General features: G+C 42.7%; 3 protein-coding genes across 11 annotated transcripts; 1 reads left to right on the top strand and 2 right to left on the bottom strand.

Annotated features, from left to right (window-relative positions):
* Positions 1 to 11,838: 11,838 nt before the first annotated feature.
* LOC109439421 (adhesion G protein-coupled receptor E2) lies at positions 11,839 to 55,146 on the top strand. Its single transcript, XM_074338119.1, has 22 exons — positions 11,839 to 11,991; positions 13,893 to 13,946; positions 14,643 to 14,762; positions 30,046 to 30,195; positions 32,170 to 32,223; positions 32,512 to 32,646; positions 35,043 to 35,198; positions 35,451 to 35,537; positions 35,745 to 35,840; positions 36,865 to 36,914; positions 37,044 to 37,121; positions 37,528 to 37,705; positions 41,229 to 41,336; positions 41,499 to 41,719; positions 41,904 to 42,083; positions 44,943 to 45,140; positions 45,416 to 45,651; positions 50,111 to 50,177; positions 50,447 to 50,538; positions 51,480 to 51,648; positions 51,734 to 51,844; positions 54,847 to 55,146. Exons 1-22 carry the CDS (start codon positions 11,961 to 11,963, stop codon positions 54,853 to 54,855), a joined length of 2,580 nt encoding a protein of 859 aa, XP_074194220.1. The 5' UTR covers positions 11,839 to 11,960; the 3' UTR covers positions 54,856 to 55,146.
* Positions 55,147 to 61,114: 5,968 nt separating this feature from the next.
* Positions 61,115 to 101,175, bottom strand: LOC109439537 (adhesion G protein-coupled receptor E2). Of its 5 annotated transcripts, none has more exons than XM_074338101.1 (19): positions 97,231 to 101,175; positions 93,815 to 93,862; positions 93,391 to 93,525; positions 90,330 to 90,485; positions 88,493 to 88,624; positions 86,819 to 86,962; positions 86,100 to 86,146; positions 85,911 to 85,988; positions 85,326 to 85,503; positions 82,348 to 82,455; positions 81,931 to 82,151; positions 81,567 to 81,746; positions 78,305 to 78,502; positions 77,793 to 78,028; positions 68,947 to 69,013; positions 68,453 to 68,544; positions 67,043 to 67,211; positions 66,847 to 66,957; positions 61,115 to 63,199 (listed from the first exon to the last, which is right to left on the bottom strand). In XM_074338101.1, the coding sequence occupies exons 1-19, from the start codon at positions 97,259 to 97,261 to the stop codon at positions 63,191 to 63,193; spliced, it is 2,340 nt and encodes a 779-aa protein (XP_074194202.1). In that variant the 5' UTR covers positions 97,262 to 101,175; the 3' UTR covers positions 61,115 to 63,190. The 5 variants fall into 5 exon arrangements, with proteins under 5 accessions (XP_074194202.1, XP_074194198.1, XP_074194199.1 ...); XM_074338097.1 differs by lacking the exon at positions 86,819 to 86,962 and having other exon boundaries at positions 86,100 to 86,149; positions 97,231 to 98,786; positions 98,938 to 101,173; XM_074338098.1 differs by lacking the exon at positions 86,819 to 86,962 and having other exon boundaries at positions 97,231 to 101,173.
* Positions 101,176 to 106,408: 5,233 nt separating this feature from the next.
* Positions 106,409 to 125,101, bottom strand: ZNF333 (zinc finger protein 333). Of its 5 annotated transcripts, none has more exons than XM_074338102.1 (12): positions 125,002 to 125,101; positions 122,329 to 122,372; positions 121,194 to 121,317; positions 120,660 to 120,755; positions 119,330 to 119,412; positions 116,110 to 116,226; positions 114,913 to 115,000; positions 111,320 to 111,399; positions 110,568 to 110,694; positions 110,062 to 110,160; positions 109,242 to 109,318; positions 106,409 to 108,761 (listed from the first exon to the last, which is right to left on the bottom strand). In XM_074338102.1, exons 2-12 carry the CDS (start codon positions 122,365 to 122,367, stop codon positions 107,664 to 107,666), a joined length of 2,028 nt encoding a protein of 675 aa, XP_074194203.1. In that variant the 5' UTR covers positions 122,368 to 122,372; positions 125,002 to 125,101; the 3' UTR covers positions 106,409 to 107,663. The 5 variants fall into 5 exon arrangements, with proteins under 5 accessions (XP_074194203.1, XP_074194205.1, XP_074194208.1 ...); XM_074338104.1 differs by having other exon boundaries at positions 110,062 to 110,157; XM_074338107.1 differs by having other exon boundaries at positions 110,062 to 110,157; positions 120,660 to 120,720; positions 125,002 to 125,078.
* Positions 125,102 to 125,633: the final 532 nt, after the last annotated feature.

Genomic DNA, 125,633 nt, shown 5'->3' with positions numbered 1-125,633 from the left:
AAATTCAATGATAAGGCTAACAACTTATTAGAAAGAAAAAAATTATAGGTAATTAATAGCAAAAGAAAACAAATTGCTAATAAATACACAGCAATCATAGAAATTAAAATTAACACAAGAAGCTAATATTGAAGACATTATATTGGAAAAATATAAAAGGTTGGATAACATTCAATATTGGTTAGACCAGGGTGAAATGGATATTCCCATCAGATATGAGCATAAATTGACATAGATACTATACTCAGCAATTTATTGCTCATTATGAAAAATTAAGATGCACGTAACCTAGAGCCCAGTAATATCACTTCTTTTAATTTACCTTAGGGAAACACTTTCATAGTCATAGGAAGATATTTACAAGAAGGTTATTTTCATTACATTTGCAAGAGTAAAATATTAAAAAGTATGCCAGCTATAGAATGTACAACACCAAGAGTGAACCCTAATGTAAGCTATGAACGTTGAGTAATTAGGATGTGTCAGTGTGGGTTCATCAGTTGTAACAAATGCACGACTCAGGTGAGCAATGTTGAAAATAAGAGAGGATATATATGTGGAGGGCCAAAGGGTACAATGGGACAATCTCTGTATCTTCCTCAATTTTACTGTGAATAACTGCTCTAAAATAATAAAGTCTTTATTTCTATAAAAAGATCAATTTGGCTGAGGCCCAAACGTCTTGTAGCTTCCCACTTGCTCCCCTCTCTTCTAAGATGTTCCTGGAAACTACTTTACTAACATGGTCATTCTCATATCTTGGTTCTAAGCCCAACAATGAGTTGGGAGAATCCCTCCCAAGGACTCTAATCCAATCCAGAAACAGAATCGCTTTTCCTGGTGTTTAAGTGTACACGTCAACAACCATTCACTTAACATAAAAAATAATAAATTACAAATAATTTTAACAGAGTCAAAATATATACTTCTAAATTAAAAACAATGTTTTCTAAGGATTCTAAATTAAGTATTCTACCAAGAAATCTGGCCTGAATGCTTGGAAAATTTGGAAGGATTTTGCAGGGCAAGGGTGTTGCTAAAATCTGACTTGTCAGACGTAAAGCATCAGAACTGTTTTAAGTTGGTTTGTGCTTTTCAACAACTGCTATTCTTTTTTTAAAATTTTATTTTTCAATTACTCTTGACATACAATATTATGTTTCAGGTGTACAAAACAACATAGTGATTAGACATTTTATACCTCACAAAGTGATAACCCCAATAAGTCTATTATTTCCCATCTGACAGTGTATGTTGTTATTACAATATTATTGACTATATTCCTTATACTGTACTTTATATCCCTATGACTAGTTTTTTCAATTACAATTGACATTCAATATTATTTTGTATTAGTTTCAGATGTATAGCATCGTACTTAAACATTTATATAATTTATGTAGTGATCCCCTCCCTGATAAATCTAGTACCCAGCTGACATTATACATAATTTTTAAAATATTATCGACTATATTCCCCATATTGTACTTTACATCCCCATGACCATTTTGTAACTACCAATTTATACTTCTTAATCCCTTCGCCTTTTTCACTCTGTCCCCAACTTCCCACCCATCTATCACCCCAATAAATCTAGTACCCAGCTAACACCATACATAGTTATTACAATATTATTGACAACATTTTTTGTACTACACCTTACATCTCTATAACTATTTTGTAACTACCAATTTGTACTTCTTAATCCCTTCTCCTTTTTCACACACTCTTCAATGCCCCTCCCATCTGGCAACCATCAAAATGTCCTCTGTATCTATGAGTTTGTTTCTGTTTTGTTTGTTCATTTATTTTGCTTAGATTCCACATATAAGTGAAATCACATTACATCTGTCTCTCTCTGTCTGATACTCCACTCAGCACAATGCCCTCCAGGTCCATCCATGCCACTGCAGATGGAAGAACACATTCCCTTCCACTGCCGAGTAATATTTTATTGTATGTATGTACCACCTCCTCTTTATCTATTCATCCATCAACAAGGCTGCCTCCACATCTTGGCTATTGTAAACAATGCTCCAATGAACATATGGATGCATATGTCCCCTCAATGTATTGTTTTGTGTTTCTTCAGATAAATACCCAGAAGTGGGATTACTGGATCCTTCCTTGTCTCTTGTTATAGACTTTGGTTTTTTGTTGTTGTTTGTTTGTTTGTTTTTATTATTAGTTTCAGGTGTACAAAACAATGTAAGTTAGACATTTCAACCTTCCCAAAATGATAACCCCTTCCCCCAATCTATTGCCCCTCTGACATTTTATGTATTTATTACAATTCCATTGATTCTATTCCCTATGCTGTACTGCATATCCAATGACTATATGTATATATTAAATTATAGTTGACATACAATATTATTCATCTTCAGCTTCAGGTGCACAGTGCAGTGGTCAGGCATCTACACCATCCATGAAGTGGAATGGCCTTTGTTTTAAAGTCCATTTTGTCTGGTATAAGTATTTCTACCTCAGCTTTTTTTTCCTTTCATTTCCATTTTAATGAAATACTTATTTCCACTCTTTTACTTTCAGTCTGTGAGTGTCTTTTGATTTGAAGTTAGTCTCTTGTAGGCAGCATATGTAAGGGTCTTATCCATTCAGCCCTTCTATGTCTTTTGATTGGAGCATTTAATCCATTTATATTTAAAGTAGTTGTTAATAGATATATAGTTGTCATTTTATCATTCATATTTTTTATCTTTTTTTTTCCATCTTAAAAAAGTCCCTCTAACATTCATTGTAATACTGGTGATGATGAACTCCTTTAGCTTTTTCTTGTCTGGGAAGCCCTTTATCTGTCCTTCCATTTTAAGTGAAAGCTTTGCTGGGTAGAGTAGTCTTGGTTGTACATCTTTGCTTTTCATCACTTTGAATATTTCCTGCCAATCCCTTTGGCCTGCAAAGTTTCTGTGGAGAAATCAGCTGTCTTATGGAGACGCCCTTATAAGTTACTAGTTGCCTTTCTCTTGCTGCTTTTAGGATTCTCTCTTTGTCTTTAACCTTTGACATTCTAATTATAATGTGTTTTGATGTAGGCCTGTTTGGGTTCATCTTGTGTGGGACTCTCTGAGCTTCCTGGACTTGTATGTCTATTTCCTTCACCAGGTTAGGAAAGTTTTCAGTCATTATTTCTTCAAATAAGTTCTCAATACTTTGCTTTCTCTCTTCTCCTTCTGGCACCCCTATGATGCAAATGTTGTTACGCTTGATGTTATCCCAGAGGCCCCTTAAACTATCCTCATTTTTTTGGGGTGGGGGGATTCTTTTTACTTTTTGCTGTTCTGATTGGGTGTTTTATGCTACCTTGTCTTCCAAATCGCAAATTCGATCCTCTGCATCATCTAGTCTGCTGGTGATTCCTTCTAGTGCATTCTTCATTGCAATTATTGTACTCTTCACTTCTGACTGGTTCTTTTTTATGGTTTCTATGTCTTTTTTTCCCCCGTCACCCCCTCCCTCCTTCCCACTCCCCTGCTTTTTTTTAAGCCATTGTTTCTCAGTCTAGTTGTAGGGCACAGCTCCCTGGTCCATGCTGGTATTATGAGCCTTGTGCTCCACCCGGCTGAGGCAGTTGGTTGCCAGTCATTTGTTGGCTACTCACAGCAGCTCACAGCAGCTCTCGTTGGCTGCCGGCCACTCATGATGGCTACCAGCCACTCACGCCGGCTGCCAGCCAGCACAGCCACAAGCCGCTCACAGTAGCACACATCAGCAGACAGCAGCCCACAGCAGACCACAGGCAGCTCACACCAACCTCCAGCTGTTCATGGTAGTCCAGCTCCAGGGAGAGCCGTTGTTCACAGTCTTAATTGTAGAGGGCACAGCTCACTGGACCTCTATGTCTTTTTTTATGCTTGGTATTTCTTTGTTGAAGTTCTCACTAAGTTCCTTGAGCATCCTTATAACTATTGTTTTGAACTCTGTCTCTGGTAGGTTGCTTTTATCCATTTCATTTAGTTCTTTTTCTGGAGTCTTCTCCTATTCTTTCATTTGGGATGTATTTCTTTGTTTCCTCATTTTGGCTGCCTCTCTGTATTTGTTTCTATGTATTAAGTACATCCTTTTTATCTCCCAGTCTTAGCTGAATGACCTTATATAGTAGGTGCCCTGTGGGGCCCTGGCACATTCTCCCTGGTCACCTGCTCTAGGTGCTTCAGGAGTGTCTTTTGTGTGGGTTGTGTGTGCCCTCCTGTTATAGTTGAGCCTTGATTGCTATTGGCACATCAATGGATGGGATTGATCCTCAGGCTGACTGGCTGTGGGGTTTGACCACTTCCACAGCTTATTGGCTGCTATTTAGGGTGATTTGCCTCAATGGACTCTGGTACCTGTTGAGACTGCCCTATTGGTGTGCCACCTGTGGGGCTAATTGGGCGGTGTTCTGCTGTGGTCTGAAATCAACCTCCAAATATGTTTGTTCTAGGGCCTCTTGGGAGGGGTTCTGATGCAGGTCCAGGTTACCCACTGTCAGTGACTAGGAGACTACCTCAGAGGAGCTGCAAAGCGATTTGTGGTTGTTTGTTGCCTGTGCTAAAGTTGGAGTCACGTGGGAAAGGTCAAGCTATGTATCAAAGATGGCTGCCACCAGTTATGGGCCTGGGGTAGTGCCACAAAAAGCCAGGACAACCCAAGGCCTACTGCTACCTGCCAGTTCCCTTAAGGTTCAGTCACTGATAAAGCCTCATGCAGTATGTGAGTTGGGTGAGGCAGGCCTCAGGGAGTCACAAATGGGACTACATCAAACTGAAAAGTGTTTTTCCCAGGAAAGAAAACCAAAATGAAAAGACAGCCTATTGAATGGGTGAAAATATTTGCCAATGCTACATCTGATAAGGGATAATATCCAAAATTTATAAAAATTCATGCAATTCAGAGTTACTCAGTTTTCCTGGGTAACATGTTATTAAACTTCTGTTTTCCTCCTGTTCATCTGTCTTTTATTATAGGGGAGTCTTAGCCAAGAACCCAGAAGGATAAAGAGAAAATTATATTTCCTCTCCTACAGTGGTAAAGATTAATGGACAAATATAGAAAAAAAAAAAAGTAGGACTTTGGAGGACTCAGGACTTTCTCGAATGAAGATTTGGTCTTCAAGCTAGGTAAAGATGCTACGTGCATCTTTCAGCATTTCTTGGCCACTTGACAAGCCATTCCTATGAACCAGCTCTGGCCAGTACTCTCTAGCAAGTTTCTTTCCCACCAGCCACATCCTCTCCCAAGAGGTCTTAATCTCAGCCTTGGTTCTCATTCTTAGTTCCTTCCTTCTTTACTCTTCCTCTGCCCTTGGGGGAGGGGGTGAATCACAGCTACATTCTGTGTTTGCTACTATAATACTGCTTAAGTCTTCTTACTGCTTTTTACTAGTTAAAAAATCTTTGTTAATGTTTAATAAGGAAAAGGAAATCATCCCTATTTAAATACTGGTAAAGTTTCTGCCTCCTGTCTGCACCCTGAATGCTGCTACATCAATATAATAAATACAAACAGCTACCTAAACTTAAAAAAAAAAAAAACACAACTCATACAACTCAACATGAGAAAAACAAACAATCCAATTAACAAATGGGCGGAAGACCTGAATAAACCTTTCTCCAAAGAGAACATACAGAAGGCCAACAGACATATGAAAAGATACTCAATGGCATAATCATAAGAGAAATCCAAATTAAAACCACAATGAAATATCATCTCACACTTGTCAGAATGGTTATCATCAGCAAATAACAAGTATTGGCGAGGATATGGAGAAAAGGAAACCCTTGTGCACTGTTGGTGAAATTGCAAATTGGTACAGCAACTATGGAAAATGGTTTAGCATTTCCTCAAAAATTTAAAAATAAAACCACCTTATGACCCAGCAATTCCACTTCTGGGTATTTATCCAAAGAAATCCAAAACACTAATTTGAAAAGATATATGCATCCCTATGTTCATTGCAGCATTATTTACGATAGCCAAGATATGGAAGCAACATCAATAGACCATTGGATAAAGAAGATGTGATATATATATATATATATATATATATATATATATATATATATATATATATATATATATATATATATGCTGGTTGTGTGTGTGCGTGTGTGTGTGTGTATACCAGGGGTGCCAAAATATATATATACAATGGACACTTTCGTCAACTTTGCTCAAGCATTAGTTCACCATAAGCAGAAGTGTCTAGGCACAGATGGTAACCACTTTGAGCACCTCTTGTAATTGCAGAAGTCAAATGGGACTTGTATTCATCTTTTGTTATCAGTATATATTGAATATTACAATTTTAATATGGTTTTCCTTTCTTAAAATTTGTATACTTTTTTTTTTTTTGTGTGTGTGTGTGTGTGTGTGTGTGTGTAATTGAATATTCCTTGGCCATAAAAAAAATGAAATCTTACCATTTTTGACAACATGGATGGACCTAGAGGATATTATGTTAAGTAAAATAGGTCAAACTGAGATAGAAAGATACCCCATAATCTCACTTCTATGTGGAATCTAAACAAAATAAATGAACAAATAAAATAGAAACGGACTCATAGATAGACAGAACAAAGTGATGGTTGCCAGAAGGCAGGGATGTTGGGGAGCTGGGTGAAAAAAAGTGAAGAGATACAAATGGTAGTTACAAAATATGAGTAGTCACAAGGATGTTACATACAGCATACATCATATAGTCGACAATGCTGTAACAACTATGTATAGTGCCAGGGGTATACTAATCTAATTGGGGGGATCACTGCATAAATTATATAAATGTCTAACCACTATGTTGTACATCTGAAATTAATATAAAATAATATTGAACATCAACGGTAACTGAAAAAAATAAATATTTTTAACACAATAGGAAAACTGTTTAAATATTTAAAACAAAATTTCAGCAATAACTGGAAACATCCCTACAAGAATTTCAGGAAGATCTCAAGGGGAATATTATAAAGTATAATTGAAAGAAATCATAATCTACCTAAAGAGAGAATTATATTGATAGGGTGGGAAAATCTTGGTGTTACAAGGAAGCTATTAAATGCAAATTAATCGACACAGTCAATGAAATCACAATCAAATCCCTAGATAGTTTTTATGGAACTTACTAAACTGTGTACAAAGTTTATACAGAAGAAAAAACTGTCACAGAAGAGACAGAACAGTTGTAAAGAATAATAAGAGATCAAGAGTTCACATTGCCCACTTCTTACCCTTTGCTTTGTCTTGACCAAATATTAATCAGGTTTATCTCTCTCCTAAAGACCCCTGAACTTTGCTTATCCCCAAGCCTAAGCAAGCACAAAAATAGTGAAGCATGCCCCGTCATCAATTTCTCTGGGGATCTGGCTGACCACAGGGAGACCCAGTTACTGTCACAACCCACTGATAATTTCCCCTTATTCGTCCAGCTTCCCCTGCAGAGATTCTGCTAATTTCTGCCTACTTCCTCTTTTATCCTATTAAAAAATAAAAAAAGAAACTTTTTCTGAATCATTTTGAGATGCTTTCCGATTTCTGAGATCAGAGTATTCTCCTTATTGCAGTAACTTTTCTAATTAAAGTCTCTCTATATCCAAATCCAGATTTGAATTTATTTCACATAAAACACAGAGATTTGCCTCAAAATACCAATAAAAACAAAACTACGGCGTTTTTTAAAGTGTGGTATTATTCCAGGAATAGTGAAATGAACCAACAAACCAAAATAAAGAATAGATTATATGTAGCAATATAATGTTCAATAGAAATGGCATTTCAAATCCAGTGTGAAAGATGGCAGGTGAAGTCAGGGAAGTCACAATATTCTCTCCCATAACTGGTGTCAGGACAATAGTCTATTCATTTAGGAAATAATTGCTTATTGAACAAATTCCAGGTATACGTTAAAATTTATCAAAATTATTAAAACATTAGAAAATGAAGGACAATATCCTAGGCAATTCTACAGCAAAATTCATACAGTAAATAATTGAAAAACTGGACCAAAATAAAAGCAAAAGTTTATGGTGACGCCACTCTCAATTTCATCTTTATTACAATTGTAAGGGTAATGTTTACACGGTTTACTATTAATGTGAGCACAGACATGTGGCATCATCAAGTGAGACTGCTGTTCTAAGATGCTCCTGTCCATGGTGTCCACTCTGACTGCTAGCATCCTCAGTATCTGTCCTCCCTGACAACTTAGTTACTGATTCTTACCCATGGGTGGAGCCCTAGGTAGGCCAGTCCATTAATAATCAGATTCCAGTTTGGAAGGGGCATCTGGATTGTATCTACTCTCCCTAGCCAAAGACCAGGAAACGAGCAGCCTAGCAAAACAGTAAATATTCCAACAGTAACTGCCCTACTCCCACCAAACACCACAGAGAAAAACTGGCTACACCCTTACACTCATCAGCAAAGGTCAAGTGGAAAGCCTGGAGCTCTACCCTAACCCAGTTATAATGAAGCACTCCGTCCCATCCCAATGGGGTTGTAGCAGAGAAGGAGCTGGGACTTTCATCACACCCATTAGTAAACTGCCACTCTCAACCCTGTCACTAGAGACCACATGGTGAGACTATAACCCAAGGAAAGGTTAAGTAAACAGTAACAAGTTATCCCTACCCCACTGGAGTGTTTGTAAATTCAAGTGGGAAACCTGGATTTTCACCATTACTTCCAGCAACACGATGGCAGCTCTTTTCCTTCTCCCTGGCATGATGTCAAAGGTGCCTGAAAGAAACAGAAGATTTTAATACAATCCAGGGTTTCAAAACATGATACCTTAAATATCCAGGATATAGAGGCAGCCTGATGGCTCAGTTGGTTAGAGAGCGAGTTTTGAACAACAGGATTGCCAGTTCGATTCCTACATGGGCCAGTGAGCTGCGTCCTCCACAACTAGATTGAAGACAATGAGTTGCCACTGAGCTTCCAGAGGGGCTGCTGGATGGCCCAGTTGGTTAGAGCGCGAGCTCTTAACAACAAGATTGTCAGTTCAATTCCCACATGGGATGGTGGGTTGTGCCCCCTGCAACTAAAGATCGAAAATGGTGACTGGACTTGGGGCTGAGCTGTGTGTGCCCTCCACAACTAGATTGAAAGACAATTACTTGGAGCTGATGGGCCCTGGAGAAACACACTGTCCCCCAATATTCCCCAATAAAATTTATTTTTTTTAAAAAATCCAGGATACAATCAAAAATCATTATGATATCAAGAACCAGGAAAATCTCAACCTTAGATGACTCAAATTAGAATTATTTGACAACTATTTCAAAGCAGCCATCATTACAAAAAAGTTTCAATGAGCAATTGCAAACTTTTTTTGGAACAAATGAAAAATACAAAGTCTCAGCAAAGGTATAGAAAACCTTGACAAAGAAACACATGATATAATGAAGACTGAAATTCAAATTTTAGACCTGAAAAATAAAATATCTGAAATGAAAACTACCAGATGGAGTTAATAGTGGAATAGAGACAAAAGAGGGAATACCATCAGTGAACTTCAAGATAGACCACTATAATTTATCCAATTTCAACAGACAGAAAATAAACACCAAAAAGAAAAAAAAAAAGAAAACCAGCATCCTCACGACCTGTGGGACTATAAGAAAATCCAATATTTCTGTCATTAAATTCCCAAAGTAGATAGAGAACAGGGAACTGAAAACTCATTCAGAAAAAAAAAAAAAATGGCTAAAAATTTCTCAAATTTTCTGAAAGATAAAAACATATAGGTTCAAAAAGCTAAGGAAATTCCTAATAGGATAAACTCAAAGAAATACAGATCAAGATATATCACAATCAATCTTTTGATAACTAAAGACAAAAAAAAATCTTGAAAACAGTGAGGAAGTGAATATGTAACGATACTTTATCCATAAGGGAAAAACAATTCAAATATCAGCTAATTTCTCATCAGAAACTATGGGTGCCAATGGAATGTAGCACATTTTTCAAGTATTAAAAGAAAAGTGTTGTCAGCCCAGAATTCTATATCCAGAAAAAAATATTCTTCAGGAATTAAGGGAAAATCAACTTATTTTTTGGATAAAATTTACTTTTCTGTATATTAAGTAACACATGGTATTATGAAATAAATTATGTCTCCCTAAAATTCATATCCCTAACCCCTTTGTGGCTGTATATAAAGGTAGGGCCTCTTAGTTATAAAGGTTAAATGAGGTCAGAAAGGTGGAGCCCTACTCACATAAGATTGATGTCCTTAAAGAAGACAAAAAGTCACCAGATCTTCTCTCTCTCTCTCTCTCTCTCTCTCTCTCTCTCTCTCTCTCTCTCTCTCTCTCACCTTCGTTTTGAAAAACGAAGGCGTGATCCAAAGTCAATACACCAGCTCGTGTGACCGTGCAAACAGTTAGAGGATGAAATGTTGCTCTAATTGCAGCAATAAATATTCAGGGAATGGTGTGGCATGAAGTAATTGCACATCCTACCATTACTTCAAATATTTTTTGCGAATTTCTTCAAAGATTATTGCAGAAATTGGATGAAAATAATCTGGAGGAATTGTGGTTTGTTTTGGACAATGTAAGCCTCCACAAAACCCAGGAAGTATGTGAGCTTGTTGATCAGACAAGCCACACTTTATTATTTGTACCACCATACTCTCCAATGATGAACCCCACTGAAGAAGTTTTTTTCAAAAATTAAGTTCTGTGCAAGAAATATTTTGGCTGACCCATCAAACTATGATCATTTAGTAGATATTATTAATCATTCCATTGCAAATATTACTCTTACAGATTGCCATAATTATTTTATGAATATGTATATGAAATTACCAAGAGCAGCGGCAGAACCATTATAAATGAAGCTATAAGTAAATAAGCATTTCTGATGTCAAATAAGTATTTTATGTTTATTATTAAATACATGCAATAAAATGTTTAATTGTAACAATAACTTAACATTGGATTTATTTTTATTTTTATTACAAAGATTAAGAAGACATTTTTGTGGAAAAATTTGATCTGCAAAAGGTTGAATTTGATTTGCAAAAGGTTGAATTTGATTTGCAAAAGGGTGAATTTGGAGCACAAAACATGTAAAAAAGAATGAACTCTTGCTATTTTTGACAACATGGATGGACCTTGAGGGTATTATGCTAAGTGAAATAAGTTAGAATAAGACAAATACCATATGATCTCACTTATATGTGGAATCTAAAGAATAAATTAAGTTCATAAACACAGAGAACTGACTGGTGATTACCAGAGGTGGAGAGGTGGGGCGATGGATGAAGGGAGTCAAAAGGTACAAACTTCCAGTTATAAAATCAGTAAGTTATGGGGATGTAATGTACAGAATAGCAACTACAGTTAATAATACTATATTGCATATTTGAAAGTTGCTAACTGAGTAGATCTTAAAAGTGCTTATCACAAGAAAAAAATTTGTAACTCTGTTTGATGATGAGTGTTAACTAGACTTCTTGAGGGGATTATTCCAAAATATATACAAGTATCAAATCTTTATGTTGTATACCTGAAACTATATAATGTTGAATGAAAATTAAACGTCAATTTAAAAAGTCTATTAACAGATCATTTTGTTCACTCTGACCTAAGGTCCTCATAGGGGCAAAAAGACCAGTAGAGTGATTCTTCACTTGGGGGAGGTCTTTTAATACACAGTATCACATCTTCCTATATCAAAAAGATTTTAAAATCATCCTCAATATCATTATTAGTACAAAAACTAGTAATAATATGCAAACAAATGCTAGTAATGATATGCAAATACATAAGAAAAATAGAACTGGGGTTTCTGAGAAGTTAATTATGGGCCAGATTAGGGAAAAGAAAACATCCAGACCAGTGGTTCTCTAAATCACCTTCTCTAGGGCACAACACATACTTAAAACAGGAAGTCTTTTTAACACACACACAGACCAAGATCAGACGTCCTCTGTGGCTGGGCTTGCTGGTGTCTGCACCATGAGAAACGGGTATCTAAGGTGGCCGGCAGGTAGGTAGAACATAACAAAAATGACAGACAACTAAAGCTATCTGGGCACTCTCTACCCAGTTTGAAAATATTATCTGTTCTTGCTTGATATCTGGCTTGTTTGTCTAATATCTCTATAAGGTATAAAGGGAAAATTTTTGAGGATATTAGCTCATTTATATTAAATCTCAAAGGAGAAAGTCAGTTAAACTCATTGCCAGGGCAAACTTGGGGATGTAACAAAGTTTTCATTTTATTACTTGTGTTAGTTCAGTTTCACCAGAGAAACAGAACCAATAAAATGGAGACAGACAGAGATGGAGACAGAAAGACAGAGATTTTAAGGAATTGGTTCATTAGAATATGGAGGTTGGAAAGTGCGAAATCCATAGGACTGGCCAGCAGGCTGGAAACCCAGGGAAGACTTGATATTGCATCTCAAGTCCAAAGGCAGCTGGAATTCTCTCTTCCTCTTAAGGTCTTCAACTGATGAGATGAGGCGCACCCAGGTTATGGGAGGTAATCGGCTTTACTCAAAGTCTACAGATTTAAATGTTAATCTCATCTAAAAAACACCTCATGAAAAAAAATACACCTCACAGCAACATGTACACTAGAGTTTAAGCAAATATCTGGGTACCACGGCCTAGTCAAATTGGAACGTAAAATTAACTATCATAACACCTGTATTTTTTTCAAAAGAATAGATAACCAAACTATCTGAAAACTCTAGAGCACTAAGAAAAACATTGTCTGTTAGTCTATAGGTTTTATGTGAGTGATGGAATAACTTGAAGAACAGTAACAGTGAATTAGTAAAAACTAGTACCAGTGAGGTCAGCTTAATTCTGATTAGTCTTTATTCCCTTCAGTGCTTACATGTTACCTAGTAAGTTAGGTGTTCTTTATATATTATCCTCATTAGTTGTAATTAGTTTCCTGGTTTTTATGAAAATAGCCACATTTCTTATCATGCGAATTGTGGAATATGATTATTTTAATGCTGGACACATTTTGGGAAAATCCTGTAAAGGCACACAGACGTGAAAAGATTTTCATAGGGTTCAGGGCTCACATAGATGGGATGACAGACTCTACTAGGTGGTCCATTTATTGCCTGCAGGGTAGATTTCATTCCTCCATCCTCATAGTGGTTTGTATGCCACAAAGCCCCTTCTGTGATTCATTTCTCAGGACCGAGCTGGGAGACAAAGGGGAAAGGCTGTGCCTTCAGCACACTGTCCACTGTTGAAGGGCCAGGGCATCATGTGGGAGGAGCCATAAAAGCCATGGGTGCTGTACCTGGAGGGGCCACCTGACCAGGAGATAGTGGCCCTCCCTGCAGCCGCCTTAGTTCTCACTCCTCACCGCTCCTCAAATCCCACTGTATGGATTCCAGGGCTCCGTGCCCTGCTCTTCTCATCATTATAGGACTCAGACTTTGGGCTGTACGACTCTGCGATCTATGCTCTTTTTGTAAGCTCTGAAGCTGTACGTTCAACAGGAGCGATCCTGGAAGAGGACTCCTCAAAGCAGATTTCTGCCATTGACAGAGAACAAGGAACCTGGGCCTGGGCAAAGGCACACCAATCTGAGGATTCTCTCCTTTAAGATTTACCCTCTCCATTGGGAAGGTTGGGGTTTCTAAGATGGGTCTCTGTCATCAGCTCTGTGTATGTCCTGTCCCCTTACCTGTAGCACCTGAGTCCATCTGAACACTGTGTCTGTCGGTGACTGACTCCTGGGGAGTCCTGGGAGATGGAGGGGAAAGGCTTAGTCCTCGATTCCTGGTAAAGTACAAGAAGCTGCTGGAAGGCCATGGGCTGCAGGGCAAGAACCACCTATTAAGAACCTGCCAACTGGGGTTGAAATCGGAGCTTGACTCTCTTTTCTTTGTCATATCTCTGTTTTATCTGCCCCAGGGCTCTCTGTGCTGCTGCTGTTGCCTTTGGTTGCTGCAGCCCTGAAGGATAGAGGTGAGTGCCCAGCCAGCCCCATTATGGTTGTCGTGTGGGAGACCCTGTTCGCTGCGCCATTTGTCATGCAGGCTATCAGGCGGGGTCTCTGCTCCCACTCCCCACATAAGAATGCAGGATATGGTGAGGCCAAAAAGGAACACCCACGGAGCCATAGATGGGGGAGTCATACCACTGTATTCTCGCTGGCGGCATCCGCCTCTCTGCAATCCGCTCTTGCTAGCTCAGCCACCATCTTGCTAGCCCCCATGTTTTTGCTAGCATAGCCACAGCAATTATATTAGTGGCCAATGGCTCACTGGTTACAGCTGACGGCCAACTAGCCACAGCTGATGGCCATCCAATCACAGTTGATGGCCATTTACTACCTGAGCCAGTACCTTTCTATGTGAGGCCGAGAGCCTGGAAACTGCTCTCTGGGGCTCTATCCCCACAGTGGTATAAGCTAGGGAGTGCATGCTGGGGTCTGGTTCCCTCACCAAGTGGGAGGGAAGCTTGTTCTGCAAGTGAGGCTCAGAGATGGTCTCATGAAGATAAGAGAAGATGCTTTTACCTCCCTAAATGCCCAGAGTTTTTGTGTCTTTTCCTCTTCCAATGGCAGCTATACCCTCCTCTAGTTTTGGACTCATAGTTGGCCGTGGCTTCACCAATTTCTTGCCTTCTGACCATGGTCTCCCACTGCTTCTGCACCCACAGCTTGTATTCGCTGGTGCCCTCCAAACCCTCCATGTGTCAATGCCAATGCCTGTCTCTGCGCTCCAGGATTCAGTGCTGCATCTGAGAAGATCTTCACCGGCCACTTGGAGAGTTGTGATGGTACAGAGGCTTTGGGGTGGTGGAGGGGCACATGGAGATTGTGGGGGGAGACTGTGGGGCATCCAGAGCCCTCATCCCGAGAACAGCACAGAAGCACTTTGTCAAGAACTCAAGAGAGGAGGTGGGGCAGGGAAGTGGGCAGTCTGGTTTCATGATCAGTAGGTAGAGTGTTGAAAGCATCCATGGTGCAGCTGGGCTACGTGGGCTCAGAGTCTAGCTCTGCCGCTGACTGACTCTCTGACCTTTAGGAAATTATTTCTCCTTTCTTTGCCTCCGTTTCTTTGTGTATTGGGGATAATCATTGTACTTACCCCATACGGATGGTGCGAGATTTAATATTTACCTGTATGAAAAAAATTTAAAGATAGTACACACTGTCAACAAATGTGAGCTATTATCATTGTTACTGCTGTTATTGTAATTATTATTTTCATAGCACAAAGAAAGGAAAGAAATGGAAGAGACAGGAGGAAAGAAACACCCAGGGCCTGGAAGCTCGGGGTCTCCTACTAGCTTGAGCTCACCACAAACCGTGCCCACTCACGATCATGGTTTCCCACCTCATCTTCACAGCAGAGCCATGAAGCAAACAGAGCTAGGATTTATCTTTCCCACCTTCTCCCATTTGGCCCACTTCCCACCTCCTACCTTTGGCACCCACCAATCTGTTCTCTGTATCTTGTATCTATGTGCTTTTTCTTTTTCAATTTCACATATAGGTGATATCATACAGTATTTGTCTTTTTCTGTCTGACACTTTACTTAGCATAATGCCCTCAAGGTCCATCCACGTTGGCACAAAGGATAAGATTTCCTTCTTTTTTATGGCTGAATAATATTTCACTCTATATATATACCACTTTTTCATTATCCAGTCATCCATTGATGGACTTGTAGATTGTTTCTGTGTCTTGGCTAATGTAAATAATGCTGCAACGAACATAGGAGTGCAGACATCTTTTCAAGATTGTAATTTTATTTCCTTCTGATAAATACGCCGAAGTAGAATTAATGGACCATATGGTAGCTCTATTTTTATTTTATTTAGGAACCTCCATATTGTTTTTCAGAGGGGCTACTCCAATTTGAATTCCCAATCACAGTGCCCAAGGTTCCTTTTCTCCACATCCAGGTCAACACTTGTTATCTCTTGTCTTTTTGAAAATAGCCATTCTAACAGGTGTGAGGTGATATATGTCATTGTGGTTTTGATTTGCATTTTCCTGATGATTAGTGATGTTGAATACCTTTTCATGTAGCTGTTGGCAATTTGGATGCATTCTTTGGAAAATGTCTCTTCAGAGACTCTACCCATTTTAATCTGATTGTTTGAGTTTTTGCTATTAAGACGTATGAGTGCTTTATATGTTTTAGATGCTAACCCCTTATCAGATACATGATTTGCAAATATTTTCTCGCCATTGCAGGTTGGTTTTTTTTTTAATTATATTTTATTAAATTTATTGGGGTGACAATTGTTAGTAAAATTACATAGATTTCAGGTGTACAATTCTGTATTACATCATCTATAAATCCCATTGTGTGTTCATCACCCAGAGTCAGTTCTCCTTCCATCACCATATATTTGATCCCCCTTACCCTCATCTCCCACCCCACACCCCCCACACCCTTACCCTCTGGCAACCACTAAACTATTGTCTGTGTCTATGAGTTTCTGTTTCTCATTTGTTTGTCTTGTTCTTTTGTTGTTTTTGGTTTATATACCACATATCAGTGAAATCACATGATTCTCTGCTTTTTCTGTCTGACTTGTTTCGCTCAGCATTACTCTCTCAAGATCCATCCATATTGTCACAAATGCTCCTATATCATCTTTTCTTACTGCCGAATAGTATTCCATTGTGTATATATACCACAACTTCTTTATCCATTCATCTATCGAAGGACATTTTGGTTGTTTCCATGTCTTGGCCACCGTAAACAAAGCTGCAATGAACATTGGAGCACACGTGTCTTTATCTCTAAATGTTTTCAGATTTTTTGGGTAGATACCCACGAGAGGGATTGCTGGGTCATATGGCAATTCTATTCGTAATTTTTTGAGGAACCTCCACACTGCCTTCCATAACGGCTGCACCAGTCTGCATTCCCACCAACAGTGTATGAGGGTTCCTTTTTCTCCACAGCCTCTCCAACATTTGTTACTATTTGTCTTGTTGATGATAGCCATTCTGACTGGGGTGAGGTGATATCTCATTGTGGTTTTGATTTGCATTTCTCTGATGATTAGTGATGTTGAGCATTTTTTCATATGTCTATTTGCCATTTGTATGTCCTCTTTGGAGAAATGTCTCTTCAAGTCCTCTGCCCATTTTTCAATTGGGTTGTTTGTTTTTTGTTGTTGAGTTGCATGAGTTCCTTGTATATTCTGGATACTAGCCCCTTATCGGAGGCACTGTTTGCAAAAATCTTCTCCCATTCAGTTGGTGGCCTCTTTATTTTGTCAATGGTTTCTTTTGCTGTGCAGAAGCTTTTAAGTTTCATATAGTCCCATTCGTTTATTTTAGCTTTTACTTCCATTGCCTTTGGAGTCAAGTTCATAAAATGCTCTTTGAACCCAAGGTCCATAAGTTTAGTACCTATGTTTTCTTCTATGCAGTTTATTGTGTCAGGTCTTATGCTTAAGTCTTTGATCCATTTTGAATTAACTTTGGTACATGGTGACAAATAGCAGTCCAGTTTCATTCTTTTGCACGTGGCTATCCAATTCTCCCAGCACCATTTATTGAAGAGGCTGTCTTTGCTCCATTGTATGTTTTTAGCTTCTTTGTCAAAAATTATCTGTCCATATTTATGTGGTTTTATTTCTGGGTTCTCAATTCTATTCCATTGGTCTATGTGTCTGTTTTTCTGCCAATACCATGCTGTTTTGATTATTGTAGCCCTGTAGTACAAGCCAAAGTCAGGAAGTGTGATACCTCCATTATTGTTCTTTTTTTTAAGACTGCTTTGGCTATTTGGGGTCTTTTGTGGTTCCAAACAAATCTGATGATTTTTTTGTTCTATTTCTTTAAAATATGCCATTGGGATTTTGATGGGGATTGCATTGAATCTGTATATTGCTTTGGGTAATATGGCCATTTTAACTATGTTGATTCTTCCAATCCATGAGCACGGAATGTCTTTCCATTTTTTGTGTCTTCTTCAATTTCTTTCAAAAATGTCTTATAGTTTTCAGCATATAGGTCTTTCACATCCTTGGTTAAGTTTATTCCTAGGTATTTTATTCTTTTTGCTGCAATTGCAAAAGGAATTGTTTTTTGTATTTCTTTTTCTGAGATTTCATTGTTAGTATATAGGAAGGCAATTGACTTTTGTGCGTTGATTTTGTAGCCAGCAACTTTACTGTATTCGTTGATTGTTTCTAATAGCTTTTTGGTGGAGTCTTTAGGGTTTTCTATATATAGCATCATGTCATCTGCAAAGAGTGATAATTTAACTTCTTCATTCCCAATTTAGATGCCTTTTATTTCTTTCTCTTGCCTGATTGCTCTGGCAAGGACTTCCAACACTATGTTGAAAAGCAGAGGTGATAGGGGACATCCCTGTCGTGTTCCTGAACGTAGAGCAAAGGGCTTCAGTTTTTCTCCATTAATTATGAGATTAGCAGAGGGCTTGTCATATATGGCCTTTATTATGTTAAGGTATTTTCCTTCTATACCCATTTTATTAAGTGTTTTAATCATAAATGGATGTTGTATCTTGTCAAATGCTTTTTCTGCATCAATTGATATAATCATATGATTTTTGTCCTTTATTTTGTTTATGTGATGTATCACATTGATGGATTTGCGATGTTGAACCATCCTTGTGCCCCGGGATGAACCCCACTTGGTCGTGATGAATAATCTTTTTAATGCATTGTTGTATTCGATTTGCTAGAATTTTATTTAGGATTTTTGCATCGGTATTCATCAGAGATATTGGTCTGTAGTTGTTTTTCTGTGTGCTGTCCTTACCAGGTTTTGGTATCAGGGTAATGTTGGCCTCATAAAATGAGTTAGGGAGTACTGTCTCTTCTTCAATTTTTTTGGAAGAGTTTGTGCAGAATTGGTATTAGATCCTCTTTGAAGGTTTGGTAGAATTCACTAGTGAAGCCATCTGGTCCCGGACTTTTGCTTTTGGGAAGGTTTTGGATGACTGATTCAATTTCATTACTGGTGATCGGTCTGTTTAGATTTTCCAGTTCTTCATGGTTCAGCCTTGAAGGCTATATGTTTCTAAGAACTTGTCCATTTCTTCTAGGTTGTTGAATTTGGTGGCATATAGTCCTTCATAGTATTCTTGGATGATCCTTTGTATTTCTGTGGTGTCCGTGATAACTTCCCTTTTTCATTTCTGATTTTGTTAATCAGTGTCTTCTCTTTTATCTTAGTAAGTCTAGCCAAGGGTTTGTCAATTTTGTTAATCTTTTCAAACAACCAGCTCTTTGTCACATTAATTTTTTCTATTGTCTTTTTGTTCTCTATTTCATTTAGTTCTGCTCTAATTTTTGTTATTTCCTTTCTTCTGCTGACCTTGGGTTTTACTTGTTCTTCTTTTTCTAGTTCTTTAAGGTGTAACATGAGGTTATTTATTTGGGAGTTTTCTTGTTTCTTGAGATAGGCCTGTAATGAGATAAATTTCCCTCTTAAAACTGCTTTCGCTGCATCCCAAAAATTTTGGTAGGATGTATTTTCATTGTCATTTGTTTCTATGTATCTTTTGATCTCTCCTCTAATTTCTTCTTTGACCCAGTCCTTCTTTAAAAGTATGTTGTTTAATCTCCATGTATTTGTGTTTTTTCCCACTTTCTTTTTACAGTTGATATCCAATTTCAAAGCCTTGTGATCAGAGAATATGCATGGTATGATTTCAATCTTCTTAAATTTGTTGAGACTGATTTTATGTCCCAATATATGGTCTATCCTTGAGAATGTTCCATGTACACTAGAAAAGAATGTATAGTCTGATGTTTTAGGATGAAGTGCTCTATAAATGTCAATTATGTCCATTTCATCTAATGTGTCATTTAGGGCTACTATTTCGTTATTTATTTTCTGTTTGGATGATCTATCCATAGCTGTCAATGATGTATTTAAGTCCCCTAGTATAATTGTGTTTTGGTCAATTTCTCCCTTTAGTTCTGTTAGTAGTTGCTTGGTGTATTTCGGTGCTCCCTGATTGGGGGCATAAATATTGATGACTGTTATGTCTTCTTGTTGTACAGTCCCTTCACCATTATGAAATGTCCATCTTTGTCTCTTGTTATCTTTTTCACCTTGAAGTCTGTTTCATCTGATATCATTATGGCTACACCTGATTTTCTCTGGGTACCATTTGCTTGGAGTGTCAATTTCCACCCTTTCACTTTGAGTCTATGCTTGTCCTTGTAGCTGAGATGTGTCTCTTGGAGACAGCATATGGTTGGGTTTAGTTTTTGATCCAATCTGCTACTCTGTGCCTTTTTATTGGTGAGTTCAGTCCATTTACATTTAGGGTGATTATTGATATGTGAGGATTTCCTGTCATTCTATCTTTAGTTTTCTGGTAAGGCTGTGTCTCCATTGTTTCTTTGCCTTTTGTTGTTGTCTATTATTTCTGTGTGGTGGTATTCTATGATGTTTCCTCTGTTTCTTCTTTTATTTCAGTATATATTTCAGTTCTGGATTGTTTTGAGTGGTTACCCTTAAGTTTATGTAAAAGAAAGTTTGATATTTAGAGTATTCCATTTTCTTCAGCACGCTTACTTTCTCCATTCCCATATTCCGGTTCAGGCCTTTACTCTCCCCTTTTTGAGTTTTGATTGCCACAAATTGTCCCTGTTGATGGTGGTCGAATAGCCTCCTTTAGTATTTCTTGTAGTGCAGGTCGTGTATTAGAAAATTCCCTCAGCTTCTGTATGTCTGGAAAGGTCTTTATTCCTCCTTCATATTTAAAGGATATCTTTGCTGGATATATTATTCTTGGCTCATGATTTCTCTCTTTCAATAGTTTGAATATTTGGTTCCACTCCCTCCTGGCTTGTAGAGTTTCTGCTGAAAAATCTGATGATAATCTAATGGGCTTTCCTTTGTAAGTTACCGTCTTCTTTTCCCTGGCTGCCTTGAGGATTCTTTCTTTGTCGTTGATTTTAGACAGCTTCAATACAATGTGCCTTGGAGAAGGCCTGTTGGGATTGAGGTAACTAGGTGTTCTATTTGCTTCTTGGATTCGAGGGTCCAGTTCTGTCCACAAATTTGGGAAGTTCTCATCGACAATTTGTTTGAATATATTCTCTGTTCCCTTCTCTCTTTCTTCTCCTTCTGGTATGCCCATTATTCTTATATTGCTCTTTCTGATGGAGTCAGAAAGTTCTTGTAGAGTTCTTTCATTTCTTTTAAGTCTCAAGTCTCTTTCTTCTTCTATCTGTGTCATTTCCAGGTTTCTATCTTTGATGTCACTGATTCTTTCCTCCATCTGGTCAACTCTACTACCTAAGCTGGTTATTTCATTCTTAATTTCTTCTATTGAAGTCTTAATCTCCAGAAATTATATTTGGTTCTTTTTTAAAATTTCAATCTCTTTCGTAAAATGCTCATGCTGTTCTTTGATTGAGTTTCTGAGTTCGTTTAACTGCCTATCTGTGTTTTCTTGTATCTCGTTGAGTTTTTTCAGAACTGCAATCTTGAATTCTCTGTCATTTAAGTCACATATTTCTGTATCTTTAAGTGCCTTTCTCTGGAGATTTTTCATTTTCTTTCTGAGCTATTTTGTTGCCTTGGTTATTCATGGCGATTACTGGTTTGCTATTTCTCTTCCTAGACATCTACAGGAGTGACTTCTGCAACAGGTTGATAGGAAGAGGTCTTTCTTTTGTTTGCCAGTACTTGTTGGTAGAATGTTTTATTATTTCTCCAACTGCAACTTATTTTTCTTCTCCCACAAGGTAGTGCTATGTTTTCTCTGCACTATTCCAACTTCTCACACAATGGGGGGATTCCCTGGGAGACGGGCTTCTCCTCTGTTAATAGTTCGTCTAGGTCACAGGGCGCAGTGTCCCGGTGGGTATGCGGAGAGCTTTTGATGTTCCAAAGCTCTTCCAGTTCCTGATTCAGAGCCCGTATGTTTCAGCAGTTCTGTTTACTCCTGCAGGGATCTGCCCAGATAGGTGGGGTCAGGGGCGGGGTAAGTTGTGAGAGGTGGCCCAGAGCAATGGCGGCAACCACCACCACAGCTGGTCCTGCTTCCACAGCTCTCTCCCCTTTGCTGGAACTAGTTGGCTGTGAATTTGTTTTTGCGGTCCACAGTTCTCAAAACAGCAGATTTTCTGTTGTTTTGATCTGACACTGCTGCTGTTTCTCTTCTAGCACCGGGCAGGTGGGGGCGGGGTGAGCTCTGAGGGGAGGGAGGGGGCGGCTAGTCTCAGTGCCTAAGGCTCCGTTCTCTGCTCAGCAGTGCGGGCTTAAATACCGTTTTCAGCCTTTTTCCCTCAGTCTTTTCCGAGGTCTCTGCCGTGAGCGTTGGGTTCAGCCATGTTATATGCTGCCCAGTCAGCCCTGTGGGCCATAAGCGGAGCCCTAGCAGTCCGAGTTCCTCCCTCTCCCGCACCTGCGGTAGTTCCGGGAAGCGGCGAGTTCAGTGCCCTGAGCTAGGTCTGCGTCCTGTGCCTGCGCGGCTCCGTCTCTGCACTTCTCCCTTTCCTCCTCCCTCCACTCGCGCGAATCTCCCACCTGTAGGTGATTTCAGTTGGTAGTGGGCCTCTTCGTCTTGCCTGTCTGCTGTGCAGGGAGTTCTTTGTGGAGTTTTTGTTGTTCGATTCTTTGTAAATTCCAGGGGAGCTTTACAGAGGCTCACCTCACTCCGCCATTTTTCCGGAAGTCCGCAGGTTGGTTTTTCATTGTGGTGATGGTTTTGTTTTCTGTACAAAAGTTTTTTAGTTTGATGTAGTATCACTTGTCTATTTTTCTTATTGATGTGTCAAATACAAAAACTCATCGCCAAGACAGATATCAAAGAGCTAACTCCCACTACATATTCTACTATAGATTTTATGGTTTCAGTGTAGCATCTTTTTTTTTTAATTACCAAATTTGGGCTCAGAGAGATTGAATGACTTTTATTCTTCACAAAAATAGGATCATATGGTTCTCGACTTTTTCTGTCTGACTTATTTCGCTCAGCATAATAATCTCAAGATCCATCCATGTTGTTGTAAATGGCATTATTTCATCTTTTCTAACAGCAGAATAGTATTCCATTGTGTATAGATACCACATGTTCTATATCCAATCATCTATCAAAGGACACTTTGGTTTTTCCCATGTCTTGGCCACCGTAAATAAAGCTGCAATGAACATTGGAGCATAAATAAATGTTTTCAGATTTCTGGGGTTAGATACCCAGGAGAAGGATTGCTGGGTCACATGGTAATTCTATTCTTAATTTTTTGAGGAACCTCCACACTGCCTTCCATAGCGGCTGCACCAGTCTGCATTCCCACCAACAGTGTATGAGGGTTCCTTTTTTCCCACAACCTCTCCAACACTTGTTACTATTTGTCCTGTTGATGATAGCCATTCTGACTGGGGTGAGGTGATATCTCATTGTGGTTTTTATTTGCATTTCTTTGATGATTAGTGATGTTGAGCATTTTTTCATATGACTATTGGCCATTTGTATGTCCTCTTTGGAAAAATGTCTTTTCAGGTCCTCTGCCCATTTTTTATTGGATTTTTTTGTTGTTGTTGTTGAGTTCCTTATATATTTTGGATATTAGCCCCTTATCGGAGGCACTGCTTGCAAAAATCTTCTCCCATTCCATTGGTTTCCTCTTTATTTTGTCGATGGTTTATTTTGCTGTGCAGAAACTTTTTAGTTTGATATAGGCCCATTCATTTATTTTAGTTTTTACTTCCCTTGCCTTTGAAGTCAAATTCATAAATGCTCTTTGAACCCAAGGTCCATAAGTTTAATACCTATGTTTTCTTTTATGCAGTTTATTGTTTCAGGTCTTGTGTTTAGGTCTTTGGTCCATTTTGAATTAATTTTGGTACATGGTGACAGATAGCAGTCTAGTTTCATTCTTTTGCACATGGCTTTCCAATTCTCCCAGCATCATTTATTGAAGACGCTGTCTTTCCTCCATTGTGTGTTTTTGCTTCTTTGTCAAAAATCAACTGTCCATATTTTTGTGGGTTTATTTCTGGGTTCTCAATTCTATTCCATTGGCCTGTGTGTCTGTTTTTCTTCCAATACCATACTGTTTTAATTATTGTTGTTCTGTAATACAAGCTGAAGTCAAGGAGTGTGATACCTCCAGCATTGATCTTTTTTCTAAGGATTGCTTTGGCTATTCAGGGTATTTTGTGTTTCATACAAATCTGATGATTTTTTGTTCTATTTCTTTAAAAAACATCATTGGGATTTTGATGGGATTGTATTAAATCTGTATATTGCTTTGGGTAATATGGCCATTTTAAATATGTTGATTCTTCCAATCCATGAATATGGATGTGTCATTCCATTTCTTTGTGTCTTCTTCAATTTCTTTTTAAAATGTCTTACAGTTTTCAGTATATAGGTCTTTCACATGCTTGGTTAAGTTTATTCCTAGGTATTTTATTCTTTTTGCTGCAATTGCAAATGGAATTGTTTTGTTTTGTTTTTTGTTTTGTTTTTTTTCATTTCTTTTGCTGAGATTTCATTGTTAGTATTTAGGAATGCAATGGACTTTTGTACGTTGATTTTGTAGCCAGCAACCAGACTGTATTCGTTGATTGTTTCTAATAGCTTTTTGGTGGATTCTTTAGGGTTTTCTATATATAGCATCGTGTCATCTGCAAAGAGTGACACTTTAGCTTCTTCATTCCCAATTTGCATGCCTTTTATTTATTTCTCTTGCCTGATTGCTCTGCCTAGGACTTCCAACACTATGTTGAAAAGCAGAGGTGATAGGGGACAGCCCTGTCATGTTCCTGAACGTGGAGCAAAGGGCTTCAGTTTTTCACCATTAATTATGAGATTAGCTGAGAGTTTGTCATATATGTCCTTTATTATGTTAAGGTATTTTCCTTCTATACCTATTTATTAAGTGTTTTAATCATTAATAGATGTTGTATCTCGTCAAATGCTTTTTCTGCATCTATTCATATAATCATATGATTTTTGTCTTTTATTTTGTTTATGTGAATTATAACATTGATGGATTTGCATATGTTGAACCATCCTTGTGCCCCGGGGATGAACCCCACTTGGTCGTGATGAATAATCTTTTTAATGCATTGTTGCTTTTGATTTGCTAGAATTTTGTTTAGGATTTTTGTATCTGTATTCATCAGAGATGTTGGTCTGTAGTTTTCTTTTATTGTGTTATCCTTACCAGGTTTTGGTATCAGGGTAATGCTGGCCTCATAAAATGAGATAGAGAGTAGTGTTTCTTCTTCAATTTTTTGGAAGAGTTTGAGTAGGACAGATATTAGATCCTCTTTGAATATTTGGTAGAATTCACTAGTGAAGCGATCTGGTCCCAGCCTTTTGCTTTTGGGAAGGTTTTGAATGACTGATACAATTTCCTTACTGGTGATTGATCTATTTAGATTTTCCAATTCTTTGTGATTCAGCCTAGGAAGACTATATGTTTTTTAAAACTTGTCCATTTCTTTTAGGTTATTGAATGTGGTGGCATATAGTCCTTCATAGTATTCTTTGATGATCCTTTGTATTTCTGTGGCATCCGTGATAACTTCCCCTCTTTTATTTCTGATTTTGTTTATTTGTGTCTTTTCTCTTTTTATCTTAGTGAGTCTAGCCAAGGGTTTGTCAATTTTATTAATCTTTTCAAAGAACCAGATCTTTGTCACATTAATTTTTGCTATTATTTTTTTGTTTTTCTCTGTTCCATTTAGTTCTGCTCTGATTTTTATTATTTCCTTCCTTCTGCTGATTTTGGGTTTTATTTGTTCTTCTTTTTCTAGTTCTTTAAGGTGTAACGTGAGGTTATTTACCTGGGATATTTCTTATTTCTTGAGATAGGCATGTAATGATACAAATTTCCCTCTTAAAACTGCTTTTTTGCTGCATCCCCAAAATTTTGTTAGGATGTATTTTCATTCTCATTTGTTTCTATGTATCTTTTGATCTCTCCTCTTATTTCCTCTTTGATCCAGTCGTTCTTTAAAACTATGTTGTTTAATTTCCACATATGTGTGATTTTTCTGTTTTCTTTTTGCAGTTGATATCCAATTTCAAAGCCTTGTGATCAGAGAATATCCTTTGTATGATTTCAATCTTCTTAAATTTTCTGAGTTTTATGTCCCAATGTATGGTCTATCCTTGAGAATGTTCCATGTACACTAGAAAAGAATGTATGTAGTCTGATGTTCTAGGATGAAGTGCTCTATAAATGTCAATTATGTCCATTTCATCTAATGTGTCATTTAGGGCTAATACTTATTTATTTTCTGTTTGGATGCTCTATCCATAGCTGTCAATGATGTATTTAGGTCCCCTAGAATAATTGTGTTTTGGTCAATTTCTCTCTTTAGTTCTGTTAGTAGTTGCTTGGTATATTTCAGTGCTCCCTGATTGGGGGCGTAAATATTGATGACTGTATGTCTTCTTATTGTATAGTCCCCTTTATAATTATGAAATGTCCATCTTTGTCTCTTGTTACCTTTTTTATCCTGAAGTCTTTTTCATCTGATATCAGTATAGCTTCACCTGATTTTCTCTGGATACCATTTGCTTGGTGTGTCGGTTTCCACACTTTCACTTTGAGTCTATATTTGTCCTTACAGCTGAGATGTGTCTCTTGGAGGCAACATACAACTGGGTTTAGTTTTTGATCCAGTCTGCTACTCTGTGACTTTTTGTTGGTGAGTTCAGTCCATTCACATTTAGGGTGATTATTGATATATGAGGATTTCCCATCATTCTATCTTTGGTTTTCTGGTATGACTGTGTCTCCATTGTTTCTTTGCCTTTTTGTTGCTGTCTATTATTTCAGTGTGGTGGTATTCTATGATGTTTCACTCTTTTTCTTCTTTTATTATATTATATGTTTCAGTTCTGGATTTTTTTCTTTTTTTTTTAGTCATTACCATTACGTTTATGTAAAAGAAAATTTCATATTTAGAGTGTTCCATTTTCTTCAGCATGCTTACTTTCTCCATTCCCTTATGCCGGTTCAGACATTCACTCTCCCTCCTTTTATATTTTTGTTGTCACACATTATCCCTATTTATGCTGGTTGAATTGCCTCCTTCAATATTTCTTGTAGTGCAGGTCATGTGTTAGAAAATTCCCTCAGCTTCTGTATGTCTGTAAAGGTCTTTATTCCTCCTTCATATCTAGAGGATATCTTTGCTGGATATATTATTCTTGGCTCCTGATTTCTCTCTTTCAATAGTTTGAATATTTGGTTCCACTCCCTCCTGGCTTGTAGAGTTTCTGCTGAAAAATCTGATGATAATCTAATGGGCTTTCCTTTGTAAGTTACCGTCTTCTTTTCCCTGGCTGCCTTGAGGATTCTTTCTTTGTCGTTGATTTTAGACAGCTTCAATACAATGTGCCTTGGAGAAGGCCTGTTGGGGTTGAGGTAATTAGGTGTTCCATTTGCTTCTTGGATTCAAGGATCCAGTTCTTTCCACAAGTCTGGGAAGTTTTCATCGACTATTTGTTTGAATATACTCTCTGTTCCCTTCTCTCTTTCTTCTCCTTCTGGTATGCCCATTATTCTTATATTGCTCTTTCTGATGGAATCAGAAAGTTCTTGTAGAGTTCTTTCATTTCTTTGAAGTCTCAAGTCTCTTTCTTCTTCCATCCTTGTCATTCCAGGTTTCTATCTTCGATGTCACTGATTATTTCCTCCATCTGGTCAACTCTACTACCTAAGCTGGCTATTTCATTCTTAATTTCTTCTACTGAGTTCTTAATCTCCAGAAATTCTGTGTGGTTCTTTTTTAAAAATTTCAATGTCTTTAGTAAAATGCTCATGTTGTTCTTTGATTGTGTTTCTGAGTTCATTAAACTGCCTTTCTGTATTTTCTTGCATCTCGTTGAGTTTTTTCAGAACTGCAGTCTTGAATTCTATGTCATTTAAGTCACATATTTCCATATCTTTAAGTTCATTTTCTGGAGACTTTTCATTTTCTTTCTGAGCTGTCTTGTTGCCTTGGTTATTCATGGCAATTAATGATTTATTATTTCTCTTCTTAGACATCTACAGAATTGGGTTCTGCAACAGGTTGATAGGAAGAGGTCTTTCTTTTGTTTTCCAGTACGTGTTGGTAGAATGTTTTATTTTCTCTCTGACTGCAGCCCTTTTTTCTCTCTCACACTGTAGTGTTATGTTTTCTCTGCACTATTCCAGCTTCTCACACAATGGGGGAATTCCCTGGAAGGTGGGCTTCTCCTCTGTTAACAGTTCACCTGGGTCATAGGGCGCTGCATCCCTGTGGGGATGCAGAGAGCTTTTGAAGTTCCAAAGCTCTGCCTGCACCAGATTCAGAGCCCCTGTGTTTCAGCAGTCCTGTTTACTCCTGCAGGGATCTGCCCAGATAGGTGGGGACAGAGGTGGAGTGAGTTGTGAGAGGTGGCCCAGAGCAATGGCGGTGACCACCACCACAGCCGCACTTTTCCCTTCCCTCCTCCCCTTCTCGCTCAATTTGCCCACCTTTAGGTGAATTCAGTAGTGAGCCTCTTCATCTTGCCTGTCTGCTGTGCAGGGAGTCCTTTGTGGAGTTATAGCTGTTCGATTTGTTGTAAATTCCAGGGGAGATTTCCAGAGGCTCACCTCACACCACCATTTTGATGATGTCTCCTCAACTCCTTTCTTGAGGGTGCTTGTCAGGTTGAGGAATTTCCCCATTGTCATTGTACTTTTGTCCTGACACCTCATTCCCAATTCTACCCAGCTAGACTCCATCCCATCCCATCAAACTTGAAAACAAGTCTGTAGCCTTTGTCACCATCTGAAAACAAAACAGGAAAGACCCATTGTCCAGATGAAGGCTGAATATGAATGCCACAGATGTGTGTCCCTCGCGCTTCCTCTCATATCCTGGTGCTGACACTACAGCCTGGGCCTTAGAAGGGAAATCTATAAATTCAGAGAAGAGAACTCTGATCTGGAGGAGACCAGATGACCCTTGACACATCAAGATGCCATGAGTCTTTTCAGGCTTTAAAGTCTTTGATCCTATGATTGGAATGTAGAGTCAAACATTCTGTCCCATCATTTTGATTCATTTTATGTCCTTGTTTCTTATTAGGTTGTTCTTGTTACCCAATGGTGTCCAGCCCCTGCTCAGTGGGTCCCTCAGGTACTCAAAGAGCACATGGCTCATGGGCATCTTTCTCTCATGTTTAGAAACAGGGAGAGATAAGATGCCAGAAATCACCCCCAATGATTCAGCTGTGAGCGGCTTCCTGCTGCTTCTTCACTTCACATCCCCTATTGCCTCTGATGTTGTGAAGGGGACTTACCCAGGGATGGAGATAGGAAGACTCTCCCTGAGACATCCTGGGGCATCTGGGAAAGGCCTGACATTGGGAGCTGAGGGAGTTCCTGATGAGGAGGGAGGGGTGCACTTGGGCCACTGTGACAAAAGGGGGTGGAAGCCATCAATGGACAGAGGCCTGACACCTGGCTCTATCTTTAGGTGTGAATGATGATGTCACCCTGGAAGCCCCCAGCCATGACTCCCTCCATTACCTCAGCATAGGGGACAGCCTTCAATGCCACTATTGTCCTGACTGAGTCTCCCCATCCCCCACCCCCCACCTCTGCAGGTTTTCTTTCTTTCTTTTTCTTTTAAGCATGTTTTTCAAGGACCTATCAGCTCCAAGTCAAGTAGTTTCAATCTAGTTGTGGAGGGCACAGCTCACAGTAGCCTGTGTGGGGATCGAGCCAGCAACCTTGGTGTTAGAAGCACCACGCTCTAACCAACTGAGCTAACCGGCCACTGCCCACACAGGTTTTCAATGGTACAAACAGCACCACAGAGGAGAGTCTGTAGTTGAGTCAGTGCCTCTGTTTACCCTCCAAGGCCTGGAGAAGGGGACACAGACCTGCTTCCATCCCCATCATGACACAGCAGAGTGTCTGAATCTAGGTGCCCTCAGGCAACCTAGCAGTCAACAGGCTCTAGAGCAGCTGGCTGTGCCCAGCGCAGCTCCAGGAGTGACACCCTGCACCTATAACAGTCTGGTCCCTATGGTGGGGTCTGACTGGAGGCCACGGTCTCTGCCCTGTGGGAACTCATGTCTTTGAGAGGTGACCTTTTGTCCTATTGTGTTCCAGACATCAAAGAGTGTGGAGCAGGCTCGACAGTGTCCTGTGGGGTATATTTAGATTGCCAGGACTTCATGGAGAGCTACTGCATGTGCAGCCCTGCCTACAGACCTGTTTCTGAGGCAACGTTCAACATTGATCCTAAGAAACCATGTAGTGGTAAGAAGGACCCCATGTCTTCCATTTCCTCATTCATTAGGTTTGGGATTCCCACCCCTTTCTCTAAGCATCACGGGAGTGACCTGTGCACCTACTTGGTCACCCACCCTCTCTGAACACCAAGGCTCTAAACCCCCCACCAAGTGCCACTTAAGTAATTTTCAAACATTCCCTTACCACCTGGCATCGTATTTTCATAAAACAAAGGGAGTGGTGGCATTCAAGATACTTCAAGGGCTCACAGAGTGTTGAATTCCAGAGCAATATTCATCCTTTTCTTCTTCATCAATGACTACCAGGATGAGACCTTCCCCACTAGAGACCACACAGGCTTGGTCACCCCAGAAGCCCTCTCACACCCCTCAGGCCTTGATGGACCCAGGAACCATGTCCAGAAATGTGGGCATAGGGAGAGTACAAGGTGGGCCCATGTTCCTCAGTTGTCCCTGCCCCTGGCCAACAACCACACCAGGTGAAGACCCCTCCTTGACCCTGAACCCACTTCTTGGCTGCTCAGCCTCATCTATTTCCTCAAGCAAGGTTTCACCCTGATTCAACCCAATAATTTCAATTAATGGAACTGTGGGCAACTCAAATGATTAGGACCTGTTGTGTCAGGAGTGGGCAGGGTGACATGGACCACCCCACACACATTCAGGAAGTTAGATGAATGGAAGAGTCTTCTATCTGGATGAGACTGAAAGAGAGGACGTAATTGGGCACCACTGCCCCAAGCCTGACCCACTCTCTCGAAGAGGTCAATCCAGGCCCCATGGGGGCTGAGCTCCCCTCAGCAGGGCCCAGAAGTCTGCATCCCTGGTGGGAGATCAAGGAGCCAAATGAGAGAAACACCTGCTACTCCTCGCCCATCGGCACCTGTTTCCCTCTTCAGCCACCCAACCCTCACCCACTGCTGATCTTGCTCAGAAATGGATTTTCACCACTTCCTGCCAGTCCTGGGGATGCCATCATGGAGATCAGAAGAGGCACCTTCACCAACCCAAAGATTCATGGCTGGACATCAGCCCCCATTGTCCACCGCAGCCTGGCACCCACTGTCCGGGTGGCCCTGCTTGTCTGGCATTGTCTTCATTCTCCTCATCCCTTCATGCGAGCCCCTTGAGGGACCAGGTTCAGGGATGGGTCTTGATCCAGATCTATGAGCTTGAATCTGAGAGTTGGCATTAATGGGACAGCACTGTCCCGCCAGCATCACCAGGATTCCAAGGAGAATTCAGGCAGAGTGCAGCTGCCCTGGAAGAGGCAGGACAAAAGCCATCACTTGGAGACAAGATGGGTACTGCTCAGGGAACTTAGCATTTCCTCTACACTTGGTTCCCAGGAAGGCCCACTCTGGTCTTTACCCAAATCCTCAAGCTGGGACACAGGTTGCCATGATGTCCCTGCCCACCTGGGAGCTGATCATGAAAGCAAGGGCACCAGGGCTGAAAGACAGGGAAAACTCAGGCCACTTCCACCCATATCTGGACAACAGAGCATCTAGGCCATTCCATTCACACTTAGGATGCCTCCATGTGAATAAGAAATGGCATCCACTCACTGGAGAGGAGAGTGAGGCCTTTGCAAAGCAGATTTCCACCATTGCCAGAGAACAAAGAACCTGGGCATAGGGAAAGGCACGCAAATCTGAGGACTCTCTCCTTTAAGATTTACTCTCTCCATTGGGAAAGGTTGGAGTTTCTGAGTAAATCCTCTATGTATATTCTATGTATATTGTCGCACCTGAGTTTCCATGAGGGCTGTGGCTGTCAGTGATTGACTCCATGGGGAGTCCCGGGAAACGGAGGGGAAAGACCTAGTTCTTGATTCCAAGTGAAATACAGGAACCTCAGGGAAGCTGCCAGAAAGCTGTGGGCTGCAGGGCCCAACTCAAGGTGGCAATAGCCATATGGACAGGGGTTGAAATTGGAGCTCCACTTTCCTATTTTTATCATCTCTGTCTTTCTGCTCCAGGACTCATTCTTCAGCTGATGTTGACGTTGGATGCTGCAGCTGAAAACTTTAAAGGTGAGTCCGCCCAGCCAGCCCATTAGTGACTGGGGAATACATGCTAAGGTCTGAGTCCTCTCACCAACAAGGGGGCTTATTTTGCAAGTGAGGCCAACAGATGGTTTTCTGGAGATAAGAGAAGCTGTTTCATCTTCCCTAAATGTCCAGAATTTTCTGAGTTCTTCCAAATCCAGTGGCAGCCATCATTCCTTTTCCTTCCGTCCTCTTCCTTTGGACCACTGCTGGTAGCTGGCTTCCTCTTATCTCTTGGGCCTTCTGACCATGGTCTCTGTCCTGTCCCCACAGCCTCTGTCCCTGAAGACTGTGCTTGGTGGTGCCCTCTGAACGCCGCATGTGTCAATGCCACAGCCTGTCACTGTGCCCAGGGATTCAGTTCTTCATCTGGGAAGATCACCACCAACGGCTTCCAGAGATGTGATGGTACAGAGGCTTGGGGTGGGGGAGGGGCATCCGGAGAGTGTGGGGCATCCAGAGCCCTCAGCTCTGAGAGCAGCACAGATGTATTTTGTCAAGGGCAAAAGAGAAGAGACGTGGGAGGGAAGTAGGCAGTCAGGTTTTCTTGATTAGCCTATGAGATCCACTACCCATTTTTAAGTTGGATTGTGTAGTTTCTGTTCTGTTGAGTTATATAAGTTCTTTGTATATTTTGGATGTTAACCACTTATCAGATATGTGATTTGCAAACATTTTCTCCCAAATTATAGGTTGCCGTTTCACTCTGTTGACGGTTTCCTTTGCTGTATAAATGTTTTTTAGGTTGATGCAGTCCTTTATTTATTTTTGCTTCTGTTGCCTTTGCTTTTGGTGTCAAATTAAAAAAAAATCATTACCAAGACTGATGTCAAGGAGCTCACCATCCATGTTTTATTCTAAGAGTTTTATGGTTTCAGGGTAGCATTGTTTTTTGTTTGTTTGGTTTTTTATAAAAAAAAAAAAAAAAAAAAAGATCATAATTTGGCACCAAGAGATTAAGTGAATTATCTAAAATCACGCAATTAATAAGATGGTAGACTGAAATCCAGTTCTAAAATTAAACAGTTCTTATTCTTCAACAATACAAGATCATAAAAGGAAATTACACTACTTAAAAATGGTTAAGGTGGTAAATTTATGTTATGTGCATTTTACCACAACAAAGAAGTGGCAAAAAAAAAAAAAAAGACAGAAATTATATGGTTTTTACACCAAGAAATTTTCTTCATGTACTTAAAATAGTCTTAGATGCATATTTATTGATAATTTTAAAATATTCCTAATATGTTTGAAATGATGAGAAGAAAAATCCCTAAAATTTACAAGTAGTCTGTGTAGTAGACTTATAGGTGATTTTCTTTTTTTACATTTTCTTTGTTTTCTTAGTATCCACATGTCGTTTAATATTGGGCAAAAAGTAAATTTTATCAGGGGAAAAGAAACAAGATGTGACTGTGACTACTGCACAGCACATCCATGACCCTCGAAGTGTCCTTAAAGGTTCCTTTGTGTGTTTACATGTGTGTTTCATGGGGATTTGTAGATTGGGTGGATGTGGATGGAGACCCCACTGCTACTGTCATTGGATCCCAGCTCCTTCCTGGAGGGCCCTTGTCAGTTTGAAGAATTTCCCATCACCATGACCTCCCCTCCCACACAACTCATTCCCAGCTATACCCCACTTGACTCCACCCCATCCCCTCAACCTGGAAAACAGGTCTCCAGCCATTGCCACCATCTGAGAGCAGAAGCATTCCTCATGCTTCCTCTCTGTCCTGGGGCTGACACCCACAGCCTGGGCTGGGGGCCTTAGAAGGAAAATCCACAAGTTCAGAGATGAAACTCTGATCTAAGGGAGACCGGTTGCACCCCAACTCATTATAACGCCCAGAGTCCTGTCAGTCTCTAAAGTTTTTGCTCTCCCAATTGGTATGTATAGGGCCAAATATTCTGTCCCTTCATTGTAGTTCATTCTTGTATATGTGGTTCTTATTAAACCATTGTTTTTAGCCAGCAGGGTCCACTTCCTGCTCTTTGGGCCCCTGATCTACTCAAAGGGTATTGGATCACAGGTATCTTTCTCTCATGTTTAGAGGACAAGGAGAGCTAAAATGCCAGAAATCACCCCCAGGGACAGCTGTGAGCAGCTTCCTGCTGGCTTCTTCATTTTATTTCCCATACTGCCTCTGATAAGGGTGGGGGGATTCATCTAGGGGTGGAGATAGCAAGATTTGCCCAGAGATATCCTGAGACATCTGGAAAAGGTCTGTAATTAGGAACTGGGAGAGGACCTTATGAGGAGTGTAGGGTGTACTTGGGCCACTGTGATTAAATGGGGTTGGAAGTTAACAACAGGCAGGGACCTGACACCTGGCTCTGTCCTCAGGTGTGAATGATGATGTCACCCTGGAAAGCCCCAGCCATGACTCCCTCCCTACCTCAGCATAGGGGGCAGCCTTTAATGTCATTGTCACCCTGACTAGAGGCCAACCCCAGGTCCCTATAGAGCAAACACCACAGGGGAAGTTTTGGAGCTGAGTCAGTGCCTCCGTCTACCCCTCAAGGCCTGGAGAAGGGGACGCAGACCTGCTTCCATCCCAATCATGACATAGCAGAGTGTCCGAATCTAGGTGCTTTCAGGCCCAGCCCGAGAGCAGAGATGAGCAGAGCAGTCGACAGGCTCTGGAGCAGCTGGCGGTGCCCAGCGCAGCCCCAGGAGAGCCACCCAGGAGCTGAGTTCTCTCCACTCCCCATGGCAGGAGCAGGCCGGAGTCCACAGTCTCTGCCCTGTGGAAACTCATTCCCACCTTAGGGAGGTGACCCTTTACCCTGTTGTGTTCCAGACATCAATGAATGTGAACCACCCCAGACAGTGTCCTGTGGAAAAAACGCAAACTGTCAGAACACGGAGGGGAGCTACTACTGCACATGCAACCCGGGATACACACTTGTTTCCAGGGCAAAAAGGTTCAGAAATGAGAGTGAGAACACGTGTCAAGGTGAGAACCACCCTGTGTCTTCCATGTCCTTGTCCATGAGATTTGAGGTTATTTGCCCCACTTTCTCCAGGCATAAAATGGCTGGCCTGGGCACCTACCTGCTCACCCCCTCTCTGAACCCCAAGGCTCAGGACCCTCCATAGATGTTTGGAACGTCCCCCTGCCCACCTGGCATCTTATTTTCACAAAAGAAAAGCAAGGGATGACATTCAAGACACATCAGGAGCTCAAAGTGCGCTCATTGTGTTCCAGCACAATCCCCGCCCTCTTCACCCTCATCAGTGACTGCCAGAAGGAGACCTGCCACGACCAGAGCCCCCATGCGCTCCAACACTCCAGGTACAATCTCAGACCTCCCAGACAACGATTGATTCATGGACCTTGTCCAGGAAGGCAGGAGTGGGGAGACTCACGGGCGGGTCCACCTTCCCCCACTGTCCCTGCCCCTGACCAACAACCATGGCACCCTCACCCCACTTCTCAGCTGCTCAGCCTCCATCAATTTCCCACAAAAGTGACCTCCCTGACCCTCCCCAATAATTTCAGTTCACCACCTGAGGACAACTATGATGAGCACCCAGAAGAATGTTGCATCCCGTCTGAACAGGATGACACGGACCCACACACACACACACAAACTTGGTGAGTCTGGTAAACAGAAGAGTCTCCCATCTGGCCCACCTGGCAACAGAGGGCAACACCAAGGATCATTGCCCAACAGGTGGAGCTACCCAGGTCAGTGTCCCTGGTGGGAGACCAAGCGGCCAGATGACAAAACACCTGCCATCCCTCGCCCATCAGACCCTGCCCCCCTCTCCAGGCAGCCAGCCCTTACCTCTGCTGGCCTTTCCCAGACATGCATTCTCACTGCTTCCTGCCAGTCCTGGGGATGCCTTCTTAGGGATCAGAAAAAGGCACCCAGGGATGCCTGGCTGGAAGGTCAGCCCCCAATGTCCAGCCTTGACCTGGTGCCACTGTCTGAGTGGCACTGGCCTGTCCAGCACCTTCTTTATTCTCCCTGCCCCTGCCCTATAGCCTAATCTTTGGTGGGCCTGTCTCAGGAGGGGCGGTTCTTGGTCCATCTCTATCAAGATGTCTTAGAGTTAGGGGAGTTTATATTGCCCTAACAGGGTCAATGAGATTCCAAGGAAAACTCAGCCAGTGGTCAGCTGCCCTTGGGGGACTTAGGACAAAGGCCATCACAGGAACCCAAGATAGGTCCTTGTCATTAAATGCAGCATTTCCCCTGCACTCAGTTCCCAAGAAGGCCTACGTTGTCTTCTGTCCAAATGCTCAGGCTGGGACAGAGGTGAAGATGATGTCCCCACCCCAGCTAGAAGCTGCCCAGGAAAGCTGAGGGCACTAGGGGTGGCAGACAGGTAGAGCTCAAACTGAGTCCATACACTTCTGGACAACCGGGTATCTGGGCCATCACATTCACCCACAGGACACCTCCATGTGTATAAGAAAAGTAGTCCACTAACAAGGCGTGAGACAGTGGGGCCTTCCCAAACCAGGTCCCTGAATTACCAAATGACAATCTGGGAATCTGGTACCTGGCCTGACCTGGCCCCAGACTCCTCCCCCTACACACACACACACACACACACACACACACACACACACACACACACCCCAAATGAATGAACTGCTGTTTTGTTTGCAGCAAGAAACTCCTTCTCCAAATGGACTTCACCCCCTAGAATCAACAGCAAGGTGAGTGGCCCCAGAAGGGACCAAGAGGTAGGAAATCCCTCTGCACATTCCACAGTACCCACCTATTCACCCCAAGTTTCCCCATCCACCTGTAAGGCTCTCTGACCACCTCATCTCCCCTCTCCACAGAAGCTCTCCGGCTTCTATGAAAGAGTCCACAATCTGGGCAGAGACTTCATGTCTACCTCAGCCCAGGATACCATCCAGGTAAGGGCAGGACCCAGGGGAGGCAAGTGGAGGCATCTCATAGAGGCCCGGGGACGACTGGGTCTGGGAGCAGAGAGACCCCAATACAATGGCCTCCTGCTCTGAGGCCCCGTTTCTCCAAGTGTTGGTGGGAAGAGCGGACACGCAGGTATTTGTACTCACGGTGAGACCCCCATGCACCTACTAACACCTTTCTTCATGCTGTCCCTGCCTGTTGGGTTTATGTCACCCTAGGCATTCCTATGAGTGGCTGGATTCCAGGGACAAAGACACAGGGAATCCAACCGCACCACCTTTATCCCCAGATAGACCATCTGTGGGTTTTCTTCGCCAGGCTGAGTGGGCAGGGTCTTCATGTAGCCTCTCTGGCTCATGGCCCACTGACTCTGTGTCCCCATCCCCCCAGAAAGTCATACAGGTGGTGGATGATCTACTGGAGAGCCCTGGAGACCTGGAGACCCTGCCCCGCTCAGAGCAGCACTGTGTGGCCACCAACCTGCTGGTTGGCCAGGAGCAGGTCCTGAGATCGCTGAGCAAGGCCATGTCCAATGAGTCACTGACCTTTAACACAGCTGGAGGCACAAGTAAGGACCCCATTTGCCCCCAGGCTCTGCTCTGGCCTTTCTCCACCTCATTCCTCTTCCAGTCTCACTGGACCTGAGTGACCACACTTGTATCTCAGTGTTACTCTCATAAACACAGGAAAATAAGAGCTTAAAAAGAAATGAATAAATTATGCTAAGTGAAATAAGACAGACAGAGAAAGACAAATACCATATGCTCTCACTTATATGTAGAATCTAAAAAACAAATTCATAGATTAAGCAGATTGGTGGTTGGCAGAGGAAGGGAGTGAGGGGTGGTTGAAATGGATAAAGGGAGTCAAATGGACAAAATAACTAAGTCATGGAGATATAATGTGCAGCACGGCAACTATAGTTAATAATACTGAATTGCATATTTTAAAGTATGAGACTAAACCTTAAAAGTTCTTATCACAAATTTTTAAAATGTGGTAACTATTTATGATGATGAGTGTTAAGTAGAATTATTATGGCAATCATTTTGTAATATACACAAATATTGAAACATATTGTACACCTGAAACTAATATAATGTATATCAATTATACCTCAATTAAAATAAATTATAAAACTGTAAATAATATACATATTCATTGTAAAATAAATTACAAGCAGATAAAATAAGTATAATGAAGAATTTAAGATAAATACAAATGGCTTCAAAAGAAAACAATTAAATTTGGAAATATATAAATTTAATATTATATATGATTTGTTTTATTGAGGTAAAATTTATGTAACATAAAATTGACCATTTTAACCAAAGTGTACAATTCAGTGGCATTTAGTACATTCACAGAGTTGTAATAATTGCCTCTATTTCTATTTTCATCACCCCAAAAGTAAACACTGTACCCACTAAGCAGTTGCTCCTCATCCCCCCCTCCCCCAGCTTCTGGTCACCACTAATCTGCTTTCTGTCTCTATGGATTTGCCTGTTCTGGACAGTTCATATATATATATATATATATATATATATATATATATATATATATATGTATATGTGTATATATATATATATATATATATACACACACATACATACACACATATATGTGTGTGTGTGTGTGTGTGTGTGTGTATATATATATATATATATATATATATATATATATAATCAGGGCATATATATATATGCCAAAAAAATGTATATACATGACTTGTATTCACCTTTTGTTATCAGTATATATTGAGTATTACAATTTTAATACAGTTTTTTCCTTTCTTAAAATGTATATACATTTTTTGGCACCCTCTGTGTGTGTGTGTGTGTGTGTGTGTGTGTGTGTGTGTATAAAATGATCATACGACATGTGACATTATAGTTTTGCTTCTTTTGCCTAACAAAGTTTTCAAGGTTCCTCATGTTGTAGCCTGTATCCTATTTATTTCCTTGTTGTGGTCGAATAATATTCCATTGCGTGGAAAGACCACCTTTTGTTCATCCATTCATCCGTTGAAGGACATGTGGGTTGTTACCTCCTTTTGACTATTGTGAATACTGCTGCTAGGAATATTAGCGTACAACTTTGTCTGAATAACTGTTTCAACTCTTTGGGGTACATAACTTAAGAGTGAAATTTCTGAGTGACATGGTAATTTTATGTTCAACTTTTTGAGGAACACCCAGAGTATTTTCCCAAACTGGCTACTTTTCCATTCACACCCCCAACTAGCAATGTACAAGGGTTCCATTCTCCACATCCTCAGCAATACTTCTTACTTCCATCGGCTTTTGGTTTTATTATAGCCTTTCTAGTGTATGTCAGGTGACACCTCATTATGGTTTTGTTTTGCATTTCCCTAATAACTAATGATGTTTAACACTTTTAAATGTCACTGTTAAACATTTGTGTATCTTTTTTGGAGAAATGTCTACTTAATTCCTTTGTCTAATTTTAAATTCGCTTGTTAGGCTTTTGGTTGTTGAGCTGTAAGAGTTCTTGGTATATTCTAACAGTATATACTCTATGAGATAGGAGAGTTGCAAATATGTTGTCCCATTTTCACTTTTTTTATAGTATTTTCACCTTAATGAACAGATGCTTGTCTTTTCACTTTCTTGATAGTATTTTCACCTTAATGAACAGATGCTTGTTATGATAAAGTCTAGTTTTTCTGTTTTTTCTTTCATTGCTTGTGTATGTGGTGTCACACCTAAGAATCCATATCCAAATCCAACTCCAGGAAGATTTGTTCTTATGTTTTCTCCTAATTATTCTAGTTTTAGCCCTTAACAATAGGTCTTTGGCTCATTTTGAGTTAATTTTTGTTTATTGTATGAAGTAGGGTACCAAATTCCATTTTTTTGTGTGTAGATAGCCGGATGTCCCAGCATCATTTGTAGGGGACTATTCTTTCTCCATTGAAGGGTTTTGGCACCCCTTGTTGAAAATCAATTGACCATAGATGAATGGGTTTATTTCTAGACTCTCAATTCTATTTTGTTGGTCTACGTGTCTATCCTTATGCCAGTACCATACTGTTTTGATTACTATAGGTTGGTGTTAAGTTTTGAAATCAGGAAGCGTGAGTCCTCCAAATTTGTTTATTAATTTCAAGATTGTTTGGAGTATTTGAGCCCCTTCTTTTGTGTATTTGAGACCCTAGCAATGCCCTACAAATTTAGGATGAGCTTTTCCATATCTGCAAAAAAAGTATATAAAATTATGTTGCAATATTGATATAGATCGCATTGATTCTGTAGATCACTTTGGGGACTACTGCCATGTTAACAATATTAAGTCTTTCAATCATGAACAAAGAATGTCATTTAATTTATTTAAATTTTTTAATTTCTCTCAATAATTTTTATAGTTTTTTATGTACAAATCTTGAACCTCCTTAGATAAAATTTTTCCTAATATTTTGTTGAATTATTTTGCATCTCTATTTATAGGAAATATTGGTCTACATTCTTGTTTTCTTGTGATGTCTTTATCTAACTTTGTTTTCAGAGTAATGGAGGCCTCATCAAATTATTTATGCAGTGTTCTATCCTATTCTATTTTAAGGAGGAGTTTATAAAGGAATAATATTAATTAATCCATAACTGGTTGTAGAATTCACCAATGAAGCCATCTGTTCTGGGCTTTTCATTTTGGAAAGTTTTTGATTACTGGTTCAATCTGTTATAGGTGTGTTCTAATTTTCTATTTCTTCTTAATTTAGTTTTGGTAGTTTTTGTGTCTCTAGGAATTTCTCCATTTCATCTAGGTTATCCAACTTGTTGTTGAATAATTGCACATGGTATTCTCTTATAATCCTTTGTAAATTCATATAATATGTATACCATTATTATGTATACCAAATATTGTGTGTAATACTATTATTATGTGTATCAAATAACACTGATATTTATAAATAATATATATTATTAATATATAAATATGTTATATACAGCATTTATGTTATATAGAGAATATTTATATAATATATTAAAAATATATAATAAGGTATTATAGCAATGACCGCAGGCACAATTCATAACCTAATTCCTTTATGTAACTCCCACAACTCATAGAGCTGTCCCTGAAGGTGAAGGAGCAAGGACACAGGGATGTCACCTTGAGTGTTAATCAGGCAAAGATGCTGCTAAACTGGGATACAGTAGAGGAATCTGGTGACTCAGGTAATGGATGAGGTGGGGAGAAGATGCCCATGGATTTAACAAATAGAGAATTAAAGTTTAAATGATGGTGTAGGCTATGGTGGGGCCCCAAGAAAAAAAGTCCTCCCGAAGAAGGGGACCTGTTGGGCACCCCAAAATGTCAACCTTGGCCTCATCCTGCAGGCCCTTCTGTCGTGGGCCTTGTCTCCACCCCGGGGATGGGCAAGTTGCTGGCTGAGGCCCCGCTGGTCCTGGACACTGAGAAGGAGGCAGTTCTGCAGGAGACACACAAGGACTTGCGGCCGGGAGTCTCCCCCGTCCTGCTCTCAGATGTCGTCTCGGCCTTTCTGAGCAATAATAACACCCAGAACCTCAGCTCCCCAGTCACCTTCATCTTCCAACACGTGAGTCCTGATAGGATGGGAATGTGGGTATGGAAGAGGCCTGAGTCCTGGGCACAGCCTTGGGGTTCGAGGGGCTCCCCCACTGGTACATCATCTTCCCAGGAAAGCCCTTCACAAGCTAGATTTTGGTCAGCATTTCTTAGCACCAGAACCACCAGTTCACATCTATGCTCCGTTCCTACAGTCAGTGACCCCTGGGCCAAGGGAGGAGGTATTCTGTGTCTTCTGGGAACATGGCCAGAATGGAAGTGGTTATTGGTCGACCAAAGGCTGCTGGATCGTGGGCACCAGAGACGCCAGCACCACCTGTCAATGCACCCACCTCAGCAGCTTTGCCGTCCTCATGGCCCCGTATGATGTGCAGGTGAGAGCCCTATGAGGGGCTGCATTCAAGGTCTAGTGCTGTATAACAAATTCTCCCACATGTAGCAAATTTAAAAATCACACAAATTTGTTACTCGCAGTTTCCTCAGGTCAGCAATCTGGCCTGGTGGAGCAGAGGTGTCCGCTCAGAGTCTCACCGGCTGAAATGACTGTCAGCCAGGGCTGCCACATCATCTGAGGCTTCGTGTCCTCCTCTAAGCTCCCAGGTTGCTGGCACAATTCAGTTCCTTGTGGTTGTAGGACTGATTTCTCATTTTCTTGCTAGCTGGCAGTTGGGGACCACGCTCAGCTTCTGTGGGCTACCTGCATCGTTTCTGGTGTGTTCCACTCACATTGCATCAGTGTTTCTGTCTGGAGTCCAGAGAGGAAAAAGCTCCCTCACATTAAAACTCTCTCAAACTTTGAATCTTTTCATCCAAGAACATCCTAGATCATTTAAGAGTTCATCTGATTAGGTCAGGCCCAGGATAAACTCCCTCTCTTAAAGTCATTTGATTGTGGACCTGAACCCCACCTGCAAAATACCTTCCCAGCAGCACCTAGATTGGCATTTGACTGAACACACAGAAGCAGTGATGTGTATACAAGCAGGTAGGGATGTGGTTGCCAAATCGGAATTCTGCTTACCACGGGGTTCTTCAGGACAGGGGTGCTCAGGGGCTGCAGGAAGGAAGGTTTGATGTTGGCAATGGTCAGAGGGGCCAGGAGAGCCAGTGAGTACAGGTGAGTCAGGAGCCACGTTTGCCTTCTTCCCTGGCCAGGTGAGCTGGTTACTTTCTCTAGTTCACCAACACCAGAAACTAGCTCAGGTGATATCAAGTAATGGGGCCTTTATGAAATAACATGGCACCCACGTGAAAAGAGTCACAGCCAATGGTCAGACCACATAAGATCCACCAGGAGTGTGAACAACACTTCAAAGCCATGTTTCCTCCTGCCACATCACTAGATAACACAATAATCATACTTTTATTTATATACTGTTTTATATTTACTGAAGAGTTAAAATATTTGCATTTCAAATTCAAACCAAATAAGAGAGAAAAACATTGAAGAGTCTGCATCTCACCCCTAACCCCAACCTAGCCTATCTCCTCTTGCCTCAGACAAGCAAATTTGTTAGTTTCTCCCATACTTTTCTATAGATATTTTATACATAGAAAAATAATGCATGTACTTGTTCTTTGGTCCTCCTCTTTTCACACACATAATGGAGTGTTTTTTTCACTGTTGTGCGTTTTTATGTTTTTATTATTACATCTGAGAGATTATTCTAGTCCAGTCTATAAAGAGACACTCCATTATTTGTATTGCCAAATTGCATTTTGTTGTGTGAATGCGCCATAAATTACACATCAAGTCTTCTCATAGTGGGCATTTCATTTTGATCATTTGCTAATACAAATAATGTTGCAGTTGTTTACACACACTTCATTTTTCTCGTGTTTGAATATACTGTACATGTTCCAGGTTAAATTCATAATTGTATGTCGGTATATTTTTCCATCGTCAACAAATAGAAGTCACACCTGTAAACACTCCCACCAGCATTACATGAAGGTGATTTCTTATACCTCATCACAAGGTTATTATCAAATTTTTGGATGTTTACTCATCTGAGTGGAATGGATAATGTTTATTTAAATGCTATTCGTATTTCCTTCTCCAGAAACAATTTGATCACATGCTTGGTCTCTTTTTCTATTGGCTTGTAGATACATTTCTTACAGATTTGTGTGAGCTTTTTATATAGTAGGGAAATTATTTTGTTAGACTAAAGATACTTGATATTTGGTATGCATGAAAATCATTTGGAGGACTTGTTATTTATTTTTTTTACCAGTTTATAAGTTATATAAATGTCTAACCACTATGCAGTACACCCGAAACTAATATAAAATAATATTGAATATCAACTGAAACTGAAAAAAATAATCATTAAAAAAGAATCATTTCAAACTCACAGGCATGTTTCAAATATAAAAATAGTGCAAATATATATATTGCTCTTATTCAGATGGACCAATTTTGAACGCTTTTACTTCCACTCCTGTTCATTAGCACATCCCTCTCTCTCTCTCTCCCTCTCCGTCCCTCTCTATCTCTATCTCTATGTCTATCAATTTCAACCTCTATCTCTCCCCTCTTTCTTCGTTCTCCTTCCCCTCTCCCCTTTCTTCCTTTCCCTCTTCTCTCCTGTCTCCTTTCTCTTATCTCCCCTAGTTATGCTGAAATAGAATTGGTGGCATTTTTTTATGCTCCCCTTATAATTAAGATACTTCACAAAAGAGAGGCAGGAAATACGAATTTTAAGCTGCCGCCATCATCAGAGTATAGCGGCTGTCCTCCTTTAACCCAGGATCCACTTCTAAATCTGTAAGGATTCCTGACCAGCAAGGAACAGGTGTTGCAGGGAGGAGGTGAGTGGAGTCTGGGTGCGGAGTTGAGACCTGGATATCGAGTCTCCAGGTACAGACTTTGTCACTCAGAATGACATAATGAGGTCAAAGGATGGTGCTTAACCCCGAGCTTCGTGCCTCCGTGACCCTCACAGGGTAACCTATAAGCTTAGTCATGCCCAAAAGCCTGAAGGAAAAGAAACCCGATGAGTCCCAGGGCTTGGTCTTTGGTAAGGACTCTCCTATCCCTCAATTCGCCCAGGGTCTGAATTAATCAGTTCAGGACCCCAGAAAATTTAACATTACCAGTAACATCACAAATTTACCTGGCTCCTCCTTTCTTGATTTTGTGACAACTAAAAGTAAAACTAAAGAGGATGGAAGGGTCATTACCCCAGAGCAGGAAAGTGTGACTGTGATGTCTCTTCTCTGGGTCCCAGGAGGAGGATCCCGCCCTGGCTGCGATCACCTACATGGGGCTGAGCCTGTCTCTGCTGTGCCTCCTCCTGGCGGCCCTCACCTTCCTGCTGTGCAAAGCCATCCAGAACACCAGCACCTCGCTCCACCTGCAGCTCTCGCTCTGCCTCTTCCTGGCCCACCTGCTCTTCCTCACGGCCATCGACAGAACTGAGCCCAAGGTACTGACACGGTCCCAAAGGACCCCCTGCCCTCACCAGGGGACGCGGAGTTCATGGGCCCCTGCTGCATCGACACCTTAATAAAATGGCCTTGGGTGGTGGGAAGGTTAGCGCGGTGAGTAGCCACTTTCACACCGAGTGACGCAACGAGCAGACAAACCCTCTTGTGACAACTCCTTCATACACGTCTGAGTTCTCCCCAATGGCAAGGCGCAGGAGGGGTCCTGGGGACACGCTCCCCCTGACTCCCCCGGTGACTCTCACTCCTCCCCAAGGTGCTGTGTGCCGTCATCGCGGGTGCCTTACACTACCTCTACCTGGCGTCCTTCACCTGGATGCTGCTGGAGGGCCTGCACCTCTTCCTCACTGCACGCAACCTGACGGTGGTCAACTACTCCAGCGTGAGCAGGTTCATGAAGAAGTTCGTGTTCCCTGTGGGCTACGGAGTCCCGGCTGTAATCGTGGCCATTTCCGCAGCGTCCAGGCCTCACCTTTATGGGACACCCACCCGGTAAGTGCAAATTCCCACTGTCCTTGTTTTCTCCACGTGACGTGGACCAGCAGGGAACCAACGCAGCACTTTGATTATGCTAGATCACAATATGGGGAGAGAGCTACTGTGTAATAATGCCTAGGGCATCTTTCTGGTGGCAGTTTATAATAATTAAGGAGAATGTCTTTATTTTTTAATTATTTTTTTTCAGTTACAGTTGACATTCAATATTATTTTATATTCAGCTTCAGGTGTACAGCACAGCGCTTAGACATTTATATAATTTATGAAGCGATCCCTACTGATTGGTCTAGTAAACCCCTGGCACCATACATAGTTGTTGCAACATTATTGACTATATTCCCTGTGCTGTACTTTACATCCCTGTGACTATTTTTAAACTACGACTTTGTATTTCTTAATCCCTTCACCTTTTACACCCAGTTCCCTAAACCCCCTCCCCTCTGACAACCATTAGTTTGTTCTCTATATGTATAAAACTGTTTTTGTTTTGTTTGTTTTGTTCTTTACACTCCACATATAAGTGAGATCATATGGTATTTGTCTTTCTCTGTCTGACTTATTTCACTTAGAATAATGCCCTCTGGGTCCATTCATGTTCTCACAAATGGTAACATTTCATTCTTTTTATGGCTGAGTAATATTCTATCATATATATATATATATATATATATATATATATATATATATATATATATATATATATATATATATATATATATATAACATCTTCTTCATCCAATTGTCTACTGATGGGCATTTTGGTTGTTTCCATATCTTGGCTATTATAAATAGCACTGCAGTGAACATAAGGGTGTATATATCTTTTCAAATTAGTGTTTGGATTTTTTTGAGTAAATACCCAGAAATGTAATTGTTGGGTGATAATGTAGTTCTATTTTTAATTTTTTGAGGAAACTCCATACTGTTTTCCACAGTGGCTGCACCAATTTGCAGTCCCACCTACAGTGCACAAGGGTTCCCTTTTCTCCACGTCCTCGCCAACACTTGTTGTTTGTTGATTTATTGATGATGGCCATTCTGACAATTGTGAGATGATATTTCATTGTGCTTTAAATTTGCATTTCTCTGATGATTAGTGATGTTGAGCATCTTTTCATATGTCTTTAGGTCATGCGTATGTCCTCTAGAGAAATATCTCTTCATGTCCTCTGCCCACTTGTTAATTGGATTGTTTGCTTTTTTGGTGTTGAATTGTATGAGTTCTTTATAAATTTTGGCTATTAACCCCTTATCACATGGATGATTGGCAAATATCTTCTCCCATTCAGTAGGCTGTTTTTTTTTTTTCATTTTGTTGGTGGTTTCCTTTGCTGTACAAAAACACTTTAGTTTGATGTAGTCCCATTTGTTCATTTTTTTCTTTTGTTTTCCTTGCCGAAGGAGACAGATCATTAAAAAATATCACTAAAAAATGTCAGAGAGTTTACTGCCTATGTATTCTTCTAGAAGATTTATGGTTTTGGGTCTTACATTGAAGTCTTTAATCCATTTTGAGTTTATTCTAGTATATAGTGTAAGAAGGTAGTCTAGTTTCATTTTTTTTTTTTTTGCATGTTTCCGTTCAGTTGTTTCAATGCCATTTATTGAATAGACTGTCTTTACCCCACTATATATTCTCGACTCCTTTGTCATAGAGTGAATGACCATATAAGCATTCTTATCTTATGGAACAGACCATCTATTCTGTTCCATTAATCTACGTGTCTGTTTTGTATACCAGTACCATGCTGTTTTATTAACTCCACCTGAAATCACAGCCTTAGGCAGTTAGTGATGTGATGGTAGTTTGCTATTTCTTTGGTAATGCCCTAGGGGTAAACATTTTTTATCCCCCACCGAGATGAGCTCTCAGTCAAATCAAATAGACACCAACTTTGGAGAATATAAGGTCCCCAGGGAGCTAATGGGTCAGAGAAAGATGATTGACTGTGCTCTGGGAATGGTGGTGATGCTTTTAACAGAGCTCCAAAAATAGTCAGATCTCTCCGTTGTCTGCATGCTACCAATTTTTGGCTGCTTTATTACTAAGCTGGGGAGAGAAGGAATGGAAATAGCTGCCAGTTAAAACATCAAGACTCCTTCCTCACCAGTCTTATCAAGATTCAGTACTTTCCTTGGATAGACTATTTTCAGTTTGTTCTGTGGCGTTGGGTACTTGCCAGAGTTTTGAAATGGTTTTGCTTATATTTTTGTTGTTTTAGAAGAAAAGTTTTCACTCCTACATCCAAGAAGTCAGTCTCCCAGAACGTGCACTCTTAACCACAATATGCTGCTAAAATTTATGCTCATCTGTATCAACTGAACTCTTTCCAGGAGTCCTTTTTGGACACCTCAGTTCTTTCTTGCTTACATTCTTCTCGGTGTACATTTTATTGTACAAAAATGTCTTACCACACTCTCTATTGTCCTGCAATAAATATGCTGCCTCTCTCTCTCTCTACGTTCCTCTGATGTTGGTGTGGGGACAGAGCCAGGAGTGCAGTTTCCAGGCTCTCCGCCTGACGTGGAAAGGTGCTCACTCGGGTAGTAAATACCATCAACTGTGATTGGATGGCCATCAGCTGTGGCTCGTTGGCCGTCAGCTGTAACCAGTGAGCCATTGGCCACTAATATGACTGCTGTGGCTTCGCTAGCAGAAAATGGGGGCTAGCAAGAAGATGGTGGCTGGCAAGCGCAGACTGCAGTTAGGATGGCGGATTGCGGATCATGTGGCTCCTGTGTCTCCAACCCAGCCGCCAGCAAGAACATAGTGGTATGACACCCCTATCTATGGCTCCATGGGTGTTCCCTTTTGGCCTCACCATATCCTGTGTTCTTATGTGGGGAGCGGGACCAGAGACCCCGCATGACACCCTGCATGACAGTTGGATCAAGAGTGAATTCTGTCACTATCAGTAAAACCTTGAGCAATAGTCTTAAGCCTTCTATGCTTCAGTTACCAATCTGTACTCTTAAGAGAACTTCTGGTCTGCACTATTGTTAAAATTAAATTGAATAACTCAACAACAAAAGACAAATAGACTGATTTGAAAATGGACAAAAGAATTGAATAGACATTTCTCCCAACATATGTAATGATGAATAAGTACATAAAATGATGCTCAAAATCATTAGTCGTTAAGAAAATGCAAATCAAAAACCACAAAATGAAATGTCACTTCACATCCATTAGGTTAAATGGTTAAAATTTTAAAAGGACAATACAAAGAGTTTGCAAGGATATGGAAAAATTTGAAGGCTCATACATTGCTGGTTGGAATGTAAAATAAAGTAGCCACTTTGGAAAATGGTTTGACAGTTTCTCAAGTGTTGAACATATATAGCTACCACATGACCCAGCAATTCTACTCCTAGGTATGTACCCAAAACAAACGAAAACATATGTGAACACAAAAACGTGTACATGAATGCTCATAGCAGCATTATTCAAAATAGCCAAGAATTAGAAACAACCTAAATAGCCATCAACTGATGAATGGATAAACAGAATGGTGTATCTATACTAGAAAATATTATTTAGCCATTAAAAAAATAAAAACGATTATTCGGCCATAAAAACATGCTACAACATGGACACATTATACTAGGTGAAAGAATCCAGTTATAAAATACACAATGTATGGTTCCGTTTGTGTCCAGAATAGGCAAATCCATAGAGACAGAAAGTCAATTAATGGTGCCATGGGGATCTGGTGGGAGGTGAGCTTCACAGGAATGAGGAGTGACTGCTGATGTGAATGAGTTGTTTTGTTTTTTGTTTTTTGGGTTTGTTTTTTTTTTTTTTGAGGATTAGAAAATGTTCTAAAGTTAGATTATAGTGATGATTGCACAACTCTGTGAATATTTTAAAGGTCACTGAACTGTACACTTTAAATGGGTGAATTTTATGGTATGTGAAATACATCTCAATGAAGGCATACATTTTTTTAATTCAGTAGATGGGTTTTGCAACAGTTGAAAAGAAATTAAATTGAATAGTGCGACAAAGGTGCTTAAAACCTGTCAGGTTCACAGGACTCTCAAAACCTGTCAATACCTGTGCAGACTTCTGCCATGCTTCAACACAGCCTTAGCATCATCCACACAATGTTCAAATCTCAGCTCAGATACAATTTTCTTGGGGAATCTTCCTTAACCATCCTAATTCCTTCGACTCAAAACTCAGTATGACATCCAATGGTACATTCTCATAGCCTCCCATTTTTGTTGTGGTGTTACAGTGTGTCTAATTATGTGTCTCCTACCTGATGTGAGATTTGTGGCATTTAAGACCACATTTACTTTCTTCATCACCATATCTTTACAGCCAACCACAGTGCCTGTCACAGAAGAGACACTCGGTATTTGTTGATGAATGAATTAATGGATTAATCTATGTAATTGTTCTGCATTTCAAAGGACCAATGCACTTTTTATTCTCTCTCTTGCCTAGCTGCTGGCTCCACTCAAAAACGGGATTTATATGGGCTTTCCTTGGACCAGTCTGTGCCATCTTCTCTGTGAGTTATGACATCAGAGCGTCCTTAACACTCAGCTGAAGGTCATTAGAAGAGCAGAATTGCGGCAGGGTGGGGGGATTACAGGATCAGGAATGATCCTGAGTTGTCATGGATTTGGTTTGGTTTTCTAAGACTGCTCCTAGAACTGCAAACTCTAACACTGTTACTAAATATGAAAACTACGTAACTGTGGAGTTGATGTTGGACAGGCTAGGCTGGTGATAACAGATCGAAATTTTATTCAATAAAACTTCTGTGGTTTCCTGAAGGTCAATCTAGCTTTCTGTTTAATGACCCTCTGGATTTTGAAGAGCAAACTGTCTTCCCTCAACAATGATGTGTCCACCTTCCAGCATACAAGGTAATATGGAGAAGAGGTTGACAACCCCAAGAGACGTGTGGTCCCAATATCAAATCCATGTGCCTCAGTAGCCCCTGATGTCCCTTCTCAGGGTCTTCTGAGGGAACCCAGAGTAAAGAGATATGGCTGTCCTTCTATGGCAGCAAGTTTGAATTCAGTGGTGTGCTGCTGTCACTTCCACCAAAATTTCTGTCTGTCTCTAATCCCAGCTTGTAACTCCCTCAGCAACAAGAACTGACATTGGTTGATAAGAATTCTTTGGACTTTTATCAGCAGTCCTATGACAGAAGTACAAACAATCTTTATGTTCCCATGAGGCACTTAGAAAAATCTGTGAGTGCTCCCACATTCCAGGCTATACTGTCACACCCACCCTCAGTTCAGGATACTTTTCACCCCTCTTTATTTCTCTCTCTGGAGAAATATCCTATTCTAGGCTTGAGCTGTCCTTTACTCCAAGAACCCTTGTGAAAATTTAATGCTCTTTCTTCTATGTTCCTATCATTATCCTTTCTAAATTTTGCATGTCTTTATTTGCTTGTATTAGTCATTTGGATAGACTAGGAGATTTATGAAAACAGAAATTTTGTCTTCATTATTTTTTAATGCCCAGGCACCATTGCAGAGCCTGGTGTAGATAGAGTATGGCCCCAATAATGTTGGTTGAATAAAATTAGGGATCTCTATGGAGCATCATAACATTTTTTGAAACTTGCCTTTTTAAGTGTCACTACCCTCCTCAGTCCAAATCAAAATGCCATCCTGGACCCGAGTGGCATTTCTAATGTGGGGAATCACTGACAGTAAAGATCAAAGCTGATCACAACTCAATCTGAGAACTCATCATGAACGGGAAGGCAGGAGCACCCATGGCCTAGAAATGAGAATGGCCTTGATTCTGTTCTTGGTGCACCATGGGCCTCCCTTCTCCTCCTGCCCAGGATGCTGACATTTAAAGCGACAGCTCAGCTCTTCATCTTGGGCTGCACCTGGTGTGTGGGCATCCTGCAGGTGGGCCCAGCTGCCCGTGCCATGGCCTACCTCTTCACCATCATCAACAGCCTGCAGGGCGTCTTCATCTTCCTGGTCTACTGCCTCCTCAGCCAGCAGGTACCACTGTCCGACTCCCACTCAGGACTCTTTCCCTCCTCCCTCCTCTCTGTGAGCTGACTCAGAGTGTGCTTTGCCTCTGCAGGTCCGGGAGCAATACAGGAAATGGTTGACCGCGGTCAAGAAAACCAAAGCCGAGTCTGAGAAGTACACCCTTTCCAGCAGGGCCACATCTGAAACCTTCAAAGATAGTGTGGTGAGATCACGCATAGCTCCCAGAGCACTTCACTAACTGATCCACTCAGTAGCTCATGCCGATCGCACTGGACAGCCTGGGTATATCGTAGGTGATGCCCTAGGATGGCTCACACTGGCTTCACTCTTTTACTCATTAACCATTAGCACTAGTCTCAGTTAAAAATATACATATTTTGCTCTTACTCCTTGGGAAACTGTGTTCATCTTAACTTTTACCCATCAACACTCTGATGGAAGACCTATCATGTGCCATACATGGTTAACTAAATAAGCAACAATTAACTATATGAATCAGTGATCATATTCTACTCAGTGCCACATTGTCTTACCCTTTTTTTCTTCATCCACCTCGTTCTCATAGTCACTCAGCACCATTCCTCAAAAAAGGCAAAAATGGGGGGAAATGATGTACATATTTAAGAATTTAACAGAAATAAGTGTTAGCTGGCATTTTAGACTTTCTTACCGAGACTGCCTGACATTTTCAGCACCCTTCACCCACTGCAAAACCAGGAAGGAAAAGCAGTAATGGCATGGGATAATTCATGGCAGTGATTACTAAGAACGAATACCGGGTTAGATTTACACAGTTCTTTATTTTATTTTTTTAGAATTAGGAAGTTCTTTTACCTACGTTTTATCACTTCATCTTCTACCTCTTATTAAATACCCCGAGTCTTCCTTCCCATTTAAAGGAGCTCCCAGGAAGTCCTTCTGCCTTTCTCTCATTACCTTATTCACCCAACCTCTACAAGTACTGGTTCCATCACTGAGTCTCTATCTCCTCTCCCTTTCTCAGCAGATATTCTTACCACCTATTTCTTAGACAATATCCAAGTCATCATGATGACCCTGTGAACTGCATGCTCTCAACCATACCAACCAAATATTAGCATGCATCCTCTCCACTTTCCCATATTGTTGACATAATTTCCCTCCTCCTCTTTAAAAACAATGCAGAATTGTACACCTGAAATCTATGTAATTTTACTAACAATTGTCACCCCAATAAATTTAATTTAAAAAAAAACAATGCTTCTACCCAAATTTTGGACCCCATCATCCCTGCCTTATTAATTATCCTTACATTATTGTTCATACATTCTCTCTCTCCCTCCTCCTTCCCTCCCTTTTCCCCTCCATCCTTCCCTCACCTTCTCAAAAGTATTCTTCCCATAGTCATAGAATATTTGGTTCTCTTCTATCTTACAGACATGTACTACTTGGCCTACCATTCCCTTCTAGCTACCAGAAGAGTTGACTTTTCTCTGTCTCCATTTCCTTGCTTTAAACTCACTCCCTCAACCCATGTAAATATGGCTTCTTTCCCCACCTCATTCCTTCAAAGCAAATATTTCTTAGGTCTACATGATCTCCATGTCCCTAAATGTCCTTCCAGAAACGTATTATACTATTTATCCCTCCTTTTTCATAAAACACTCCATCTATATGCTCTCTAGATTCTGTTTACATGTCCCTCCATGTTTTTCTTCCATTATCTCTACCTTTTGTCCCTTTGTCTTCTTTATAGCTCTATCCAATGGATTGTTTCCAGAACAATTTCAATTGTCTTTAAATTCTTTCTTCCTAGACAATACCATGTTTCCTCAAAAATAAGACCTAGCCAGACCATCAGCTCTAATGCATCTTTTGGAGCAAAAATGATAAGACCTGGTATTACATTACATTACATTATATTACATTACATTACATTACATTACATTACATTACATTACATTACATTACATTACATTACAAGACCCGGTCTTATATTATGTTAAAATTAGACCGGGTCTTATATTAATTTTTGCTCCAAAAGACGCATTAGGGCTGATGGCCTGGTTAGATCTTATTTGCGGGGAAACACAGTAGCATCTATTCCTTAGATTCAGTCACTGTCTAAATGCAAAAGATGGCTACATATGTTTCTTTAGTTCTAACCTCTCCTCTGAGAACTAGAGGAGTATTTCCAGTTACTTAATTGACTTCTTTGATATCTCCAAGACACCTTCAACTCAGCCTTCCAATAGAAGACTTGCAGTCTTTACCCTAATCCAGTCTTTTCCCATGGTGTCTTTCTCTCTCTGAATGGCACTATGTCCATCCTGTGGCACAAGTTTGGAACATGAAAGTTACTCTCAACAATTATCTTATTTCCCACCACAAGCCGTCCAGTATACAGACCTGTCGTTTTTGTTCTCAGCACGCCTTCAGGATGTGTAGCTGGCTCAGTCTCCATCACCCCTCCTTAGCCAGGCTGGCATCTTCACTTGTCTGAACAACTGCAGTACCTTTGCTTACTCGTGTCACCTGCTACTGCCTCTTTACACAGAAGTCAGACAGATCTTTTCACAACACAAATAAAATAATGCCATGCCTTTGTTAAACCTTTATTATGTACTTTCTCTTGTGTTCAGTTCCGAATAACTTCTGGAAGCACAACATTTATATATACTTCTTGAGTAGAGAGAAACATGTGCAATTGCCCATCTCAAGTGCCAGAAGTTGCACTGAGCTTTCTATAGATCCAGGAATAAATAACTCATTTTGGGAATGGAAAAAATAAGGTAAAAAAGGAAGAATTAATGTTTCTACCTTTATGTCTTAGTAATAATTAACAATAAATAACATTTCTGACCTTTCATTAATTTCCTACCTGCCCTCTTTTATGACTCCATGCGTAAGTAATAGTTCACAAACCCAGAAACAGAGGGGTCAGGACATACATTTTGAAACAGATAGCTCATTCTTTGTAGCACACTTAATTGCTCTTATCTTCTATAACTTGGGGTTAGGAAATGTAGGGAGATGGGTGGGACTTCTGAGAAACACCAGGGTCTAGAAAAATAAAATTAATATGGCCTTTTCTTACTCTGACAAATCCATCTGGTAAGGAAATTTTATGATTAAAGGCTTCTTAAATTTCTTACTTCTTTTGTCAAAGGAAATGTTTATCTTTCTATAGCCGTATGTGTCATTTCTAAAATATTATCTTTCCAGGTTAATTAAGAAGATCTTTTGAACTATATCCTCTTATCCCATGGAAAATCTTTGAGCCACTAAGAAAGGACAAAAAGACTCTGTTGTGTGTGTTTCAAGAAATTCATCATGTCAGCAATATGGAAGAAGTCATGGTGGACATGCTTGACCCTCAATTCCTACAAAATCTGGAAAACTCAACATATAAAAGGCCAGTGGTGGCCCAATTCCTTGGTCACTTCGGGTTAAGTTCTTTTCTGAAGTCTTTTCTTCCTACAAAGACTCTTCCAGATGCTAAAAGTCTATGAGAAAAAAAAAAAAGCAGCCTCAAAGGATTTTCTTATCAACAACAGCCAGAAGAACATGGATGGATGTTCACACCATAGTCTGCATTTCTTAATTTCCTTGTTCAGTGTATCTATGGGTTTAATTGTTCACTCATTCAAAAATATTAATTACTCACCATGTCTAAGGCAGAAATCAAGAAAGACATAGGTCCTGTCTTCGTGGAGCTTTCAGAGGGAAATATGAGTAAAGTAATTTTTACAGCGAAAGTTGACTCAGAGGCTAAAAGGTCCCTATACAAAGCTGAGCAATTGCCATGCAAACCATTGCACAGACACCATCTTTCATCCTCACACCAACATGCAGATATTTTGTAAACTCAGATTATGATATATATATTTTAGGCTTTGTGGGTCAATATATTGGTGTATTAGGGTTCTCCACATAAATATAATGAATGTATTTCTACTGGTTATGTAATATAATCCTGGGGGGCGGGGGTTGTTTTGTTTTTTTAGCTAAGGAAAAGGGTTCACACTCATTTAAAATTTTTTAAATTTTTCTTCTCATCTCATGTAATGATCCTATTTGGTTCTAATAATTCTGATTTTCGAAGGACAATCCTGGCTTATTCTTGCTAGCCTGAAAAAATTATTAATAGTGGCCGCTCTCACTCTTGAACATGTCCTTTGGATATCAAATCATGTGGTGACCCATCAAATATGTTTTTTACTTAAAATTATCTTATTTTTTCAGATATTATTGTTGGTATAGCAGCTTTACTTTGCTATAATCTTTTTGCTTTTTAATTTTTAATATTTCTCCATCCCTTGTTTCAGGAAATTCTCATACAGCTGAATTTTCGTCTGATATTTTCTTCCACCTATTCTCAAAATGTCTGCCTTTACTAGTTAGTTTAGACCATTTTCACTCGTGGTTACTGATATGTTTGGATGTGTTTTTAGCATCTTTTTTCTTTTTTTTGCTCCCTGTCCTACATTTGCTCTGTTTATTTTTAATTTTCCTTTGGACATATCAAGAGTGTGTAAGTTCCTTTTTTTAAAAGAAAGTTACACATTCTATTTCTGCCCTTTTAGTAGTTACCCTTCAATGTTTTAAAACATTACTATGTAATTTACAAAGCCAAAGTTAATCACTGTGACAACCTATCCCCTAAACAATACAAAGATCTTAGAATATCTTAACTCGAATCCCCTCTGCTATACAAGTTATTTTTGTTCTGCATTGTGAGTATATATTTTTATTAAAAGTTTTTAAATTAGCCATTATAAAGAATATTGTCATATGCTGTCGTTTTTTGGGGGGGGTTTTTTTAGTCTTAAACACATTTTAACACTTTCTTTGTACACCAATTCTTCTTGAATCTCATTGCGTTCCTCTGAATTTGATTACTTTCTTTTGGAGTTTGTCTTTTAAATGTGCCTCAGTGAGAATTTGTTAGCGGTAAAGTCTCTTAGAGTTTCATCATTTGAAAATGCCTGCATTTCACCACTAGTTTTTTTCACACTTGGCTTTGCCAGTCGTGAGGAAATAAATACCTTCTTCTGCCTCAGAAAATTTGTTAGATTTTTCATCACTTAATATTGAAAAAGTTCTCATTAACATAAGTTGTTTGAAGATTTATTTACTTATTTATTTCCTTTGACACCACACCCCCACACACACACACACACATTCACCCATTTCTATTCGTTCTATAGGTTCTTTTCATTTATATGTATAAGTGAAAAGATTTGTTAAAAGGTATTGACTCACATGATAATGGAGGCTGAAAGTTCCACAATCTGCTAACTGCAAGCTGGAAAGCCATGAAAACTGGTGGTATAGTTAAAAGGCCAAAGAGCCAGAGAGCTGATGGCATAGATTCCAGTCTGGGTGGGAAGACCTAAGAACCAGGAGCCCTGAGGATAGAAGATACATGTCCCAGCTCCAACAGTCAGGCTGAGTTATTCAACCTCTCTCCACCTTTTTATTCTATTTAAGCCCTCAATGGATTAGATAATGCCCATCCACATCAGAGAGAGACATCTGTTTTACTCAGTCTACCAAATGCTAACCTCTTCTGGAAACACCCTCCCAGATACTCCCCCAAATCACGTTTAACCAGCTTTCTGGGCATCCTGTGGCCCAGTCAACTTGATACATAAAACTAACCATCACAGCCAGACACAGGCAGACTTCGGAGATTTTGCAGGTTCAGTTCCAAATCACCACAATCGAGTGCATATTGCAATTAAACAAGTCACATGATTTTGAGGCGGGGGGGGTCTCAGGGCATGTAATAGTTTTACACTATATTGTAACTTAGTAAGTGTGCAATAGCATTATGTATAAAAAAAACACAATATACATACCTAGATTAAAACATATTTTATTGCTAAAAATGCTAGCCGTTATCTGAGCATGTTGGAAATAAATGGCTCTGATACACTTGCTCGATGCAGGGTTGCCACAAACTTCCAATTTGTTAAAAAAAAAAAAATAGTATCTGCAAAGCACCAAAATATGAAGCACAATAAAGCAAGGGTATGCTTGCTTCTATAGCAACAGCTTAGCTCTGCCATTGTAGCATGAAAACAGCTATATACACTCATAAATGAATAATTATGACTGTGTTTTAATAAAACTTTATTTATGGACAGTGAATTTGAATTTCATGTAATGTTCACATGACACAAAATACCATTCTTCTGTTGATTATTTTCACCCACTGAAAACGTAAAAACTAAGCTCGTGGGCTGTACAAAAACAGGTAGTGAGCCAGATTTGGCCCATGTGGCCACAGTGTGCCCATCTCTGCCCAACTTATCTATTTATTAACTATTCTAATATTTGATGAGCACTCACTCTTTTGAAAGGCGTGATGCTAAACTGAGAGAAACTAAAATAAACGAGGCAGATATGACCCCCATGTCCACGAATCTTGAGGACCTGTGTATTATTCAGCTCAGGCTGTCATGACACAATATCCTAGACTGGGTATCTTAAACAGCAAAAGTTGTTTTCTCACAGTTCTGGATGCTGAGAAGTTCAAGATCAAGATTTGACAGCGTTCCGGTTTTGATTTTAGCTCTCTTCCTGGTGTGCAGAAGTCCACTTGCCACTGCGTGCTCACATGGCCTTTTCTCCATGCTCAAACATGGAGAGAGAGAGAAAACACTCGTGTTTCTTCTTGCAGGGGTGCTAATCCCATCATGAGAGCCTTACCCTATCGAACTCTAATTATCTCCCAAAGGCCCAGTCACAAATACCATTACACTGGGGGCAGAGCTTCAACATGAATTTGGGGAGAGGGCACACAAACTCTCAGTCCACAGCAATCTATAAGATGCAAAACTAGGAAAAAGGGACAATATAGCAGATGTCGTGCAGGGTATCAGGCAGGGTCTCTGGTCCCGCTCCCCACATAAGAACACAGGACACGGTGAGGCCAAAAAGGAACACCCACGGAGCCATAGGTAGGGGAGTCATACCACTATAGTCTCTTTGGAGGCTGGATCCACACAACGTGCGACCTACTATTCGTTTTTCCGCCAACTGACCAACGACTCTCCTCGACTCAACTCCCCAACGCAGCCACAGCAGTTATATTAGTGGCCAATGGCTCAAGGGTTACAGCTGATGGCCAACTAGCCACAGCTGACGGCCATCTACTACCTGAGCCAGCACCTTTCCACGTGAGGCCGAGAGCCTGGAAACTGCACTCCTGGCTCTGTCCCCACAGCAGAGTAGGTACTGAGGTCTAGGGGACACACAGCACCTATGGGGACATGACAGAAGTAGAACATAGCCCTGGTTGGAGAGGGCAGACAGGAGCGAGCTGTAGGGTCAGCTGATGGAGGCAACCCTACCTGATTATGATTTGGGAGACAGATCTTGGCATTTACCCTTATGTCTTCTTTTTAAATCTATTAAATCTGTTCTCTTTATTTATAATGGTAATATAACAGTATTAATGGGCTTGGAAATTATACTAATATTGATTTGATAAGCATCCAGATCAGTTGGCTTATTGAGTGCCCTACATTATTAATTTCCCTGATCGTTTCCACCTGAGGTCATTTAACTTGTTATTCTGTTCCCTGTGTTTTATGTATACATACTGAAAATCAAGTCTGAAAGAACAGGTCCCAGCAAGTTTTTTCTACCATGGGCCCGGTAAATATTTTTGGCTTTGGAGACTTGCAGTGTGTCACGCGGGGTGGCCTGCGTGGTCTCAGCTCCCACTCCCCACATAAGAACGCAGGACATGGTGAGGCCAAAAAGGAACACCCACAGAGCCATAGATAGGGGAGTCATACCACTATATTCTCGCTGGCAGCTGGGTTGGAGACACAGGAAGCAGAGCTACACTATCCACAACCTGCCATCCACTTCTCTCTGCCAACCCACCTCACCTGCTAGCTGCAATCCGCCGTGCTAACTGCAATCAGCACTTGCTAGCTCAGCCACCATCTTCTTGCTAGCTCCCATTTCCTGCTAGCGTAGCTACAGCACTTATATTAGTGGCCAATGGCTCACTGGTTACAGCTGACGTCCAACTAGTCACAGCTGATGGCCATCCAATCACACTTGATGGCCATTTACTACCTGAGCCAGCACCTTTCCACGTGAGGCCGAGAGCCTGGAAACTGCACTCCTGGTTCTGTCCCCACAATCCTTGTTCTGTCCCCATACTCCACCCCTACTAGGTCTCGCCTCACAATCTACGTGACAAGCGTCTTCCACAAGGGTCCCCATGCGAGGAGCCTGGAGGTGAATGCAATATCCTGGACACAGCCGGGCTCTCTGGACACAGCCAGGGTTTCTCAGAGCACCACCAGTCCTTCTGGGCACAGCCAGACTTCCTGGGCTTCTTAGGGTACCACCAATCTCTCCGGGCACAGCCAGGGCCTCTCAGGGCACTGCCACTCTCTCTGGGCACAGCCAGACTTCTTGGGCACAGACAGGGCCTCTCAGCATACCACCAGTCTTTCTGGGCACAGCCAGTCTTCCTGGGCATAGCCAGTCTTTCTCACATATTCTCCATGGCAGCTGGTCGAGACACAAAAGCAAACATCCTCCAGTTCCACTACATGGTGTTATGTTCCCAAGCAAACAGTCATGCGGTCCATTAAATTAGGGATAGAAGGCCATTCCCCATAGTCCATAGTCATTCGCCAGGACTGCGCGTTAGCCTCATAATGTGTGCCCCTTCCGCAGGGCGAGGGCTCCAAGTCCTCCCCAATCTGGGGGTGAGGGCCTCAGCAAGCACTTCCCAGACCACAGTGCCGCAACGACCTTCGCTTTCTCTGGCCTATGCTGGTTGGGGAACCGTCCACGCCTTCCTACCCCTCCACAGGGGTCCAGCAGCTGCTCCTCCTGGTCTTCCTGAGACTGAGTGTTCATACGCACAAACTGCTTCACTGCCCTTCGGAGAGCTTTGGCCGGCACCATACCCTGCTCGCTGCACCATTTGTCACGCAGGGTGGCTTACGGGGTCTCAGCTCCCGCTCCCCACATAAGAACGCAGGACATGGTGAGGCCAAAAAGGAACACCCACAGAGCCATAGATAGGGAAGTCATACCACTATAGTCTCGCTGGCAGCTGGGTTGGAGACACAGGAAGCAGGAGCCACACGATTCACAACCCGTATTCCACTTCTCTCTGCCAACCCACCTCACTTGCTAGCTGCAATCCGCACTTGCCAGCTCAGCCACCACTTTCTTGCTAGTCCCCATTTTCTGCTAGCGTAGCCACAGCACTTATATTAGTGGCCAATGGCTCACTGGTTACAGCTGATGGCCAACTAGCCACAGCTGATGGCCATCTAATCACAGCTGACGACCATCTACTACCTGAGCCAGCACCTTTCCACGTGAGGCCGAGAACCTGGAAACTGCACTCCTGGCTCTGTCCCCACACAGTGTCTTTCACAACTACTCAACTCTGACATTTAGCATGAAAGCAGTCATAGACAATGCATCAATGAATGGATGTGGATGTGTTCCAATATAACTTTATTTACAAAAGCAGGCAGCTGTCTGTATTTCACCTGTATCTTACAGTTTTCCAACCCTTGGTCTAAAGGCTAGATTAGATTTAGGTTAGACTGATTTGTCAATAATTCTTTTTTTTTTTTTTTTTTTTGACACTTAAATATTTTATTACTGCTACATACATGGTATTTATTAGCCAATCAAAAGGCAGGGTCTCTCTTTGGACCACTGACTGGAGATGCAAATGTCTTTATTGCAAAATACATGCTCACAATTCAACATCTACAATTTCTGATTTCCATTTAATTACAGTTTACTCTTGAACAACACAGGGGTTAGAGGAGGCCTCCACACCCCATGCAGTTGAAAATCCACATATAACTTTTGACTCCCCCAAAACTTACTTGTCCCTGGTATCCATGGGGGATTGGTGCCAGGACCTCCCATGGATACCAAACTCCTTGGAAGCTCAAGTGCCCTATATAAAATGGCACAGATCAATGCATAGTCAAGTATTTATTGAAAAAAAGTTCACGTATAAGTGGACCCACTCAGTTCAAACTCATGTTGTTCAAGGGTCAACTATAGCATGAAAGTTAGTCATCTGCAAAGCACATGGAGCACAGATTCCTTATAGTTTTACAAATTTTCCCCATTTTTCGCACTGTTTTGCCCTTAAGTGATTTGGTGGCAACTTTTTAGCAAATCAATGTTATTTGTTCTTTCCAAAGAATTAAACTTAGTTTTCATGGAACTCTTTTCGTACACAAGTTTCATCAGTTTATGTAATATGTAACTAGCAACACAACTAACATTTGGCCAGCACACAAAAAGCCTTCCAGGCACACTAATATCAATAGCAAACATTTAATGGGTGTTTACCACATGCCAGGAAACACTGTTCTAAGCCTTTTACATGTATTAACTTATTTACTGCTCATAATAACCCTGGAAGGTAGATATTATGTCAATAATTCTTTGTTTACCACAAACATGGTGCTGTAACTTCGTGTCTTATCAGGAGATATATAATGTCAGGTTGCCCACTATTCACGATAGGCTTGATCATTAAGTTCAGATGGTGACTGCCAGATCTCCACATTGTAAGTGTACATTTTGGCTCTTGTAATTAACAGTAATCTGTGAGGTGATTTTTTGACACTCTGGAACCAGCCCATTCTCCAACATTCTTTCACCTTACATTTTAGTAGCCATTTACTGGATATTGAAAAAACATGATTTTTCTTATTTTATCATGTCTTTTACAACTATTGGCTGATATTTTTAGGTATCGTGATAGACTCAGGGATCTTTTTTATTTAATATGTTATAATCCTTTACAGTCATTTCCAATGATGTTCAAATTATACAAATGTGGTCAATGGGAGCCCACAGAAATTTCTTGCAGGTGTAACTGCTCCAGATTTCGACCTTGCCTAGATCACATGGTGAGGACGAAATAATACATAATGTACAGTAGCAAGATACATCTTTTCACAGCTCAGCTTATAAAACGTAAGGATGTAGAGACTCTATTCACAGGGTTCTGATTTTACTCTAACTGAGGAAACCCTTTTTTACATATAAGCTCCATGAACTCAAGACTTGGATCGGTCTTGATCTGTGTGTAACACATGGTAAGTAATAAAAAATAGCTAAGACTTTAAAAACGGAGAGTGACAAAGTCAAGGCATGTAGGTAGCGAGACCAAATACAGGTATTTGACTAAACGTTACTTTCCTCTCTTATGCTGTTTTAAGAAAGTCCTTTGAGGATAGTTTTCGTTGTTACATATTAGTATTTAACTTGATGAACATCTTTGTAGAAAAAGGCAGCTGGGGAATTGGGTCATAGCTCCTTGACTGTGCTTGGAGTGAGATGAGCCTGCTATACAGACCAGAAAACCCTAAGTCTCCAGCAACTGAATGTCAAACATTTACTGCATACTGGTGCCATGGTGCCATGAAGAGTTACTTGTAACAAACACGAATCAGTATTTTCTCTACTCTTTGACCACAAGATGTAGTTCACAATCGTCCTCATTTTCCAGGAGACAAAATCATCTGGTTTAGTTGTTAATTTAATTATCCTGAGAAAGAAGCGTGAAAATGATGTTGTGTTAAACACTGAAAGATTTGTACCCTGAAAACAATAAGACATTGTCAAAAGAAGCCAAAGAACCTAAATAGAGAAAAAAATCACATGTTCATGAATCAGAAGACTTAATACAATTAAGATGGTACTGTTCTACAGATTCAACACAATCCTTATCAATATCTCAGTTAAATTTTTCTCAGAAATTGACAAACACAACTTAAAATTTGTATGGGAGTCCAAAGGGTCCAGTACAGCTGAAACTGTCTTAAAAAAAAAGAACATATTTGTAGAGTCAATTCCCCAATTTTAAACTTGCTGCAAAGCTACAGTAATCAACATAGATGATGGAAGAGAGTTAAAGATATAGAAATAAACCTTTATATTTATGGTGAATTAATTTTCACAAGGATGTCAAGGCAGTTCATTGGGGCAAAGAATAATCTTTTCAATAAATGATAACAGGACAACTGGATATCTAGATGTAAAAGAATGTGCACCCTATTAAAAACTTTAAACCATTTAAAAAAATGAATTCCATCGGCAGTAAGAAAAGATGATATAGGAACATTTGTGACAACATGGATGGATCTTGAGAGAGTAATGCTGAGCGAAACAAGTCAGACAGAAAAAGCAGAGAACCATGTGATTTCACTGATATGTGGTATATAAACCAAGAACAACAAAAGAACAAGACAAACAAATGAGAAACAGAAACTCATAGACACAGACAATAGTTTAGTGGTTGCCAGAGGGTAACGGGGGGGGGGGGTGGGGGGTGGGAGATGAGGGTAAGGGGGATCGAATATATGGTGATGAAAGGAGAACTGACTCTGGGTGATGAACACACAGTGGGATTTATAGATGATGTAATACAGAATTGTACACCTGAAATCTATGTAATTTTACTAACAATTGTCACCCCAATAAATTTAATTTAAAAAAAAAAAAAAATGAATTCCAAATAAAACATATACCTAAATGTAATAATAAAACTATAAAAGAAAACGTATGTGTAAATCTCTGTGACCTTGGGTTAGACAATTTTTTTTAAAATATGATACCCAAACCACAAGTGAGCCCAAAAATAGATAAATTAGACTTCATCAAAATTAAAAACTTTTGTGCATCAATGGACACTATCAAAAGAGTGAAAAGTCAATCAACAGAATGAGAGAAAAAAATTGAAAATCTTGTATCTGACAAGGGACTTATGGCCAGAACATAAACAGAATGCTTACAAATTATCGATAAAAGATAAATGACTCAATTAAAAACAGGAAAAGGATTTGAATAGATATTCCACAAAGAAGGTATGCAAAAGGCTAATAACCACCTGAAGAAATGCTCAACATCATTAGATATTAGGGAAATGCAAACCAAAATCATAATGAAAAACCACACTCACTAAGGTATAAGGAAGAAAAACAATAACAAGTTTTGGTGAAGATGTGGGGGAAACCGGAACCCTTATATATTTTTATCTTGTTTCTAGTGGAATGCGGGAACAATTTTAGGGGTTTTATGCAAGGTGGTACATAATAAAATATTTGTTTTGAGAAAATAACTGAATTTTATGTGAAAAACTACTGGAGGAGGGAAAAGAAAGATGGGAGAGACTAGTTAGGAGGATATTGCAATCCAGCCAAGGGAAGATGAAGCTTAAATTAGGGAGAAGGTGATAGAGATGGTATCAGTAAGACCTATTTGTGAACTACTGGGGAAGAAATACTAGCATGATTTAGCAATGGACTTTGAAGTGGAACAATGTAGGGAGGAGGATAATGTCAATGATAGTCCAGGTCCTGACTGGAGCAACAAAATGGATCGAGATGCCGCTCAAAGGGATGAGAAACCCCGAATAGGATTAGTTTGGTTAAGAAATGGTAGGTTCTTTTATGGCCACGTTGGGCTGCTTCTGCGATATCTAAGTAGAGGTATCAAGTAGGCAGTTGGTAATAGTGGTCTGGGGCTCATCCGTAATTCAGGGCTAGAAAAATGTATTTTTCCATCATTTCCTTTGGCAGGACACATTGAGTCCATGTAGACAAGATTGTGTATGAGAATCGTATAATGTGAGAATAGAAGTGTTTCTAGAACAATGCCAGGTAGATGAAAGCTAAAGAAGGTGAAGAAAGGTCATCAAGAAGGATAGGAAGAATTCCAGCGGGTGTTGACATAGAAGCCAGGTACACGAGCAGAGTATTTCAAAATCCAACCCTGTGAAGAGCACGAAAAGATATTTATTTCATCCAGCGATATGAAGGCCATTGGAGGCTTAAGAAAAAGATGTTTTGGTAGAATGATGGAAGCAAAAGTCAGTTTTGAGTGTGAAGAAGAAGAAGAGGGAAGGGTCAAATATATAACATTAATAAGTTCTATAAGACAGAAATTTAGCCTGTTTCAATGAAGGTGGAAAGGACGCTATTGAAAAAGTGAGACTGCAAGGCCCAGAGAAAGACGGTATGAGCAATAATTTAAAGTTATTGAGAAGTCAAGAGTGTTAGGAACCAAAATGCAATGGAGGGATGATTAGCCTTAAAAAGTCAGAAGCACATTTTGTCTACCTGTGGTAGATGGAATGAGAAGAGAATGAAACAAATGCTAAATGCCTGGTGTTTTGAGAGAACAAAGCTGACCTTATTTTATCCCGCTGACTTGCTTTCCTATGGGAGAAGCTAGTAGGAACATCTGCTGGGAAAAGGAAAGAGTTTAGAAAAATGAGACTTTTGAGGAGAGGAGAATTTTGGAAGGAGCTGTTGCAGAGGGTGGACAAGCAAAGGGATGAGAAAAATGCAGAAGGCTTGGCAGGCAGGGTGGTGGCTCATGAAAGTTGGGAGGAGGAATGAAGCATCTGAAGACTTTGCATAATTCATACAGATCCCATGAGCCTCACTTTCTTCACCTACCAAACGGAAACATAATACTTACCTCCATGTGCTGATGTGAACAAAAAGTATGAGGAAAAGTTTTGTAAAGCAGAACATACATGTTTGGTAGGAGCCACACTGCCAGGATCTCTCCTCAGCCTTCTGTGATTCTCCCCCCGGTTGTGCATTATTTGTATGTGTTGAAAATGTAAGGACCAATTACAGATGCTTGCATAAGTCTCAAATCTAACTTAATACGTATTTCACTAACTTTTAGAACTGTATATACCATGTATTTATGTTCTTCCTATAGAGGGGTAGCACGGGGTGACTTGGGGTAAAGGATGGTGCTGTGATTCTGAGAAGATTGAGCGTCACTGCTTCAGATCATTAGTTCCTGCTTGTTAAGCTGACCATAGCCTCTCTCTCTCTCTCTCTCTCTCTCTCTCTCTCTCTCTCTCTCTCTCTCTCTCCTTATTAGGAAATGTTTTGTATCCTCTCACCAAGTAAAGTTAAAAACCACATGCACCGTGGCACAAAAGTGGTGTGGGGATTGAGAAGATAGTCACACACAAGGGTCAAGGCGAGCATAGAAACATAGTGAATGAAAGTAGGCAAGACCTCCTTTCATGACAGGGAAATGCCCAGATTTAGTCCAGAAGTCAATACAGTGGGCATCACCTACGATATACCCAGGCTGTCCAGTGTGATTGGCATGAGCTACTGAGTGGATCAGTTAGTGCGATGCTCTGGGAGCTATGCGTGATCTTACCGTGCTAGGCTTGGAGTCATCAGACATGGCCCTGCTGGAAAGGGTGTACTTCTCAGACTCGGCTTTAGTTTTTGTGACCGCTTTCAACCATTTCCTGTATTGCTCCCGGACCTGCAGAGGCAAAGCACGCTCTGAGTCAGCTCACAGAGAGGAGGGAGGAGGGAAAGAGTCCTGAGTGGGAGTCGGACATTGGTACCTGCTGGCTGAGGAGGCAGTAGACCAGGAAGATGAAGACGCCCTGCAGGCTGTTGATGATGGTGAAGAGGTAGGCCATGGCGCGAGCAGCTGGGCCCACCTGCAAGATGCCCAGACTCCAGGTGCAGCCCAAGATGAAGAGCTGAGCTGTCGCTTTAAATGTCAGCATCCTGGGCAGGAGGAGAAGGGAGGCTCATGGCAGACAGAGAACAACAGAATCAAAGCCATTTTCATCTCCATTCTATGGATTCCTCTGACTGAGTAGCGATCAACTTTGGTCTTTCCTCTCAATGATTCCCTCAACAGAAAGGCTGTTTGGGTCCACGATGGCATTTTGACTTGGGCTGAGGATGGTAGTGACACTCCACGATGTGGCTTTCAAAACTATCATGATGTTTTGTGAATGTCCCTAATTTCATTCAACTGACATTTCTGAGGACAATCTGTGTACCTGACTCTGTGCTGGGTCCTGGGCATTAAAAATACCGTTGTTTCCTCCATAATAAGACCTAGCCGGACAATCAGCTCTAATGCATCTTTTGGAGCAAAAATTAATATAAGACCCAGTCTTATTTTACTATAACATAACACCAGGTCTTTACAATACAATATAATAATAATAATATTAATAATAATAATAATAATAAGGAGAATATAATATAACACCAGGTCTTATATTAGTTTTTGCTCCAAAGGACTCATTAGAGCTGATTGCCTGGCTAGGACTTATTTTCAGGGAAACACAGTAACACAGACAAGATTTCTGTTTTCATAGACCTCACATCCCAGTGGAAAGACTAAAACAAATGATCATTTATAACATTTGTGAGATACCTCTGCCTGGGTCCCATCCAGTATTGTCCCCAACTTCTCACTCTCTATGAACTGACCCAGGGCATGCTTTGCCCAAAACAGAGGCCATTCATTCTGTGGAAAGTTGAGGGAAGCAAAGGATGTCCCTAGTGTATTAGAAGATGTGATACCTGGATAAGGTATCTGATTCCACCAGGTGGAGGAGTGGAGAGGGCAGAGGGAAGAGCATCCATGAGGGTGTGAGTGTGAATGTGCACGCTGTGTTCTGGGAACACTGATGTGATTTCCTAAGAATGTTATAAAGATGAAAATGTTTTTAAGATCTTCTTCATAGAGCCATGGAAGTAATTTCTCTTTATCAGGACAAAGTCAATGCTTGCTGAAGCTGAGGTAGTTTCATGCTGGGGTTATGCAGGACCAAAATGGGTGGCAGCAGCCAACCACAGTATCTGAGCTGGTGTCCAGGGAGGGTGTCTGCACCTCTCTCCTCCAGCTCCCTCAGAATCCCTGTGAAAGGACATTGGGAGCTTGGAACCATGTGGCCTTGCTCCTGGACCTTGCTTTGTATGGGGTGGTGCGCCCCTTGGATCCATCTCACCTCGTATTCTGGAGGGTGGACACATCACTGTTGAGTGAGGAGAGCTTGTTTTTCAGAATCCAGAAGGTCATCAGAAAGAAAGCCAAATTAATCTGCAGAAACCCCACAAGGCTTACTGAATACATTCCCCGTCTTAAACCTTCGTCCTAGCTCATCCAGCACCTAACCCAGCAGGTAAGAAATTTTGTATTTCATAGCAGGCATAGGAAAACAGACCAAACATCCAGTAACCCAGGCACATTCCTATCCTGTAACTGGGGTGACCAACTCATCCCAGTTTGCACGGGAATTACCAAGCTTAACACTGAAAGTCCAACATCTCAGGAAACCTCTTCAATCCTCATTTAAAACTGAATTGTCCCTCCTGGGAGCCTCCTCAGTCCTTGGCAGACTGGAATGATTGCTCTCCCTGCCTGTAACCCTCCTGATACACCTGCTCTTTGACTGACCCTCAGCTGGGCAGGAAGGATGCTCTGATGTCACCCATTACTCACAGAGAAGATGGTGCAGACAGGGCCAAGGAAGGTCCATATAAATCCTTTGTGTGTATGGAGCCAGCATCTAAGAGAGAGATGGAAAGAAATTGAAGAATGTTTTTGCCTTTGTGGATAAAGAATCGATAAATAAACTTATACATCATCTCCCGTAGTTTCCTCCTCCCTCCTTTATTATTAATGTTATTATTATTGCTTTTTTTTTTTGTAAGAACATTTAACCTAAGATCTACTCTCTTAGCAAATTACAACTATACAATACAATACTGTTACTTATAGGTACTATACTCTATAGATTGCCCTACTTATTTATCTTTCATAACTGACTCTTTTTTTTCCATAATTGAATCTTTGCATATGCCCTTGATGGTGGTGATGGTTTCACAGGTGTTTATTTATCACCAAACTCATCAGATTGTATACATTAAATATGTACAGCTTTTTACATGTCAGTCTCACCTGAAAAAGTGGTGTTTAAAAAGATAAATTCATTTTTAAAAATTCTTTTAAGCCTTGGCCCCCAGATATATTGGCTGAAAGTATATATATTTTTTAAAAGAAAAAAAACAAGAATCTATATTAATTTATGGTTTATTGGCCAAATACTGAGCGTCTCCTCTCTATCAGGATCTGTGTTTGGACTGAAAACCTAATTTTGATTAAGATAGGCTGGTTTCAGTCCCAGGGAAGTCTCAGATTCACCAACTAGACAATAGAAACAATCAAGGTGATGGGTTTTATGATCAAGTCTGGGGTATAAGAAGTTCAGATAGTTGGGAAGAGTTCCCTGAGGGAACTGATTGTGTTTATGCTGACATATGAAGGATGAGCAGGTGTAGAGAAGGTGAAAAATATTGGGAGACACAAGAGGATAGTAAAAAAAGACCACAAGAAACAGTAACCTGACACAATACTAAGGCAGGGTTCGTGTGCATTATATAATCCCTTTCTCTTGACAACATAGGGACTCAAATGACCACAAGTCAGGCACCTGAGGCTTAAGGAGATAGAGTCTACCTCAAGGCCACATTGATAGAAATGACAGAATCCCAAGTGAGGGGAATTGTGAGTGAGGTGGTCAGTGTGAGGACCATGGAGAGAGTTAGATAAATCCACCAGAAAATTCAGAGAAAGCACCTAAAGAAATGTGGTAAACAGCAGCGTGGAGGCCAGGTGGGGCCACCACCTGATTCTGTAAATGAGTGTTACTGGAACACGGTCACACTCATTCCCTTCCACATTGTCTGTGGCTGCTTTTGTGCTACAAGGACAGAGATGAACAGTTGTAACAAGACCATAGGGTCCACAAACTGCAATATTTACTATGTGGCCTCTTACAGATAAAGTTGCTGCTATTATGCCAAGCAACCTAGGAAAGCCAGCTGGCCAGGGCTCAATCGATGCAGGTGAGAATTTTATCAGCATAGAAGAATGTTGTGTACACCAGACTGTGGATTTAATCCTAGCTCTGCCACCAACCAGCTGTGTGATCTGTGCCTTAGTTTCCTCATCTGTGAAACTCCCATTTTACTAGTTTCTACCGGATAAAGTTGTTGGGAAGATGATTTGAGCTGATACATGAAAATCTTTAGAACAGATAGACGTCATCAAAATGGCGGCGTGAGGTGAGCCTCTGGAAATTTCCCCTGGAATTTACAACAAATCGAACAACTATAACTCCACAAAGGACTCCCTGCACAGCAGGTAGGCAAGACAAAGAGGCTCACTACAGAATTCATCTAAAGGTGGGCAAGTTGCATGAGCAGGGGAGAAGGGAAGAGAAAAGTGCAGAGACGGGGCCCGCGCAGGTGCAGGACGCAGACCTAACTCAGTGCTCCGAGCTCGCTGCATCCCGGAACTACCGCAGCTGCGGGAGAGGGAAGACTGGGACTGTGAGGGCTTCATTTATGGCCCACAGGGCTGAGGGGACAGCATATAACATGCTGAACCCAACGCTCACGGCAGAGACCTCGGAGCAAAAACTGAGGGAAGAAGGCTGAAAACGGTGGTTTAAGCCCTGACTTTTGCAGAGAACGGAAGCCTTAGGCACTGAGACTAACCGCCCCCTCCCTAACCTCCCAGAGCTCGCCCTGCCCTGACCTGCCTGGTGCTAGAAGCGGAACCGTAGCAGTGTCAGATCAAAAGAACAGAATATTTGCAGTTCTGAGAACTGTGGCCGCAGACACAGATTTGCAGCCCAACTAATTCAGGCAAAGGGGAGGAAGATGTGGAAGCAGGACTGGCTGTGGTGGTGGTTGCCGTCATTGCTCTGGGCCACATCTCACAACCCACCCCACCCCTGTCCCCACCTATCTGGGCAGGTCCCTGCAGGAGTAAACAGAGTTGCTGAAACACATGGGCTCTCAATCTGGTGCAGGAAGAGCTTTGAAACTTCAAAAGTTCTCCACATCCCCACACGGACGTGGTGCCCTATGACCCAGGCAAACTGTTAACAGAGGAGAAGCCCGCCTTCCAGAGAGTCTCCCCATTGTGTGAGAAGCTGGAATAGTGCATAAAAAACATAGCACTGCCATGTGAGAGAGAAGAAAAGGCTGCAGTTGGAGAGAAAATAAAACATTCTACCGACACATAGTGGAAAACAAAAGAAAGACCTCTTCCTATCAACCCTTTGCAGAACCCACTCCTGTAGATGTCTAGGAAGACAAATAATAGATTGTTAATTGCCATGAATAACCAAGGCAACAAGACAGCTCAGAAAGAAAGTGAAAAGTCTCTAGAAAATGAACTTAAAGATATGGAAATATATGACTTAAATGACATAGAATTCAAGATAGCAGTTCTGAAAAAACTCAACGAGGTGAAAGAAAACACAGAAAGGCAGTTTAATGAACTCAGAAACACAATCAAAGAACATGAACATTATACCAAAGAGATTGGAATTTTTAAAAGGAACCAAATAGAATTTCTGGAGATTAAGAACTCAATAGAAGAAATTAAGAATAAAATAGTCAGCTTAGGTAGTGGAGTTGACCAGATGGAGGAAAGAATCAGTGACATCGAAGATAGAAACCTGGAAATTACACAGATGGAAGAAGAAAGAGACTTGAGACTTCAAAGAAATGAAAGAACTCTATAAGAACTTTCTGACTCCATCAGAAAGAGCAATATAAGAATAATGGGCATACCAGAAGGAGAAGAAAGAGAGAAGGGAACAGAGAGTATATTCAAACAAATAGTCGATGTGAACTTCCCAAACTTGTGGAAAAAACTGGATCCTCAAATCCAAGAAGCAAATAGAACACCTAATTACCTCAACCCCAACAGGCCTTCTCCAAGGCACATTGTATTGAAGATGTCAAAAATCAATGACAAAGAAAGAATCCTCAAGTCAGCCAGTGAAAAGAAGATGGTAACCTACAAAGGAAAGCCCATTAGATCATCATCAGATCTCAGCAGAAACTCTATAAGTCTGAGGGAGTGGAACCAAATATTCAAACTATTGAAAGAGAGAAATTATGAACCAAGAATAATATACCCAGCAAAGATATCCTTTAGATATGAAGGAGGAATAAGACCTTTCCAGACACACAGAAGCTGAGGGAATTTTCTAATATACAACCTGCACTACAAGAAATACTAAAGGAGGCTATTTGACCACCAACAGGGACAACTTGTGGCAACCAAAATATAAAAAGGGGGAGAGTAAAATGTCTGAACCGGAATGCGGGAATGGAGAAAGTAGGCATGCTGAAGAAAATGGAATACTCAAAATATCAAACTTTCTTTTACATAAACTTAAGGGTAACCACTCAAAAAAAAATCCATAATTGAAATACATACTGTAATAAAAGAAGAAACAGAGGGAAAAATCATACAATATCACCACACAGAAATAAAAGAAAACAATAAGGCAAAGAGACAAGAGAGACACAGTCTTACCAGAAAACTAAAGATAGAATGATATGAAATCCTCACATATCAATACTCACCCTAAATGTAAATGGACTGAACTCACCAATAAAAAGGCACAGAGTAGCAGATTAGATCAAAAAACTAAACCCAACTATATGCTGTCTCCAAGAGACACATCTCAGCTACAAGGACAAGCATAGACGCAAAGTGAAAGGGTGGAAATTGACACACCAAGCAAATGGTAGCAGAGAAAATCAGGTGTAGCTATACTGATATCAGGTGAAACAGACTTCAGGGTGAAAAAGGCAACAAGAGACAAAGATGGACATTTCATAATGGTAAAGGGGACTATACAAGAAGAAGACATAACAGTCATCAATATTTATGCCCCCAATCAGGGAGCACCAAAATATACCAAGCAACTACTAACAGCACTAAAGGGAGAAATTGACCAAAACACAATTAGACTAGGGGACCTAACTACATCATTAAAAGCTATGGATAGATCATCCAAACAGAAAATAAATAACGATAGCCGCCCTAAATGAGAGTATAATGCTAAGCGAAATAAGTCAGACAGAAAAAGCAGAGAAGCATATGATTTCACTGATATGTGGTTTATAAACCAAAAACAACAAAAGAACAAGACAAATAAATGAGAGACAAAAACTCATAGACACAGACAATAGTTTAGTGGTTACCAGAGGGTAAGGGGGTGGAGGGTGGGAGATGAGAGTAAGGGGGATCAAATATATGGTGATGGAAGGAGAACTGACTCTGGGTGGTGAACACACAATGGGATTTATAGATGATGTAATACAGAATTGTACACCTGAAATCTATGTAATTTTACTAACAATTGTCACCCCAATAAATTAAAAAAAAAAAAAAGAAAGAAATCATACCAAGCATATTCTCTGATCAAAGACTTTGAAATTGGATATCAACTGCAAAAAGAAAGCAGAAAAAAACACAAGTACTTGGAGATTAAACAACATACTTTTAAAGAGCAACCAGGTCAAAGAAGAAATTAGAGGAGAGATCAAAAGATACATAGAAACAAATGACAATGAAAATACGTCCTACCAAAATTTTTGGGATGCAGCAAAAGCAGTTTCAAGAGGGAAATTTATATCATTACAGGCCTATCTCAAAAAAACAAGAAAAATCCCAAATAAATAACTTCACGTTACACCTTAAAGAACTAGAAAAAGAAGAACAAATGAGACCCAAAGTCAGCAGAAGAACAGAAATAATAAAAATCAGAGCAGAACTAAATGAAATAGAGACCAAAAAGACAATAGAAAAATTTAATGTAACAAAGAGCTGGTTCTTTGAAAAGAATAATAAAATTGACAAACCCTTGGCTAAGATCACTAAGATAAAAAGAGAGAAGACACTAATAAACAAAATCAGAAATGAAAAAGGGGAAGTTATCAGGGATGCCACAGAAATACAAGGATCATCCAAGAATACTATGAAAGACTATATGCCACAAAGTCAATAACCTAGAAGAAATGGACAAGTTCTTAGAAACATATAGCCTTCTTAGGCTGAACCATGAAGAACTGGAAAATCTAAACATACAGATCACCAGTAACGAAATTGAATCAGTCATCCAAAACCTTCCCAAAAGCAAAAGTCCGGGACCAGATGGCTTCACTAGTGAATTCTACCAAACCTTCAAAGAGGATCTAATACCAATCCTGCTCAAACTCTTCCAAAAAATTGAAAAAGAGACAGTACTCCCTAACTCATTTTATGAGGCCAACATTACCCTGATACCAAAACCTGGTAAGAACAACACAAAAAGAAGACATAACAGTCATCAATATTTATGCCCCCAATCAGGGAGCACCAAAATATACCAAGCAACTACTAACAGCACTAAAGGGAGAAATTGACCAAAACACAATTAGACTAGGGGACCTAACTACATCATTAAAAGCTATGGATAGATCATCCAAACAGAAAATAAATAACGATAGCCGCCCTAAATGAGAGTATAATGCTAAGCGAAATAAGTCAGACAGAAAAAGCAGAGAACCATATGATTTCACTGATATGTGGTTTATAAACCAAAAACAACAAAAGAACAAGACAAATAAATGAGAGACAAAAACTCGTAGACACAGACAATAGTTTAGTGGTTACCAGAGGGTAAGGGGGGTGGGGGGTGGGAGATGAGAGTAAGGGGGATCAAATATATGGTGATGGAAGGAGAACTGACTCTGGGTAGTGAACACACAATGGGATTTATAGATGATGTAATACAGAATTGTACACCTGAAATCTATGTAATTTTACTAACAATTGTCACTCCAATAAATTTAAAAAAAAAAAAGAAAGAAATCATACCAAGCATAGTGTCTGATCAAAGACTTTGAAATTGGACATCAACTGCAAAAAGAAAGCAGGAAAAAACACAAATACTTGGAGATTAAACAACATACTTTTAAAGAGCAACCAGGTCAAAGAAGAAATTAGAGGAGAGATCAAAAGATACATAGAAACAAATGACAATGAAAATACGTCCTACCAAAATTTTTGGGATGCAGCAAAAGCAGTTTTAAGAGGGGAATTTATATCATTACAGGCCTATCTCAAGAAACAAGAAAAATCCCAAATAAATAACCTCATGTTTAACCTTAAAGAACTAGAAAAAGAAGAACAAATGAAACGCAAAGTCAGCAGAAGAAAGGAAATAATAAAAATCAGATCAGAACTAAATGAAATAGAGAACAAAAAGACAATAGAAAAAAATTAATGTGACAAAGAGCTGGTTCTTTGAAAAGATTAACAAAATTGACAAACCCTTGGCTAGACTCACTAAGATAAAAAGAGAGAAGACACTAATAAACAAAATCAGAAATGAAAAAGGGGAAGTTATCATGGATGCCACAGAAATACAAAGGATCATCCAAGAATACTATGAAGGACTATATGCCACCAAATTCAATAACCTAGAAGAAATGGACAAGTTCTTAGAAACATATAGCCTTCCTAGGCTGAACCATGAAGAACTGGAAAATCTAAACAGACAGATCACCAGTAACGAAATTGAATCAGTCATCCAAAACCTTCCCAAAAGCAAAAGTCCGGGACCAGATGGCTTCACTAGTGAATTCTACCAAACCTTCAAAGAGGATCTAATACCAATCCTGCTCAAACTCTTCCAAAAAATTGAAAAAGAGACAGTACTCCCTAACTCATTTTATGAGGCCAACATTACCCTGATACCAAAACCTGGTAAGAACAACACAAAAAAATAGACTACAGACCAATATCTCTGATGAATACAGATGCAAAAATCCTAAACAAAATTCTAGCAAATCGAATGGAACAATACATTCAAAACATTATTCATCACGACCAAGTGGGGATCATTTCAGGTGCACAGGATGGTTCAACATACGCAAATCTCTCAATGTGATATATCACATAAACAAAATAAAGGACAAATATCATATGATTATATCAATTGATGCAGAAAAAGCATTTGACAAGATACAACATCCATTAATGATTAAAACACTTAATAAAATAGGTGTAGAAGGAAAATACCTTAACATGATAAAGGCCATATATGACAAACCCTCAGCTAATCTCATAATTAATGGGGAAAAACTCAAGCCCTTTGCTCTACATTCAGGAACACTACAGGGCTATTCCCTATCACCTCTGCTTTTCAACATAGTGTTGGAAGTCCTTGCCAGAGCAATCAGGCAAGAGAAAGAAATAAAAGGCATCCAAATTGGGAATGAAGAAGTTAAATTGTCACTCTTTGCAGATGACATGATGCTATATATAGAAAACCCTGAAGACTCCACCAAAAAGCTAACAGAAACAATCAACGAATACAGTAAAGTTGCCGGCTACAAAATCAACATACAAAAGTCCATTGTATTCCTATAGACAATGAAATCTCAGAAAAGAAATAGAAAGAACAATTCCTTTTGCAATCGCAGCAAAAAGAATAAAATACCTAGGAATAAACTTAACCAAGGATGTGAAAGACTTTTATGCTGAAAACTATAAGACATTTTTAAAGAAATTGAAGAAGACGCAAAGAAACGGAAAGACATTCCATGCTCATGGATTGGAAAAATCAACATAGTTTAGTGGTTACCAGAGGGTAAGGGGGGTGGGGGGTGGTAGATGAGAGTAAGGGGGATCAAATATATGGTGATGGAAGGAGAACTGACTCTGGGTGGTGAACACACAATGGGATTTATAGATGATGTAATACAGAATTGTACACCTGAAATCTATGTAAATTTACTAACAATTGTCACCCCAATAAACTTTCATTTTAAAAAAAATATTTAGAACAGTGATTGCACATCCAAAATAATTTCTAAAGCTTAGCTCTGTTCATAAGAATTTCATCATCTATATAACCATCGATGTTTTTTTTAATTAGGAAGGATGTAGGTTATACCAATCAATGTCATCCCTTTATTTCCACTTTCCTTTCTAGAAGCTTTAAAACAGTCCCCTCAACGCAATGAATATCATATTAATATACATTTACTAATATATAAAATGTAATTAATATTATGTATCACAGTTGTTAATATAATAGTCATTAATATAATATACAATTAATATTTAAAATAATTAAATCTAAAAGACCAAAAGTCAACTAATTTATTTTAACTATATATTAATTTATGATTATTAATGTTTCATTAATATTATGTTAGTGTAGAATTTTTAATATAATACACAATTAATATTATATAAATATATAATTATTAATGTGCTATATAATAAACATTTAAAAATTACATCTTAAAGACTTAAAACCGGTCAGTTCAAGGAATGCAATCATGAAACCCGGAAGACGTCTTTGGAGTGATTACTGAGTGTTTCTCTGCTCATCATCTTCCCGTGAAATTAAGGTGCTGCGTTGGTTCCCTGCTGGCCCACGTCACGTGGAGAAAACAAGGACAGTGGGAATTTGCACTTACCGGGTGGGTGTCCCATAAAGGTGAGGCCTGGACGCTGCGGAAATGGCCACGATTACAGCCGGGACTCCGTAGCCCACAGGGAACATGAACTTCTTCATGAACCTGCTCGCGCTGGAGTAGTTGACCACCGTCAGGTTGCGTGCAGTGAGGAAGAGGTGCAGGCCCTCCAGCAGCATCCAGGTGAAGGACGCCAGGTAGAGGTAGTGTAAGGCACCTGCGATGATGGCGCACAGCACCTGGGGGAGGAGTGAGAGTCACCGGGGGGAGTCAGGGGGAGTGTGGCCCCAGGACCTCTCCTGCGCCTTGCCATTGGGGAGAACTCGGACGTGTATGAAGGAGTTGTTACAAGAGGGTTTGTCTGCTCGTTGCGTCACTCGGTGTGAAAGTGGCTACTCACTGCTCTAACCTTCCCACCACCCAAGGCCATTTTATTAAGGTGTCGATGCAGCAGGGGCCCATGAACTGCGCGTCCCCTGGTGAGGGCAGGGGGTCCTTTGGGACCGTGTCAGTACCTTGGGCTCAGTTCTGTCGATGGCCGTGAGGAAGAGCAGGTGGGCCAGGAAGAGGCAGAGCGAGAGCTGCAGGTGGAGCGAGGTGCTGGTGTTCTGGATGGCTTTGCACAGCAGGAAGGTGAGGGCCGCCAGGAGGAGGCACAGCAGAGACAGGCTCAGCCCCACGTAGGTGATCACAGCCAGGGCGGGATCCTCCTCCTGGGACCCAGCGAAGAGAGATCACAGTCACACTTTCCTGCTCTGGGGTAATGACCCTTCCATCCTCTTTAGTTTTACTTTTAGTTGTCACAAAATCAAGAAAGGAGGAGTCAGGTAAATTTGTGATGTTACCGGGTATTGTTAAATTTTCTGGGGTCCTGAACTGATTAATTCAGACCCTGGGCGAATTGAGGGATAGGAGAGTCCTTACCAAAGACCAAGCCCTGGGACTCATCGGGTTTCTTTTCCTTCAGGCTTTTGGGCATGACTAAGCTTATAGGTTACCCTGTGAGGGTCACGGAGGCACGAAGCTCGGGGTTAAGCACCATCCTTTGACCTCATTACATCATTCTGTGTGACAAAGTCTGTACCTGGAGACTCGATATCCAGGTCTCAACTCTGCACCCAGACTTCACTCACATCCTCCCTGCAACACCTGTTCCTTGCTGGTCAGGAATCCTTACAGATTTAGAAGTGGATCCTGGGTTAAAGGAGGACAGCCGCTATACTCTGATGATGGGGGCAGCTTAAAATTCTTATTTCCTGCTTCTTTTTTAAATATCAAAATTCATTTTTCCTGCCTATGTTTACAAATCATCTGAAATCCATAAGGGAAATTTTTTTAAAAAATTTATTTTAGTGTATGCAGGCAAGAGAGAGAGGAAGGGAGGGAGAGGGAGAAAAAGAGAAATCTGTAAATGATAAAGAAAAGGAAGATTAAAATAATCAAAGTTTGTGCATCTGTTTAAAGAGCAATATGGTATTATTCAAACTATTTTTATTTTTCCAAAAAAATTGTAAGATTGAACTTGTTTCCTAAATAAATGTTTACAAATAAATAGCAAGCCCTCTGGGTGATTTTGATGCATACTACTTTTTGAGAATCTTTGGTATAAACAAAAAAAAACAATTTCTCTACCACATACAGAGCTCGCAGATCAATAATATATCAACAAGACAATAGAAAAATGGGCAAGATGTGAACAACTTGTTTCCAGAGACAGAAATATAAATTGCTCTTAAATGAAGATGTTCCATTTCACCCATGATGAAAAAAAAACCATAAAACGTATCCTAGATTATTTATCCTATATATTTACTTCTCAGATGGGTAAAAATCCAAAAACATTATAATAATCTTGAGGATGTGAGGAATCATACACTTTCATGTAATATTGGTGGGAGTGTTCACAGATGTGACTTCTATATGTTGAAACGTAAATATCTACCAAATTACAACTATGTATTTGACCCAGTATACGTCCTAACTAAATATTCAAACATAAGAACAATGAAGTATGTGTAAATACTTACAACTTTATTTGTATTAGGAAATTATCATGAAACAAAATGCCTACTATGAGAAGACTCGATATGTAATTTACAGTGCATTCACACAATGAAATGCAGTATAGCAATAAAAATAATAGAGGGTGTCTTTGTCGACTGGGCTAGAATAATTTTTCAGATATAATAAATAAAAACACAAAATGCACAACAGTGAGGGAAAATGCCACTGTGTGAGTGAAAAAAATTTGGACCAAGAACAAACGCATGCATTATCTTTATATGTATAAAATATTCACAGAGGGCGGCCGGATGGCTCAGTTGGTTAGAGCGTGAGCTCTGAACAACAGGGTTGCCAGTTCGATTCCCACATGGGCCAGTGAGCTGCGTCCTCCACAACTAGGTTGAAGACAACAAGCTGCCGCTGAGCTTCCACAGGGGCTGCTGGATGGCCCAGTTGGTTAGACGTGAGCTCTTAACAACAACATTGCCAGTTCAAATCCCACATGGAATAGTGAGCTGTGCCCCCTTGCAACTAAAGATTGGCAACTAGACTTAGAGCTGAGCTGCGCCCTCTACAACTAGATTGAAGGGCAACAACTTGGAGCTGATGGGCACTGGAGAAACACACTGTCCCCCAATATTACCCAATAAATTTTATTTTAAAACAATTTTTTTTTTAAATAAATAAGATATCCATAGAAAAGGGTTGGAGAAACGAGCAATTTTGGTTGTTTGAAGCAAGAGGAACCAGGTGTCTGGGGTTAGGGGTAAAATGAAAATCTTCAATGTTTCTTTCTTATTCGGTGTGAATTTGAAACACAAATATTTTAACTCTTCAATAAATATAAAACAGTATATAAATAAAAGTATGAATATTGTGTTATCTAGCAACATAGCAGGAAGAAACACGGCCTTGAAGTGTTGTTCACACTCCTGAGGGCTCCTATGTGGTCTGACCATTGGCTGTGATGCCTTTCATGCTTATTTTCATATGGGTGTTCATAGTAAATACTTGTTAGTTGAGGTCAACAGAGTGAGTCTCTGGTTTGATGATCCAGAGGAAGTAACCGGCTCACCTAACCCGGGGAGGATGCAAAGATGGTTCCTGACAACTCTCAACTCTGCTATCACTAAATCTTCCTTTCTGCACCCCTGTCCTGAAGATCCCTGGGGTAAACAGAATTCCAATTTGGCAACAGTATTCCCACCCGCTGGTGTATACACATCTTCTTCCAGGCTTTTAATCAAATGACAATCTACGTGCTGCTGTGAAGGAATTTTGCAGATGGAATTCAAGTCTTACATCAATTGACTTAAAAGAGGGATTTTTATTCTGAGGCTCCTGACCTAATCAGGTGAGTCCTTAAAAGAACTGGGCTTTTTCTGGAAAACAAAATTTGATATGTGGGAGTTCTGCAGGCTTCCAGATGAGAGCACGAATACGTTGTGAGAGGGCCTTGTGAGACAGAATACAGGTAGCCCCTACTTGCTGCACATGGTCCTCTAAAGCCAGCCAGCAAGAAAGGAAGTCCTCAGTCCTACAGTCACCAGGAACTGAATTCCACCAGCAACTGGAGAGCTTAGAGGAGGACCCCAAGCCTCAGATGAGAGACGTGTAAGCCTTACAAGACCCTGACCAGAAAACCCAGCTATACCATGTAAGTTTGTTGACCCAAAGAAACTGTGAGATAATAAATTTTTTTTAAGGTGCTATATGTGTGGGAATGTGTTACCCAAAATAGACCTTCAATGCAGCCCCTCTTAGGGCTCTCACCTGCACATCATACGGGGCCATGAGGACGGCAAAGCTGCTGAGGTGGGTGCATTGACAGGTGGTGCTGGTGTCTCTGGTGCCCACGATCCAGCAGCCTTTGGTCGACCAATAACCACTTCCGTTCTGGCCATGTTCCCAGAAGACACAGAATACCTCCTCCCTTGGCCCAGGGGTCACTGACTGTAGGAACGGAGCATAGATGTGAACTGGTGGTTCTGGTGCTAAGAAATGCTGACCCAAATCTAGCTTGTGAAGGGCTTTCCTGGGGAGATGATGTACCAGTGGGGGAGCCCCTCGAACCCCAAGGCTGTGCCCAGGACTCAGGCCTCTTCCATACCCACATTCCCATCCTATCAGGACTCACGTGTTGGAAGATGAAGGTGACTGGGGAGCTGAGGTTCTGGGTGTCCTTGTTGCTCAGAAAGGCCAAGACGACATCTGAGAGCAGGACGGGGGAGACTCCCGGCCGCAAGTCCTTGTGTGTCTCCTGCAGAACTGCCTGCTTCTCAGTGTCCAGGACCAGCGGGGCCTCAGCCAGCAACTTGCCCATCCCCGGGGTGGAGACAAGGCCCACGACAGAAGGGCCTGCAGGACGAGGCCAAGGGTGACATCTTGTGGTGCACAACAGGCCCTTTTCCTCCTCAGATGGTCTCTGCCCTTTGACCAACCAAAACCCATCCTGCCCTTTAAACTTTAATTCTCTATTTGTCACATCCTTGGGCATCTTGTCCCACTGTGAAGCTGGGACTTTCATTGACTTTCTCCCCTTCCCAGTCATTACCTGCGTCACCAGATCCCTGCACCACGTCCCAGTTCACCAGCATCTTTGTCTGATTCTGACTCAACGTGACATTCCTGTGTCCTTGCTCCTGCACCTCCAGGGACAGCTCTATGAGTTGTGGGAGTTACATAAGCGAGTTAGATTGGTAACTGTGCCTGCAGTGGTTGCTATAATGCCATTTTTATGTCTTCATATATTTTATATTTATTATGTTATATTACATACCAAATGTTATCTGTAATATCATTACGTGTACTAAATGATACCATTATTTTATATGTATATATGGGGTGCCAAAAAAATGTATACAAGTGGACACTTTGGTCAACGTTGCTCAAGCAGTAGTTCACCATAATCAGAAGTGTCTGGACGCTGATGGTAACCACTTTGAGCACCTCTTGTAATTGCAGAAGTCAAATGTGACTTGTATTCATCTTTTGTTATCGGTATGCATTGAGTACTACAATTTTAATATTTTTCCTTTCTTAAAATGTATACACATTTTTTGCAACCCTTTGTATTATAATAATACACTTATTTGATATACATAATAATGGTAAATATGTGTGTCATCGGAATATACAAGGGCTTATAAGAGAAACTATGAGAAAATTTTCAACAACAAATTCGATAACCTGAATAAAATGGACAAATTCCTACAAACACACAAACTATAGAAGTAACAGAAGAAGAAATAGAAAATCTGAACAGACCTATAACAAGTAAGGAGATTGAATCAGTAATCAAAACTTTCTAAAATGAAAACACCAGACATGAATTTTACCAAACATCTAAGGAAGAATTAACACAAATCCTTTGTAAACTCCTCCAAAAAAAAATGGAATAGAAAGGAACACTACCAAAATAAGTCTATGAGGCCGCCATTACTCTAAAAGCTAAACCAGAGAAAGATATCACAAGAAAAGAAAATTATAGACCAATATCTCTTATGAACTTAGGTGCAAAAATGTTCAATAAAATATTAGGAATAAATTTATCCAAGGAGGCTTAAGACTTGTACACCAAAAACTACAAAAGATTGCTGAAAAAATTTTAAAACCCTACATACTCATAAATCAAAAAGACATCCTATGTTTATGGAATGGAAGACAATATTTTTAAGATGGCAATATTCCCCAAAGTGATCTATAGGTTCAATGCAATACTAACAATATCCCAACAGCATTTTTTACAAAATGGAGACGCTCATCCTAAAATTCATATGGTTTTGCAAGAGGCCCCAATACCCAATCTTAAAAATGAAAAACAAAGAGAACTCACACTTCCTGATTTCAAAACTTATTACTAACCTATAGTAATCAAATAGTATGGTAATGGCAAGGATAGACATACAAATCCAACAAACTGGAGAGTCTAGAAATAAACCCACTCATTTATGGTCAACTGATTTTCAACAAGACCCTTCAAGAAACTATTTCAACAAGAATAGTCTCTACAATAAAGGGTCCTGAGACATCTGGCTATCCACAAGCAAAAGAAGGAAGTTGGACCATACTTCACCCAATTCACAAAATGGGTCAAAGACCTACATTTAAGAGCTAAAACTAGAACAGTTAGTAGAAAACCTGGGAGTAAATCTTCATAGCCTTGAATTTGGCAATCAATTCTTAGATATGACACAAAATGCACAAACAACAAAAGAAAACAATAAAATGGACTTGATCAAAATTTAAAGCATCTGTTCATTAAAGTGAAGAGGCAATCTATAGAATGGGACAACATACTTGCGAATCACATGTTTCATAGGTTTCAAATACATAAAGGACACTTACAACTCAACAACAAAAAGTCACAACCCAATTAAAAACTAGGCAAGGGACTTAAATAGATGTATCTCCATAAAAGATAACATAAATGTTCCACAATCACATGAGAAGATATTCAATATCATTAGTCATTAGGGAAGTGCAAATCAAAACCATAATGAAATGTCACCTGACATACACTAGAAAGGCTATAATAAAAACAAAACAAAATGGAAGTGACAAGTATCCCTGATGATGTGGAGATTGGAGCCCTTGTATATTCCTGGTGGGGATGTAAAATGGTGCAGCCATTTTGGAAAAATAGTTTGGTGGTTCCTAAGTGCTGAACATACAACTGCCTTATCACTCAGCAATTCGACTCCTACGTATGTACACAAAGAACTGAAAACAGTTATTCAAATAAAACTTGTACACCAATATTCATAGTAACTCCATTCACAATAGTCAAAAGGTGCCAACAACTCAAATGTTCATCAATGGATGAATAGTTAAACAAAAGGTGGTCTATCCACACAATGCAATATTATTCACCCACAACAAGGAAAGAAATATGATACATGCTACAACATGATGAACCTTGAAAACATTAAGTTAGGTGAAAGAAGCAAAACTATGTCACATATTGTACATTCTATATATATGAACTGTCCAGAACAGGCAAATCCATGGAGACAGAAAACAGATTAGTGGTTACCAGAAGCTGGGGGAGAGGGGAATGAGAAGTAATTTCTTAGTGGGTACAGTGTTTACTTTTGGGGTAACGAACATATTCTAGAAATAGAGGTGATGGTTGTACAACTCCGTGAATGTACTAAATGCCACTGAATTGTACACTTTGGTTAAAATGGTCAATTTTATGTTATGTGAATTTTGCCTCAATGAAACAAACCACTTGAATATCAAATAATATTAAATTATATTCTTCCAAATTTCATAATTTGTTTTTTGAAGCCATTTCTATTTTACATTAAAATTTTCATTATAATTATTTCATTTGCTGATAATTTATATTACAATGAAAATGTATATTATTTATAGCTTTTTTTTCCATTTCTTTTTAACAGTTTGTTTGAATATGTTTATGAGAGTGACATGTAGACACAAGCCTGGCCACTCAGCTCGAGTGAGACTGGAAGAGGAATGAGGTGGGGAGCGGGCATAGCACAGCCTGGGGGCAGACAGGGTCCTTACCTGTGCCTCCAGCTGTATTAAAGGTCAATTGCCCACCCGGCAGGGACTTGCTCAGTGATCTCAGGACCTGCTCCTGGCCAACCAGCAGGTTGGTGGCCACACAGTGCTGCTCTGAGCGGGGCAGGGTCGCCAGGTCTCCAGGACTCTCCAGTAGATCATCCACCACCTGTATGACGTCCTGAGGGGATAGGGACACAGATCCAGTGGGCCATGAGCCAGAGAGGCTACATGAAGACCTTGCCCTCTCAGCCCCGGTGAAGAAAACCCACAGATGGTCTATCTGGGGATAAAGGTGGTGCCGGTTGGATTCCCTATGTCTTTGCCCCTGGAATCCAGCTACTCATAGGAATGCCTAGGGTGACATAAACCCAACAGACAGGGACAGCTTGAAGAAAGGTGTTAGTAGGTGCATGGGGGTCTCACGGTGAGTACAAATATCTGCGTGTCCGCTCTTCCCACCAACCCTCGAGAGGCGGGGCCTCAGAGCAGGAGGCCATTGTGTTGGGGTCTCTCTGCCCCCAGGCCCAGTTTTCCCCAGGCCTCTATGGGATGCCTCCACCTGCCTCCCCTGAGTCCTGCCCTTACCTGGATGGTGTCCTGGGCCGAGGTAGACATGAAGTTTCTGCCCAGGTCCTGGATTCTTTCAAAGAAGTGGGAGAGCGTCTGGGGAGAGGGGAGATGAGGTGGTCAGAAAGCCTCATACACGGGTAGTGCAGCATGGGGGAAATGGATGGACAGGGAGGCTGCTACCTGGTCCCTGCTGGGGCCACTCACCTGGCTCTTGACTCCATGGGGCGGGGTCCATGTGGGGAAGGAGATCACTGCTGAAAACAGAATGGCGGTTCATTAGGTGTGTGTGTTGGAGGCGGGTTCTGGGGTCAGGTCAGGCCAAGTATCTTCACATTTGATGGTCTTTTGTTTACTCAGGAATCTGGGTGTGGGTACCTAGCCTCGGAGACAGTGACATGTGTATGAGCCCAGAGTGTTGACACAGCAGGTGGAGTTGTCACACTGATGCCCCCAGAATGGCACTCATCCACATCTGGGGACACGAAGAACAGGCCCGGTCCCACCCAATCAGGCCCCTCTCCTCTCCATGCCCTGCCCCCTTCCCCATATTAGTGCCCACCACCCCCCTTGGCTGGAGGTGATGCCATCTGATGACTGCACGTCCCTGAGTGGTGGATGCAGGGGTTACGGGAGGTGTGCAGAGGCCTGACACATAGCAAGTGAGCCCCGTGCAGGTGTAAGGTTGAGAAAGACCTTCCTCCCGGGTAGTAATTGGCTGCTTCCTGGGGTCTCCCAGGAACCTTCCTCTTGGTACCTCAGCTTCTTCCCTGGGACCCCCAGATCTGTGCCCATTTAGCCTCAAAAGAACTAACACCTGGCACAGCAGGGCACCCCCAGCATTCATTCTGCTTGATTTGTGTGAGTACCACTGAATACGTGATCAGATGGTTTGAGTGTGGGAGTGTGGGATCTGAGCTCCAGACCTTCACAGACAGTGGTGTTTGGGCCATTGGGGGACCCAGGCATTGGCTTCCAGCCAGGGCGGCAGCAGCACTTATAACCGCCCACAGTGTTGAGGCAGTGGGTGGGGTTGTAGCACCACTGCCATCCGGAGCTGCACTCCTGCCCTTATTAGAACAGAATCAGAAGCTCAGCCCTGCCCAGCCCAGGGCCCCATCTCCTCACTGCCTGCACTGAGGACACACGTCCCTGAAAATGCTGCCACTTCTTCTCCTTTAAGATGGGCTCAGCAGAATAAAGAAGAGGTGGTACATTGGTACAATGGAATATTACTCAGCCATAAAAAGGAATGAAATCTTGCCATTTGCAATAACAGGGATGGACCTAGAGGGTATTATACTGAGTGAAATAAGTCAGACAGAGAAAGACAAATACCATATCGTGTCACTTATATGTGGAATCTAATAAAAACAAAACAAATGAACAAATAAAACAAAACAAAACAGACTCATAGAAAGAGAGATCAACTGGATGATTGCCAGAGGGCAGGGGGTGGGGGATGCAAACAGAAAGGGGAATATAGTCAGAAGTAGTGTGATAACTTTGCACGGTGATAGATGCCGTGTTATCCCGAATAAGACCGAGCTGGACAATCAGCTCTAATGCATCTTTTGGAGCAAAAATATAAGACCTGGTATTATATTATATTATATTATATTATATTATATTATATTATATTATATTATATTAAAGACCCGGTCTTATATTATAGTCAAATAAGTAAAATAAGACCCAGTATTATATTATATTATATTATATTATATTATATTATATTATATTATATTATATTATATTATATAAGACCCGGTCTTATATTATAGTAAAATAAGTAACATAAGACCCGGTATTATATTATATTATATTATATTATATTATATTATATTATATTATATTATATTACATCACATCACATCACATCACATCACATCACATCACATCACATCACATTATATTATATTATATTATACTATATTAAAGACCAGATCTTATATTATAGTAAAATAAGACCAGGTCTTATATTAATTTTTCTCCAAAAGACACATGAGAGCTGATTGTCCGGCTAGGTCTTATTTTGGGGGAAACACAGTGGTTACTAGACTCAATGTACTGAGCACTTTGCAAAGTATATAAGTGTCAGATCACTATATTGTACACCTGAAACTAATATAATGTCGTGTATACCAACTATGCTTAAATTTAAAAATTAAATGTATTTAATAAAAAGGATGAGCTCATCAGGGACAGTGTCCCCATTTTTCAGGAGAAAACTGAGGCAAAGAGGGAAATTGAGTCATGGCAGCTGGACTTCCGGTTAAGGCTCTTACCTACTTCCTCCTTAGCCCTTCTCAGAGCCAGAGTGACACCTCCCTCTGCTCACATGTAACAGATGAGGAAGGGGCGGAGCCTGGGCGAGCTCACAGGGGCTCCACAAGGGAACCCCAGGCCCCAAAGGCCCTGCCACCTCCCTGCTCTGTGGCAGGACCTTTCGAGGAGACAACTACCTGGGCAGGGCCTTGGTAGGCCCTTGGCATTTTGGGAACCTGAGACGCTTTTCCCTCCTCCTCGGGCTGCAGGACCTGCCTCGGCTCCTTCCCCAGCCCCAGTCCAGCCTCACAGCGTTTTCCCGGGGCCCGTACCTTTGCACAGGTTTGGGTCCTGCTGGTCGAACTCGAAGCCAGGCGGGCACACGCAGGTGTAGCTGCCTGCAGTGTTGACACAGTTGCTGCGGCCCTTACAGACTCTGGGTTTCAGCTGACATTCGTCTATGTCTGCAAGGGGAGATAGGGTGATGGACGCCAGCAGCTCTGGGCAGCCTTCGCGGCTGGGTGTCAGCCACATTTCCTGGCATGGAAGCATCTGGAAGGCCCCACTGTCTCCTCCCAGGAGAGTGGCCTATGGGTGAATGTGGTGGCAAAGGTGCTCTGTTGTCCAGATGTGGCCAGAAGCAGCCCAAGTCCTCCCACTCTGCCAGCTCTGGCTCCCTTAGCATCGTTGGGCATCTTCCAGGGGGGCAGGGACATCACAGCCACCTGTGTCCCAGCCTGAACATTGGGACAAAGGCCAGGTGGGCCTTCCTGGGAACCGAGTGCAGGGGAAATGGTGCGTTCCCTGAGCAGGGCTGTCCTGACTCCCCCGGAGTGGGTGCTGCTGGCTGAGCTCTCCTTGGAATCCTGGTGACAGAGCCCTCTTGTCCTTGCTAATTCTGAGATTCCAGCTCCATGGAGATGGGCCAAGACCCACCCCTGAGCCTGGCCCCTCAAGGGACTTGCAGGAAGGGGTGAGGAGAATGAAAACAATCCAGACAGGCCAGGGCCATTCTGACAGTCAAGGGGATTATAGTCAATAGTAGTGTAATAACTTTGCACAGTGACAGATGGTCCCTAGACTTAATATGGTGAGCACATTGTTAGGTATATAAACGTGCTGGAGAGTGGGGCTGACGTCCAGCCATGCAGCCTTGGGGCGGCGCAGGTGCCTCTTTCTGATCTCCATGGCGGCATCCCCAGGACTGGCAGGAAGTGATGAGAAGCCACTGCTGAGCAAGGTCAGGAGTGAGCGAGGGTTGGGTGGCTGAAGAGGGAAGCAGGTGCTGAATGGCAAGGGGTGACGTGTGTTTCTGTCATCTGGCCCCTTGGCCTCCCACAGGGATGTAGACCTGGGGCTCCCACTGAGGGGGGCTCAGCCTCCATCTTCTGTCCCCCAGTGGCCTAGGCACCCAGGGGGCCTGAGTTGACCTCCTTATGAGAAGGTTGGACCTGGGGCAGTGGTCCCCAGTGACGCCCTCCCTTGTCATCTGGTCAAGACAGAAGCCTCTTCATTCACCCAGTTTCCTGAGTTTGGGACAGAGTTGATGTCACCCAGCCCACCCCTGACATAATATCCCACTGGTTCCCGTGAACTGAAATTGTTGGAAGGTTAAGGTAAAGCCTTGCTCGAGGAAAAGACAGAGGCTGAGTGGCCAAGAAGCGGGGTCAGGATGCCAGGAAGCAATGTTGCCAGGTGGGGTTGTGGGCCAGGAGTAGGGCTGACCGGGGCCTGTACCTGTGCACAGTGGGCCTGTCTTTGAACGACTCCTTCTCCTGTTTCTGGATGGATTTCCAAGGCCCTACCAGGGCTGAGAGGGCTCCTGTCATGGCCAAGCCCATGTGGGCTCCAGTGGGGCAGGACCCACGCTGGCAGTCACTGATGATGGTGAAGAGGAGGGTATTGTGCTAGACCGCAAGGTGCTGTGAGCGTGTGAAGCATCTTAACGCCATCCCTCTCCCTTTTTGTACAAAACTAAGATGCCAGGTGGGCAGGAGGCATATTCCAAACATCTAGGAGTGACCCTCTCTGGAGGGTTCTGAGCCTTAGGGTTCAGAGAAGGGGTGACCAGGTAGGTGCCCAGGACAGCCTTTTTATGCCTGGAGAAAGTGGGACGAATGACCTCAAATCTCATGGACAAGGACATGGAAGACACAGGGTGGTTCTCACCTTGACACGTGTTCTCACTCTCATTTCTGAACGTTTTTGCCGCAGAAACAAGCTCGTATCCCGGGTAGCATGCGCAGTAGTAGCTCCCCTCCGTGTTCTGACAGTCTGCGAATTTTCCACAGGACACTATCGGGGGTGGTCCACACTCGATGATGTCTGGAACACAACAGGGTAAAGGGTCACCTCGCTAAGGTGGGAGTGAGTTTCCACAGGGCAGAGACTGTGGACTCCAGCCTGACCCCACCATGGGGAGTGGAAAGAACTCAGCTTCTGGGTGGCCCTCCTGGGGACGTGCTGGGCACAGCCAGCTGCTCCAGAGCCTGTTGACTGCTCTGCTCATCTCTGCTCTCTGGCTGGACCTGAAGGCACATAGATTCAAACACTCTGCTGTGTCATGATGGGGATGAAAGCAGGTCTGCGTCCCTTTCTCCAGGCCTTGAGGGGTAGACAGAGGCACTGGCATATCTCCAAAACTTCCCCTGTGGTGTTTGTACTATAGGGGACCTGGGGTTGGCCTCTAGTCAGGGTGACAATGACGTTAAACACTGCCCCCTATGCTGAGGAGGGAGGGAGTCATGGCTGGGGCTTTCCAGGGTGACATCATCATTCACATCTGATGACAGAGCCCGGTGTCAGGCTCCTGCCCATTGGTGGCTTCCACCCCCCCATTATTCACAATGGGCCAAGTGCACCCCTCACTCATCAGGCAGTCCCCCAGCTCCCAATGTTAGGCCTTTCCCAGATGCTCCAGGATGTCTCTGGGAAAGTCCGGTTATCTCCACCCCTGGGGGAAGTCCCCCTTTATCAGAGCCTATCACGGATATGAAAGGAAGAAGCAACAGGAAACCGCTCACAGTCGAGTCACTGGGGGTGATTTGCTATCTTATCTCTCCCTGTTCTCTAAACACGAGAGTAAAATGCCCATGAGCCAGGTCCTTTTTGAGTAGCTCGGGTACCCACCAAGCAGGGTCTGGATACTGCTGGCTAAAAACAACAGTTTAATAAGAACCAGCAACTCAAGAATGAATCAAATTGCAGGGACAGAATGTTAAGTCACGTTCATTCCAAACAGGGGACCAAAGACATTAGAATATGAAAGGACTCCAGTGTCATGATGGCCAGGCAACTAGCCTCTCCCAGTTCAGAGTCTCTTTTCCTCTTCTGCGAATTTCTAAGTTCCTAGGCCCAGGCAGTGGTGTCAGCATCAGGACAGCACAGGATGTAGAAGGGACACCCAACTGAGGCAGTTCATGTTCAGCCCCCACCTGGGCATCGGGGCTTCCCTCCTCTGTTCTCAGATGGTGACCATGGCTGGAGATTGTCTTCAAGTTTGATGGGAGGGGTAGAGTCGAGTGGGAGAGATTTGGAAATGAGGTATGCGGGACGGGAGGACACAGCAATGGGAAATTCCTCAACCTGACAAGTGTGCTCCCAGCAAGGAACTGGGATCCAGGTACATTAGTACCAGGCTCACTTCTCCATGCCCATCCAGTCTACAAATCACCATTAGACACACACATGTAAATGCACAAAGGAACAGTTAGGAATACTTCCCGGGTCATGGATGGGCTGGGCAGTAGTCATAGCAACATCTTTTACTTTCTCTGATAAAATTTACTTGCCTGCAAATATCAGATGACACAGGATACTTAGAAAATAAAAAAATATTTTTTTAAATAAACCAAAAAAATCACCCATAAGTCTACTACATAGACCACCAAAAATTGTAGACTACTTTTTTCTTTCTTTTCAAACCTATTAGTAATATTTTCTTTATTATCAATAAATGTGCATTTAAGACTATTTTGAGTTGATGAAGACTATTTCTTGGTGTAAAAACTACATAATTTCCTTTTTCCCTATTTTTTAATTGTGGTAAAATGCACATAACATAAAACTTACTATCTTAACCTTTTTTAAGTAGTATAATTTCCTTTTGTGATGCTGGTTCGATTCCCACATGGGCCAGTGGGCTCTCAACCACAAGGTTGCCAGTTCAATTCCTCAAGTCCCGTAAGGGATGGTGGGCAGCGCCCCCTGCAACTAAGATTGAACACAGCACCTTGAGTTGAGCTGCCGCTGAGCTCCTGGATGGCTCAGTTGGTTGGAGTGGGTCCTCTCAACCACAAGGTTGACAGTTCGACTCCTGCAAGGGATGGTGGGATGCGCCCCCTGCAACTAACAACGGCAACTGGACCTGGAGCTGAGCTGTACCCTCCACAACTAAGACTGAAGGGACAACAACTTGAAATGGAAAAAAGTCCTGGAAGTACACACTGTTCCACAACAAAGTCCTGTTCCCCTTCCCCAGTTAATAAGAAAAGAAAAGAAAAGAATAAAAACTTCTTAAATTCTACCACCTTCTTAGTTGTGGGACTTTGGGCAAGTCACTCAATATTTTTGAGCACGAATTTGATCATTGAGACAGCAATCTTAGCCCTGCTTGCCTCACAGGGCTGCTGTGAGGCTGAGGTGGGAAACCATGATGGTGAGTGGGCAGGATTCCTGGTGAACTCAAGCTAGTAGGAGAGCCGGAGCTTCCAGTCCCTGGGTGTTTCTTTCCTCCTGTCTCTTCCATTATTTCTTTCCTTTCTTTGTGCTATGAAAATAATAATTATAATAATAATAATAACAACAACAATGGCAGTAACAATGATAATAGCTAGCATTTGTTGACAATTTTTTCCTTACTAGTCTTTACCTTTTTTTCATACAGGTAAATATTAAATCTCACCCCAGTCATGTGAGGTAGATAATTAATTATCCCCATTTTACAGACAAGCAAACTGAAGCGAAGAGGGGAGAAATAATTTCATGACTGTCAGAGACCTGTCGGTGGCAGAGCTACACTCTGAGCCCACGTAGCCCAGCTGCACCATGGACACTCTCAACACTCTACGTACTGATAATGAAAACCTGACTGCCCACTTCCCTGCCCCGTCTGCTTTCTCTAATCCTTGACAAAGTGCTTCTGTGCTGCTCTCGGGATGAGGGCTCTGGATGCCCCACAGTCTCCCCCCACAATCTCCATGTGCCCTCCACCACCCCAAAGCCTCTGTACCATCACATGTCTCTGAGGAGCTGGTGAAGATCTCCCCAGATGAAGAATTGAATCCTGGAGAACAGCGACAGGCGGTGGCATTGACACATTTGGAGTTCGGAGGGCACCAGAGAGCACAGTCTGTGGAGGCAGAGGCTGTGGGGACGGAGACCACGGTCAGAAGGCCCAAGAATAAGGGAAGCCCGCTGAGAGTCCAAGAGCAGAGGAGGGGAGGGAAAGGAGAGATGGCTGCTACCAGAAGTGGAAGAGCTCAGGAAACTGAACATTTAGGGGAAAACAAATAGCTTTTCTCGTTTCTAGAGGACCATCTCTGAACCTCACTTGCAGAACAAGCCTCTTTCCTTCACTTGTTGGTGAGAAGTCCCAAACCTCAGCATGCACTCCCTGTATTTTGTCACTAATGGGCCTGGCTGGGCAGACTCACCTGTCCTGGCTGCAACTCCCAGTGTCAACGGCAGCAGCACCAAGAGTCCTGGGACAAAAAGACAGAGGTGTGACAGAGAGGACAGTCATGCTCCAATTTCAACCCCAGTCGGCAAGGCCATTGCCGCTTAGTAGGTGGTTCTTGCTCTGCAGCCCATGGCCTTCCAGCAGCTTCTTGTACTTTACTGGGAATCGAGGACTAAGCCTTTCCCCTCCATCTCCCAGGACTCCCCAGGAGTCAGTCACCGACAGACACAGCGCTCAGGTGGACTCAGGTGCTACAGGTAAGGGGACAGGACATACACACAGCTGATGACAGGGACCCATCTTAGAAACCCCAACCTTCCCAATGGAGAGGGTAAATCTTAAAGGAGAGAATCCTCAGATTGGTGTGCCTTTGCCCAGGCCCAGGTTCCTTGTTCTCTGTCAATGGCAGAAATCTGCTTTGAGGATTCCTCTTCCAGGATCGCTCCTGTTGAACGTACAGCTCAGAGCTTACAAAAAGAGCATAGATCATGGAGTCGTACAACCCAAAGTCTGAGTCCTATAATGATGAGAAGAGCAGGGCACGGAGCCCTGGAATCCATACAGTGGGATTTGAGGAGCGGTGAGGAGTGAGAACTAAGGCGGCTGCAGGGAGGGCCACTATCTCCTGGTCAGGTGGCCCCTCCAGGTACAGCACCCATGGCTTCTACGGCTCCTCCCACATGATGCCCTGGCACTTCGACAGTGGACAGTGTGCTGAGGGCACAGCCTTTCCCCTTTGTCTCCCAGCTCGGTCCTGAGAAATGAATCACAGAAGGGGCTTTGTGGCATGCAAACCACTATGAGTATGGAGGAATGAAATCTACCCCACAGGCAATAAATGGACCACCTAGTAGAGTCTGTCATCCCATCTATGTGAGCCCTGAACCCTATGAAAATATTTTCAGGCCTGTGCACCACATTTTCAGGATCTTCTTCTCAGGCAGAAGCAAAGACATATTCCTCTTCCAGGCTGTACTGCCAGTTCAACCCTGTATAAGGTGACAGAGGACACTGGTGGCGAATGGATTTGGAGCCAGACATGCCCAAGACTGCATCCCAGACTTCCACCTGGCGGCTGCGTGTCTTTAGACATGCCACCCATTCTCTGAACCACAATTTCCCCAATGCTAAATGGGTACAGTGGTCCTCATAGTAGGATGGGCTTTATTACGATTGTAGATTAGTGAAGACTAATAAAGGGTTAGCACAGGGTTTGGTACAGAGTAAACAGTCAACATATGCCAGCTAAAGGAAAGAAAAAGAAGCAGATGAAGAGCAGAGTGCACCCCCTTGCCTCTATTACCTTCCTATTACCTGAGACACACCTGTGTCCAGGTCAGATCCAGGGTCCAGGCAGAAGTACATGCTCACCTTACTTCTCCCAGGGGTCAGAGTTCCAGACTTCTGTTGCTCCCTCTGCCCAGAAATGCTCCTTTTCTCGATGGCTCTGTGCACAGGTGACTGGAGCCAGGCTCCAGATCCAGACTGCCTGAGTCCGAAACCCAGCATGGAGCTGCCCCTTGGGAAAGTGGCCTAGGTATTCCTTAATTCAAATACCCCATCAACTATGCGTCTTCTGTTTTCTAATACATGGTGGCCAAAGCAGGAGAAAATGAGTCCTAATGTCCCATGTGTATGAATGAAGTCATTTAGTCTTCTGAATATATTATACATGTACACCTAAAAAGGTAAATATCTTAAAGAAATTAAGTTTGTTTTCCATTTATTTTAAATGCCCACAGCATTTGGTAAAATAGACCCTCCAAAATGTGCCCAGCTTTAAAAAAAAAAAAAAAAGAAGAAGAAGAAGAGGGGGGCCAGCTCGGTGGCTCAGGCGGTTAGAGCTCCATGCTCCTAACTCCGAAGGCTGCCTGTTCGATTCCCACATGGGCCAGTGGGCTCTCAACCACAAGATTGCTGGTTCAACTCCTTGAGTCTAGCAAGGGATGGTGGGCAGCGCCCCCTGCAACTAAAATTGAACATGGCACTTTGAGCTGAGCTGCCACTGAGCTCCCAGATGGCTCAGTTGGTTGGAGTGCGTCCTCTCAAACACAAGGTTGCCGGTTTGACTCCCACAAGGGATGGTGGGCTGTGCCCACTGCAACTAGCAACTGGCAACTCAACCTGGAGCTGAGCTGCACCCTCCACAACTAAGACTGAAAGGACAACAACTTGAAGCTGAACGGCACCCTCCACAACTAAGATTGAAAGGACAACTTGACTTGGAAAAAAGGCCTGGAAGTACACACTGGTCCCCAATAAAGTCCTGTTCCCCTTCCCCAATAAAATCTTTAAAAAAAAAAAAAAAAAAAAAGCACGTTCCACAAATCAGATGATAAAAATGTGGCTGTTTTCATTTAAAATGCTAATCAGAATTAAGCTGACCTCACTGATATCAGTTTGTTACTACATCACTCATTGCCCTTCAAATCATTCCATGACCCACACAAAACCTATAGACTAAAGGATGGTGTTTTCTTTAGCACATTAGAATTTTCAGAAAGTTTGGCTCTGTGCTCTTCTGAAAAATAATATGTTAGGTGGTGTGATAGTTATTTTTATGTATCAACTTGGCTAGGCCACAGTACCCAGATATTTGGTCGAACAATAGTCTAGATGTTCCTGTGGAGATGTTTTTTAGGTGAGATTAACACTTAAATAGTAGAGTTGGACTAACGCACATTACCCTCCATTATCTGGGTGGGCCTCATTCAATCAGTTGAAGACGTTGAGAGAAAAGAGTGACCTCCTTTGAGGAAGAGGGAATTCTGCTTCCAGACTGACTGCCTTCAGACTTGAGATGCAACATCAAGTCTTCCCTGGGTTTCCAGCCTGCTGCCCTATCCTGTGGATTTTGTACTTTCCAACTTCCACATACCTGTGAGCCCATTCCTTAAAATAATATGTACAGTCAGTCCTCACTTAACACTGTTGATAATTTCTTGGAACTGCAGAAAAATGACATATCATGAAATGAATTTTACAGTAGCTAATTGCTCTAAACAACAGTTAAGTGCCTACAGCATCTGATCACTGTTACAACGAAATGACATTATTCAAGGACCTGCTGTGTACACACACGCACATCCTGTTGGTTCTGTTTCTATAGAGAACCTGGACGAATACAGGCAGTAAAATGAGAAATCTCTGTTAAGTCCCCAAGTTTGCCCTAGGAGTAAGTTTCACCGACTCTCTCCTTTCAGAATTGAATACAATTGAGTTACTACCCTTCTTAAAATTTCTTCCCTGCTTTCCTTTACAGAAATAGTGGGAAAAGCAAAAGTTAAGCAAAACCCATAAATAAAGCAAAGAACAGAGAAGATTCTCAAACTGGGTAGAGAGTGCCCAGATAGCTTAAGTTGTCTGTCATCTTTGTTATATTCTACCTACCTGCCTGCAACCTTAGATATCCGTTTCTCATGGTGCAGACACCAGCAAGCCCAGTCACGGAGGATGTATGATCTTGGTCTGTGCGTGTGTTAAAAAGACTTCAAAAAAAAAAAAAGACTTCCTCTTTAAGTATGACTTTTGCCTTAGATTAGGTGACTTGGAAAACCACCAGCCTGGATACTTTCTTCCCCCTGTTCTGTCCACTGTTTAACGTCTCAAAAGATCATGGTCCTATTTTTTAAGTATTTGTATAGCATTACTAGTATTCATACTGAAAGCCTCCTTCAGGGTGGTTTTTACATCTTTTTGACATAGGAAGTCCTCCCAAACTCTCTATTGGTCTTTTTGCCCCTACAAGAACCTTGCTTCAGAGTGAACAGACTTATCTATTATCTATTCATAAGCATCTTTATGTTTAAGTTCTTATTTTGAAATATAGATTCACAAGAATTTGAGAAAACAATACCAAGAGGTCATGTGTACCGTTCACTCAGTTTCCTGCAAGGGTTACATTTTTATGTAATGATAGACCAATATCTAAACCAAGAAATTGTCACTGGTACCATGTGTATACATTTCCATGTCATATTATCATATGCACATTTCTGTAACTGCACTACAATCAAGATATACAAATATTGGGGTGGGCCCGGTGGTTCAGGCGGTTGGACCTCCATGCTCCTAACTCCAAAGGCTGCCGGTTCGATTCCCACATGGGCCAGTGGGCTCTCAACCACAAGGTTGCCAGTTCGATTCCTTGAGGCCTGCAAGGGATGGTGGGCAGCACGTCCTGCAACTAAGATTGAACACGGCACCTTGAGCTGAGCTGCCGCTGAGCTCCCGGATGGCTCAGTTGGTTGGAGTGCGGGCTCTCAACCACAAGGTTGCCAGTTTGACTCCCGCAAGGGATGGTTGGCTGTGCCCCCTGCAACTAGCAATAGCAACTGGACCTGGAGCTGAGCTGCGCCCTCCACAACTAAGATTGAAAGGACAACAACTTGACTTGGAAAAAAAAAGGCCTGGAAGTACACACTGTTCCCCAATAAAGTCTTGTTCCCCTTCCCCAATAAAATCTTTTAAAAAAAAAGATATATAAATATTTTATCAGCACAAAGATTCCGCTCCTGCTACCCCAATATCCGTAAACCCTGTCAGGTCTAAAACTAAGGTGTTCGTATTCTTCAACAACACTCAAAACAGTTTAGATTCATATTTATTGATAAAGGAAAATATTCCTGATATATGTTAAAAGATGAGAAAAACATACTCCCCCCCAAAAAAAAAAAAAAAAATTTTTTTCCAGTAGTCTGTGTGGTGGAATTATGGTGATTTTCTTTGTCAACACTTTTTACATTTTCCTTGTTTTCTCCATGGCCATCTGCTAGGGCTACCATAACAAAACCAGGGCAGCTTAAACAACAGAAATTTATTTCCTCACGGTTTTAGAGGCTGGAAGTCCAAGATCAAGGTTCTGGCAGGGTTGGTTTCTGATAAGAGCTCTCTCCTTGGTTTGTAGATGGCTGTCCTCACATGACCTTTTCTTTCTGTATGTGTGACTAAGGGGATAGGGAGAGAGAAGGGCAGGGAGATGGCGGAGGGGGAGAGAGAGATTGGTGGTGTTCTCTAGTTCTAAAGCCCAAGCTCACCACTCTGTATCTCCTGGCCATGCCACCACCACTGCCCTGCTCCCGTCACTCTTCATCTGACCTGTGTGTCATTGACAAACTGCTCCTGTGTTGCTCCCAGGGCTGAGGACTCCAGATGTCCCACCATTTCTGATGTGCCCCTCTACCACACTCAAGTCTCTGTTTCTTTACAACACATCATGAGATTGCTGGAGATCTCCCCAGATGGAGATGAATCAGGATAACAGACAGGCAGAGGCACCAAAACATGTGGAGGAAGAAGGAACACTGTGGGAGTGGAGAAATGTCAGAGACTGGTCCCGAGGAATAGAGGATGCCAGCTGCCAGCTGCGGACCAAAGGATGGGAGAGGAGATGGGGTAGCTGCTTTCAGAAGAGGAACAGCTCAGAAAACTCTGGGCATTTGGGGAGAAAGAAATAGATCTTTTATCTCCAGAGGAAGACCATTTCTGAACACTTGCAGAATAAGCTTCCTGTCCTCACTTCCCCCTTGTTGGTGTAAGAACCCACACCCTAGCATACGCTCCCCAGCTTCCATCACTAATGGGGCTGGCTGGGCAGACTCACGTCCAGAGTTCAGGGCTTCAGCTCCCAATGGCAACAGCAGCAGCAGAGAGAGCCCTGGGGCAGAAAGACAGAGAAGTGACAGAAAGGAGTCAAGCTCCAATTTCAACTCCTGTCCACATGGTCATTGCCTCCCCACTAGGTCTCTGGTCCTACAGCCTACAGCTTCCAGCAGCATCCCCCAGGTTCCTTACACCAGGCCCCTGCACTTTGCATGGAGTCTGAGGCTCTCGGCCCTGTGCCCCCCATCTCCTGGGCCTCCTCTAGGAATTAGTCACCAACAGCCACAAGCCTTGGTGGAACCTGAGGTGCTGCAGGTAAGGAAACAATATACGCAGACAGCTGATGACAGGGACACGTCTTAGAAACCCCAACCTCTCCCAATGGAGGGGGTAAGTCTTAACTGGTATCTCTTTCTTTTCTTGCAAGGACATCCATCCCACTGGATTAAGACCCCCACCCTTATGACCTCACTTAACCCTAATTCCTTCCTTAAAGGCTCTATCTCCAAGTATACTTTTATTGGGGGCTAGTGCTTTTTAGCAGGATACAATTCAGTCCATAAAAAATGGTATCCTCAAAAAATTCATGTCTACCGAGGACCTCAGAATGTGACCTTATTTGAAAATACTACCTGTGTATGTAAAATGAGTTAAGGATCTTGAAAAGATATCATCCTAGGTTAACCAGGCGGGCCCTAAATACAATGACTGGTATCCATATAAGACAAAAGGACCAATGACACACACACACACACACACACACACACACACACACACACACAATAGAAGGCCATGTAAAGAGAGTCAGAAATTAGAATGATGCAGTATACAAACAGAGATGACCCCATCTGGAAAAACTGACTCCACCTTGAAACTAATCTGCCATCTTAACTTCTGAGTGAATGAACCCCGAACTTTGATGCCCTCCCCTTCCCCAGGTGGATTCTAGAATCCACAGAGGCTTCAGTCATGGAAATTCCATCAACCCTTCCTCTGGGGCAAGGCGCCCTCAATGCTATCTATCTCTCATCTCACCTTGGCACCAGAGCGTCTCAATATCTGGTCCCTTTGTTCTCTTTATCACACACGCATCCCTTTCCTAGCAGGTAGATTCATTTCTTACCGGGATAGAAGAGGGTGGTCTAAGGAGTGAGTTGTGGAGCTCTGAACATCCTGCTGCCACCGGGACCACATTTCTGTACAAAGTTCCCTGTTAAACTTATTAACTGACAAGCTAGACTTGTCTGTCTCATTCTTTGGTCTCTCGGCTTCTTCCATGTTTGGGGGCTGCTTTGTACGTATGACCTATTCACAGAACATGCGGCCACAAGCCAAAGAACGTCTGGGGCCACCAGAAGCTGGAAGAGGCAATGAAGGATTCCGCCCTAGAGCTTTCAGAGGAAGTCTGGCCCTGTCAGCCTACATCTGGATTTCAGACTTCTGATCTCCGTTACTGGGAGATAATACATTTCCATTGTTGCTGTTGTTTTGAGCCACCAAGTTTGTGACAATTTGTTACACCAGCCACAGAAAACTAATATAACCTATAACTTGGATCTGAATTGAGGATACAAGCTCTGGAGCCGGCCTGCTTGGGTTTGAGTCCTGTTTCATTGCTTACTATCTATGTATCCTTGGGCAAGTTACTGAGCTTTTCTGTGTCTCAATTTCCTCATCCATCAAATTGGGATAATAACGGTACTTCCCACAGAGGTCTGCTGCATGAGCTATATGAGTAATGCTTATAAACTACTTAGTAGAGTAACTACCACATTGTATGTACTATGTTAACCACTATTAACACTATTAGTAGTGTTAACCACTATTAGGAGCAGTAGTATGAATACACTAATATAGTATTATGGTTTGAAATCAGCTTCATTTCAACTATGAATGAAATCAGTTATGACTGAATTTGTATCCAATAATCCATTCCAAATCTTTCCTTTTGAGATTGGAATTCTAAGCTCCTCAAGCAATTTATTTTCCGTTCCCATTATGCCCTTTCCTAAAATATGATAGCCAGAGTGAAAAATATATGAGTTCTGGCATCATATCTAACATGAGCTTTTACATGTTGGTCAACATCATAAACTCTTAAGTGTATGGTATGTAAGTATCTACCTCTACACTCTGGGTAGGCACCGGCTTTGCTTTCTGCTTCTTGTACAATCTCCAGAGCATTTAAGCCAATGCAGAAGTTGCCCAACATGGCCTCTCGTCAGAAATTGCATTTCCCATAGCAGGCTAAAAAGAACTGAGGCTACATAAGTGATGAATGTCTCCTCAAAATCAGGAAACAAAATAGAAAGCATGTGTTGAGCACCTACTGTGTGTTAGCTATTCTACCAGGCACCAGAGAGGAAAAAAAAAGAATAAAGAAACTAACGTTGGTATCTCAAGGAAGTCCTCCTCAATTGTACACTATTGCCCTTCAAATGACCCAATGGTCCACGAAGAGCCAACAGATTAACCCCATCGGATCTTTCTTAACACATTTGGGGAGGGAGAGGTCATAAATTTCTGGGATTTAATGCTATGGCAATAATCAAATGGGTAGAAAAATGAAAGGTCCCCATGTAATCTCCAAGTCTTTTCCTTGACCCAAGTATCAGCCTCTTCTGAGAAGCTAAAATAATAATAATAATAAAATCCTATTTCCCCCCATTATTCTTTCATTTTCCAGATAGTGCAAAAGCAAGTTAGGAAAAAAGAAACAAAGATTCTCAAACTGGATAAATAGTTCTCACATTATATTTGGTGTGTATAGAATGCACTCAATGAGTTACATGAAGTACACAGATCACAAGTTCCCAGTTTGATGAATTTTTATGTGGGATCCCTAGACAAAATGACATCTAGCATGGATGCATTTTCCTCATGTTTTATTATCAGATCCTGTTTCTTTTTTTTTTATTATCAGTTCTGCTTTTTATTCTTGGTATTACTGGTGACTGTATAGTCAGCACACTTGGTGGTAGTGCCAGTTTGAGATTGATAAGGGAGCAAAGGATGTAATTTGCCCCCAAAAGGAAGCTTCATGATTAGCTCACTAAAAGGTTCCTGCTCTGTAAGATGAGTATCAATCTACTAGTCATTCAATGAGGAAACTTGTCTGATATCACAAACCTAGTAACTGGCAGGGACAAGAATCATATTCTGGGCTCTTTACTGGCAAAGCCGATGCTCTTTCTACCAAATCGCTCTCTTAATTAGTAGAACCAGAGTGGATGCAAAGAAAAACAGAAAATGAAAAACACCTTGGGTAGAGAGCCCAGCTCGGTGCCTGCCAACAAACAGAAAATGGTCATCAACTATAAACTTTATAGCATTAATTGTTAAATGAAACCTGAGAGATGAATAGGAAATAGGCACTGTGGGCTAAACGATAAAAGGAGGGAGCATCTCAGAGGTGGATTTTCTTCCAGATAAGTACCTGGGATCATATGACTGATTCTTCATGGCCAGGCTAGGGAACTTGAACTTTATACCGAGAGCAGTAGAGATCCACAAAAAAATCTTAGGGAGGGATATTTGGCGGTCCAGGATTCTGGGAATTGTGCATCTGGGAGAGGGTAAGTTAAAGGTCAGCACAAACCCAAGACTGCTGTATGCTGGGGACCAAGTCGCTAATTGGTATCCACCTCTGCAATTCGGAACTGCCCGGGAGAATCCATTTCTACATAAAAATAAAAGAGGCATCCATATGCCAAAGAAGGAAGGGCTTGTCTGTCAAGCTGCCAACATTTGGGGTGTTCTTGAGAGCATCACCCACACCCCACATTCACCAGGTATGGCTGTGATGGGGCCGATGTGGGAGAAACACAGCCTCAACTTGCCCCCTTCTGAGGAATCATGCAATTGCTGGAATCCCAAAACCAGAATCAGATTATCTCTGGGGTCCCCAAACCAGAAATCCTGGAGTCCGAACCCCAAACTGGAAGTCCACAGGGCGAGGTTCCTGAGACCTAAAAACAGCCAGAACATTGGCAAGGCCTGGGATTCTCCCTACATTGGAATCTGTCAACCCGGAGATTCAGGAATCCAGAGAGCAGGACTGGTACACCTGGGTTGGGATTCCTGGATTCTGAGCACCCCTGATAGCCAGCCTGTAGTCCTACATCTAGTTGATTTGGGGAGTCGGGAAATAGGAGTAAAAAAAAAAAATGTAAATTTGAAGTGGTCAGGTGGCCAAAGGACTCTGAGAGACCAAGAGGCAAAGCCATAAGCAGACTGACGTTCAACCCACCGTTCTTCCATGGTCTCTTCCTGAGGTATCCAACTGTGGGAAACACAGGACTCCAAATCCAGGGCTGCTCCCCCAGCCTGGCACTGCAGAGAGGGGCATGAAATTCCTGTGAAGAACACACTTTCTGCCTGCAGGCCTCTCACCTCGACTCCCCTCTACCATCCACTCCAGGGAACCAGCACCAGCACGCTTCATCTACTCTCATCTTTTAGATGACTTCATCTAATCTAATAACATGGATCAACTAATGGCTTTTTCTGACCTGCAAAGTTTTGTATTTTCATGGCAAAAATAAAAATAAAAAGGAATAAGCATTACCTAAAATCTTGCTTACCTTGGCTACCACCTTGTGCCTGCCTGCCTTTCCAGTATGTTCACCTTACCCTCTCGTTCATATTTCAGAAATACCCCTCTTGGGACGAGGTGTCCTTTGAAGGTCTGACAGAGGGATCAGTGTTCTAAGGTAATCTTTGATCCTCACACACACTCCTTTTGTGCTGTCCCAGAGTCTGAGCACAGCCTCAGGCCGACCCAGAAGCCTCAGAACTGCCTATTATTAAATGAATGCCAGGCACTGTGCTCTCTTCACCCTGAGTAGGTTGCTGTGGGGTGGTGAATTTCTGAGGTAGCAGAAATTCTCACTGAGGGTGAGAGGAAGCAGCCCACAGGAACCTACAGCTTAAGGGGCTGAGACCATGCATACTCCACCTGGGAGCACTTGCCCCAATATGAATTCATACAGACTTAACAAGCATATTGAAAGCTTATTGTCTTCCCAGCAGTGCTAGGCTTATAGGAAGTCACACTGAACAGGCTCCATGTGGTCTTTTATCTCATGGAACTTTATAGAAAAGAGGAATAAACAATTCTAAAAATTGTTTATTTTTAGGAAGAATCCCGCCTCTGGCTTCCGCTTTCGATGTAGAAACTTAGTATGCATTGCTGCCACCATAGCAACAGGAAAAGGCTGAGTAGTATTCCACTGTGTATGTGCAGCACATTTTCTTTATCTCTGCCATAAGATGAAATAGTGCCATTTGCGACAACATAGATGGATCTTGAGATTATGCTAAGTGCAATAAGTCAGACAGAAAAAGTCGAGAACCATATGATTTCACTGATATGTGAGATATAAAACTGAGAGCAACAAAGGAACAAGATAAAGAAACAAAAACTCAGACACAGACAACAGTAGTGGTTACCAGAGGGTAAGGGGAGAGGGGGGATATGAGGGTAAAATATATGGTGATGAAAGAACTGACTCCGTGACAATGTGATATACAGATGATGTATGACAGAATTATACACGTGAAACCTATATAATTTTACTAACCATTGACACCCCAATAAATTTTTTAAAACTAAAGAAAAACAAGGCTGAGTAATTGACAAAAGCGTGGCTTTCTTAAAAGCTCAAGTCACAGGGAACTGACTACAGCCTGAAATCTAGGGGAAGAGAGGTGGACAGAAGCACTGGCTCCCCTGTAGCACAGGATGAGGACAGCACCACCAGACAAGGGGGTAAGAGTTCTGCTAAAATTCCTGACTAGCTGCTAAAGGCCAAGTGTGGGCTGGAGTGTGGGTAGAGAACCGGAGCGTCAGACACAAGGAGAGTGCCCACCTGCTGGCAAGCTCTTCTTGGAACACCAGCAGGCGCTCCTGAGGAAGACTGGGGTGGGACGAGAGGGGGGAGAACGCCTCCCTCCTCGGCCAGATCCACAAGTTCATCAAGTACACGTTCTACCTTCCAAGTTACCACACACATTTTGTCAATGGTTTCCCTACTACGTAGTCTTTTCCCAACCTCTAGTAAGTTTCTTCACCGTTTTCAGGAGGTTTTCAGCTCCTTCACCCCCTTTCAGCTGTTGTCCAGCTGCCAAGTTCCAAAGTCAATGCCACATTTTAAGTTTTTGTTACAGCAGCTTCCTCTTTCTGATACCACACGACTTGTGTCACTTGTCTATTCCTGCATAGCCACCTCACGTGCTCATAATTAAGTGAGTCAGCAATTTGAGCTGAACTCAGCTGGGCAGTTCTGCCGGCCTCACCTACGGTCACTTGTACAACTTCAGTCACCTGGTCACTTGCTTGGGGCCAGATGGTCTAAGGTGACCTACCTCACATGTCTGGTGTTTGGTGCTTTGCTCTCAAGAGTCTAACCACAGCTAAAAGAGGGCAAACCCCAACATGTGTTTTTCAAATCTCTGCTTCGTCATGTTTGATAATGCTGCATTGGCCAAAAAAAAGTCATGTGATCAAGCTCATCTTCAAGGGGTAGAGAAATAAACCCCACCTCCTGATGGCAGCAGAAAAGTCACACTGAAAAGAGATGTCCACAGAGGGATGAGAGAAATTGTGGCAACCACCTACCACATCATTATTCACCAAAAAATGCGAATGAGAACACAAGAAACCACTTACGCGCTAATGTAGCTAAAATTCAATTGACAGTAGCAAGTGTTGTCAAGGATGTACAGCAAATGAAACCTTCATTCGTTGATGACAGAAGTATAAATTGTTTTAACCACTTTGGAAAACTGTGTGGCAATATCTACTGAAGCTAAAGATACGCCTCCCCAGGGACCCAGCAGTTCCATGCCTAGGTTTATTCCCAGGAGAAATGAGAACATGTCACAGTAAGACTTGCACCAGAACAGTCACAGCAACTTAATTCATAACAGCCAAACCTGGAAAGAACCCAAATGTCTGTAAGCAGAATAGACTTTTTAAATTCTGGTATATTCAGATGATGGACTATTACACAGCAATTTTTTAAATGGTATTACAACAAAGATACATTTCACAGACATTATATTAAGTGAAAAAAACAGACAAAAGAGTGCATACTGTGTGGTTTCATTTCTATGAGCAGGTAAAACAAATCTATGGTGATGGAAGTCAGAATACTGGCTACCTCTAGGGATGGGGCTCATTGAGTGGGGGTAGGGCCCACGGGAACCTTCCGGGAGATAAAATATTTTATATCTTGATGTGGGTGGTACAGACATACATAAAATTCATCAAGGTATGCACTAAGATTTATGAACTTTTACATATGTTTGTTATGCTCAGCAAAAAGAATTTTCAAAACACAAAAACAGAATCCTGTGAGAACAGCTAAAAACCAGTAAGAAATGCATCTTTTTCATGTAACAAGATCTCCAGAAACAAACAGTCCAGGGCTGGCGTAGACACACAAAGACACAAACTAGGAAACTAGAACGACTGTGACTTCTGGCCACTCTCATGGTCACAGGATGGCTCCTCGTGTCTGCTGGTACAAACGGCAAGAAGAGGGAATGTCTAAATGAAACCACTTCTTTCCAACATCCTCACCAGGAGTCACATCCAACAACTTCTCACACTAACCAGAACTGGGGGACATGGCCTCCCCTAACTGCCAGGACTGGGAGATGGAGGTTTTTCACAGTGTACATTACCAATCGGAACAAACCCCTAGGTTCTACTGTAAGAAAGAAGGTGCAGTTTGGGTAGGTAGCTAGCAGGATGCACCACACTAGACCTAAAAGCAAATCTCAAAAGAAAATACCTAAGATTCAACGACACAAAAACCACATACTCTGCTTGAAATTTAATTAAATTAGAAACTAGCAACAAAAAGGCACTAAAAAACACCCAGATACATGCAGGAACTTTCCAGAATGACAGAAATGTTCTGTATCTTGAGTAGGGTGTTGGTTGCATATATGTACACATCTGTCAAACTCATCCAACTCGTAAGATTTATGTATTCCACTGTAAGTAATTATACCTCTACAAAAACATAACCACATACAGTTATTTAAAAATCTAATTCCAAATAAGTCGTGTATCAAAGATTTAGTGATAATGGAAAGTAAGGCAATATTTAGAATCAAACGAACATGAAATTACATTAAAACACGTGATATAGCTAAACGAGTACTATGAGAGATGACTATAGGCCCAAATGTTTCTCTTTCCAAACTGGAAGTTAATTAGCAAGGGGCCCACCATATGAATGGGACACTGATAACGGCAGGATGCCATTCCTAATGTTCTCTGTCCTGGCATGACTTCTTTTGTGCACGGTGAGTGAAGAGCTGTGTCTGAAGGCTTTCTCACACTGATTACATTCATAGGGTTTCCCTGCACTGTGGGTTCTCACATGTACGATGAGGTGTGAAGACTGACCGAAGGCTCGCCCGCATTCCTGACACGCATAGGGCTTCTTGCCAGTGTGGGTCCTCGCGTGTTTCCTGAGGGATGAGGGTTCACTAAAGGCTCGCCCGCACTCCTGGCACGCAAAGGGCTTCTCTCCCGTGTGGGTTCGCATGTGACTCTTGAGGGTTGAGAGACGGCTCAACACCTGACCACAAGTCGTGCACTCATAAAGTTTCTCACCTGTGTGGATCCTTCTGTGCACGTTCAGGTGGGTGCTCGTCCGGAAGGGTTTCCCACACTGGTTACATTCGTATGGTTTCTCTCTGGTGTGAGTTCGCACATGCGTCTTCAGTGACGAGTGCTCCCTGAAGGCTTTCCCGCACTGACTGCACTCAAAGGGCTTCTCGCCGGTGTGAGTTCTCACATGGCTCCTCAGAGAGGACGGCTGATTAAAAGCCTTCCCACAGTCCTTACATTCATAGGGCTTCTCACCCGTGTGGTTTCTCTGGTGCAAAATCAGGTTAAAGTTCCTCGTGAAGGTTTTCCCACACTGACGACATTCAAAGGGTTTCTCTCCTGTGTGAGTTCTCATGTGGCGCCGCAGATTCGAGGAGTATTTGAAGGAATGCCTACATTCCTGACATTCAAAGCACTTCTCTGAGGTATGGGTCTTCTCGTGCCTGAGAAGGTCGGAGCTGTATCTGAAGGATTTTTCACATTTGTCACATGCATAGGTTTTATCCCCACTATGGATTTTCTCACGCACCAGTAGGTGAGTGGTCTGGAACAAGGATTTCCCACTCTCTTGGCGTGCATAGGGGGTGCCTCCAGCATGAATTTTCTCATACTGAAAAAGTTGTTTGATGCTGTTAAAAGGCTTCCCAAGTTCATCATATCTGTGGAGCTTTTCTCCAGTCGGAGGTTGCTCCTGTCAATTGAGGAAAATGTGAAGACCAAAGACTTTATTACATCCATAGACATTCACCCCCAGGGAAGTTGTGTAGAGGATCAAAACATTTCTACAGCTGAAGCCTTTCCCCTTTCCCCGTGTCTGGACAATTTCTACCCTAAGTGGATGCACTGCCACAAAGAGATCATTTTCATTACTTTCATGGGCTTCTTAGATAAAGACTTTTTGTGAATAATTTAAGGCTAAAATAAGTTCCAAATGCACCATCTATGTCACATTTATGAACACGGTTAGTGGTGGGAACTCTGTGAAGACACGTCTTGATCTACGTTTCAAGTTCTCCCTCCCTTCACAGACTCTCTCCCAGAAACTGCTTTCTCCTAGGTGAGCACCCACTGCCTTAATCTCTCTCTGGCCTCTTGTACTGCTTTTCTAACCAACAGCAATCCCATACTTTTCCTACTAGAGAGGACCAAGAATAATCCTTGTGTACCATACCCTTTTCACGCCAATGGATGGAATCTCCGCAAAAATATCTTGGTTAAGAATTAACTCTTGAGTTTGAAGTTGAGGTTCTGCAATTAAGAGGGGGGGGAAAATTAAGCATGCAGAGAAGGAAACTGCAGGATCAAGGTGACCAAGAAAGTAAGCTCGGCATATGTGGATTTTTTGTTTTAAATACTGATCTTAAATATGGGAAGAAATTGTGAAAAGGAGGAATGTATCAGCGTAAAGGACAATTTTAGGTATTTGGCTACATAAGGAGTGATGTAGTCACAGGAAAAAGGATGGAAACAGCAGATAATTTACTAAGAAAAGATTCTATGAAGATTGGGACTGATGTTGAGAGAAAGTATTAACAAGAACAGGTAAAAGAGATCAACTATATGGTGATAGAAGGAGAACTGACTCTGGGTGGTGAACACACAATGTGATAGATAGATGATATATTACAGAATTGTACACCTGAAACTTATGTAACTTTATTAACCACTGTCACCCCAATAAACTTTAATAAAAAATAAAATTTAAATAAATAGATAAAGAAGAACCTATAGTGAGGAGAAACTGGAAGAAATATACACATGGAAATGCTAAATGTGAAGAGGAGGTAGGATAAATCATTCTACAAAACCAGAGTAAAGTATTAGAGATAAACAGGAAAGGGAAAAATGAAAGAAGGTGGAACTCACTAAGGGATCTCAACCAAACAACTTTCTCCATTAAAGGCACTGAAAGTGTTGCCCTTTCTGACACTTTCCAAATCTAACATTCATCTTACCAGAGCTGGCGCTCTCCCGATCTGTGTGGTGCTCACCTAGACAGGCTCCTGGGAAGATCCCTCTCCCGGTGGCCCACAGCTCTTCTCTTTGCTCCAAATGGGAAAACGTGCTGGATTTGCATAGTTGATCTCCTGCTTGTGGGGAAAGACTCGACGGTGTGAACAGACTGCACTTGCCATGAAACCAGGGTTCATCTTCTTTAGACTTTAGGGGCACTAGGGATGGGAGTAGTGAAATAAGTATGCCTAAATTTTGATGGGCACAGCAGCGCTCTTTCACTAAGGAACCAAAGTACAACCTCCCTCACAGGGTCCCAGAGGACACTAGAACATTCCAGTCCCCAAAACCTAGGGCCTAGCTCAGGGACACATCTGAGAAGCCCAGAAGCAGCAGATAGAGCTTCATTTCTAGAAGTCACTACACTAAAAGCACCATGAAGGCAGGATTCATCTGTCTTTTCACCTGTTTCCAAACCAGCACAGTTCCAGGAACCCATACTTGCTGCGTAAGTGTATGGATGAAGCGATGAGGCCAGCCTTACCCACAGAGGCCAGGTTCCTGTAGTTCTCCAGCATCACGTCTCTGTACAGGCTTCTCTGGGCAGAGTCTAGAAACATCCATTCTTCTGGGGTGAAGAGCACAGCCACATCGGCGAAGGTGACTGGTTCCTACAATGCACACCCATTACCACTCAGCCAGGGGCCACCCCTGCCAATACACAAGATGAAGGTGGGGGGCTGGCAGGCCTGGGGAATGGACACCCTGTGCAGAGGACTTTCAGACGGGGCTCTGAGGCACCTCAGAATCTACCCCTTGGCTCAGGCCTCAGACTAGAACTCCTCTCTACCCTTCCCTCCCTGAGGGACAGCATCCAGAGGCGTGGCATCAAAGGACCTTAACTTCATGACAGGACTTAGCTATTGACAGCTAGCCAGGAAGCCCTTGCAGTTTTATTCCCCTCCAGCCCCAGGCCACAGCGGACCTGAGCAGGCAAGAGAGAAATATTTGGTAAATGACCAGTGTTTGCTCCAGTGAGATGTGAAGGATATGAGACGAGGACAGTTCACATCCTTGCTTTGTTTTCCCTCCTGACGCTCAGCACAACACAGCACTCAACAGGCCGGGGAAGGTCTGACTGCGAGGTTCGGGCCATTGCCTGCCCTGTCCCCCACCCTGCTAGAGACCCAGAGTCTGGATGCCTGGAGACCCGCCCTGTGGAGTCGAGAAGCTCCAGGCCATGGGAAGGGGACAAGGCGGCAAAGCAAGAAAGAACAGCAAGGATTTCTTACTTACCTGTACACAGGTGGTCAGCACCCCAGGATCTTCCTCTACGCTCTCCTCCTGGAGCCACACGGGGTCCTGGGCAGGCAGAGCTAGAGGAGGGGGGGGGGGGGCGGAGCTGTGAGGCCCAGTAAGCACATTCGCAGACCAAAGACTGCCCACTCTGATTGTGAGTGACCACACGTGCTCACACACATATGCACACACTCACAGGGACACACAAGGTGCCCGCACCCCCAGCCTCCTTCTTGGTCTCGTAGAAGCTCCTCTTCCATCATGCCTCTGGCTGGCAACCCCATGTCCCAGACCTTCCTCTTCTCTTCTCCCTCAGTACTCTCTGCCGCAGCTGGCAACCTGCCCCTCTGGGCGTCAATTCCCACCTCTACCAAAACCCTAGGCTGACTCACATCTGAACTCCAGACCCACACACCCAACCATCGGCTCCACTATTTCCACCTACCTATCTGACGGAACGCGAATGGAATATCCAGCATAAACACAGGTGGGGCTCCCACCAGGCAGGCAGAGAACAGAGCCTCGAGACTGAGGATGATTCTCAGGCCTTGAACTTGCACAGGTGGGTTTCTAATTTGCTTGGGACCCAGCACCCCTTTTTTCCCTCCCTTTGGGAACAGAAAGGTCTGCCCTATTCCCCTCCTACCATTGTATTCTGGAAGCAGAATCCTTGTTTCTGGTTTCACAGCTTCACAGATGGAGAAGAATTTTGTCCCCAAGATGGACCTTCCCCGAGTATCACCCACACGTGATTTAGATGACTTACATGATGAAATTTGGGACTTTCTGAGTTGATGAGATTTTGGACTTATTAATGGGCTGAAATGGGTGAAAACTTTGGGGATGCTGGAATCACCTGAATGTATTTTGCATGGGGGTAGGACATAAAGTGGTGGACGGGCAGGGAGCAGAGAGCAGACTGTCAGGGTTTGAATTGTGTTCCCCCCTCAAAAAAGAGGAAGTGCTAACTCCCAGTACTTCAGAATGTGACCTTATTTGGAAATAGGGTTTTTGCAGATGTAATTAGTTAAGATGAAGTGAGGCAGAGAAGGATTCTGGTTCCCTCCAGACCTCACCCATGCGCCTTTTCCCTTGGTTGATTTTGCTTTGTATCCTTTCCGTTACAAACCATGGCCACGCGCACAGCTGTATGCTGCCTTCTATGAGCCACCAAACGTGGGAGTGGTCTTAGGGACCCATGCCACACTGACTCCACACTCACCCCAATTCTAGGCCGCCACCATTCCATTCCTAACCACCTTCACCCACCACTCATGTCCTGCCTGAAGTCCATCTTCGCCCCAGGTGCTGCAGGGTTAGAACCACAGGTGCACGGCACCACTCACCTACATGCGCCCCTGGCTCCTGGTAGCCTAGGAGATGGGCCTGGTTCTTTTCCCACACTTCCAGGCCCTGCATGGTCTGGAGTCCACTTGCTCTCCAGTCAGCTCACACCCCTCCCCACTTCCCTCTGCTCCCTGCCCACAGCCCTCTGTCCCCTTGAGGGATTTTACAGATGCTGTTCCTAGGGCTGAGATCCGCTCTCCAAACCCTCTCCAAACAGCCCTACATCTGGCCAAGCTAAATGATACCGTAATTATGATCGAATCCAGTACTTGTTCCCCAGGAGATATGTGGCAATGTCTGCTGTCTTAGTTGATCAGCTCAGGCTGCCATCACAAAATACCACAGACTAGCGGGCAATAAAACAACAGAAACCTATTTTCTCACAGTTCTGGAGGCTGTAAGTCTAAGATCAGGATGCCAGCATGCGCCACGTCTGGTGAGAACCCTCTTTTTGGCCTGTAGATGGCAACCTTCTCACTATGGCCTCACATGACACCAACCAGGTCTACTAGGTCAGGGCTCCACCCTTATGACCTCATTTAACCCTAATCACCTCCTTAAAGGACCAATGTCCAATACAGTTGCATGGGAGGTTAGGGCTTCAACATATGAAGGGGGAGGCACAGTCCATAGCACCTGGAGACTTTTTGGTTATCAAGATTGGGGGGAAGGAGGCGGTTATAGGCCGAACTGTGTCCCTCCAAAAATTTGTATATTAAAGTCCTAACCCCAGTATTTCAGAATATAACTGCAATTGGACACAGGGTCTTTAAAGAGGTAATTAAATTAAAATGAGGTCATTATGGTGGGCCCTAATCCAATATGACTGGTGTCCTTATAAGAAAAGGAAATTTGGACAGACACGTACAGAGGGAAAACAAAGACCACAGCTGTCCACAAGCCAAGGAGAGAGGCCTGGAACAGATCACGGCCTTCAGAGGAAACCAGCCACGCCCACACCCTGAGCTCAGACTTCAGGCCCGCAAAACTGTGAGAAAACAAATGTCTGTTGTTTAAGCCACCCGGTCTGTGGTACTTTGTTATGGCAGCCCTAGCACACTAATACAGGGGAGGTGCTACCGTGTTTCCCCGAGAATAAGACCTAGCCGGAAAATCAGCTCTAATGCATCTTTTGGAGCAAAAATTAACATAAGATCCGGCATTATATTATATCCAGTCTTATAGTAAAACAAGACCGGGTCTTATATTAATTTTTGCTCCAAAAGACGCATTAGAGCTGACTGTCCGGCTAGGTCTCATTTTCAGGTAAACGGGGTCCTGGCATCCAGTGGATGGAGGCTTGAGATGCTGCTAACGAGGCCGAGGGGGACCCCACAGCAGAGAATGATGTAGCCCAAATGTCAGTAGCACTGCAGTTGAGAAACCTTGGTCTAAGCTTTGATTTCCCAGAACTCCTCTCTACCCCCAAGATAAGTCCCCATGTTACGCGTTCCCACGCTGTCTCCATTTAAACACCTGACTGCCCAGCCAGACTGGGAGCTCCACGGGGGAGGGGGGCGGTGTTTTGCCTCTGATGGTTTCCCAGTGCCCCCCACACCACAGGAGGACAGTCACAGAGCACGTCAAGAGCAGAGCGTACTCCAAGTACTTCAAGAGTACTGCAAGGCAGTGCTTGGCCCAGAGGCCTACCAACAAAACATACAAAAGAGCAACGCAAAAGGATTACTTCCTGTCAATGATATAATACAGATTCCAGATGCAAGACTGCATGATATTGTTAAGAATCAAAGTTCATTATTCTCACTAGAAGACAAGCTAAAAGGAAACAACTGCCTTGCAATTAAAGTTGTTATTTGTCCTCCAGAATTAATTATTTTCCCCTGCTTCTCAGGAAATGTGCCTTTTAACCTTCATTTTTTAAAAGCTCAGTTAAAACATGCGCCATTTATAGTCAATTCAACTGTAATCTTCAGCATTGCCATAATTGTGTAGTGAAAAATTTAATCTCTCCCAAAGAGAGGTCCGGCCTTTGCCACAGGTGAGTGGGGCCTGCTCTTTCTTCACTGAAAGATCTGAAACCAAAAAAAAAAGAAAAAAGAAAAAGAAAAATCTGAGGACTGTGAAAGTGCCTTTCCCCATGAAAACATAATGAGAGAGGCCGCTGTCTTCCCTCCTGATGGTACCAGGCAATGTCTGCAGTCAGAGGAAACCAAGGCAGGAGATGCCAGTCCCCACAGGACAGCAGTGCCCTCTGGCGGCCATTCCATCCGGCACTCACTCACCAGAATCCCCGGCCACCCACGGGTCCGGGAAGCCCAGTGCAGGCTCTGGCGTGGCCACCCTCTGAATCCTCACAGCCACCTTCAGGCCCTGGACAGAGCGACAGGGTCAGATTAGAGTCACACAGTGGTCAATGGGACCCACTCACACCTGTTCACTCAGACTGAATTTGCATAATTGGCCCTGCTTTGGGGGACCTACTGATAAAAGGCGGGGACACGCCCTGTTTACCAGCCCAGACTTACCCAATTCCTCAAGACAAGGCTAATCACTGCGACAGAACTACACCTCCAAGGTGGGATGGGGACAGGGGTCCAGGGTGGGGTAGGCCTTCCCTGAGCAGCCTCCAGCTGTGGGGGAAAGCTGGGGCAAAGCGGGCAGGGGGTGCTAGCAGGCTGAGGGGCAGAGGGGGGCTGCAGAGATGGCCCTGTGCAAATGAGGGGAGGTAGGCAGTTGTTTCTGGAAGGAAGCCCTGTCGTGGAGGAAGGATCGGAACACTCCTCTACTGGAAAGGTGTCCGACCTGACTTGTACTTCTAAGGGGCGCCTCTGGCCCCTGTGTCCAGGGTGGGCCCAGAGGAAGTAGTAGCATTCCCAGGGGTTCAGAACAAACGGTGGCTCTGGGCAGGGCAGGGGCAGTGGGGACAGGAGGAGCAGTCAGACGTAGGTATAGTTTGAAGGCAGAGCGCATAGGACTTGATGGTGGATGGGGAAGTAAATGTGGCAGGTCCCTCGGGGAAGGGACAGGCCGCTAGAGCAGGTGGGAGGAGGCCCCTTCTCCTCCAGGAGGAGCTCAAAACACACCTTACAGTGTCCGTCTCAGATACTCAGCCTGGACCCTCCTCACCCAGCCCTCGGGTCACAGGACCCACTCATTCCTGTAGGTTTCCTGGCCATGGACGAGGGGATTGGGGGGGGTGAGGGTGGCTGGATCAGAGGACGAAAGGCTGAACCATACAAGGCAGGGCCAGGGCCAGTGCCTGAGTGTCAGCCCCTGCCACCTGTCACCTTCAATGCAGAAACACTAGGGCCTGTTCAGTAGTTTCTACCAGGAGCTAAGCCTGGGCCTCCAACATGTTCCCAGTTCCCAAAAGTGGGCCCTAGATTCCTGCCTCCCCTCCAGCCTCCTCACTTACAGAAATCCCGAACCCCAGGCCTTACTGGCTGGGGTCCCCGCGGCAAACCTCCTCCCAGGCTTACTGTGTATCCAGAAGGCCAAGGCGACTCCCGGAGAGCTGACTGGTCCTCTGGAGTTGAGGGTATCCTCCTCTCTCCCGTCATGGGCCTGCCCTGCATCCTGAGGTCCAGCCCCGGCCCCTGGGAAAAGGCACGGAAGATACTGAGCAGGACACAGGTGGCACTGAGGCTGTTCTCAGCTCAGAGACCCTCAGTTTTGGGGTAGTGCCATTAGAAGACGGGGCACACAGGTCTGGCAGTTTCAGACCTGGTGACTCTTTGCTCCACTGCTAGCCACCACCAAGGGGCTCCAAGGACAGATCACAATGGACCTGGCCCCTTTCTGGTTCTGGGGGGCCCTGGCTGGAAGTTAGGCCACAGCCCTTAGAGGCACTGCAGGATGTTTGAGCACAGAAAGTTTGGGAGCCCTTGGTTCTGAATGTGAACACTGGTCTGTTTTCTTCGATTCTGAACTTGTCCCTTTGGCATCCGTCAATCACAGGGCCAAACTATTGGCTCCAGTTGTTTACATCTCCCCTGCCATCCAGAACCCATCCTCTGAACCACCTTCTTAGCCACTTCACACAAGGCAATACACGCCCGTCCTAAGTCACCCAGGCCAGGTACCACACAACCAGGGACAGCTCCTGTGCCCAAGGTCCTCCAGAATTATTCACACTCGCCAATCCTGTTTATCCTGCCCTGTGAAAACCCCAATAAAGGCTCTGACCTAGACTCTTCCCTCATCCCTTTCTGCCCCCTGACTGACCCTAACACTTGCCCTGTGTGCACCCATGTGTCATGACAAGCCTTCTCCTCTCAAGAAACTTAAGTCAAAAAAATCTTTCTGTGGCACTGCCTGTGTCGTCACTCAGTCACCTCCATAAATTAAAACCCTGTGAGTATATTTTGAGACAAATGTTTTCTTCAAAGTAATTTTGACACAGATCACTCTTCTTGAAAAAAAGGTTCTGAGGAGTTGAGCCTGTTTGTCCAGCACACACTTCCCGAACACTGCTGTGTGGACACTGTGGGTCCGGCAGAGAACAGGGCTGTGAAACCGCGGCCGCTAAGAACCAGGTGTTGTGGAGAAGAGGCGGCGTAGGAAGGCGGAGCCTGGAGACACCCATTCTCAGTCTTTGGGGCTCTTCTAAGAGCAATTCCCAGCTACCTATGTGCCTGGCCCTCCCCTGGCCTAACTGACCATGAGGGGGAGGACATAGGGCCTTGGTCTGTCCCTGGCCACCAGCACATACTCCCACATGACAGGGAGGCCTCAGAACTGCCATTGGGGGCCTCAGTGATTGGAACAAGGCTCAGTGACACCTGAAATGGCCCAGAAGAGCTAGTGAAAGGGTCAACACCATCAAACAAGTGGTAGGTCATGTGACCTCAGGCAGATCTTGGTGGCTAAGACACTAGTCTCAGGAGCTAGGCCTGGATTCAACTGCCAGCGCCAAATCCAGCTCCACCACTTTGCAGATGTGCGTCTTCAGGGATGAAATGCTCAGTTTCTCTTCCACACGTGTCTGGAAGCAGATTTCCTGTGGCCACTCAGAACATTCTGTGACCACTTGTTTCCTGGGGCTCGGATACAGGAGAGGCCCCTTCTCTCCCACACTTGGTATTCACTACTGAGCTGGAGCGGAGTTCTGTGGAAAGTGCTGGAGCCCCATACTGAGGGAAGAGCCACAGAAACTGGAGAGGGGGTCCTCTCGAGGCTCATCCTCCCTCCCTCCCTCTCACAGTCCATCTGCTGATCTAGACATGGACACAGGTGGGGCCTGGAGATGCCTTCCCCAGCACCCACCTGCTCATTCCTTCGTTCAACGAGCGTTAACTGAGGGCTGTACACTGACACACAGCGTGCTCTGTCACAGGGTTACCGCTCTGATCACATCAGATGAGGCCCCGGCAATTCAGCAGCTTCAATAACACATTTGCAGATCTCAAGCTCTTGAAAACCACATGCCCTTCCCCAAGCAGCTACTGGAAGACACCCTCTGCCTAAGCAAGTGTAAACCAAGGACCATGAGGACCTGGGGAGGAGGGACTCAGCTGCCCTGGGGTCTGTTGCAGGCCGTGCAGGGCGAGGGTTTTGGCTGCCCCGAAGCCCACACCAGGTAAGGCAGGGCTGAAGCTCCCCTGCTCAGGACGAAGGAATGGAACAGAGGTCTCTACAACGTGGGCCACACCACGCCGTCCACTGGCCCAGCATCTCTGCCGCTCTGAGGCCAACACCATCCATGACAGACGTGGAGGGGTGCAGACTGAGGGAGCCCAGAGATCTCAGTGGCTCCAGGATAAGGAGCCCCAGACCAGAGGGTGAGCCTGGGCTCTGTATGTCCCCCTATCCAAACCCTAACCCTCAAAATCCCCAAGAATGGGAAGTCAAACCTTGGAAGCTCCTGTAGTTTGGGGAGGCGGGAACTCAGGGCCAAAGCGGGGACAGAAGGGCTCTGTGTGTATCTCCTCGTGCACTGCAATGTGCGGGCTGGTGCTAAAGGCTTTCCCCCACTTTGAAAGGGGCTTCTTTCCAGTCTGGGGGTCTCAACTTGTCTCCTAAGAGGGGAGGGATCCCTGACAACTTTCCCATGTTCTTTATAATCAGAGTGGCCCTCTCTCCTATGGGTTCTCTTGATCCAGTTATGGTTACAGTTCCTCCAGAAGCCCTTCCCACCGCAGTTAAAATATTGGGGCCTTCTCTCCAGGCAGAGTTTGCTCTCCTGAGAAGGGACGAGTGAGAACGAAAAGCTCGCCAACATCCGTGACATCCATGCCGCGCCCAGGGAATGTGCCCATCAGAGGCACATCTTCAGGCTTTTCAGAGGCGCGCCTTTTTTACACAGGTCAAGTTCTTCGAGGATGTCGTAGGCTCCACCACCAGGTTTTCCCACATTCTTAACTTTCCTGGGGCGTCCCTAACAGACAGCATGTCTCTCATGATTGTTGCAGAATAAATCACATTTCACACAATCAATGTCTGAGTTGCACTGATAGAAATGCTTACTTGGGGGAACCTTCTAGAAAGTCTTGAACGACAAGCAGAGTTTACCCAAACTTATGAGTCACAGACTACGTAAACAGTCATACACACAGTTACAGTCACAGTGTCCTCTCAGACACTGGGGGGTGCCCTAGTGGAATGCCCTGGCTCAAATGGCTCCCAGGCCTTGGGTTACATTTCCAAGTCACATAATATTCCTCAAATTCTCCAATGAGGATCACCCGCCGTGAATCTTACCATTTGCAAATCATGGGACGAATTTTCCTCCAAAATATCCTGCACAGGAATAGACTCTTTGGGTTTTGGTTGAGATTCCCAATCTAAAATGAATTGGGGTGGGGGAGAAACTTCTTTCAGAAAGAAATAGTGGTATGAAATCGACACACACAAAAAATAGGCTTTTTCAAAAAATATATTGACCCTAAACTTGGAAAGGCACTGAAAGGGAAGAAGGCATCAGTGAGTAAAGTGAGACTCTAAAGAGTAGAGCTGTGTGTGGATTTTGGAAGTGACAGGAACAAGTGGAAACGAGAGGCTCTTTTTCCAAGCAAAAGATTCTATGGGGAGTGAGACTGCTGTTGCCAGAAAGAGAGTTATTAGAGAAATAAGTAAGAAGCAATTAGACAAAGAACACACACAGAAATGTTCAACTTAAAGAGGAACTGGATAAACGTGTGGGTAAGGATATGGAGAAATCGGAACCCACGTCCACCGCTGGTGGGAACATAAACTGGTGCACCTGTTTTTAGAAAGTAGTTTGGTGGTTCCTCGAAAGTTAAACATTGGGTTACCATATGCTCCAGAACTCGACTTCTAAGTGTATACCCGAGAGAACTGAAAAAGTGTCCATATGGAATTTTGTACACGAATGTTCACAACAGCACTATTCACAATCATGCAAAAGTAGAAACAACCAGACTGTCCGTCAACAGACATAAACAAAACGTGGTCCTTCCACACAGCGGAATAGTACTCAGCCTTGAAAAGAATGAAGCACTGACACACACTACAACATGAATGCACCTCAAAAACATTATGCTGAAAGATGACAGGTACCAACGGTCACATGTTATATGATCCCATTGATCTGAAATGTCCAGAACAGGCAAATCCAGAGAGACAGAAAGCAGACTGGGGGTTGCCAGGGCCTGGGGGGAGGGGAGAATGAGGAGTGACTGCTCATGAGAATGGGGTTTCATTCTGAGGTGACAGAAATGTTTTGGAGTTATGGTGGTGACGGTTGCACAATTTTGTGAATATACTAAAAGCCAATGAATTGCATACTTTAAAAGGTAGAATTTTATGGTATGTGAATAACTCAAATTTTTTCAAAACAGAGAAATTGGAACATATCTTGTTTTGAGACCAACGGTAAGTATAAGAGGACGCTAGAATGTGAAAACAGAAGAAAAGCTAAAGCAACTCACCTGAGAAACCGCACCCCAAATAGCCTTCTTTCCCCTCAGAAGAGAGCCTTTAAAATGCTGTCAGACTGACCCTTCCCAGCTAGCAGCCACTCTGATGGGGGGGTCACAAGATCCCTGCGCCTGGCGCCCCCGGTACTCACCCACACCCATGGCACGGAGAATGCCTCGTTCTGCTGCCCTCTGCTCTTCTCTTGGCCCCACCTGGGAAACAAGCCTGGGTTTGCATGGTGGAGTCCCTGCTCATGGAGAAAGACACACGTGCTGAGGGAGGGAGGACTTGCCGAGGAAAACAAACAATTCCCCACCAGCCACCCAGCTTCCACGTGGACTTCAGCTCATGACGCTGGGCCAGTACAATGGGGGCCAAGTGAGCACACCCAGTTTCTAATGAACTCAGTGAAGCTCATTCACAAGGGCCCACACCACAAACGCCCTCCTCTCTGCCCCATGGGGCTCAGGTTATCTAGGCCCTAAAGTCCAAGGCCAAAGTCAGTGAGACCCACACAGGTCCTGACTATGGATAGAATGCAGTCAGTGCAACAGATGGAGCTCCATTACGAAACCAGTGAACCGTAAACCCCACCAGGCCCACATCAGACCTTTGTGGTCATGTGACAGGCCCTGAAGCGTTTGGCATCTACGTACAAGAAGGGCTGGAGTAGTGCCAGCCTTACCCCCGGGAGCCAGCGTCCTGCAGTTGTCCAGCATCCCGTGTCTGCTCAGGTTCCTCCGAGCACCGTCCAGCAACGTCCAGTCCTGGATGAGCCTCACCGCCACATCCTCGAAGGTGACTGATTCCTATGAGGCAGACACATATACTGGCTCAGCGAGGACCACCCCACCGCTCAGCAGGACGACTGCGGAAGGGAAACCCAGCGCAAGAACATTCAGACAGGGAGCTCTCTCCAGTCCCGGGCTCAGCAAAGCCCGGGGCCACTGGTTTTTGTGAACAAAGTTTTATCGGCACACAGCCATGCCCATTTGTGTACCTGTCTCCATGACTGTTTTTGTGCTGCAAAGGCAGAATCTAGTAGTTGCCTGTCAAGCCCAAAACATTTACGGTTCTTTTAACATTTGGACAAATCCGGAAGTATAAGTTGTGGCTTTCTTTGTCACTTCACTGACCAGTGACAGCAGAGCTTGGACTTCTCAGCCTAGAGAGTTTTTCCTTATTTAAGGCATGAGAAGTTTGGGTTTGATCGCTTAATTTTCATGCCGTCCCTAGACTTCTATAAGCATGTAGTAATCTTTTATACCTGTTAAAATAGGACTTCTGTTGCCCCTGAGAAATGGAATTGTAATTTCAGGGCTCTCTAGAGCAGCACTGCCCAGTAGAGCTCTCTGGGAGGATGGGAATGTCCTACGCCTGCACTTGCCAAAAGGGCGGCCACCGCATGTGTGGCTACTGGGCACTTGAGAAATGTGGCTCAGGTGACTGAGAAACTGAATTTTTAGTTTTACTGGATTTTAATGAGTTTAAATTTAAATTCCTACAGCCACATGTGTTTAGGGTAAGTCTTACAAGAGAGAGCAGGGATGGCCCTGGAGGAGCTCTGCTGCCAGCTCTAAATGAGCCCCCCTCTTCGGTCAGACTCCGGAATTAGGCACAGGACCCCAGGGTCTCTGTGGGGACCCTCCTCCCAAGCCAGTTCCCTCCAGAGGACATGCTCCAGGTCCCCTGGGGCACGGGAGAAGATGCTCCACACTTCCCTGCCCCTTTCTTCCTCAGCTGATGGCAAGGAGACAGGGCATAGGGCTCAAAGTACATAATTATCCCCCCTCCACCATCCAGACTCCCCAGCCCCTCACCATGACCCCAGTGCCAGGGTTTAAGGTCTCAGCAGGCATCCTCTCTGCAATAAAAGAGAAACGAAGTATAAGAAGGAGTGATAGTGCAAGCAGAGCACCAAACAAGGGTTTGACCCAGATAATTCCATTTTTGTGGGCCGCCATTGTGGTGACCAAGCGAAAAACCCTCACAGGGAATGTATCTTAGTAAGCAATGTCCAGGGCCCCCGTACCACTTTTCAGGCCACGGGACCGGATCACATCTACGACCTCCTCTCACCTAAGAAAAGGATCATTATTCTTCTTATATTCCCTCAAGATACCTCCAACACCCTCTACTTTTCCTCCCCTGCCCTTATCAAGTTGTGATTTTTATATTTATTTGTTTAGGTGATTTTGCCTCTGTCTCTCCAACCATGATGTAAAAACTAAGTATAGGCCTGCGTCCACTTTTTTCAGGACCCCAAATCCTGCCATCAGCACAGCACCTGATACATTCTAAGTACTTTATATATTAGGGGTTGGCAAACTTTTTCTTTTAAAGGCCAGATAGTAACTATCTTAGGATTTATGGGGCAGATGAAGTCTATAGCAACTATTTAACTGCAGTTATAGCACAAAAACAGCCATAGAGAACACATTTTTTTAAAAAAAAGTGTTCCAATAAAACTATTTATAGAAACGAGCATTGGCTCAGAAATCCATGGGCCATCATTTGCCTACACCTGCTCTATATCAGGTAGTAGAGAATAAGTCAATCACCAAATTCTAAATTCTGCCTCCTACATGTGTCTCAAACATTGCATCTTTTCCAATTTCACAATTACCATCAAGACTCAACTACTATCACCAGAGTCCTGAACTTATCCAAGCTCCTATATAGATATGGACTCTGCATTCATTCTTGTCCATCCCAAACTCCATGCTCAATCCAGGAGCCGGTTCTGTCTAAATCACAGAGAAAATCACGTCACCACCCTATTTAAAAGTCTTGACTCAGTGGTTTCCCAGTGGCCTTAGAACAAGGTCCAAAGTTTACCATGACCTTCAGGGCCATGCCTTCCTCTCCAACCAGGCTCATCCATTCTGCACTGTTTCCTCTAGCTTTCCCTGTCTTTTTTCTGCTCCTGGAACCACCAGGCTCTGTTCTACCTGAGGGATTGTACATCTGGAACGGTCTCTCACATCTCTACTCCACAGCCCAAACCCCTGTCTAGCTACATACAACTCATCTTTTAGGTTCAAACATGGGACCCTTTTTTAAGATGTCTTTCCTGACTTCCTCCCCAAGTTCTCCTGTTCCATGTTTCCGTACTACCCTTGTCATGATTAATTTAAAATGCCTTCCCAGATAGAATAAAAACTACACAAACACAAGCACTGCATCTATTCTGGTGGCATTGTTTCACCCTGTGTGGGGCCCAGTCCATCCAAGACAACCCACAGTGAAATGTGCCAAATATCACACTCCCAAAGAACAATTCAGTATAGCTAGCCTAAGAAGGCATGTGCCTGCACGCACAGGCACACAAAACGATGTAACAGCACAAAAATAAATATAAAAATGACTTAAAGTGCCTGTTCATATAACATAATCCACAACAGATTTCAGATGTCTTTAAGAAACATTAATCCTTTCTAGAAAGGCAAGGTGTTACATGTATTTCTTTTGAAAACAAACATCTCACTCATAAAACTGAAATCTGCTGTTTAATTTTCCTCCAGAATTTTGTCCTCATTTTTCAGTACAGTGAACTTTGACCTTACTTAATAAATAAATAAATACAGACAGACAGACAGACAGACATCCCATTTATGGCCAACTCAACTCAATTTCAATTCCCAGTACTAACAAAGCTATATATGTCATCTTTTTCCTGGAGGCCCCTATGTTTTGAAGCTTTGCGGCGATTTACATGCTTGTGGTAACGCAGCCAACGTGCAAAAGCACTGAAGAGTCAGTCTTACCTTTCCTTGAGACTTGTGAGGTAACTGAGAAATAGCTTTTCTTAAGACACCCTCACCTGACAGTGAAAAAACTGATATTCACAAAATAAAAGTAACAAATTGAAAGCTGTTTTGAAAGAAAGAAAAAGAGAAATGAAAGGAAAAGGAAAACGTAACGAAAGCTAAGTAAACAGGTCCTAAGCTTAGCAACTGCAAATTGTCAGTCACCAAAAAAAAAAAAAAGTCTTGTCATCTAATTCATCCCTTGATAGAGGGTGCATTCCACTTTTTAAATTTACTTGACAAGTCATTCAAACCAATTAGCACACGTAGACTCAGACCTAACTTTTCCATGACAAAGCCCGATCGTATGAAATGCCATAGTAAACAAAACGTGAGTTGCTTATAAACAGTTATGTTGCATAAGGGCGCGAGGGTCCGGCCCTACAAATCGAGGAGGATGGGTGAGGGCTGGGGCTGGCCGGTGTCACCATTCCTGAGGTGCAGGACCTGGAGTGCACTTCGTGATTCCGATGGATGAATGGCAGTCCCGCCGGCCCGGAGCGGGGCTACCTGAGGACGAGGGAGGGCCGCAGGGGTGGGGGGCACGGCGGCGAGGCCGAGCTGTGCGCGCCCAACCCCGGAGCCAGGGCGACCGCCGGGAGAAAGCAGGTCGGCGGGGGAGGCTACTCTAGGTCGTAAGGCCCCTCTCTGCCCTCCCCGCCGTCCCCAGGGGCTGAGCCGCACCTGCAAACCGCGGGGAGACACTCCCACCGCAGCAGGCCGTGAGCACCCTGCAGGGACACCGCCCGCCGCCTCCGCCGTGCACTTCCGCTTCTGGTCTGGGGCGCCGGAAGCGGAAGTGGCCTGGGCTCTGATCGTCCAATCGCAGAGGAGCAGTCCTAGTTTCTTCCCTAGAGTCAGGCTTTGGAGTTGGTTCGAAAGGACCTGGAGAGTGGGGTTGGGAGACGGGGTCTTTGCCAGATGCTTAAGGCTGGGGGCGAAGCTTAGGTCCAAAGGGCGGGAATTAGAGCGGGTCCTGGGCTTGGGGGGGTGAGGGAGGGCGGGGCCTCGCTGGCACGTTGGGACTGCCATGTTTAACCTTCCTGCCCCCTCTCCGACCTCCACCTTTCTCCTTTGGCTTAATCCAGTCCCCTAAAAAAAACATATCCTGGGTAACATTTATTTTTAAATCTTAATAATTTTCTTTAAAAATAGGTTTGTATACAGTCACGTGCTGCATGAGGATCTGTCAGTCAACTAAGGACCTCATTTACCATGGTCCCATAAGATTATAATGGAGTAGCGGATAAAGGGGGTCAAATATGTGGTGACAGAAGGAGAACTGACTCTGGGTAGTGAGCACACTATGTGGTATA

The sequence above is a fragment of the Rhinolophus sinicus genome, linkage group LG07, assembly GCF_036562045.2.
Source record: "Rhinolophus sinicus isolate RSC01 linkage group LG07, ASM3656204v1, whole genome shotgun sequence".
In the NCBI taxonomy this organism is placed as follows: Eukaryota; Metazoa; Chordata; class Mammalia; order Chiroptera; family Rhinolophidae; genus Rhinolophus; species Rhinolophus sinicus.
This window is presented reverse-complemented; position numbering and strand designations above follow the sequence as displayed.

Coding starts and splice junctions, on each gene's coding strand:
- LOC109439537 (XM_074338101.1), bottom strand. CDS start 97,261: ATGAGAAACGGATATCTAAGGTTGCAGGCAG. Junction 69,014..77,792: donor CTTTATGGGACACCCACCCG/GTAAGTGCAAAT, acceptor TCTCTCTCTTAG/ATGCTGGCTCCATACACACA. Junction 68,545..68,946: donor CTGTCTGCACCATCTTCTCT/GTGAGTAATGGG, acceptor GGGTTTCTGCAG/ATTAATTTGGCTTTCTTTCT.
- ZNF333 (XM_074338102.1), bottom strand. CDS start 122,367: ATGCCTGCTGAGACCTTAAACCCTGGCACTGGGGTCATG. Junction 116,227..119,329: donor CGTCCCATGATTTGCAAATG/GTAAGATTCACG, acceptor GCCTTTTCCCAG/GGGCCGGGGCTGGACCTCAG. Junction 111,400..114,912: donor GTGGGTGGCCGGGGATTCTG/GTGAGTGAGTGC, acceptor CCCCTCCTCTAG/CTCTGCCTGCCCAGGACCCC.
- LOC109439421 (XM_074338119.1), top strand. CDS start 11,961: ATGAGAAACGGGTATCTAAGGTGGCCGGCAG. Junction 14,763..30,045: donor CCACTTGGAGAGTTGTGATG/GTACAGAGGCTT, acceptor ATTGTGTTCCAG/ACATCAAAGAGTGTGGAGCA. Junction 45,652..50,110: donor CTTTATGGGACACCCACCCG/GTAAGTGCAAAT, acceptor TCTCTTGCCTAG/CTGCTGGCTCCACTCAAAAA.